The sequence below is a fragment of the Myripristis murdjan genome, chromosome 15, assembly GCF_902150065.1.
Source record: "Myripristis murdjan chromosome 15, fMyrMur1.1, whole genome shotgun sequence".
Lineage (NCBI taxonomy): Eukaryota > Metazoa > Chordata > Actinopteri > Holocentriformes > Holocentridae > Myripristis > Myripristis murdjan.
In genome coordinates this window covers 10,030,271-10,174,449 of record NC_043994.1, presented here as the reverse complement: position 1 = coordinate 10,174,449, position 144,179 = coordinate 10,030,271, and the positions used below count along the sequence as shown (strand labels likewise).

The following is a 144,179-nucleotide window of genomic DNA, read 5'->3' as shown; positions in this document are numbered from 1 at the left end:
GGTTCCCGTGGGGTCTTAAAAAGTCTTAAAAGCATTGAATTTACAAATTTGGAAATAATACCTTAAAAAGACTTGAAGAAGTCTTGAATTTTTATATCTAGGTCTTAAAATTTGTTCTGTATGTAACTTCTCCGTATCGCATTTCTCGCCAAATGTTTCATTTGTCAACCACGATTATTTTGATAAAATAACGTAAACGAAGAGCGGCGGAACCAATAATTTCGTACGCAATACAGCCCCGGGAAAATGTTACGAATATGTCACTGAAGACCTCGCGCTACAGCAGACACAAGACTACGAACGACAAGACAAGTAGTTGGTTTTTTTAACGTTAGATAGTTAATTCACGCTTGGTAAATGGGGAAATGTAAATTCCATGAAGCGTGGATGAATAAAATTTCTTTCCGTCATTGGTTAAAACCTGTGGTAGATAATGGTTTTGAAACCTACTGCACCTTGTGCAAACAGAGGATTCAGCGTGGAACAATGGGGGTGAAGGCATTGGACTTGCATGCCAAATCGGCCAGGCACATTAAATACACCAGAGGAAAGGAACAAACTCCTTCAATCACCGCCAGGTTCCCACCAGCTAACGTTCGCCAGCTAGCTGCTAATGCGCCTGAAGTCGCAGCTAACGCTAGCCAGCTAGCTGCTACTGCTCCTTCAGCCCCTCCTGCTACGACCGCAGCTGACGTTAGAGTCGATCTACGCGCGTCTTTCGGGTCCACGCCAATGCTGAAAGCAGAGGTGTTGTGGACTCTTCACACCATCGCCAAACACCAGTCCTACAATGGAAACAAGGGTATTTCACATTTTTTTTTTGTTGAATAAATGATCGCTCGAAATTCAAGGAGTTAATTTTTCTTTGCTGGTAGGGCTGTGAAATAGGCCGAGAAATAGGGATTAATTTTTGATATAAATGGTCTTAAAAAGGTCTTAAAAAGACTTGAATTTAACTTGAAGAAACCTGTAGGAATCCTGGGAAAGGAATTATCTGCACACTGTTTGTCCATATTTGTCAAATCAGACACACTTGACATGGTGTTAAAGGTGGCCTCTGGAGAAACAGGAGAGACCTTTTGAATTTCCTGTGTTTGCTGTTTTACAGAAATGCTGGCAGAGATTGAAAAAAGACTCTTTGTTGGAGGTTCAGATAAGAAAGGTAAGAATCCTGCTTATTGTCTCAACAGTTTGGACTCTAACTACTTTAGGTGTGTAGTGAAATTCCTGTAGTGGTTGGAGTGAGACTATTCATAGTGTAATAATTTGCCCATACCTAAATTTACATAATATTGTGTGTACGATATTCAAATTAATAATCTCTTCTTAATTTAGCATCTGATTGACCGAAAAAACACAAATAATTTTATACAACTGTAAATATATTCAAGTAGTTTAGTTGCTGAGTTATTTTGTTTTGGGTAGGAGTGCAGGGGAAGTCATGGCAGCTAGTCTGGCACAAGGAGGACCTTGCCCTAACTTCGTGCGCGAGTGGTGTTTCAGATATCTCTGCCCTGGTGACTCTGACAGCATACAAGTGTCTACCAGTGATGTCACAGATTTTCACAGCTTATTGAGAGGGTAAATACAATAGCTTGCACAATTACTTTGGTTTGTTGCTTGCAGAGAACCAGGATACAATGCAACTTAGTTTCACTTGACACCTGTTCTGTTTTCAGGTAATGAGCGCTGATAATGATAACATCAGTGACCTGGTTGACGATATAGTTACCTGCGGGTACACCAGAACAGTGTCTGTAGAGAAAAGAGCGAGCATTATAAGGTATTTTGACATTTTTGGTTTCTAGGAGCAGGTAAACACCCCTCTGACTCTCAGGAAGTTGTTGGATGTGCCTGAAAGACAAATTTGAGAGAGCAGTGTGTGTGTGTGTGTGTGTGTGTGTGTGTGTGTGTGTGTGTGTGTGTGTGTGTGTTAACTGTGCATGTTTTCATTCAGAAGGCCAAGGGCAGCCTCTCCAAAACAGCGGCCAGCAATCATACTGGTCAAGCCTGCGCCAGTCAGGGAGGACATGCCGTCTGATGGAACAAAGACCCAGGTACCATGATTTTCTCTGGTCACTGCATCGTCCCTCAGAGAGTTAGGCCTTCATGAGAGCAGATCACAGAGTACTACATGTGCACTTATGTGGGAAGAAGTAATGAATCCACTGAGACAGATGATCTAAAAAAAAAGACGGGATTAAGTGATGGCTAACATGAGAAGATCATCTCCACCGTGTGTGTTCTTGTGATCAAGGACTGCAGCCCTCAGAAGACTGAGGAGGCCCTCACGGAAACTGAGGTCACTGATGCCAAAACTGAGGACCAAACTGACATCACACTGGAGGTCCTCAGAGAAACTGAAGTGACTATTTCTGTAACATCACCACACAACACCACAGAGGTAGGCAGCTTGGCCCCTTCAGAGAGCATGTCAAAAACACTGAGCTAGGGGCTCAGTGTTTTTTGCTGTTCCTGTTGGGCACCTTGCATGGTAGCCATGAATGCCATCAGTGTGTGAATGTAAGGCAAACATTGTAAAGCACTTTGAGTGGCCCCTAAACTAGAAAAGTGCTATAGAAATGCAGTCCATTTATCAGCTGATCAAAGGATTTTTTTGATCATGAGTCCCGTGCTGTGAGAATAACTAAGGATTTATGTTAAACAAGCAATCTTTGTCTGCACAGAATGTAAGTGATATCCTGTACAACGGTGTGTGTTTTTGCCTCTTGGGACACTTTCATAGAAAAGCAATGGAGAGGTGAGAGCTGGGTATGTGCAGTGTTCAGTACCACACCTAGGGGGAGCTCTTTCAGGGGGAAGTGACCAGTGTGTTGAATGTCTTCAGCTAAAATCACAATAATAGAGCAAAAGGTTTGGCAGCCCTAAGTCTCATTAATCCACTGGATGGATGAACAGACAGATGAAAGCAAGGGTGCTCACCATTCCAAATAAAAGATTTTGTTATCAGATCAAACTGTTTTGGAGGCCTATTTCCAATGAAAGTGATAACTTAACAGGTAAGTAGAAAACACTTGATAGATAAGGTCCCTTTCTGGATCTTCATCGACAGCCACTCCTAACATGCCTTTGAGTAAAGCACTAAATTCCCCGCTACAGTGCATTCCAGCAATTCAAGTCAGTGGTGGTTCTGGGAAAATACCAGTCCAACCTCACACCCTGCCTTGTCTGTACATGTGAAGAAAACAGCTTATCCTGTTGGTATGTTGTTATTTCCCATGGGAAAAATGTGATATGAACTGACACAAAGCACAAAAGAAAAGCAGAATAGTGGAAGTAGGAGAAACCAAACTGAAAGCGCCGCCAGCCACAACATCAAAAAAGCAGCATTTTAGAAGCCATGTTGTAATTTGTGTAGTAGGCCACATGGTGACACTAATGCTTCATGTTTTCTTCTCACCCCAATATTGCAAGTGCTTGCACATATCAGTGTAGAAAACTACAGCTTTGGAAAACTCTATAACGCTGGCCATCATTGCGAGCAATATGAATTTCATTATAGTAAGTTTTGCACAAGAAGTTGTGGGAATTGTCCTGAGGATGTATATAATACAGCAGCATAAGTCAGGAAATGTTCTTTGTTTCGAGTCGTGTACAGATGTATTACACATTACAAATCTGTGTGGCTTCCATTCACTGGAATAAGATATTTCATTGAATGTCCATGTGGCTGTCATGATATTTAATAACACTGGATCAGCTTACTGTATCACTGAGGCTGCTGCATATCACAGTTTCACAACAGTGCATCAATCACACTGAACAGTTTGTAACCAGAATTAAAACATTTTCTGTTGTGACATATTTTTACTGTGGCATTATATATTAGTCTTAGTTTAAAAAAAAAAAAAAAATTACAAGCTAATGTAATGCATGGGGACCTTAGGTATAGGGCCTGATGGACACACTTGAATAAGTCCTGCAGGTCTGGCAACAGTCCTGCTGCTTGCCGATTGAGGTCAACAAAAGTCATAGATTATTTAAAGGTGAATGCCACCTGTTTTAAACTATGAAAAGCTTAGCAGAAGCAGCTGGGCGATGTAGGGAGCAGGGCAGCTACCCGACAACCAGACAGCCCACCTATTGACATGTGTCCACCCTGCTGAAGTGTCCTTGAGTACAACGCTGGCTCCCTTCCAGCTCCTGGCCCCAACCTCTGACCTCCCTGTCAAAGGAGGGTAAGAGAAAGGGTAATTTCACTGCAGGGATCAATAAAATATCTCATTATTATCATCTTCTATAACCATGAACCTGGTTTCACCTGTTATAGCCATGAACCAGTCGTAGCAATATAAATATCACATCAGAATGGCCAAGCTGATATCATTTATTTCTTCCAGCCACCATGAATCACCTCCAGTCCTCCTTATCTCTTACCCTGGAGAGAGCATTGACCATCTATCTTCTCCTTAAGCTGCTCACCTGGACAGGCTGTCAGTCACACAGAGAGAAATGGAGAGGGAGAAAAGAGAGAAAGCAGTTGATGGAGGCGAGCAAATACCTCCGAATGCTCTCTCCATGCTTTGTTGAGGCGCTTCAACAAAGCAGTGATACAGATCGGCCTTTAATTACCAGCTTCTCCAACAATAACAGCAGAGGAAACTTTTGATGAGATGATTCAGACAGAGACATTAAGGGATTCTGTTCTCTATTGTCCCTGGCCGTGTTGTTATTTTATTTTTTTTCCCCCTCCTTCCAATGGAAATAATCACGGCAGCTAATCTTGTTCTGTTAGGCAAATGCAAAATGACAGTGACTCATCGGAAAACAATAAAGCGCATTTTGTATGCAAATAAATGCAGCTAAAGCAAATAAGCAGATCCACAAGGGCCATTTTCATTAGGTTTCATCTCTATTTAGAAAAATAGCCAAAAAAAGAGAGAACATTTGTTGCTTTAATGTGTGTACGTCCTAAAAATTAAGTCAGTAAATGTCAAAATGCCTCAGGGGCAACAACAAATTAAACAAACACAAGGGAATACAAACAGTGTTTTAAAAACACTAACAAGGGCAGACAATTTAATTTCTACTTTCCAGGGACAATGAAATACAAGAACACTATTAGATTTTTGGAAAATCTCCTCTCCGCTTGACCTGAGCTGACAGGGGTCAACGGAAGAGATTGTTTTGTGGTCGCAGGGAGAAGAAAATAAAAATAGAGCCGGGAAACTGTGGGAGCAGGTCTGTGGCGGACTGTCAGACTCACTAATTGGTTTTGCTGCCTGAGGCGAGGTGATGGGCGAGCTGAGACAGCAAAGGACCAGACAGCTGGAACCGCGGCCGGGGCCGAGGGTGATTGACAGGCAACAGGTAAGAGATGGTACTCAAAGTAGAAGAGTGCAACAGGGGAAATGGACGGGGGCTGGGAGAGAGGTTTGCACCTAGGGTTGGAGACACGGGACAACACGAGGTATGGGCCGGCTGCATATTAACGGTGCACTGAGGGGGAATGCTGCCCATTTTAAGAATTCACACAATGTTATTTCAATTCAGCTGATGTGTGCGAACTTGCAACACTCTCTCCTAATGCTAGAAATCAGAGACAGGACCCTTGAAGTTGTGATGTCACTGGAATGCAAAATCATGGGCGGTCAGTGACTTTCTGGTGCCCTAAGTGGTGTTGATATGCAAAATGAAGATTTAATTTATTTATTTTCTTGTTTGTGTGTTTATTTTGCACAGGTGAAAAAAAAAAACAGGTCAAAAAAGTAAAAGTAACTGTGCAGGGAGAAGCAGAAAACCAATGGACTTATTTTATGCCCCTGCCTAAAGTTAAAATAAATACTTCTAATCAGAAAATCACATTAGATTGGGAATAGATATAAATAATAGTTTAAGTAGAAAACAACAACTACCATGCTCAAGAATTTAAACCCCACTTTGATTCAAGAACTTGTCCAGCTTCAAGAAGGATCAGGGTGACTTGATAACTTCTTACATGGCTTTGTTGAACCCTCAACTCTGATTGGCCGGTGAATGCATTCTGAGGTCTGTTTTTTAAAAAAAGACCTGTGTTTCACATCTCATCATATGTTGTTGATTTGTAATCAAATCAGTGAGCGACACCTTGTGTATAAAAGGTGTTAATGCTTCATTACTGCACACAAAGACTCTCTGAACCAAGGTCAGGTTCATGGATTTTAATTCACTCAGAGGGAATGAAACCTTTTTTTGAATTGGATCAGTTACAGCCTCCTGGTGGAGCTCATTTTGCTTCAACGACCAGATCGCTGTACACAGATAATCACAGCCTCATCATAATGAAAGGTTCTAACACATTTATGGATATAATGGGCAATAAAATGTGGTTATGTGAATAATATGTTGTTTTTTTATATAATGTACTGCAACAGGAGATGGCAGATTCATGTTTAAGGACAGAGTGAAAGACAGAGAGGTATGTCAGGCTACAGACTGGACACTGCTGTGGATCAAAGAGGGAAATCACAAGGAGAGGGAAACAGAACGAGAGTGACAGACACAAAGAGAGGGAAGTGCGCGCACACACACACACACACACACACACACAGTGAGGGAGAAGTGAACAATAGGGTTTGCAGCCCATCCTCAGCTGTGAAACAAAAGGCAGATAAATTGGAGAGAATCACGAGGCTGAATCATCACTGGGGAATCGCTCTGTGGTGCAACAGCAACAGAGAGGGAGAGAGACAGAGAGAGAGAGGGAGAGAGCAAAAGAGGAAGACAGACAGTGACACAGCAAGAGAGATCAGAGTCGTCTCGGGAGACAAAGGGAAGAGAGAATAAACAAACTTTTCTTCTTTCACCTTCACTATCTGTCTCTGTCCTTCTCATCACGGCTCCCTTTCTTCTCTTGCGATCACGAAACACAGTGCCACACGCTGCCTCCAAAGCTGCCACATATTTATTCAGCTCTTTTACAACTTTTCAAGCCCGGTTTTCATTAGGAACCGTCTGATACAGGAATACCTTGGGTTGGAATGCAAAACAGCTGAATAAATATATAAGGGGATTGGACGCCGTGTGCGGTGTTCCCTGTGTTCGTGATTCTTCAGGAGCTGCTTTGCTCCGACAACAGCTAATCATTTCTCTCTCTCTCTCTCTCTCTCTCTCTCTCTCTCTCTCTCTCTCTCTCTCTCTCTCTCTCTCTCTCTCGGTGTGTGAGTATGTGTGTCCTCTCTTGTTCACACTTCTCGTCTCAACTGGGATAGTTGCCTTGAGGCTACAGCACTGAAACAGCACCAGTTTGAATCCCAGATGAGATCAGACCCTCCATCAATGTCCACTGGGCTTCGAGCAAGGCACATAACTCCCAGTTCCTCTGGTGGAGGGAAGTGCCTGCAAGTGAAGCAGGGTGTTGCAGAAAAATAGTGAGCTTTTCCCTGGGTAGAGAGAGATTGCAATGAAGTGGTAATCCTGCTGGAATTTTGTTTCGTAATCTGGTCTCATTGCTGTGTTTTTTTCTGCACAGCACCTCCCAGAGATCACTTTTTCCCTTGTAACCACGCAGTTCTTCTTCTGTTTTTTTTTTTTTTTTTTTTTTTCTAAAACGAACCACTGATGCTGCTGAAATCACCCACCAGAGGATTCATACCGCAATACCACTAAGGTCATAATTTTTTTCGACAGAAGACCATCATAAAGTTATTGTTGCATGCTTTACAAAAGAAGTCATTTAATTGATGGTAAATAATCATTAATCTTTCACAGTTATTTTATTTGGCCATAAGCTTCCTCTAAGAGAAATAGTTAATTGTATTCATTTGTAAAGCTGTTTCAATACCAATGTCAGTAGTGAAAAAATTACAGTAAAAAAATTCTCAGTGCCACCATGCTAATGGAACCACCTCTGTTGATGGTCCAGGTGAACCAAGAAGATACTGAAATGTGACATAAAATACCGCAGACTGATTGGTCAGACAGAAATTGAACAGTGAAGAACCACCGCTCACTGCTTACAACCAGGAAATACACAAAGTGAGACTCACGAAAATTGTGTCATAGTTGATAACATGTCCAATCTTTCTGTTACACTAATATTGTTCATGTGAAGCAGTCATTTCAAGATGATGTTGTTGATTTAAAAACAAACAAACAAAAAAAAAAACGCGACAGACCAGGCTTCGCCGTGAGGAGATACAAACAAAACTTGGAACAAACAGGTAGGGAAATGTCACAGCTTATCAATGGCCTTGACAACAGTTAATTATTCAGAAATATTTGACTTCAAGATGCTTAATTGGCAAATCAAAATTAAATTACTTACTTTGTCTTCTCTCCTTGTCTTCCTCTTATATCAATAAATTTAGGTTGCTGAAGATATGGAGTGATCAAGTTGCTGTAAAGAGAGAATGTTGTCTTTGTGCAAATAAAAGCGTGATCTTTATGTGTTTATTTATGGATACTGACTCCTGTCCCATCATGGCTTTGCTTCACTCTGATCATACACTGACACACACCTTTGTGTGTGTGTGTGTGTGTGTGTGTGTGTGTGTGTGTGTGTGTGTGTGTGTGATAAATTTGTTTGAGTGTGTGCACATCACTGTGTTCGATGCACACAGACATAACCCTGGCTATAACAGCTGCAGGCTGCTGTTTGCTGCAAAGACCATAAACGGCTCCGTTCGCCGCCTCCATAGTGGCTTATAAATGAGAGGAAACAATCTTCCACAGAGCCTCCAAACACTAAATATTACTCCCAAGTAATCAGCCATTCAGTTACTAATATCCCCGCGAGAGCAACATCTCTCAAATGATTAATGAGATGCTGCTGTTTTAACTTGGGGATGTTTTACACCCAGAGGAGGAGACGGGAAAATATAACCAGACGAAGAGGAAGAGAGAGAGAATGTGATCGATTTATCCCCAGCAATTAGACTGATTCATTCAACGATGCAGCCTCTTACACTTGTGGAAGTTTTGCTCCCTTATATTAGGTTTTCCTCACATCGGAAGAAAGAAAGAAAGAAAGAAGAAGAATACAACCACTATAAACAAGTATATAATTTGTAAGCTGCGACTAGATTTACTAACAAGACCCCAAATGACAGAAGTAAGAATTATAAAAACAGCTCTATTTTTTTTTTTTTTCACAGAACAATATTTTTGCACCATCCTGACTGATTATTTTCTTTCACCTACTTGAAGGTTATTTGGAAACCCACCCGCAAACCCTCTTTCCCTCAAGAGACAATAAAGATTTAGTCAGAATTGAGGACAGACGCTACAAAACGCTCCAAAGATAAGAGGCACTCTGAGATGGGAAAAGCAAAACCCTGCAGAGAGAGAGAGAGAGAGACACAATGTTGAGGGCAGAGACAACAGATAAATGGAGCAACATAAGGGATGACAAGGAGCCTGGACAACAGACTGAGAGGAGGAGGAGGAGGAAGAGGAGGAGGAGGAGGAGAAGGAACGCTGCTGTGCTATCTGAGCCTGAGTGACACAACCGGCATTTCTTCTTCTTTTTCTTCTTCTTCTTCTTCTTCTTCTTCTTCTCATATCGGCAGCATGCTGTCATCATGTAGGAATGACTATATGAACAAAAATGCATATATTTTCACATATGTTTTGACACGGAGAAATTCGTCAAGATTGTTTAAAACCAGAGAAGATGTACTTGATTTCTTTCTAAAACATGGGAAGACGCATGAGCCAAAATTAGAAAGAAATTAGAAAGAAAATGTTACAAGAAAATTACCAGAAATGACAAAAACATAATAATAATGATGACTTTGATGATGATGATGATGATGATGATAATGATAATGGTGATAATAATAACTAATCATCATAAAAAACTAAAACATAAAAATTACAAATACAAAGAACTATTGAAAAATAGCCAAAAAATACCAGATAATTCATAAAACAGTGCCAGAAAATTAGGAACATCACATTTTTGAATTAAGCTCCTCCCCTCAAGTGAAGCAACTGATCACCTGTTGGTTTACGCTTTTGAAATATGCGTGTCTGCATACAGCCCCGAGCCATCATCCGGTTTCAAAGGGAAATGCATGAAATGAAGGGAGCAGGAGGCTCTGAAAAGTTGTTTCATTGGGACTTTAAGGGCGCGCACAAGTCAGCCGCCTCACTTTCTTCCCACTGTTGAGCCTTATTGCTCTTGAAACTGACGCTGGCTCAGTCGAGCTGTCGAGGGTGCAAAAATGACAGCAGTCGTCTCATGATGTAAGATTTACTTCATTGTCACAGCGAGGCTGACAAATTCTGATTTTAGCGTTCAGATAGTGCATTTGGGATGCGCCTGCTTAAAAGGTCATCACACGTGTTAAGACGCCTCCATCCTGTTAACTGCACTTCATCCTCTGTTGCCACACTCAGTCTGCAGCTGATCCATTACAGGTAATTAACACAGGGACCAGAGTAATCAGCCAAGCAATACATCTCTGGGGGGGGGTTCAACTTTGATGCCACACACACGCACACACGCACACACACACACGCGCGCACACACACACAAAGATGTAATACACATACAAACTGATAAAAAGATGACATCAGATAACATTACATGAGATGAGATATCCTTTAGTGATCCTCAGGGAGACTCAGTTGTCATATCACAGTAAACACACACACACACACACAGTCACACACACCGCTCCAGTTCACACCAGTATACAACCAGAGAAAAATCACCCATAACAAACAGCAGCTGTTGAAAACTAGGAGCTTGTACACAGCCTGTGTGTTTCGTGTGTGTGCATGTGTGCATATGCCCGTGAAAGAGACAGCCTGTGTGAGTGTGTGCGTCCATCTGTGTGTGTGTGTGTGTGTGTGTGTGTACGTGTGCATGCGCTGACATGAGCTTGCGTTTCCGTCTGGGATTCATAATGTGTTTCATCCCTGTTCTCTCCAAAGGAAGTGAGCCGTGTGAAGAGGATAAGAGATGTGAGGAAGCGCTGAAACACGCTGCGAAGCCTTTGAGACAGTCGTGACTGATGGGCCCAGCTGAGCCGACACTCAAACACTTCCTCTCTTTTGACTATCAGCCTCAGCAGCTGAATCTATTGATCAAATCGATGAATCAGCTGTGAGAGTCAGATCTAAGGCGTACAGGCTGTACACCATTTCTAATAGCCTCTGGAGAATCCTTCGGCATTTATCTTGCTGTGAAACTCCACTCCCCCCTCTGTTAAAACAACTAATTGGCTTTAGCTGGTGCTTTTGTAGAAATGATCAAACATGTCAGCCATGAGCATCAGCCATATTTCTCCAGGGCTGATGAAACTCCTGTCCAATATCCAAAGTAAACCGTCATTGACTCAGGAAAATAACTACCAGTTACGACGCTCATATCTGCTTTAATTTGTTCCTAATTGCAACGGTCTGTATAGACCTGCTCGAAAATACTGAATTTATTAGATTCATGTTATTCTGCTTGGATTCATTTGCAGTCAGAGCAGTAAAACGATGCAATCTCTCTGTTTCTGCAGCTGGCGCAGACATGCTTGGGAAAGTGGAAAGTGCTGATTTGATTCCCCCTATAATTATGAATGCGGGTTTTCATATTTGAGAAGCAGCAGCAGTTGATTGTTATCCAGGATGTGCCGCAAAGCAAAAATGTGGCTACAGCCCGTATTTGTAAAACACAACCTGTATCCATGGGTATTTGACTTTTAAAAATCAAAGTAGTTGACATTTGGGTGCTTAATTCCAAAGTTCTCCATTCAGCAATTATCATTAGGACGATTATTTCTTCCCAGATCATTCGTGAAATGCTCAAGCGGTTTCTGATGTGTGTCGGACAGATTATAAAAAAAAAAAAAAAAAAAAAAAATTAGGACATTAGCAGTCATTGTGTGCTCTGATTGGGAACATTTCATTTAAATTCAGGGCTGGCGGAGATGGAGTGTGATGCAGACAGAGGAGAGGAGCAAAGATGGGGTCGCGTGGCCGGCGAGGTTGACAAATCAAAAGTCTGCTCATGATCACTACTGTTTACACGGAGTCAATGGATTGAAGATTACCCATGAGCCTCTGGGACCAGGCCGTGGCAGTGTCTGTGGCCGTGGATTTGACAAAGTAGGAAGCTCTCAGCTGGCGGCCCGCTGGGAGCAGGCAGCTGCGACAGACTGAATTCGGAGTGGGAAACAAAGACCCAAACACGCTTTAAACTTTAAACACCGGTGACTAAATGGCTGCTTGTGTATTGTATGTATCATATAACACCGCTGCAGGGTGAGAATATACATAGATTCATAAGCTGAGGATGCAGCACCTCACAATCTTTTGCAATCAATCCATATGCTGCTTGTGTGTTAAAATAATGAGAAAAGAAGACATTAAATAGAAATAGTCCAAAGCCACATGGAGGTTTAGTGGCATGTCAGCTGTCAGCCTGTAAAGGTTCTTGAGCTCAATATAAGCCTATATTCTGACACCTGGCTTCATCAGGAGCTCCGCTTTACAGCACAGAAATTCTGTTTTTTGCCTCCCTAATCATGTGTATTATGTTCACAAAATGACTCTCAAAAACACTGTTCAACCTACAAGTTACAAACATGAGGATCACATAAGGAAGTGATGATCATAAATATATATGCATTTTTTACACTCACTGCTGAATTTCAAAAAACATAACTGTCTGAAGGAGAAATTGGAGCTGATGAATGTAAATAAAGTGAATTGGATCCACTACATCATTCAAAAACACCAATATTTTGAAAATGCAGCAGGCAGCATAAAAATTAAGTATTACCACCGCTTTCTTATGTGATCCTCTTTTTTAAAAAAAATGTATGACTATACTTTTACATCAACAAACACACACCCAGTAGACATGAAGCACTCAGTAATATGATAACAGAAAAAATAAGAGAGAGTGGGAGAACACCACTTCTGCCAGGAGATTCACGGGTGAAAAAACAAAAAACAAAAAACAAAAAAAACAGAGAAAAAACAAAAAAGTCAGTTGGCATGCAGAATGGGGCAGAGTTTGCACAGAATAAAGATACAACATAGCAGCCAAGCTCATGAGCTAATGTGGCTAATGTGTTACCACACTTCCATGTTGATCAGTGAAGCGATATCAGTGCGTGTTTTCCTACTTTCTACTTGCTATTCACTCTTATACAGTATGAAAAACAACTTCAGTAGAGCTGGATTATCCATCATGGTAAACATGAAACCTCCATTTACTTTTGTCAGAGTTTCTCTGTTTTATGTTTAAAATAACACGCATGAGTTACATTTCACTCTGCTCTCTGTCAGTCACCTGATACTCATAGAAGGAACAGGAAATAATCCCTCCTACTGTTACACTCTCAACTGTCACTTCTTTTTTATTTTGTTAGCTGAGACAATCACAGCAAAACAGTTAAATGTTAAAATTCTAATTATATACATCATGAATTGAAATATGGTATGGATAACACAGGTGGTCTCCTTTAAAGCTATAAGTGAGGCTGTTGGGAAATCAGTATCGTGAAGGTGTAATTTCCAAGTAAATGAGGACTAGCCCCAGCCTAAACGGTTGATTAGATCAGGGAAAAAACAGAAACTCAAAGATTACCTTGGAAACGCAGAGCTTTCCAACCGAGGCTGACTGTGAGGTAAACTGCCTTATGAGGATGACAGTCGACCCCGAATCAAATCTACACAGCAAAGGCAAAAGGCAAAATATCTGCCCAGAGTGTGAAACTGAGAAAAATGTCTTTAGACCCTGAAGTCACATTTTATCTTAGATTTCTCCTTAAGAAGCTTCACGCAGGAAAAAAAAAAATCCCATATTGCACGAGAATATAACATATATATTCTGCATCTATTCAATATTTCATTAAAGCTACATCACACTGATACTGAGTGAAATATACAAACCTAAGATGCCGTTGTTTTATGGCTGCATCTAAATGTTTTGTGTATCATTTTATACACGATTCCCTGTAATTCATCAGGACATGTTTGGAGACTTTGGAAACCTTGGGAATTTAAAATAAAGTTCTGCGGGTTTGAACAAAGCTCAGCCATGCAGCGACGACAAACCCACTCATGGGAGCGGCGTAGTTTCAGAGGTTAAAGTTGTTGTTTTTTTTTTTTTTTTCTTTCCAGCCCAATGACTTGTCAGACCATCCCTGAAAATGTGGACAGTTGCTGACTTAGTAAGACATCATTGTTTTCCCTTTCATCCTCCTCTGACCAAACACACTCCTTAACAAAAAATGGGCAAAAACTCATTTCAAACCAAAATTGAAGGTTCAGCTTTTTTCCTTTGACAAGAAATGAAATGACTTTTTACCGTCATGAAAAGAGTCTGTGCCTGCGATGGGGTAATATTAAACAACCAAATTATGCTCAGATGAATTTATTCATGTCTCACCATGACTGCAGGTGCCATCTTTCAGCCAAGCATGAATTTATTCTCCTCTAATTAGGTTGTTGTTAGGTTTCGAGCATTAAATACGTGGCACTATTCATGTGGATATAGATATTTGTTTGGTGTGAAATGCGTTACTGCTGGAGATAAATATGAAGAATGTGTGTCCAGCTCTGTGCCATCTGCTCTGGTTCATGTGGAAAACAAGAGGCAGTGATGGACCAAAGTATGAGTAATCAAACTCTAACCAGCATGTGCATCCATGCACGGGTACACAATATGTGTTTGTCTTTGCCGCTGAGCATAATATATTTTTTTTCCAGAAAAGCCAATAATTTTTTTTCCGCTCTTGAAGGAGAAAAGGAGGAGCTCAACTCAGTGTGGTGGGATCATGTTTGCAGAGTTTGACTTTCCCGCATCGCATCCCTGATCCTAGTTTTAAGACATACCTTTATGGCAGTCGAAACCTGCTTTTCTGGAAACCCACCAGCCTTGTGCCTCTGATCTGCAGCACTTTTATGTTCATATCAAGCTGTCTTTATGTTAGCGGAAGCCCTGAGGAGTTGTGAGCGGTGCCTGGCTAAAACCCTGGAGATTGGAGTCAAAAATAACAAAACCAAACTGCGGCATGGCAGTGAAATTGTATGGGATGGTGGATGTTGAAATTCACTTCGTTGTGTTCATGCATCCAGTTGAACCGTGAATGAACAGAAAAAAAAAAAAAAATCCCCCCAGCAAAAACAAATTGTTGTTTTCTTCTCAAGGTGCATCCAAAGGGATTTCCCATGCCTTTCAGATGGAACAAGGCTGAATGGCGGGTTGTTTACTGTGAGTGAAGCAAAGGACAAATGAGAATCAAACTGGATCAAACAGATAAGATGAGGCTGAAAGATGGGAGGGCAGCATAAACTACAATCCCCATGGAGGCAGTGCATTCACTTTCCAAAACAAAGTGGATAGACTGGCATGAGACGTGAAGGAAACGGATTTACCCGTCTTATATACACTGAACTTCTCTTCAATAGCAGAAAAGAGTCAAGCCCTTACATTATTAAGTTCACGCAACAGCTTACATTTTGATTCCTGGAAAATGTATCAACCCAGACTGAGGATATTTAAACCACTGTTGTGTAAAACTTGGCCATTTTAAAGGGACAGTTCATCCATAAAATAAAAAAGAAATATATTTTCACACTTAAGCATCCAGATATCTTCGGCGTGATTTGGTGAGGTTTCCACTTTGTTCCTGTTCAGTTTTGTAGAGAACTTGAAGAACACAAGCTGTTATTGTTATGGTGAACTATAGCAACTAAACTGAGGAAATTTATATATATACAGTACAGGCCAATAGTTTGGACACACCTTCTCATTCAATGCGTTTTCTTTATTTTCATGACTATTTACATTGTAGATTCTACCTGAAGGCATCAAAACTATGAATGAACACATGTGGAGTTATGTACTTAACAAAAAAAAGGTGAAATAACTGAAAACATGTTTTATATTCTAGTTTCTTCAAAATAGCCACCCTTTGCTCTGATTACTGCTTTGCACACTCTTGGCATTCTCTCCATGAGCTTCAAGAGGTAGTCACCTGAAATGGTTTTCCAACAGTCTTGAAGGAGTTCCCAGAGGTGTTTAGCACTTGTTGGCCTCTTTGCCTTCACTCTGCGGTCCAGCTCACGCCAAACCATCTGGATTGGGTTCAGGTCCAGTGACTGTGGAGGCCAGGTCATCTGCTGCAGCACTCCATCACTCTCCTTCTTGGTCAAATAGCCCTTACACAGCCTGGAGGTGTGTTTGGGCTGATTGTCCTGTTGAAAAATAAATGATCGTCCAACTAAACGCAAACCGGATGGGATGGCATGTCATGTCGCTGCAGGATGCTGTGGTAGCCATGCTGGTTCAGTGTGCCTTCAATTTTGAATAAATCCCCAACAGTGTCACCAGCAAAACACCCCCACACCATCACACCTCCTCCTTCATGATTCACAGTGGGAACCAGGCATGTGGAATCCATCTGTTCACCTTTTCTGCGTCTCACAAAGACACGGCGGTTGGAACCAAAGATCTCAAATTTGGACTCATCAGACCAAAGCACAGATTTCCACTGGTCTAATGTCCATTCCTTGTGTTTCTTGGCCCAAACAAATCTTCTGCTTGTTGCCTCTCCTTAGCAGTGGTTTCCTAGCAGCTATTTGACCATGAAGGCCTGATTGGCGCAGTCTCCTCTTAACAGTTGTTCTAGAGATGGGTCTGCTGCTAGAACTCTGTGTGGCATTTATCTGGTCTCTGATCTGAGCTGCTGTTAACTTGCGATTTCTGAGGCTGGTGACTCGGATGAACTTGTCCTCAGAAGCAGAGGTGACTCTTGATCTTCCTTTCCTGGGTCGGTCCTCATGTGTGCCAGTTTCGTTGTAGCGCTTGATGGTTTTTGCGACTCCACTTGGGGACACATTTAAAGTTTTTGCAATTTTCCGGACTGACTGACCTTTATTTCTTAAAGTAATGGTGGCCACTCGTTTTTCTTGAGTTAGCTGATTGGTTCTTGCCATAATATGAATTTTAACAGTTGTCCAACAGGGCTGTCGGCTGTGTAGTAACCTGACTTCTGCACAACACAACTGATGGTCCCAACCCCATTGATAAAGCAAGAAATTCCACCAATTAACCCACTCACAACCAATTAACTCACAGGCACACCTGTGAAGTGAAAACCATTTCAGGTGACTACCTCTTGAAGCTCATCGAGAGAATGCCAAGAGTGTGCAAAGCAGTAATCAGAGCAAAGGGTGGCTATTTTATAGAAACTAGAATATAAAACATGTTTTCAGTTATTTCACCTTTTTCTGTTAAGTACATAACTCCACATGTGTTCATTCATAGTTTTGATGCCTTCAGTGAGAATCTACAATGTAAATAGTCATGAAAATAAAGAAAACGCATTGAATGAGAAGGTGTGTCCAAACTTTTGGCCTGTACTGTATATATATATATATATATATACACACACACACACACACACACACACACACACACACACACACATATATATATACATATATAAGCATGTGTTTTTTTTTTCCCGCTTGCCTGGAGTGCTATCAACCCATCTCTCCATCCAGATAGTTTCTGTGTGATTTGGTGAGGTTTCCAATCTGCTGGTCTTTTCTCCTGCCTCCTTGTTTCCACATTTTGTTGGAAAATGTTTCCTGCAGAAAAAATACCAGCAAACTGTATCTGTCCGCCTCCTAGGAGAACAAATTTGGGGTGGATAGACACCATTTGCTGGTGTCCTTTGTCAGGAAATAGCTCCCAACAAAGGTCTCTGCCCCTGAGTGTTGTGGATAATGGCAGACATTTGTGTCATTGTTTGTAAGTTTTTGACAATTGGAGTTCCACAAATGAATACCCATCCAGCCCTGAGGATCACAGCAGGCTGGAAACTTTGCCAAATCACAGTCTATCAAGATGGATATATACAGATAGATAGGTGTATTTTGATGTATTTTAGACGTATTTTGGATGAAATGTTCTGCTAAAATTATACCTTGCACATTTTAGGCATTTAGGTGACAGAGTGATTTATGAGTGCAACAGTAGAACAAGTTTAAATTTCTAGATCACTAAGCTTACAAGCAGTCACTTCAAGGGTCAGAGCCAAAACACCCTGACAATGCCTTTAACAAAATGTTCCTCTCACTTTAGAATGGCTGTATGACAGAAAAAGTGTGAGGGAGAGAAATAAGAGCTCAGCATAGGTAGAGAGGATATTTTTCCTGAAAGACAACAATCTATTAGAGAAAGTAGTGGAGGGAGATAAGAGGGGGGAATGTGACTCGGAGAGGGAGGAAGTCACGAAGTATTCCATTTAACAGCGAGGAAGCAGCTGCTTCCACCGAGTGAGACACTCCATTTATCCTGCTGCAGGACAACGAGGGTCCACATCACAGCATCACACTCAGGAAAACTCCGGGGCCGTTTCTTTTTCTCCAGCCACTCCGAGGTGTCAATAAACTCAGGGAAAGGGTCCTTTTGTTGACTTGCTGAAATCTGTCACTGTCTCGTGGAGTTCAAGGCTCTTGAAAACAGTCATCCATCACCGGCTTGGCTCTCTGGACACTTGGCTCTGACCTTGAGCCATAAACAGCATTACTGATGTATTACAGCAACAGAGACTGAATAATTACACAAAGGAGGAGAGGACCTTTAGCACATGGCCTGACTGGCTTACCGATAGCTATAAATATGGATAGAGAGCTGTGATTTGACTGCAAAACTGATTATAAGTGGAGTCAGAAGCAGCGGGTGTCTTCAACACATGATTGTCATGCTGGAGTGCCCATTTATGTGGTGCACTATACATAAGTATGGCTATAAATGTGATATCTGAAACACAGATGGTTTTCTCTTATTGAAATATAAATAGTACTCTGAGGGTGACAGTGATCCATCTGGTTTAGCATTATGTAGAACACGTATAGCTGTTTTAGATGTGATTATTGTCATTACAAGTTAAAGGGGAGGCCCAAAAGCACCTAAATGCAGAAAATGCCAGGTTAGGACACAAAAAGTTAGATTTTTTATTCAGTTTTTCAAAACCCAACATGGAAAAACAAGAACATTATGCAAGCCAATTTTTTTCAGACTATCTTTTCATTTTGAGCTACAAAATGGCTTTTACATAAGAGTGGCAGTAGTAATATATAGGCACCTCTGTGTGTGCACGTGAAAATTCACGCACCCGAGAAATTTAACTTGTGGGTTTCTGAAAAAGATATTGTCGATGTGCGATAAAAGGTGCGTGCTGTTTGTCTATGCGTTCACTTTTAAATCGAGGCATATCCGTTGTGGTACAATGGAGAGGAATGGCTTTTATGTTACGTTGCCAAGCAATGCTTCAATGAAGATATATCCAAATAATAACATGTGGAACTACAGGACAAAATTAGCGAAGCCGATCGTTCTGAACGAGCCATACGAGGTTGGGGTTATCGAGTTACAATATGCTAGGATATGGGCCAGTTTTCCCACAGGTGACAGGTGACAGTCTGTGAAAATAAAACGCAGCAGAAACGTATTTTAAGACTATCCGTAGGGATTTATGACTCTATACCTCGAATAATAAAAGAATTAAACTCAAAATGCATCCTTAACCAGGCCACATCCCGCATAAGTATACAGTATAACAATATTACAAATCTTGTTTATGTTTTGGGGGCAGAAGGAACTGCTTTAACTTTTAAAGGGAAATTAGCACAAATACTGGGTTTCAAACCGGGGGAGCCGTTGGAGATACCGCTAGCCCCTAGTTATAAGAAACAATATGCTGCGCCTTACCCTGCAGACATCCACGGTGGGAGCTATAATATATTTGTGTATAGAGACATTGTGGATTATCAGCTAGTGGGTGACAGTTTTGTGTCTCTCCACCGCTGTGTAAATGTGTCGGATGATGTCTGTCGTTTGCCTGACTTATGACAAGCTACACTACACATTGCTCTGTAAATCAGTTATTGACGATATTTAAAGAGATCTCATTGAAAAACGATCAAAGCCAGTATATACCTTTTTCATACGGGAAAGTAATTGTCAAACTACATTTTAGACCTGTGAAGCAGTACTTCTATAAACAAATTAAAAATGTGGTGCAGCCCGTACACTCTCGATGACGGCAGATATGTGTCATACTATATGAATCAGGCGGGTGGGGATTTGCCCATGTTTATTAGTGCAAGTACACAATACGGACACGGGTTAGGGGGAGTATTTCGCAATCTCTTCAGAATGGATGTACCATTGCTGAAAAGAGGATTCAGTTTGGCTAAGCCACACTTAAGAACAGCTGCCACAAACATCGTGGGGGACGTGGTATTCAACACAGCTAGAAACACCGTGTCAAAAAAGCAGCAGAGAGGCGGCCTGATGGTATACACCCAAAGACCGGCGGTAAGACCCCGGTCCAGATGGGGGCATGGTCAACTTGAGTAAAAAAAACGTACTTTAAGGAAGACCCAAATGCAAGTCAGGCGCCAAAAGTGGCAAGATTTTGTCAAAAGACATATTTTAGGAAAAAAAAAAAAAAAAAATAACCATGGCACAACATTCATAATCAGTCAGAAAAATGTGTTAAGACTGAACTGGATTTGCTTTCCGTTCCCCTCACCCATACCTCCATTGAAAAATCTACATTTGACGAAATCCTGCCAGTTTCAGCACTAACAGACATGGGTCCTCTGGAGTTTTACATATCAGCTAGAGGGGACGATTACTTTGATCTGAATCACACCTATCTGTATCAATGTGTGAGAATTACAGATGAGGACGGCACAAAACTGGCAAATGATGCCGACGTGGGTTTTATAAAGTATCCAGGATGCACGCCTTTCTCACAGGTGGATATAATGTTGGGGGGGAGGCTTAAATAACACAATCCTCCAACACATATTGAGGAATGATTGAATGTTTAATTAACTATGGAAAAGTCACGCTGGATACACAGTTCAGCACGGGTCTGTTTTTTATGGACACCACTAATCATATGGACGCTGCATCAATAGATGGAGACAACCGGGGCCCGGCGGTCAGCAGTGGTGTATCCAGGACGTTTTTACTGGGGTGGCCATGCCAGAAAAACCTTCATGAATGGCACGTGATTAAAATGTGTAAATATCACATTGCTAATCTTCAGTATCTACAAATATCTATATTAACTGAATTCTAAAACTCATGTTAGCATTTACTGAACACTTTAAATTCAATACCAGACTGTTTTTTTAAAATATGTATTTTATAAAAATGTTCAAAAGTAGCATGCAAACTAGTAATATTACTACATAAAACAGCACAACCATCCAGGTACCAGTGTTTTCTATTCCTGTTCCATTTCAACCTGCTGTCTCTGGTACGTCTGGCTTTTTTGACATAATATACATTTTTAAATCAGTAATTGTTTAAGAAAAGCTACACAAAGTTGCCCATTTTTAAGAGCCATTCTTACTGTAGAAAATTAAAGTCCTAAACAAAATAAATCTGACAACAACATTAGGAAAACTGTAATAATTTCAAATGGTACAAGTCAAGAGTAATGATTCATTTGACTCTTTATTTACATAAATGAAAATGTAAATGAGATACCATTATTTGTTTAAAGTACAGTGTTGCTCATTTATTCAACTTAATTTAAACAAGAGGCTATCATCTACAATATCACCTGTATTGTTACAGGTGATACCCGATTGAGGTGCCATCTTATGGTCAAATGAAAACATGTGACTCCAATTTAAAAAAAAAAAAAAAAAAAAAAAAAAATCCAGTTCCAGTATAATTTGAACCAAATCGTCTTAAAGTTAAATAATAACAGATAAAATGAGCTTGTCAAGTCACCCTATATAATGCAAAGAAATGTATAATTGTTATTATTATAAGTGTTTCAACTGTTTGTTACCTGATGAAGTCATAACCTAAAAGTTTTTAATTAAGTAGCTTGCTATTTAAATTAAGTTGTTGATTTGCGAAGCAAGTCTGTATGCTGTTCTCTTCATTCAAACAAATTGAGGGATGGAGGTTATTTTTCATTTCATAAATAAAATTATGAGATAAAATGAGATGAGATAGGCTTTATTGTCCCCACAGGGAAATCTGTCTTGGGCATACAGTGCATATGGCTGCATTTGCAAACAACATGTCTGTCACGGGAGTGGAGGAAGGAGGACCCAAAAGCAGGAGCAGGCAGGAAAAATGCTCAGTGGCAAACAAAATATTTAATAAACTTACAGGTGATGCAGGGAACACAAGAAACTCAGGCAGGAAGCAGAATGAAGCACAGCACAAAACAGCACAGAACAGAACAATGAACTGACAAGGAACAGAACTCAAGACAGGACTTAAATACATAAGAACTAATGATCAAACAAGACACACCTGGGGAAGGGGCTGGAGCACAAGACAGGAGAACACAGAGGATAGTCTGAGGTTAAACACTGGGAGGGATCAGAACAATCAGGGATAATTGACAGACACAGGACAGGTGTGGCACTGGGAGGGGCAAACAAGACACAGCTGAAATCAATGACTAAAGAGACAGAGCTGGGCAAAGGAGGCAACACCAAAACACAGGAAAACAGAAAAACAAGTGTCCAACCAAAGTACCAAAACACAGAAAACACCAAACCATGACAATGTCATAAAGTGCAAACTGCATGAAAACTGTAAAACAATTGTAACAGAAACAAACACAAAAAAATAAAACAAACAAACAAAAAACAAAACAAAAACAAAGAAACAAAAAACCCTGCAAATTAGTTTTTACTCTGAGGTTATCTTTGAAAGAGTATAAAGTATTTTCTTTCAAGTAATGTTCTGTAAACTTTAAACTCTCCATACAATCATATTATACAACTGAATTTTAGCTCTTTTCACACAACCCAAAGTTCTCATATTACAAAAAAATATGCGCATATAACAGTGTGCGCAATAAAACAATGTTCTGTAAACGTTAGTACACCTTTGCTTTAGTTTTGCACTTCACAGTTGGATTCTCCATTTTAAGTTTAAGTTTAAGACCCATAATGAACTAAAAGTCAAATTTAAATCAGATTGACTCTCCTGTTTTGGTGATGGCTTGCAAAAACATGGATAAACTTGTCCATGTCAAGTGACTTAGCTCTTCTAGCCTCAATGCTGAGGACACCAATGTTGCTGAGTCTGTTGTCTGTCATAGTTGTGCGTAAATGGGCTTCTATTAGATTGAGAGCTGAGAAGCTGCGCTCACATGCTGCACTGCTCACTGGCAGGGCTAGGGCTATCTTACACAGTCGAAAAAGCTCATGGAAAACATCCTTCTGTGGCTCAAGGAATACGGCAAGTTCAACAACACTAGACAATTTTTGCATTCCACTTTGTTGTTTTCTTTGCAAAAGCCTCCTCGCTTGGTGGAGTTCATGACTGAGATCTTCAGAATCACTTTCATAGATTTCTCCAAAGCGCATGACTGCCTCCTCTTGAAGGAAACTTGTGTTTTTTGGGTTCAGGGCATGTATTCCTCTCATTAGGTCACAGTTATCTTTGGAGAAACGCCTGTCTAACTCTCCAAGTGTGGTGTCCACAATGGGGTAGAATATTGTCTTCCTGAAGTTCTCCTTATCACCATCAGTACATTTGCGCTGACCTATTGTGGATGTTATTACAGACCCGCCAAGTCTGGCACTGATTTTTTGAGACCTCTTCTTCTTTGCATTTTCAATAGCTACACTACAATTTGTGGCAGTGTCTGTAATATCTTTCCACAGATTATCAAAGAATGATTCACTTCTGTAGTCCTGAAATGAGTCTTTAAGCGCATTCACTAAATCCACTGCCATAGATAAGTCAACTGAAGGAGACTGGAGGGTGTCGGACAGCGGCTTTGCATCACCAAGGAGCCTTCGAAAAGTTGCTAGAAGACTAACAAAGCTTAGGTCTATCTGAGAAAGCAGCCCTCGAGCATCTACAGATCTTTCTCCGCCATTTTCTGCACCAATGTCATGCAGAACATGAAGTACAGCCGGTAATCTATCCATTAGATTCCTGCAGGCAAAGTACCCACATGCCCATCTTGTATCACTGAGCTTCTGCAACTCCCTCGGCTGGCCTCCATACATTTCTTTTTGCATATCCAGCCACTTCTGGTGAACACAGGGCCCAGACATGTACACGTAAAGCCTCTGTAGTAAAGAAAAAAAACAATCGGCTTCTGGGACTGCCTTCACAGAATCAACAAGTACCAAATTGAGGCAGTGTGCACTACAATGTACATAAAATGCATGTTTTGCATCAGTCTTTATTCTGGCTGCCACATCTGAGTGTTTCCCACTCATTACGGACGTTCCATCATAACCTTGTCCAACAAGATTGGACCTGTAGTCAAGTCCATATCTTTCCAAACAGTGCACTATTTTGTCCTTAAGTCCCTCTGCATCCAACCTCGTTGCTTGCTGAAAGTCAAGACAACTTTCATGCACTGCTCCGTTGTAGTAGTAGCGAAGGACCAATGAGAGCTGTTCCTTCTTTTCCAGGTCTTTTGTCTCGTCTGCAATTACTGTGAAAACTTCACTTTGCCTCACTTCCTTGATTATGTCTTCACGGACCATATTTGCCAAGCATTCCAAGATTTTATTCTGTATATCTGTCTCACGATGACCTCTTTGGGCAATATTTTGTGTTGCACTTAAAAGAAGTACTTCAGCCACCGTTTTAATATAGTCTTGGTTCTCTTGTATTTTTTTCTTGTATGCCTCATTGATTGTATCATGTATGGAGGACTGTGTGTGTACTGCCTTGTTGTGTTCACCCCAGGCAAACATAGCGTTTACATGACCATCTGACTTATTGTGTGCTTTGAACCCAGCATCTTTGAACATTGCCTCTTCCCAGTGACAGAAACCAGGCTGAGATGTGAACAAAGAAGCTGGGGTATTTGGCAGAGAGAAATGTCTGCATGCATAACAGTAGGCAGAGTCTTGGCTTTGCGAATATTCAAGCCATGAATACAGTTCATACCAGTCACTCTGGAAGCACCTCTTTCTGTCGCCTTGCAGTGTTCGAGGATACACTTTCAGATGAGGCTGTGTTGGACCTTCTGCTCTGGACTGTGAAATATCTGCAAATAATGGTCAAAAACAATCCAATGTGGCTAACTATTGAAATGTATCAGTGCACTTTTGCATCATTTTATGAAGCATGTTACATGAGTGAGAATGTAACATTTAAATTTGATTCAAAAGGATAAGTTACAAAGTTAAGTTGCTGTTGCTTGTTCCATCATATTTACACAGAAAGCGCTCATATTGTCGTGTGGACTGAAAGATAAAATAGCACTACATACCATGAGGTCCAGGTGGGGTGGCAAGCTCTTCAACAGCCTGAGGAGCCTCTTCATCACTGGGGTCAATGTCACCTCTTGACATGTCATCAAAGTCACCCTCTTCACCTAAAGTAAGAAATATAATAACAATGACTTTCACAGTTCTCTTGTGGACACACTGATGTTGCATATTTTCCTTTATCTTTATATGTTTTACATTGACATCAAAAGAATAGATTTTGCATGCTGTGGGGGTGCGATTAGCAAAGGAAAAGCTGGACACCCCCCCCCCTTTTTTTTTTTCTTTTTTTTCTTTTTTTTTTTTTTTAAATTGAATCAAATAAAAGCACAAACAAATTTCAGGAGACTGTACATGGAAGAACTGGAAGTGACAGAACTTGGCATACCATTGTCAGGTGAGGCTGGTGGCGCTGCAGACACTCCTGGATCACACTCATCTCCCACGACTTTTTCTTGCAGGTGTGGCTGTTCAGCTGAAGTTGAAGCTGCAGTGTCTGAATGCACAGATTTGAGAAGGTTGGAAGCTTTACTCTAGATTTTATACTCTCTCACATATGTGCACGCACATGCGCGCACACACACACACACACATAGGCCTACACTTATATACTGTATAACATGTATAGGCTATGTATTATTAACATTTTAAAATATATTTTTTTAACTAATATTAGTTTGCAGCAATATTTAATCAGATGAGAAGAAGCTCTGGATATTTCTGCTTCTTTTCATAGCTAATTTCTTATCCCTGGGGAAATGCAATTTAATCCATTCATTCATTCATTTATTCATTAACAATTATGCAGTGCAATGCAATGTAAAACAGGAGCACTGTTAAATTGGATACCAATCAGGGCGTGAAGTAGGTGTCTGTCTGGAAACCCTAACATAACTGATTGAGCTCTATATGAGTTGAAAAACAAAACTTTTTTTTTTTTTTTTTACAAAGTTTAACGTTAGAGGGGTTTATTTTGCACATGTTCTGATAATTTCATTCAATTACGATGTTTATTATGCAATTAAAATATGTTAACTGTGTTTAACCCTAGTAAAGCCTTAAGGGTCAAAACGACCCGAGCGTCCGCGAGTCTTTTTTTCCGAGGTGCTGCCAGTGTGCCTGGGGTGTCCGGGGGCATGGGGGAGCGCTGGAGGCCGCAACCGCTGCCGCGGAGCCGAGGGCGAGGCATGGGCGCGCAGCAGGACCCCGGAAAAAAGACTAGCGGACGCTCGGGCCGTTTTGACCCATTAAGAGGTTTGAAGGTTTCAGCGATCTGACAAATAAAACAACATATAAATACCTACTTTAGGTTAACGTTACTTCACAGCACCGACAACTACCCCATCCATCGGCACCTCCACCAAAAGGATCAAAGGATCACTGGAGCTATCATTGATTGACAGATGTATTTTTGTTTCCTGCGTTGATGGACTTCATCAACTGTGCTTGCCCTGTCGTTTACACACACACACACACACACACACACACACACACACACACACACACACACACACACACACACACTAAGGTTAAACAGTTCTCGCTGTAAGTCACCTTGATGCAGATGATGATCGGTCACCAACGATGCGTTAGGCTCTCTCGGAGGCACAGTCGGTATACCCTCCTCTTTCTCAGGCGCTGCGGTCTGCAATCCCACAAGCTGGGGTCGCACGGCCTTCCCCGTTTCCCTGCGGGGCGCCTCAACCGCATGGGCTATCTGATCCCGGTCTCCCACAAATACACCGGGACAGTCCGGCTGGCGGTCTGCTGCCAGCGACTCCTTATTCACAGACCTGATGCATGAAATAAGAAAAAAACAAAAACAAAAACAAAAATACTAAAAAACACTACTTAAAAACATAAAAAACGCCAGTAAATACAGACAGACCATGCCGGCTCAGTACAAACCCTGTAATGCCTTTAGCAAGTTCAGCCTCCTCCAGCTTTTTTTGCTTGGCAGCCTGACGCTCGGCCCTAATCACTTTTAGAGAAAGTGACCTCCGACGCTTGGCCTGCTGCGGACCTATTAGATACAGACACACACAGTGTAGTCCTAATGTTAAAATAGAGGTATTAAGTATTAAGAAAAAATGTATAGTATTAAACCAAGAAAATTAAATATATATAAATTAAATATATAGCCTATTTCACCTACACATATAGGCTATATATAAGAACTAGCCTATTAAATACTAACCTTGAGTACCGGCGGGAGGAACGTTTTCAACATTGTCCAGGCTTTTAATAAGTCCGTTGAAACCTAATAAATAACATGGAATAACATGGAAATATCATTTTTACTACAATTTCAAACTGCATATTAGAAAAAAAGTATGGGAGATAAACCAGGTAGTAGGTTACTCACCGTATTGAAAAGACATTGGGACGATCTTCAAAATAAGCCGTCAAGCGATAAGGGAAGAAAGACGCGTTAAAATACGTAGCGCTCAAGCACAACGCAAAACCACTGCAGAGTGGAAATCGTATAAACCTCGTCTTTACCTAGATAAACGCGCACACAGGGGTGGGGTGGGGGGGGGGGGGGGGGGGGGGGGGGGGGGGGGGGGGGTCATCCTGTCACAGATGGGCATCGCCGGGGTGGAGAGCGACTCCCATGACATCCAGAGCAAATCGATTTTTTTCTCCCTAGGGACAGAGAGACCCAAGCCCCCTCTTATTCCCCCCTCCGAAACTGTATCCTACTTTGGAAAATTATAATGTTTTTTCTGACCATAACCCACTTGTGTTTTTGACCCAGATGCAGAACAGCAACCAGCGTCTGATGCGCTGGTCCCTATTGGTGCAGGATTTTAACATTGAAATCCGGTATAAGAAGAGTTCAGACAATATTATGGCTGATGCTCTGTCTCGCTCCTAATTAGTTAAAAAAAAAAAAAAAAAAAAAAAAAAAAAATCAAACATGTTCTTTAGGGGGAAAATGTTTGATTTTTTCTTTGGGTGGGGAGGTGTTATGACTGGGAGTCATTTATTTGTTGTGTTTACATTTTTTTGTGTGCTGACAGCTCTTTCTCTCCTCTCCCTCTCTGCATCAGCAATCAGCTGTCTGTGTGAATGAGCTGCAGGTGTGTGTACCTCTCCCAGCTGACCAGGTGACCGAGCTGCTGCCTGCTGATTGGCTGATTATCCACTTCAAATACTCCCAACTGACAGCAGTCGGCTAGTGAGAGTGTGATTTTGTGATCTGGTGCTAGATAGACCTCTGTGTGTAGAATAGTGAGTGTGATTTTGTGATCTGGTGCTAGATAGACCTTTGTGTGTAGAATAGTGAGTGTGATTTTGTGATCTGTTGCTAGATAGACCTCTGTGTGTAGAATAGTACTAACTGTTTTGCCTTTAGCATTGTGTGTTTTGCTGTGACTTTGTCACAGACATTTGTAAATATTGTAAATACTTGTAAAAGCAGTAGCAGACCCTAGTAGGAGGGAGAAACCATTTTTGTTATAATTCTTTTCTCCCGTTTTACTTGTATTAGGAGTTAGGTAAGTTTCATTGTCTTTTGTTTATATTGTTTTCTTACAGGTAAGACAGGGAGTTTTGGTTAGTGATTTTGTTTATTATTTTGGCTGTGCTCCCCTCTGAAGCAATAAACTGCTACTTTGCCTTCGAATTTGTGTATGTTGGCTGTTGTACTTGGGAGTGGGAAGAGTGGGGGCAAATCTTCGTGTGTGACCCTGGTGCCCCTAGGCCAGGGTCATAACATAATACTACTAATTATAATGATGATAACAACAACAACAACAACAGTAATAAATTATTGTTAATGCTATTATTATAGACATATCTTATAAGATACTATATTCACCAGCATTCATATACTATAATCAGTGACTTTCACAAAAATTTAAACAATAAGACTGTAATTGTCTTTTTTTTTCCTTGGGTGGTTGAAATTGTCAAGTTCTTCCACATTACAAAGTCAATACTCAAAACCAGTACTATCTTGTAGAAAATAGCACCATTACAATATAGTCAAGTGACTTATAGAGTAAAGAGTGTAGAGCAAGAAAATAACAAGTAACAGTTTATTTTAAGTGTCTACATATTAGAAACATGTTGAAAAAATGATGAAGTAAATGAATATGTACAGTATTTCCATCCAAAATAATGCAAATATTTCCTCTATGGCATCATAAATTGCCTTCTGCGTCACTATTAAAAAAAAAAAAAAAAAAAATCAACATTACCAACTAGTTGGCTTAAATAGCCGTTCTCTATCATGTACTAGATCTAGTCTCTCCAGTCAGAGAACCCGAGGCCTGTACCATTAAGCTGGATTTCGGTAACTTCAGGCTTAACCCTGGGTTTTCTGTACCGTAAAGGTGGTTTACTTTTTATCGGCGTATGTTGCCATGGTAACATATGCTGAACACCTAACCTGCTCTGGAGGCATTTTAATTGTTTGTTTTTCTCTCACATTTTTTCAAGTTTAAAGAGAAGAAGGAATTCTTCTTCTCTTTTTTTGGGCTACTCATGACTACTGTCCAACCAAAAATTGATCCAGTAGACTGATGTAATGATTTTTAAAAATAGTTAATTCAGAGGGTTAAATAAAAGCCTGATTAAATACACACCAGCCTCTGGGCTCCTTTAGGTTTCTATTAGTTAGCTCATATTTAGTCTGGGTGTCTGCCCTGAAAAGTCCCCATGAGAGTTGGTGCCAAATGTTTTACAGTCTTTAAGTGACAGTGAAATAATATTTTAACCAGCAGAATAAACACGAGGCGTCAGATGCTTTATAAAATTAAATATCTAAACCAGTTGAATCAAAGTGGCGATTCTGATGAAACTCAAACTGAGGGCAGAGGTCCAGCGAGGGTCGTTAGAGAGGGCCAGTTCCTCTGCAGGAGTGTGTGGCTGAGTGGGAGACACAGGGACGGTTTTTGCTATGGGCAATGTGGGCAACCGCCCAGGGCGCAATGTACTTGGGGGCGCACAAGCGCCGTCCAAAAAAAAAAAAAAAAAAAAAAAAAAAAAAAAGTGCGTCCGCAAAAAAAAAAAAAAAAAAAATCGTTTCTAGACTAATATCGCTCATTTCCATGTCAAGTTGGTGCAGTGGACGCTAAGGCGCCCCTACTATCACGTCAACTTGCTGCTGAGAGTCATGTATACAGGTCGTGTGTGTCAGAAGAAAAGGCAAGGGGGAGGGGGGCGCGGGGGATCAACTTGCGACTGCAGAGGCTGTGTGCAGGTTGTGAGTCTCAGGAAAAGCAAAGGGGAGGGGGGCGGGGGATAGACTAACCTCTGATATGAAAGATCCCAGGCCAAACAACACAAACTGCTGCTTCCAAATAAATTGTATTTCATTCATAAAATTAATATAGACCCCTTATAGCTACATGTAATTTATTGGGTTATGTGAAAATGCCAAACAACAACAACAACAACAAAAAGTCAATGGAGTATCATGGACAAAAGGCCAAAAAAAACATCAGGTGCCCAGTTCAGAAAGAGAAGGAGAGAAGAAGAGGAGAAATGTTCAAAAGATAAAGGTATGCAAGTCTCTATGCGTGACGTTAATTGTGCATGTAATGAAACAGTAGCCTATACCCTATTTATTAGCCTCTTGCTAATATGTTGCCACTTAGCCACAGAAGTTTTTTTTTTTTGGGGGGTTTTTAGTTTTGCTGAACTAGCAACTATTAGAATTTTAGGCATCGTGTCATGGAATTAATTTCACCCATAGGCTAGTTTGTGTTAGCAACACAACAAGTGCAAGTTCACATTGGCCTGTTAGTCTGTGGATTTGGTAAACAATACGTCCTGACTGTGGAATTTTAAATTTTTTTTTGCTATACGTGGGTCTATGGTAACCTAAATAACTTCCTATACACTGACATGACATTTTGTAAGCTATATGTGATATAGCTTTATGAGTAATTTCTAGTGTGTTATTCTTAGTTAATAGGATGTTAACAAATGATAGGCCTGATGTGGTGGGGGTGGGGGACGGTTCGCCCAGGGCGCAAAACTAGCCAGGACCGCCTCTGGGGAGACACATTAATTTACTGAACACACAACTGTTACTGTAGTCAGATCTACTCGTGCCGTCATGGTGGGGAAATCAGATTATAATCTCACTAATTTACGCATTGACACAGTCGGCGATTTTTTGCCACCATTCCTTGCGGCTGTTGGCAGCTGCAGCTGTGTTGCTTTTTGCCTGGATGATGGATTTATATTCCTCGTTATTTCAGATTACTGTCTGCTCCTCGGATGTGAAGTATGCGGCTCAGGTAGATTTTTCCTTGTCTGTAATTGGCCGTATGCAGCAAACACCGCTCTTTCTATGTGAGCGCGCACAGATCTAGATTGGAAAAGCCTGGGTTGAATTAGCGAGTTTATAGCCGGCTTTATGGTACCGAAAATCCGGAGTGTGGATGTCTGGTTAAGTGAAGCCAGATAACTAAGAGAAACCTCGGCTATGTTAATCCAGCTTTAAGGTACAGGCCTCCAGGTTCCATATGTAACCACCCGTTTCATCCCTCTGAGCTGTGTTTCCTTGTCACAGCCGGCGGCACGTGACTGAAACAAAGTATCATGTTTCTGTGAAAGTGCGGGTGTCACAACATCCGCATCCCCCGCGGCTGCGACGCCCATGCTTGACACCACAGACTATGGGGGGCGAGTGTGCGAATTATCCCACGGTGTGCGGGGGAGCCGGCGGGGGTGTGTGTGTGTGTGGGGGGGGTGTTTGAACCATATGCACACCTTAACAATAGTGCAGCCCTGTGCCTGAATTATTACCTTTTATTAACGCTGTATAACTGCTGGTCGTTGCATTAATATCCTACAACAGAACAGACACAGGATTATTATAAAGAGAAAATTCGTCCCGATGGATCAGGTTAATTTCATTTGAACAGCAGATTTCCTGAGCATTTATATGGGCTGTGCAAACTTCAATCCACATCATAAAAATGAATCCACGGACCACCAAAGTAACGTTTGACTGTTTAATTAAATCAACTTAAAATTACTCTGGCACGGTTGGAGGGGGTGTGCTCCAGTACGGTACGGGCGCTCATGCACGCGCACATGCACGGCCACGCACGCAGCGCGCGAACGTGGATACGACGTAAATCATGCCGTCCTCCTGCTTACGCAAAATTGTTTAATGCGCGCAGCGCGATTAACTGCGAATCGCGGCATTGCACAATCAATAATCAACTGATAATAATAATAATCAGCCAGATCCGGCAGACCTGACCGGGTGGCCACGCACTCCGTGCGGTGCTGGCCGGCACGGAGCAGGCACCGCTCCCCCAAAATTTCACAATGTTTCCAGCCAGGGGAGCTCATGTCTCTACTAGGGGAGCTGAGCTCCCCTTACCTCTCCCTTATTTCGCATCCTGGAGAGACCCACACCTAACCCCGGTCAGATGCCTTTATTGACTGGGTCAGTAGGCCTAAATATCAGCGACCTTGTTAATATCATCACAATGTAAAATAGACGAGTCCCACACTTAACCCTGGGGTTAAGGAGGGAGTTAGGTGTGGGGCTCGGGTGGGGTACGCACATTTACGTGTACGCGTAAATGTGCCAATATATTTCTACTAGTGGCGCTTAAATTATTTTGTCAGATTTCTTTTTTCTGAGGCAAAACAGAACATCTCAAAAAACATTGGAAGTGCTTTTAAATTCTTAAATAGCTTGATGCGTGGCTGTCCAACTCATAATGTCACCACAAATCCACACAATTTGGATGCAAATGTAGCTACGATGCACTTTGGTTGAATAAATGTAAAGCAGTATGGACAGGAGGCAAATAAGTAGGCTAATGCAGAGCAGATCTAAAAGCATACAGCCACAGGAAACACAGACAGTCAAAGAGGCGAGCTATTTTAAAATCATTTATGTCTGGTGTTATAACCGTGAGGAAGGCTTTGCTGAGACATGTTGGCTTGATTAACAAATGACTTGGTCTTTTTTATCCTGGTGTGGCTGGACTCTTTATTCTCACTTGAGTAATACAAAGTTGTGAGCTCCCTACCAATACTTAAAACCAGAAAGTAAACGTTTTTTTTTTGTTTGTTTGTTTTTTTCCCCACAAACAAGCATCTGTTTTGAAGTCAGTTTGCTACTTAGACAGCATTTGTGCTGTCTGTTACTCAAAACATACTTGGCTCTGCTCCAGATGTATTAACTGCTCGGACTAGAGGATTTTTTTTTTTTGTGGGCAAACAGCCAATTAGAATAGCTGTAGTGGTGGTGGATTTTGCATCCACTTTTCAACCTCAACATTCCCAAAGAAGGCACTTGAAAATAACCAGCACGTCTGGCTCTGTGAGACTACGTAGAAGGAGATGAATACTGACCTTTGATAACCAGCAGTTTCTCATGCTGGGCAATCTTAGCATAACAAAATGAGCAGAGGTCAAACCATATTCTGGAGTGATGCTCATATTCAGCTATTTCTTTATATATTCATAAAGGGCATGAACACCAGAGAAGATAAAGTATGAAAAGGATCACATACGAGTCCACTATACTTAGCTACATTAAAATCAAATTGGTTTTGACCACTTCTGATGAAAAAACAACAATAAACAAGCTATTTGTGTTTGTTTGTGAGATGGTTACCTGGGATTTGGGTGAGACTGAACGAACCAAATAAGCGTATTCATAGTCTTTCATGTCTTGTGTTTTGGATGTGAAATTTTTGGTGACAATCCAGAATGAGTTTGAAGGCATACTAACATGTATCTGCTGGTTTTGGATTCAAAACCCTGACACTGGTGCACCAGATCGCACAGGGAGCTGCACCCCCATCCTGCTAGTCCCTGGTCCAGCCATCCACCTCACTCTGCCCGTCCTGTGGAAATCTCTTCTGGAGACTACGTAGAAGGAGATGAAGGAGATGAAGGAGATGTGTCCCCTGTCAATCATGGCCTCTCTCTCATATTTTCCTCCACTGCAGTTAAAAAAAAAAAAAAAATACCCCACTATCCTCCACTATGGACATTGTTATAGCTTGGTTAGAGAGCTACAAATTCAAACTTATCTAACTGTTTCTACTCATTGTAAGTTCATTATCGTGAAACCATCAGCTAAATGTGCTCAGTGAATCTTCTGGCATGTTGCGTGCGGTCACAGCTCTGCAAACTGAACACTAACTTTATGTATTGTGCACTGATAAGTGTGATTTCAGCCACATTTCCAGCTGCTCTGAATCTGCCTGGTGGGGAAATTAAACTGCGGTTATCAAACCCACTTGGGCTGGGCCGCCACAGCTGTGCTGCTGCTAGCTGTCTGTAGAAACCAATGTAGAAAACTCATCTGAGTTTAAATAGATCCATTTGTAAATGCATTATTCATGTCCCCCCAGTAACCACAAACACACACATATATATATATTTTTTTTACCTAGCTGCATCTTTAATTCATTACTTGGAAATATTTCTCTAGCCTTCCTGCTGGGTGAATACATTGTCCTTTGGCAGAGTGTTAGGTTGCCCTGCGGGGCAGAGTTAGCACTAATGAACCCTCCTTTATGACCTGTATCTTTAAATATTTTTTCAGGGTTTTTGCATCTTTAAATATTTTTTTTTTTCAGAGTTTGCAAATGTTGGAAGAGATATGGCTGCCTCAGATGACAGCTTTTTCCTGTAAATTTGACCCAACATAGAAAAACAGGCACATTATGCAAGAAAACTTTGATCAGATTATCTTTGCCCTGCATAACAGTGGTTAATTGTTAATTGCTTTACCAAAAAGGCATTTTTATAAAGATGTTTTTTTTGTTTATATTTTTTTTATTTATTTCATTTTCTATTTTTTGTCCTGAGGTGAAACAGAGCTTTGTAAGTTGAAGTGCATTGGAAGTGTTTTTAAATTCTTAAATAAAATAATGAAGGTTAGAGTATGGAGTGGAGGTAAGCTTTGAAAGCCAGTAATCTCCTGGCACCTGGCACAATAATCACTGCACCATTGCTGCTCAACAACCCCATCCTCTACCAGCAGATACTATATATTAGGTTGTTTTTGTGCTATGGGGCAGAAAATCTTACATATCAACCCTTTAAATGGGACTGCTTTTACGGCACTTGGTCCCAAATTCATTTTTCTCAGCCTTACCTCTGATGTCACGGCCTGATCAGCAGGACAAAACACTTCAGTCCTGCCACTGGAGACTTCATAGCAGAGACACAGGACAGGCGGATGTATCCTCCAGTTCCAACAGAGGACCGTACAGTATCTATTACAGGACTCTGTCTGTGAACATTTCTTCTGAACAGCTCCCCTCTGGGGTAACCTTAATGAAAATGTGTTGTGAACCTGTTAGCCAGCGCCGAAATGCACAAGACAGATGGCCCATAATTGCAGTCCGTTCACGCGCAGCATATTTTTATCACCTGCTAGAACAGCAATCCAAGTCACTCTGTCCATCATCTGGCAAAAATAGAGCCAGAAAATTGAGCTCTATTACAGCCTAATGAAATCATCACTTTTGGGGGGCAAAGAAAATAAAAGAGAATGGGTGTGAATGAGAGCGGGGAAGGGCTATGAAGGAAGGGGGGTGGGAGGTGAGGAGAAGGAATGAGACTAAGCCGAGCACAATGTGGCTTATTGTCACAATGCACAAGGTAACAACAAAAAAGCAGGCCAGTGTAAATGTTGGGATGCAAGTGTACATCACAGAGTTGTGTTACAATGTAAATGAAAGATTCTAGCAGAAAAGGCAACTGCGAAAAAGTCTTGCTCCAAGAAAGTAGGGCTTCAGGATCCTAAAGAGGAGCCAATATTTAGCCGATATTTATTCCAAGAAATCAGGTCAAGTAGAGCAAGGGGACAAAATGAATATGTAAATAAATAATTAGATTACCATAATGAGAAAAGAAACCAATTGTGCCTTGTTGCTTGATGTAAAAAAAATGCTCTTGCGATCCTGATCATGTATGATGGAGAAGTGCTTGATTAGAGAATAAGAAATGATAATGAGAACTTTTATCCTTCATCCTGATCAATTACTACCAATATCTCACCAAATACTCTCCAGTCTAATCCTGTATGGCCAATGGATGCTCCAAAAATCAATCTCAAATGGACCCAAAACATCTTTTTCAGTGTACTGATTGCTCGCTGTGTAATGACACGTAAGTAAAAAGGCATGACTGAAAACAATATGGCTTCATTCTGTTTTGGTGCAACAGTCATTGTTTCGGCACTTCCTCGATTTCCTTTCACCTTCCATATGTGGCTGTATGAAACGGTGCGAAATAAATCATGTGAGGTGCAAGGTCATGGTAATTAAATATGTTGTACAGTGCAGTGTGAAATCAATATGTTGAAAAATACATATATTCGGTCCTTTTGGAGTATTAGGAGTGAATTTTAGAGCTGCCCATGGAGGCAATTAAAATATTGCTCTGCAGTGAAGCAGTTGGTCAGATTTTAGTCAGAATTAATCAGAATGATGGGAAAAATAATAATTGGTTGAAAAGTGTGTGCTGAAAAATGGCTGGAGTCATTCAGGCTTTCTTGTGTGCGGAGCCGTGGCCGTGAGTCAATGGTGTGAGCTGATTGCAGGATTTCCTAACACATGAAATAAACCGAGAGTGATGAGAGGGAAGAGGAGTGAAACTGGGCTGTGTTCTCCTCTCCAACATATTGTAGGCGAGCTGGATAACCACCAGAGTGGCTCTTTCTTCCTTCAAACGCTCCATCAAAAACAAAGTGTCAGCGGCTGGCAGCTCTAACAGTGAATAGGAGCAACCGTTCCTCTGATTTCAGGGTGATGTGGCGAGTCTCCTTCCCCGCCCTCGCCGCTGATCTCTCTCTCCTTCGACAGCTGCAGCCAAACAAGAAAGCTGTCACGAGCTGAATTTGACTCTCGCACGAGCAGCCCAACCTCTGGCCCGCGTGGCGTTGACCCTCAGCGTCCGCAGTGCGCTCTGTCAGAACGGAAACAGAGCCGGTCTCCCCTCTGTCAACATGGTTTCCAGTAGCGCTGGCTGGCTGACACGTGGGAGGGCACGATGTTGACTCGGACACAGCCGGCAGCAGGCACACAGCTGAGAAGTCTTTTAACATCAATAAATGTCACATTGATATTCTGGAAGCATTCCTCCAGCGCGATTATGACAGGTACAGACCGGCTGCAGAGGTCTGTGCTGTCGTTCATAATTAGGCGGTCTTTGGAGCCCGTTCTCTTTGTGCTGCTGCAGTCCCATGAGGTCTCTCAGGTATCAGGCGGCTGGTTATTATTCCACATACTGTATGCAGGAGACCGTGGCATGGCAAAATCAGCCTGCTCTCCTCCTCTGACCTCCTCTCATCTACTTTTCTGCCCTCTCCTCTTTTTTTTGTAATTCATTTTCATCGATTCACTTCATTATTGCGTGCGTTTCGTTTATTCATGAAGCTTGACACTGCCTCGACCAGGCGGCATAGAAAATTCAATTATTGTTCTGTGCACCACACATCCCACATGTGTGGTGCATGACCATATCATACTGTTTGTGTTTTATGATTTATCATGTAAAGTAAACAATTAGGGGTGAGCTGCAGCTTGAGAAGAGTCGTTTACTTCAACCACACCAGTTTTTCAGTTTTGTTGAATTACTGCTGTAGCTGGTGAGCTGGCTGCATCCTCTGTCTGTGGTAACACTGTTAGCCATTACCAAAGACCATTTTTGATGTTCTGATGTTTCCCATTGTAAAACTGACACAGTGTAGTGTCTGCCTTTGTAATCACAGAGTCCGCTAATACTAGAACAATGTTTGCTGCTTCAAAGCAAAGACAGTGCAAACAGCTAATTATCTGACATTATCTGAACACAACACAAAATGCCATATGATGAAGTTATTACATATCGTAAGACGTTGCTGAACTGAAACTGAAAAACTATTTTGCTTGCATCTCATTGCGATCCTCGCCTCGCAAAGATACACATACTGGAATGCTAAGTATGAGTTACGATTTTTTTTTTTTTTACACATTTGCTTTCATTTTTACATTAGGTGAGATCCAAAATCTGTAGTTTTGGGGTATAAAGCGATGTCACATTTAAAGACTTCAACAGACAAACTCATCAGCCACAGTAAAAGTTTGATTGACACGTGGTAATATTAAAATAAAATTCCCCAAATCAGTTCCAGTGCTAGTTATGGATGTGAACATACTAAAATTAAAGTGATTATGACGTCTTTCCCATCCTGATGACTTCTTATGTGTCAGTACGGAGGAGTCCTGTTGTTCCCCGCTCCAATGATGTGATGATCACAGATGCATCCTACTTGGTAAACAGCGGGCTGACAACCACAGTTATTGTCATCCAGACCATGTAGGTCCAGTGTATGTGTGTGTGTGTGTGTGTGTGTGTTTTGGGGGAGGACGACACAGATCGCATATCAGTGCTCAGTGTCCAATGCTCTGTGTTATATTGCTTAAGCTTGGCGAGAGGCTAGGTGGGACTTTGAAGAGAATTAGCTTGACATCTGCAGCTCCTGCATGCTTCACAAAGCTTTTGACGTTGAAGTTATCTCTCCTCTGCAGACAGACGCATATTAATACCCATCACAAATGTCACACGGTGAAGAGAAAGACTCATCTACCAAAAAGTTTTGGAGGGCTAACACTGAGAAAAGGACATTTATGGTAATTAAATTAGCTGTTGGCAGGAAAATCCTTGCTGTTTTTCAGCTTCATTTAACAAAGGAGCTCAGATTTTGCCATTACCGGAAAGATAATTTAATTAGAGAACTGTTTCAAAAGCTCAAATTTAGTCACTTTAAAAAAAGTGCAAAGAATGATCTGGTCATCAATAGAGCACAAAACCCCACATTAGTAGTCTATTATAAAATGTATATTATAATATACCTATTCACAGGAATACGCAGGTGGGACAAATGAATGGATGGGTGCAAAATACCTACTGTGTAGCATCTGACAAAGACTTTTTACAATGGATACTGTACTTGGACTCCATCATTTTAAAAAAATCAAGCAAAATTTAATAGAGAAAGAGCAAATTTCTTACTTAACAGTGCAAGTACAGAGTAAAAATGCTATTCAGCAGTTTTGGATGACAAGAAAAGAAAAGAAAGATCAACCTTGACCCAGAAAAAGTATAGATTTTTAATTTTTTTTTTTTTTTTTTTTTTCACCGACGGGAACTTTTCTGGCTACCAAAATATCCACATAGATTCAAATCTAGATTGACTTTATGGCAGGTCACTGAAACTCACTGGTATATTAATTATTCACCAAAACAGTAAATACTGTGATGTCATCATAGTTCAGCACAATTCAAATGAAAACTGACACACTGCAGGAGAAGAAACCAGTCAGTCCAAACCAGAGATTTATTCATTAGAACAATTTAATGTGACATCCAGAAAACTGTTCATACTGTATAAAGCTGTTCTTATGTCTTGTCCTGTGTGCTGATATTAGATGCCAGGGTTTCACATGTCCAGTGGTTTTTCATAACACTGTCCACATATTGTGCAGGTCCCACTGCATGCATCAAAGCATCACTGACGTGGCAGAGTGGCCCGATGTCCTGAAGACTGAACCATACAGAATAACTGCAGTCATGGTGAATGTTGCACCCAGCTTCCAGTGTGGCTTTACAAAAAAACTTATTTTTCTAATTTACATGCTTTTATGAGAGAAGCAGTTATCATGATGTGCCTTATCTCTGCACTTCTAGAGGCCATTCACTTTCACTTTTTTTTTTAATAAATAGATGGTAAACTAGCTAATGGATACTAGGCCTTGCCCAAAAACACTGAAAAGAATAAAACTTTGCTTTTTGTAGAAGTCCTTATCTAGTTCCATTTGAAGGTTCTTTAATTAATGCATGTATCCGAGCAGTGTGGTATTTTTCAACCCAGACCATATTAAACTGTTGATGTCCATGATTATAGCACAAATTAACCGCTGGCTTCAGTGACAAGAAACTTCCCGCTCTGCTGCAACTTCTTGCCAGCCTTCAACACAGTCCAACAGGACACTTTCCTTAAACCTAAAAAAACATTCTAAAAAAAAACAAAACAAAAAAAACACCATTATAAATGCCTTTTTTGAAATTAGGAAACTCACAGTAAATAAAATACATTTTACAATCCAAAAAAATGTTGTGAAAGACTGCATATCAACTTTATCTATCAACATGACTCAACTGCTAACTCGGCATTCACGATGTCATTTCAGGCTAAATGAATGCTCACAATAACAAGAGACTCTGAATGCATGTATGCATTTTCCTGGGTTTACACCTGCAGCAGAATGGTGAGTTTCTCATCACTACAGCCAGCAGGAAGGTTATGTTAAGTGTTAAGTAATAAAGTTTTATTCTTCAACATGTAGATGCAAATCACTTGGACCTATTGATAATAAAAATTGTGACTTCACAGAATTTGAATAGAGTATAATGCTCACTGAACTGTTTGCAATGATCATTTGGCTGGTACAGGATGAAATGGTGGTTGTGGTTAGTTGCTGTGGCTACTGTTATGGGTTGTATAATACAGTAGTTATTGGATGTTCAGTGGTGGAACACCCTCCAATAAAGCATTATATCCTCCCAGCATGCATGCAGGATGTTCTGTCTCATTTTTTTAACATCATCAACGCAAACAGTGACAACGCAAGTCGGCGTGTCACCCTAGCCTGAGAGCTGAGAAGGTGTGCTGTGCTGTGGCTGCTTGCTAAAAGCAGTGATCAGCGTTAATAGTTACCACCAGGAGGTCTAGCTCCAGCAGCACGAGGAGCCTCTCCATGCTCCACACTCCACTGCTCATTTGATCACTGCTGCGAAACCTCACCTCAGTGAGTCAGCCACTTGCTGCAAGTTGGATTATACAGAAGTTATCCTGGTACAATGGCCACAGTTCTTTGCAGTGGCAATGATGCATACAAAAATAGCTGCCGCTCCGACCATCCTGCTATACTGCTGTGAACGTGAATTGGAGTCCTTTCTACTCCAATTCACGTTCGGTGCATGATTCTAATCTGTTCTGAGACCTGTTTCAAAATTTAGATGTACTACACTGTGGGGGAGGATATCTGAAATACCTCTAGTAACAGGTTTCAATGAAAATAAAAAACAAATGAAAAAGACAAAAATGCAGGGATCTCACAGGTGAGAGAGAGAGCACGCTGAAAAATGGGCTTAACATTCACCATAGCTGGAATTATGCTTTCACCACCGAGGGTAAGAACAAAACTTGGCAACCTTTTTTACATAAGCAGGGGTTTAGTGTTCCTCTCCATGAAAATTTTAAGATTCAGGCTCCTTATTTCCTGCACTGTTATGCATAAATAACAGTGAAAATATGGTACAAAACTGCATATGCATCTTTTCAGTTCATAGTATTCATTTCATGTCATTTCACTGTTTAACATGTCACTTTACGCATGTTTGGCTCCAACATAACCATATGGACAGCCTTTTTGGTGCAGTGTACGTTGTTTGCCTAATGCAGGGGAACTGCATTGCTCAGGATGCACAATATGAATCGACTATGTGCAGACAATGTTTTTCATAAATTATCAAGGTATTTTTAAGAATTTCCTCCCTGAAAAATAGAATAAAATCTGGCCACAGGAAAACCAACAAACAAGTGGAAAAATGTACTTTTGAGTTTGTTTGTTTTTTTTTTTAAACAAGCTCCTATTAAAATTCAAGTCCCCACTTTAAATCTGTGCTCCAGGAAACTAGCAAGGAGACAGCGAGGTGTGTTTGATAAACAGGTAAACCTTATTCTCTGCCTATTTACACTGCCGGCTGTGGCTGAACAGAATTTTATACATGAATACAAACAGTTAAATGTACAACACTCATGTCAGAATGGCCAGTTTTCATGTTATCCACATCTCCTTGTCCGGTGCTCCAATATGATCTTAATTTCTGATTATCGCTCTGCCCATCAGAAAAACTCAGATTAGCATCTCAAAGATATTTTAAAGATCTTGGTGTGGAATGAGGGGGGGGGGAAGACAGCCAGCCAGAGTATTTTGTAGTCCGCGGTGCTGGTGTCTGTCTCAAAAGCTTTGCCGCTCAGAGCCGTTTTGAGAGCTGGCAGGAGGTAAGCCACAGGGAAAAGAGAAATAGGCTAAGCTTTGCTTCAAGTTGTAACATAAAGAAAAAAAAAAACAGTGTCTTAAAATTAGAATAAAATGTAAAGAACTTCAGTAGGAGCTTTATAAAACTAGAAATGACATATTCTGCTGTCATATAAAGGGGCAAAGAGACTTAAACAAAGAAAGAAATACCTGTGTTAATCCATCTGTGGCCTCCAAATGGTTTATGACAAGAACAAGCCTGGCTCAGACACTCTAATAGCCAAAACAGCAAACTGTCATCATACTAATAGGAAAATGCATATAAATCAACCCAAGACGCCACAAAGTTGTCTTCTCTTCACTCACTGCTAATCGAATCATCTGCAACATTTCAATACGACGGAGAAAGATAGAGATTGTTATAAAGTCATCGTCTTAACATTTACATGATCAAATATTTACAACTGTTCAGCTGACAGTATCAACACCTTTTAAATTCAACACGTTGCATCTGTGCTGCTATATAGACTCTTTACAAAAATACAACCACCGAAAATAAAAGAAGAAAAAAAAAACACAAGTGAATTGTTCATTTTTTCATTTTCCAGTCAGGTTGAACCACTACTGCAGTGGGTGGAGTTTTTTTTTCTTTTTTTTTTTCTCGTTTGTTTGTGTGTAAAGCATTGAGGCTCGGCAAGGCATCTCTGTCTGTTTGCTCAGCTCCAACACTGCCAGGTCATCGGTGGGTCAGCACTCCACCCTAAATGAAATATTCCTTTTGGCTCTCGCTTGGACCGTTCTGGGAGTTGGCCTGGCTGTTGAACGGCAACTCTGGGCTGTCTTCGCGTTTTACTCCTTTTACCTCCTGGCTCTGAAATGTCCCTTTCCTTCGGTAGAGGAATCTGGCCATGATTGCCAGCGCAGACACAGTCACAAAGATCACCACCGCGATCACACCTGCAAACAGGATAAATGGGAAGATTTAAGGCCATAGTTCACTTCCAAAAGTGAATGGTTGGTCTTTATCTACTCACCCTGATGTGGTTGGTGAAGTTTATATGCCAGTATAACACACAGCAAGCTAGCTTCACTTCAACTGGAGTGAATGGAGACTTTTTCTGAGTTCCAAAATGATTTAAAAAAAAAAAAAGGACCACAAAATATATTTTACCACTTCATTGCACTGTTGCACTAGGAAAAACTGATGGTTGATTGAAGTGAGGAGCATTTGGACTGACAAAAAAATGGTAAAATAATCAGTGAATCAAACTGACGGTTTTATGCATTTTTTCATTCTGACTGAAATCATTCTGATTGAAGATTTGGGGTCAACTGTGTACATGTGACGTGATCTAATACGACGTGTTCAATCAAAACAGCTGTGTGACATATGCAGAGTGATTACTAGGTCATGGACATAACTACCGCTGTCAAAGTTAACTTGTTAGCACATACGGGGCCTGACAACATTATTAAAAATTTTATGCAAATTAATGCAATGTTGAACTTTGACCCACTTTTGACCTTTAACCCCATGTGATGTCACATATGACACAAGTGCATGCTGCAGTGCTTCAGTCAGTGTTGCTGGAAGACCCAATTTAGGGACGGGTGGTACTCTCTTTTTTTCCCCAGTTTTTCCTCTTGCTGTGATTTGTCTTACTCTGTGAATAAACAGGAGTTTGCTGAGCAGCCCAGGTGAGCACACACCTGTCCTGCATGTTTTGTCCTCATAACAGAGAAAAGTTTATTCAGATAGAGCGACAATCATACGCTTGGACGCAACATTAGAACCAAGCTGGTGAATACCACAATAGGCTAAATTAGAAAAAGACAACCTGTTGGATGAAAGCTCTTTATTATGATGCCTGCTCCTGAGACCAGACATCAGTGGATGAACTGAAAGAGCGCAGCCAGAAAGTAATCAGTTGAAATTATTTACACGGTACTAATTCTCCTGATCGGTTTATGAAAAGGTTTAAACTACCCCTCTGCAACTGATTGCAATTTCAGTCATTTTCGGTCTGTTTATTCTCACTGAGATGTTTATATGGAGCATTTTTATTCCGTTTGGGTGTTTCAAATGACTTTAATCAAAATATTAGGCTCCATGTAATCATAGCTAATGAGAACCTTGCAGACTCAACCATCACATTTTGTGGTTATTCCATGTTTTTCGTTGAGTTGAGTCTAAGGTCGCTTTCCCACCTAATAGTCAGTTTCCATGGTCCAGAGTAACAGGTTGTGTGCTACATTGTTATTTCTTTCTCTTGGTTGGGTTGGCTTTGACAGTGCCTAAAGAAAAGTGGCTCACAGCATGTGAACCAAAGTGATGTGGTTTACATGCTGTGACTGTTACTGGTCAGAGAAGAAAGTGTGTAAAGAGAAAAGGTTCCGTTTATAAAACAAGAATATCCTGAACCATGGACCTTATCGTTTATGATCCTCCTTTTGTCTGTGTATCAAAGGAAGATTAAGGAAACAGAACGTGAGAGACTGATAAGAGTCTGATCAGAGACGATGCTGTTCTGTCACGCTGTCATCAGATCCTGGTACCGACTGCCGAGGCTGGAGATACTTCTCTCACTTCAAATGAAGCTCTCCAGAGTTTGCTTGGAATTGATCCAAGACCGCCTTTTTCAAATGGTGCACACCAGGGTTCAGTTAGAGTGTTTTCAACTACACAAACAGACCACATCAAGGGGGGAAAAGGACCAGGGTTGGACTCAACCAAACTAAACACAGCAGGTGTGAAAGTGACCTACAGGGTCCTCATTGTTGGTCTAATGATGAAATCCTTTTAGTCTCAACAAAAAAAATGCTGTGCCTATTCCATTTTTTTTAGGACAGTTGAGTGTGAGCAGTCCTAAATTTAATTCTGCATAATGCACCATGATCATATTCTCGCTATTGTTATAACAGCTAGCTTGGTGTGGAAAATGTAATGAGGTAAATGAGTAATGAGGTAAATCCTGATTTTTTGACCCACGATGCAAATGTGTGCCTTCACATTTGCATGATGCTGTTTGGGGAGCTGTGGGGATTATTAGGGACAACGCCCGCAGGCTGCTGCCACAAACTTGCAAGCTCCACGGACATTTTCATCAAATAATGCTCCCACAGCTCAGTGCCCTGTGTGTCATTTCATACTGCAGAAGGAGAAGGTCTGAATCACCAGCACCTCTTCCTGGTTCAGGATGAAAAAAAAATCTGATAAGCTTAAGATGAGCACAAAGTTTATGACTGCTCCTGAAACCTGAGCATCATTTTTCCTGTAAGCCTGTAAGACAGTCCAGCTAATTTCATTTCAAGTTGCAGAACAAAATAAGTGTTTCATTTTAACAAAATGCAAATGGTCAGACATGTCTACCTAAGTTTTGCTCTCTTAGATATGAATCACTGTCTGCTTTAGTCTGTGAGACAATCTATTGGGAATTTTTCCAGCACAACTTTAGCACTTATATCCCACCTCCCATACTACGGTGTCTTCATTTCCCCTGAGGCAAAAGCAGAGGAAATGGAGTGACTCTTTATAGGACAAATTAAAATGGGAAAACACAATGGGGGACCAAACAATCACTTCTACTACTGCCTTTAATTTAACTACTATAGCTTACAAAATGAACCTGGTAAGTATAAGCAACTGGCCAGTGGCCCAACAGGCCGTTGGACTGCAGACACACCACCGCTAATGGTGCAGCCTGCTCATTTTCCCCAAGCCCCCAAGCCAATTCTGACCATTAAAAGGTCTCTGCACTGATGCCAGCAATAAAAAAAAATCTGTTCATTCATTGTACTTGGAGATAAAAGTGATTTGGAATCTAATTAGTGGTGGTGTACTCTTTTGTGCACTCAGACAAAAGAGTCAGGCTGTTTCAGGGACAATTGACTGGTTTTAAATTGCTATACAGTATATGCATTTTGGGGAAAAAAAAAACAAAAAAACAAAAAAACAAAGTAAATCAAAACAAACAAACACACACAAACAAAAAGATCATTCATCATTTCCATAAAAGTATTATACTATTTTCAAAAGCATGTTTTATAATTTTATTTTATTTTATTTTTTATGATTATTGCTTTTTTTGTCTTGAGGTGACTCAAAACCTCAACTGCAATTTTTGTAAGTGTGTTTTAACTGTCTCATGACTGGGGGCTATGTGTAATCTCTTATATTTTAATACATATTGTGTATTTGCATTATAACATCATGGAGTCTAATATCAATGGTGTATTGCAGTATGACAGTGAAACATGCTCCCTTTACAGTACCTCCAATTAGAGCTGAGTCACTCCTGATGGCATTGACTAAAGGTTGCCCTGTACCCACTGAACCAGACTGGTCTGCAGCACAGAGAGAGAGAGAGAGAAGAAGAAGAAGAGGGAAAAAAATGAAAAAGAAGGAGAGGAAAGCAGAAGCGAAGGAGAAGAGCAAAAGGGAGAGATGAGAACATACGCAGAGTACAGCCATACAACAGGGAAAACAAGACAAGCATCACAGGAGAGTAGGAAGAGCAACACAGATGAGGTAAAGGGAAAAGGGGAAAAGAAGTAGAGCAGAACAGAGCAAGGAAACTAAGAAAGTTGAGGGGAAGTGCAGAAATTACAGGAGAAGTGATGAGAATAGAGGAAGAGGAAGACAAACATTGCAGAGTGGACAGAGAGCGATGTAGAGGGGAACAGGATAATATGGGGAGATATGGCATCATTAGTCAGAGCAGATAAGGCCCACTGGATAGCAGTGTACATCTCTATAGGACTCTACACCAGCAATAAGCTGCATGAAAATGAACACGGGGAAAAGAAATGCCAACAGAGACTCCCCTCCCTGTTCGAGAAATAAATGACAAATAATTTCCGGTGCACCAGAAGATTTGCACCCGATGTCATTTGTGTGAAATTGCTGTGCATTATTATTAACATTCAATTTGGATAGCCTCTAACTTCGTTTACACCTGGTTTGTGGCGTGGTGTATAAAACTCTCATCTGTACGTCGCTTTGGATAAAAGCGTCTGCCAAATGTGAATAGTAATTGTAACCGTACCCACTCTAAGAATTTGTGCCTATTTTAGACTATATTTTCAAGCTCTTTGGAGAAAAAAAAATCTACCAACAGCTCATCAAAAAAGAACCTGTACTTGGATATGGCTTTCTGTGTAGGTTGTTAGCTGGTTTCAGAGCAGACAGGTCAAGAGTGCAAATTCTTCGCAGCTGGTACATCTCTAGGAGCTCGTAAAACATCTACACTTATGTCCACGAACATACAGTATGATATCACCTAAAATGCTTATTATTCTGACTCTTGCTCTCTGAGAGAATCAATAAGTTTTCAACAAGTCCTCCATGTGACCAAATAGGTCAGTGAAAGACTTGTTGACTGACCCATCTCTCACCCCACCAGCCTCCTTACAAAGACTATGTTGCTCTCTTCATACTACACCAGACGGGACCACTACTGTAACTACAGGTTGTAATAAGCTGCTGTACAAACACCATATGTTGTTTTTTGCACTCCACCCAGCACCATATTTTGACCCCCAGGTAAACTTTCTCAGAGACTAAGAAACCTCAGCTGTCAATAAACCCAACATACAAAAACAGCCTTTCCCCTCTTACCTGATAGGTGGTGTGTGGTTTCTGCTGCGTAGGGATTGGCTGAAGTGGAGGATCCACAGCTGGACTGAGCCAGTGGGCCCGTGATGATGACAGGGCTGCTGTCTGGATGGAGCAGAGCAGCTTTCAGAGGGCTGACGGAGTTGAAGTGGACTGATGACAGACAGCCTGTGAAACCTAGTGAAGCAGGCCTGGCCAGCTCTGGATCCAAATCACCCGAGTCTAGACAGAGAGAGCATGAGAGAAGAGGCAGGGAAAAATCACTAACCATCGTTTCAATCCCATAACCAAAAGGTGCTGTTTGTAAACTGCCTGATACTGCTGATATCTTTGGCTGTCATGTTTGATTTTTCTGACAATTACATCAGTAAAGCATCTGCGATTAGAGATTTACAAATGAAAACCAACTAAACTATGCATCTACAGCAAATTGAGTCTGTTAGCTCAGTGAATAGCATACAATAATAATTGATAACTTACAACAACATTTGAAGAAACACTTCTCATAGTGGTTTTGCGCGTCATTAAAAAATTGTCTTTACCTAAAAATGTCACCCATTCAGTTTAATCAATTGATGGCAAATGAACTGGGCATTACTTTCTACAGTGGCTTTGCAGTGGCAGAGCTACACCGGGGTCAGAGAGGTGCCTTAGCCTCTCATCTTGTTAACAGGCTCTGATGGCACTTGTTCAAAGAGAACATAAGTAGGTCATAGCAAAGTTAATTACACTGTGGACATGACATGTCCTATCTGTTTAGCAGGTGCCCAAGGCATTCAGACCTGTCCCGCAGAAGCAGAGGACACAAAGTGGAGGCAGAATAGTCTCCCATGCAGGGAAGGTTAAACTGTGCAGGCAGACATCCTGGTCTAGCATGACTCAGCCCACACTGGTGATACCATGAAATAATGGCAGTACAATAATGACGACAGCACTTTGCATGACTATGACTACATCAAAAGAGAGGGCAGTTTTTCATTGAAAGGAAAACGTTTTTCAGCCAAGTGTTCCTGCGTTAATGTCCCTTTCTCTTCTCCACACAATATTTTGGACACTTTATCAGAGCTGTGTATTTTTCCCGCTGAGGTGGAAAGAATCAGGAGCAAAAACTGTGCTGTTCACCTCTGCCATAAAACATACATGATTGCACCAAAACCCTCTGCTACACGGCTGCAGCTTCCGAGAACAAATAATGCAGTAATATAGCAGTCGTGCCCAGGAGGTACCAGATTATGGGTCTAAAGGTGATGCAATAAGTATGAGGTGCAGACGAGCATTGTTGGCATCTCTGAAGTATCTGTAATTGCCGGAAAGACCACCCTTAAGGGCGTTATGGGCTTTATACGATGTCTACTCGGGTGTATGTACTGTCTAAAAAACCTTCTTCCAAGGTTTGTACATATAAAAGAGTAAATACAGGGGAAAACAAGAAAGATGGAGCACCGGCCGTCTTGCTGAGTCGGCAGAGTAACCAATAAGGCAATTAGGAGCCTATTTGGAATGCATCTTTGACCAATTAGACTGCCTGGCAGAGACTACTGGCTCTATAATGAGCATTGGCCTTGACATTTCATCTCTCTGCATGTCTTTAAAAACTGTCCAGTATTGTAAGTGGGTACTGGGAAGTTCTGTACTTGGCAATAAAGAACTTGTTTATACCTCAAAAAGCACTTTTATTACTTATTAAAATCTTTATTAGGTGCTTGGTATGAGGGTGTGTGTGTGTTTATTGTGTCTCTTTGTGTGCAATGCTTTTAGCTTTTAGCCCTAAAAGCCCTGCATAAAGGAAGTACAGTGTGTGCTTGTTCACCAGGCAGTCCGTTAGAAATCACCAGCTCTGACACAAGCGCTTCCTGGCATGTGGACGCCCGAACTGCAGGGTCCAGGCATCCACATGCCAGGAAGGAGCGCAGTGACTTTCTAAGGTTGTTTTCAGACCTAATTCACTTGAGTTATGGTACAAATCAACCCTCAAGTTTAACACCAATCTGTGTGGTATGGATTGGTTTCACACACCCAAATGGAAAACGAACAAGGGGGTAAAAATATGATTACGACATTTGAATCACCAGCTACATCTTTTAATGTTGACATTTACAATAGTCCTTTGCAGTTTCCATCAAAGGTCAGTGAAAGAGGGTTTTCATTACAAAAGTTGTGTTTGACATTGGTGGTCAGTCATTTTATGATAAGTAGAGGACATGGTGCCGAGGGTAGTTTAAAGGTTTTAATTTAGTGTGATTTTGTTTCAAATTTTAGACTGTAATAGATTGTAAGTGGTTGCTGAACTTCCTTGTTATGGTTTAGTGAAGACTCATCTTGCATTAAAAGACAAAAACTAATGCATTATTCTCTTGAATTTAACTTTGTTTTAGTTTGTTTTGTAATACACATTGTAGTTTTATTGTAGTTTTTGCACAAATATATGTGGGGGTGGGGGCCTGAAGCCTATCCCAGCGCTCACTGGGCGGAAGGCAGGGGGACACCTTGGACAGGTCGCCGGTCCATCACAGGGCAGACAGACAGACAGACAAACACATTCAGGCACACATTCACACCTAGGGAGAATTCAGTATCTCAAGTTCACCTGCCTTGCATGTCTTTGGACCCACACAGACACAAGAAAAACATGCAAACTCCACACAGAAAGGACTGTGTCTGCACCAACCAGATCTCGCAAATGATGCACCAGAAAAAGCAACTGTGCACCTGAATCGGACCAAAGCAAGGGAAGCGTAGGTGTGACAGCCCTCTAAGTGTAGAGTGTAAGTCAATGCATGAATTAAATGGATCAGTCAAGAGGGAACCACATTTTAATTTCACTATACAACTTGTTGTATAATGACAAACGTCCTTGTATCCTTGTAAATATTTTCCTAGTTACAATAAGTCAGTGTTATTTCACTCACTCCAATAATCAAGCACACCATATTATTGTGGAGGGTTGCCAGGGCAATTCTCATTCACTTTCCCTGCACTGATATTAACATTCATGGAGGGGATTCAAACCAGCAACCCTCCAGTCCTAAACACACTTTGTCCAGGCCACCAGTAGGCGTGAATAATGTTACATCTCAGCAGTAGGACCTCCAGGTACATTTATTCCGATGTCTGTTCGTTAGCTGCTGTTCCAGGGATTCACCCGGCATGATGAAAGCTCCAGAATATGTTATTGTCACATAAGGCAAACATCTCAATGCTGTTAGGGAAATGAGTCTGTCTGAGTGCTCTGAAACTAGAAAGGCCTTGTCTGGGCTTTTACAGCCACCGCACTTACCATGCACTCTGCCCAAAACCAGCGACTTGACGGCATTGAATTCCACATCAAAGGTCAGGTTGAAGTGCTCTCTGGCATTCTGGTCAATCTGGAAGAAAATTAAGTCTTTCACTCGAAGCTCGAGAGAAAATAAATAAATAAATGAATATATTTCAGCAGATAATAATTTATAATAGTTTGCAAGTAAACGTCTCCCGCGTTTCATGAGTTTTACTTTGATGCCAGCAACTATTTTGTCAGGGTAGATGCTGCATTTTTTAGTTGGTGTTTTTCTCATTTTGGAAGCAACTCCAGTGCTCTGGGAAGTAATTCACTACTTGCAGCTCATACTGGAATAATCCTGGTAACTGTGAATCAATATCTTACAGTAGAAACTCTCTGACTATCTTTGCTTTACCACTCAGTGTTTCTCACTAAAATATAACAGACCAAGTCTTGAAGTGTTATCATTTTGTTGCATCTAGTACCCACTAAAACTATCATAACTGGTGTAGTAATTTGTTATAAAATGTTATCTGTGAGTAGGTATCGCTGTTTTCAAACAGTGTATATCTCATATTGGAAACACCACCCGTCATACTCTGACTGCAAAGATTTTATGACTTGGTTTACATTTCAGTGGATGCTGTTAGCAATTTAGTGAGTCAGTAGGCTGGATCCAGGCAGCATTTAAGTAAAAATCCCCCTTGGAGGATCTTCTGCTCTGTTATAAATATCAACAGTCTGTAGTTTACAGTGCATTCCAGAAATTATTTTGTGATGACACCCTGTAGTTCAATTTTCAGGTGTACTCAATGTGTTCAGCTTGTGCTTTGTGTACTTCTACTTCAGCTTGTGACTTTGTGTAATTCCCAGAATGCCTTTCAACAACCCCGAGATTGGCATGTTACATTCAGCTGTATGTTCTGTATGTAGGTGAAGAGAGTGATATTGTTATCTTAGGATGAGAAAGAGAGGTGAGATTCTTTTCCCATTGAGAATAACTGAGATTTGCACCTGTTACTTAAAACATATTGTATATCCTCTGGCCACGCTCTGGTCTGTTCAGGCTTGTCAGTGGAGAAATTGGTCTCTTTGCGTCTTCTGTGATAGAAGACACCCCCTTGATTACAGAGTATCAGTGCAAAATGATGAGTCTGGAAAAAAGCTGCAGCAAAACCTGATGTTTACTGCTGATAGCTCAAACATTGCTGGTATCAAAAGCCACTGCAGCTGCTCTGGAAATATCCGGCATCATATGCATGTTGTCTGTGTTTTGCCATGTACCCACAGGAACCATAAAAATTCAGCACCAGGCAACAAAATAGGCCCAGAAGTGCAATGTACATAACCAAAAAAAAAAAAAATTGTTAACAGTGTTAACTTGTCGTAGAGAGATTTTTTAAATGGGTACAGCTCAGGCTTTAACAGAGTGTTTCCTGCGGTTTGTTCCTGCTGTCTTAATGCAGCTGTACCCACTGGCAGCGGAAATCAGGTGTGACAGAGACTGACTGCTGAGAGGACCAGGCTGACTCCGGCCCTAGTCTTGGCTGAGGTGAACAACATGGTGTTTTTACATACTACACTGTGTATGTGTGTGTGTGAGCGTGTTTGTGTGTTACCTGGACAGAGACAGTGTCTGCCAGCCTGCTGATGGTGACGGTGTGTAGCTGTCCGTTGGCCAGGCTCCTCACTCTGCTCCTCAGCACCTCAGCCTCCCTGCTGCTATCCAGCTTGTACCTCACCTCCAGCTTGTCTTCACTCACACAAACCAGAAAACAGCACATTATTGTTGCTTTTTCAAGATTTTTTTTTTTTTTTTTTTTTTTGGCATTTCTGCTTTATTCAGGAGAAACACAAAAGACAGGGGAGAGAGCTTGGCCCAGAACTGAGGCTTTGTCTTTGTCACAGCCTCGAAACGTGGCACGGGCTCTACCAGGTGAGCCACAAGTCCATCCCAAAAAACTGCACACTGCACTGACGACACACAGAAAAACACAGAACCACTTTACAACATAGAAATTAAACCTCTGTAATACCACATTTCCCCACAGAGATAGTTCAAGTATTGTCTTCTGCCTACAAACAGAGTATTATAATCGTCTTGGAAATTATTAGGATATACAAAGCTTTTGTCATGGCATATAGCATTAATATTAACCCAGCATGAACAGAAGTGCATTACAATTCTTTATCATCTAAAAACATGCAGTAAGTTACTTAAAACATCACAAATTCAACATGCAGCACTATTTCAACTTCTAAAATTGGCATTTCATTACTGATAATTGCTAAGAATAACTCCTCTTTAAGTATTTATAGTATAAAGAGAATTGTTGAAATCTTTTTTCAAGTATTTTCTTTAGTGAAGCTGTCCTTGTCCCTATCGTCTGCTTTGATCATATTGTATCTTTGAAAATATTCACTGAAAAGAGATCTGGATGTTCCAGGGCATGCAGCAGCTGAATTAATAAACTGAAAACAATTCAGTATTAAGAGGATTAGAGCTAAGTCCCATCAATAATGCCACACTGAATCTGCTTAATTTTTATAATTTCCATGGCATTTAAGATGGATAATTTCATGGTATTAAGATGAATGCCCTGTGATGTCTACAGGCTTTGCGGATGAACAGAAGAGATAGGAAATGAGGCTTTCTTCAAAAGCACATTTGCCATTTTACGGCGCACAGAAATTGTCACTTTGTGCAGAAGCATAGTCATTGGCGTGTATCAGAATTATGACTCACTACATTCCCATATTTCCTGCGGAGGGGAGAAAACTTCTCATCATGTGAGCACATCCTGCATAATGATGGTAAAAGCATGTAATGTTGGCGAGGGCACAGACTGTTCTAGGTACTCAGTGACTGACTGGGATAGTAGAGGTTTGTGTATGGTGAGGCTGAGGGGGCGAGAGAGAGAGAGAGAGAGAGAGAGAGAGAGAGAGAGAGAGAGAGAGATATTTTTACTTATCTGTATCTATACATAATTTTAACAGCATTCCCACTGTTAAATGCACACTTTTTGTTGTTTTTATTTCACTCTTGCTGTGGCAATGTAAAAGTCTGTTTCCAATGCCGAGAAAGCCTCTCTGAATTGAAACTGAATTGATTTGAGAATATAAGTAAATACATTTTTATTCATGCTTTTACTAATTAGTAATCACAATTATAATCACTTGACTGTTTTTTGTAGCAAGCTGCAGCAAATAGAGATTCCTATAGTGCAATAGTTCAGTGTGGCTGACAACAGCTTCAGTACAGTAATTCCAGTCTTCCCAGTGCTCTGTAGTTTTTATTTGACAGACTAGAGGAGTAAATCAGAGGCGGCTCCACGTGTTTTTGGGGACAAAGGTAAGCCCCTCAATTTGTGCTTTGTGCTAGCAGGCTAGGTTAACTCATCAAAGCGCTGATATTGTAAAAGGCAGTATCAGAGAAGTGAAAAATACATGATATATATGTTCAAAACTTTGTAGCTGCAGAGCGCTATAATTATCATATATATAATTATATATCTAATTGGTGCCTGTCACTCCTCCCACAATCAGTCAGCACAGGGCGACACATCAACCACGTCTCTCCAGCGTGAGGACACGGTTAGAGCAGCCGAGAGAAACCTCTGCCAGCGATTTAATTAGGTGCTTCAATTTAAGAGCAGTTACCTGACGACTACTTGATTGCCATGGCAACACTAATGACCCGCTGTCCGTCAGCTTCCTCTAGTCTGAGTTATTAAGACATTCACAGTCTATTTACAGCGAATCTAGTTGGAGTGCTGTGTATAATAGGTTCATCTGCCTTCTTTGTCCTTTCGAATTCAAATTACCTGGCTCAACACCCGGCTGGCGGAACTCACAACAAGTTGATTAGATACAGAGTGTGTGTAGGTGTGTGTGTGTGTATGTGTGTGTGTGTAAAGAGAGAGTAGACGTTTAACAGGGAGAGACGGACTTTTCACACAGCCACAAAGTCTGCCTATTGTGTTCACTCGTTATGTGCTGTTGATCACCAGAGGGCAAGTGTACAGCAAGTGATAATATTCCAAAAAAAAAAAAGGAAAAATGTAATAACATGTAATATGGCTTACTGATGTAACAGGTGGCTGTATAATATAATAACCTTAGTGCATTTAAGATTTAACATATTTAAACTGATGATGGAGTACTTATACTGGTTAATTATAGCTGTTCAAGAAAAAAAAAAAAAAAAAAAAAAGAGAATACAGCTGAGTATCACAAAATACAGGGTGTCCATAAAGTCTCTTTACGATTTAACAAATTTATTACAAAAGCAAATGAATAGACAAATCTGTGGTAATTATTATAAAATAAGGAGTAGATATTGAATTTTTTTTTTTTTTTTTTGCCTCATTTAATACACCTCTATATAGGCACCATTAGTTGCACGAAGCACATCAAGACGGTACTCGGTACTTCTTCAGCACCCTGCCAGTCGATCAACAGAAAATTAATTGATTATAATTTTGATAGTCGATTATCAAGATTCAGTTATCAAGTAAAAACACCAAACATGTTAAGAATTACTATTACTTGCTTTTCTCAGTTTCATAGTACTGCAAAATGCAAAAGGACAGTTTCTGCATACCTGAGTCTTTATGCACATGTATGGGAACAAAAATAGTGCAAAAAACATAACAAAACAAAACAAAAAAAGCTGAATTAATGTAGAAAGGATGTAGTCTTGCCATTTTGGAATGGATATTTTGAATTAAATTATTCAGAGTCAGTTTGTCAGAGAACAAAAGAAACACCTGTACATGTTACTCCAAGCCACAAATATTTTATTGAAGATATTTTGCTTTGACTTAGATGTTGGTCAGGTCAAAATGTTTTGACCTGAACATTTTGACCAAGTGAAGATCCAAGTTGGATTGAAACACTGACGTCAGTAAAATATTTGTGGTGTTTGAGTAAAGTGTGCAGGAGTTACCTCTCTTTGCTGAAACAGTATTCTGATAGCTTTTCACCTCCTTATCATATAAGCTGTATGCAGTGGGTTGCATTTTAATATCTATTTACATATTTACAGGAGTTTTGCGATGTTTTGAGATAAATTATTCTGTCATGACACACATATTGTGAAATGTTTTGCATAATGAGGTCCTTGCCAGTGCCCAATGCTACAATTAATGTGATAACTCAAGTTATTACAGTCCCTTCCAAGTGATCACATAATTAGTGGGCATGTTACATGTCTATTTCACATAGCCTAGCCCATGTGACAAGTATTACTGAAAGATAATTCACTTAACAAGAGCAAGAATACCATAGAGGAGCATGACAGCTGGTTAGAACCAGCTTATAAAGTGACATGAAGACAGAGACAATGATCTCACATCTTCAGAGAAGATGGCTTGATGAACACACGCATTATATGTATTGGTAAAAGCCTCAGCAAGTTTGTTAAAATAATACACCAACAAAAAAGTACGGTGAAATCCAAGCCATTCACTCTCACCATGCCTGTTGACCAGCACGGCCAGGTATTCTCTGTAGTAGGAGCTGATGTAGAGGAGCAGAGCCGGACTCTGACTGGTCCTGAAGCTCAGGGAAATGTTTTCAGCTCTCAGCGTCATGTCCGAGTAGATGGAGGAGGGCAGGGTGCTGCTGTTCCTGTTCAGCTCGTAGGGCTCTTTGAAGGTGTAGCTGACCGACGTGCCTGACTTGAAGCTGCCTGAAACCTCTGGAAGTAAGAAAACCAGCAGTTTCATTACAAACTGGAGGATCACTCGCTCTGTCATTTGGGATGGCATGTTAACAACCTGTGCATTTTTTTTTTTTTTTTTTTTACTATTTTTAAATGGCTGACATCTCTGGGGGGAGAAGCTTTGTCATTACAGCTATTATTAATTACTCATATGAAAGCGTTTACAGTACAATTTTGCCAGTAATTTTCTTGATGAAAAAGACCCATTTACGTTTTGTATGTGTGCAAACACTCTTCATTTCACTTTGTAATATCTATAATGTTTCTCAGGGACAGCTTGATTTGCATTTGTATGAGTTTACATTGTCTTTGTGCTCCCACGATGTTGTAATTAATCTCCCGCAGAGACTGTAGCAGTAATTCGTATATTTACAGTATCTCTGCAACACTGACATGCAACATTCCTAATTAGTGAACTGGAGGAAGAAAAAAGGCAGCCACAGAATACCACCTGACAGGTGTAAAGAACAGTATGAAATCTGTCTGCTAATTATAAAGCAGACTATTAGCGAGGTAACGCAGCAGCAGTTGTACCTGTCGTGCTCCGGCAACAAACCGAGGAAGTCTTGTTAATTATTGAACACATATGGCTTTATGTTTCAGCGCTGACTGTGCTGATGTGATGACTCAGCATTCATCTGATGACATAAATAATACAAAGTCTACACGGGTAGAATCAATAAATGATAATCCAGCACCGTAATGCAAACATGTCAGGCCTCCAGCAGCTATCCTGAGAGAGCCCCTTTTCAGCAGCACAGAGCACAGGAGTTTGAACAGCTTTCATAGTGAGGACACTTATTGTTATTATTAAACACACAGCAACTTTTCACAGCACAATTTAGAGCACTGGACACAGATTTAATGGTATTGGGTAGTCTAAATCTTAAGCTGTTGGAGCTTTTTTTTTTTTATCATTACAAACTATAACGTGTTCAAACTGCTGTGACGGTGCTGATGCTGAGACGGCCATGAATGTGGGAGCTGTCCAAGGTGCTGAAGGTAATGATCAACTGGGTGGAAATACACGGGCATAAATTTTTACGCCCCACATCCAGTTACTTTCTGCATGCAGCGTCAGCCTATCAGGGGCAGCCAGGAGAGTCAAGGCTGAGAAAAGTACGCCCTTTGGCACACAGACACAGCCCTTTTTCATTAGTCATCGCATGTGTCTGGAGTAATTTATGATTTATGTGAGAGTAACAACTGAAAGAATATGGTTTTTCATTCAAATATGTATTTTACAACTGGAAGTGCTGGAGGTGCAGTGCCCTAGTGCCCTTAACTGACTACAAGATTTTTTAATTTTTGTTTTGTTTTCATGCCAGTCTTGGTGCTGAAAATACAGACAATATCACAAAGTGCACCTTATGTAATTGCATTCTTTTTAAATAATAAAAACTTTAAAATTATTATTCCTATCATAATAGTTGTTGAGAGGTGGGGGCGTTGCGGGGGTATACTTTATGGCCCAATATAAATCATAACTTTAATTCAATGCATTATTAAAAGCAACCAAATTAATGTAATAATCCTTTATCCGTGGTATGTCAACCTGACTTTTTACTCACAGTATGGAAAACTATTGTAAGTACACATTTATACTGTATTTACAGGGGTTTGGACATAATGCAAGTACGAAGGGTATAAATTAATATTTGTACTTCAATGTGTTAACACACCCTTGTATGTACCTTATGTATTAGGATGATTTGAAAGCAGTCAAACATGTTTCAAATGAATGATACAGACTATGGATCATAATCTCTGTAAATGGCTTCAGATTTTAATGCACGTGTTGAGTTTATCTACAGGATTAAGACAATTAGTTATTTCATTAAAGGCTGTGGTATGTGTGTGCGTGCAAGTGTATGTATGTGTGTGTGTGTGTGTGTGTGTGTGTGTGTGTGTGTGTGCGCGCATGTCTGTATGGTAGAAAACCCAGTGCGTTTGCGTTTGTATTCCTGAATCTCAGAGACAGAAGACTCCAGTGTGGTTTTACATGACTGCATCTCTGCAAGGCTTTTGTGAGTGAATGAATGAGCGTGTGTGTGTGTGCCCTCTTTAGATGTCTCTAGTGTGTGTGTTTATTTATAGAGGGCTTTCAGGTGATGTAACACATCCTCTGGCGGCCAGATTGCAGGTCAACAGCTCCTGGGCGAGAGTTAGCTGAGACTGTGTAATAGGGATGTATCCGAATCCGAACATATTATTCAGGAAACCATGAATAATGCTACTTTGTACCTGAAGTTGCTTGTTATTATCAAGATTCGTGGAAAAAAGTCAGCTCCATGTTGAGTTCTCATAGCCTCCATCGAGCACACAGTTCACAGTTTTGCACGGAGGCTAGCTGTATCTGCACTCATAGAGCAGATAGCAGCTGCAGGAGGCTACACTGTATGCCTGATTTAAAATGACTTATGGAAATCACCCCAACTTCCAGTTTTCAATCCAAATACAGATACAGAGACAGATAATCTTGTTGGGTGAACAGATACAGATACAGATACAGGCAATGACATCTCGGCATACCCATAGTTCCTCACATACGCATACACATGCTTTACTAAAATAGCTTATGTACTTGCTAGCTAACTAACAATGGAAATAATCAACTTTTAAAAAAGTTAAAGAACTTCTTAATCAAATTCCTAATTAACTTCTGTAGCTTTATCATAGACAACACCATCCATCCCCTCCATAAAACACTGGACAGTCTCAAGAGCCACAGATACAGACTCCCCCGTTGTTCAAGAGAGAGATACAGGAAATCATTTATACCCACCGCAATACAGATGTACAACTCCTCCTTCTGACTCAATTCACCTTAAGCACCTTGGACCCAGCACCTTGTAACTTTTTAACTTTTTTTTTCTTTTTTTTCCACTTTTAACCTTTTAACACGCACCTTTTATCAACATATTTATTATCTATTATCACTGTGTGTTTTTATGCACTTTACTTCTGTGTCCCATGATTTGTGTTGTTTTTCTCTCCATTGTCATGTATTTCTTCCCTTTGCTGCTGCTTGTGACATTTTAAATTTCCCCCTTGGGGATTAATAAAGTAATCTATCTATCTATTTGTTCATTTCTTTTAAGATTTCAATGTTTAAGTTCACTGAGCTGACTTTTCTCAAAATACAACTCCTCCTTCTTTAGAGTTGAAACTAGGAGCAGAGAATCAAGGGTTAAAGTGCCATACTACTTAAATATGGCAACAAATGCACTTCAGACTGTTAAAGGTGCAGTATGCAAAACTGTCGAGGGTCAATGAAGTGAGGATCCTTAAGACTCAACTGACAAAAACTCTAAAATAAGCCTGAACTTCTATTTCCAACATCCACACCATATTTTAAGATATGCATTGTTTTCTAGCCTGGTTACAAACGTCGCCGTGATGGCACCAGATGTGGCTGCGGGGAGGTTTGTGACTCAGCTGCAAAGCCTCTCTACCTCTGTTGCAGAAGGCTCCGGTGTAGGCTGACAGGCTGCAGTCGCAGGAGAAGCCCTTGGGTCTCTCCACACAGCGGCCATGGTTCTGGCAGAGCGAGCCGTAGCTGCTGCAGTGACCCGGACATCCAGGTCGAACCCCAGGGGTGATCTTCGCCCTCTCCTCCAAGTCGAGGGTGAGGCCATTCAGCTGGAGAGAGCGAATGCAGCCCCGGAAGCCCTTCTGCCTGGACGCCGTGCCTCCTGACGATACAACACACAGGCAACACTTCAGCAAAAGAGCAGTTTCTCTGTGCTCCATCTGTTTCTCTGTGAATACCAATCTCTGTCTGTCTGTCTCTTTTTTAAGACAGGTTTCTATATGAGGCTTTCCTCTACACGCTGCCTGACAGCTAAGGTTTGATAGGGTTCTGGAGTGAAGCTGATAGCCAATAATTTGTGCCAATATTATGCATCCTTACTTTTTTATGCCCCTAAAAAATGACAAGGGTTTAGTGTTTTCTCCCAGAATGTTATTATTAGGAGGGTGGAAAAGGCTCTGAAAATGCATTTCAACCTTGAGGCACAACAACTATGAGAGCCGGTCCCATATAAATGGCATTCTTATTTAAGGCAGAGTGAGGCAGCTTTCATTGCAGGTTTTACGGACTGCCTCCCCCGAAGCTGCTGAGAAAAATCATATCCTCACCTCAGTCATATTGGCGGGGCACAACACTGACTGATATCCGATTTTTATTGAATGGCTGAAACCACCTTGCCCCCCAAGAAAAAACTACTTTGTCACCACTCTCATACTGATTTTTAAAAACTACAAGGCGATGAAACACCAGTAAAACACGAACTGGCAGGTAAAACATTCGAGGAGCTGACTTCTGTGGCTGTCTGTCTGTCGGCCTTGCACCGCGCTGACTGTTGTTAGCTGGAAGGTTGGCTAGCTGTCAGTCTCTCTGACAGTCTGCTTGTCCTGCCTGGCTGGCTGACTGTGACAGGAAAACAGATAGCCCCCTTCTTTTTTCCTGGCAGAATTTAAACTTGGAAAGTCATTGTTTTCTGAGTTCTCACATGACAACCTCCAACTGTCCTCAGCGTTCAGACTCTGCAACATTATATAATCGTCTCAGAGTACGAAACTGGCAACCTCAAGACTGTTGCAGATGAGATAAACAGCTTCCCAGGACGGTAGAGTTGATGAGGTTTATATCAGGGTACAGAGTTTCATCAAGAGCTGTCAGGAAAGGACTATCTTAACTAATGGACTGGGTTCAAAGACTGTTCCAAGGGTACTGCAAGGAAACTGGCACATACAAAAGTACTTATTACTTCATGATCCTGAGTACAGTGTTTTCTGTTTGTGGGGATTTTCTAGATCAGGGTTACAGAGGTTATACAGAGGTATTACCGCTATAAATTAGGCCTGCATAGCTGACTGGGAATGACACCAACATTGCGAGGGTTTGAGGATTGATTTCCACTGTAGCTATCCACGATAATAATACACCAAAAGCTTTGAGTAATGGGAAATAGCACTAAAATTGGCACCACAGTCTACTGAAAGGTTTAGTTTCTGTGATTAACTGCTTATGTTAAGAGCAGCTGGTGGAGAAAGAGGTAGGCTCTCATGGTTCCCTGGAATCAAAGAAAATATACCGTAGCAGCTATAGAGTGTGCTTCTGTCTGAGTGCAAGTGTGAGAGAGAAAGACGGTGAGTAAAGGAGATGAAGAAAGAGAAAGAAAGGCACAGAAAGAGAATATTGTCCCATTTCCAAAGCTTCTGAGGAATAATAAGAAAAAAGGCCTGACAGTAACTATCACCAGCACTCTGCTACTAATGAGAGAAATCATGTTCACAGGAACACACACACACACCACACATGCACACACACACACACACATCCCACCTATGAATAATTGGCTGTTCAGCTGCAGATGGATGTGTCCATCAGCAGGAGCCTCCTGCGTGGCAGCAGGGAGATCATCAAGGCGAAGCGACGCCTCCTTGACGTTGCGCTCTGCATGAACTCGGTGCCACCTGTTGTCGTTCAGTGGGATGCTGGCCTCCACGCGGACCTCCAGCGGCCCATTGCCCACATCAAAGGAGAAGAGGACCTCGGTGGAGGCTGGCAGCAGGGAGGGGAGGGGGATTAAAACTCTGTTATTCGACAATCTGCCTCAGTTCCCACCTCAGGCATCTAGCACCTGTCCCATTTTGTGAAGTCTGATATGAACTTGTGTTTGTCATGTTATCTCTTATCATCCCTTGAATTTATTAGCTTATCATCTATATTTGTGTCCTTTGATTTTTTATGGCAAAGTACTTTCTGACAAACTGTTTGACCAAAGTACTGTAAATTGTTTTGGAATAGAAAGATAAAAAACAGGGTTTGCATGCCTTCTTGGCCATTAAGTCCGCACAGAGACTGATTAAAGATTAGTCTAGCTTTCATGTACTGCTAACCCTGTGAAACTCAAGGTAAATTCCTTTATTTCTTTCAAATGTGATTCAAAATCGCTACTTCGGCCTATGATGATTTTTTTTTCTACATTTCAAAATGTATATATTATTATGTATATAATGTAGATGTTTTCTTGTTTCTTTTTTGACAAGTTGGACTCACTAACTGCCTACTAAACTGTGAACTGAACACGTTTGGACCATGACCCACTAGTGGTGAACCAGCTGAGATATGAATTGTCATAGCAACAGTGTTACAAATAACCTTTGTCATAACATCCAGCTACAACAACACTGTCTTAATGTCCAGTTACAATAATACAGAGCGACCTGAAGAGCAGTTTCCATAGCAACTTGCTACAATGATACAGCACTGGTAGTTGTCATAATGAGTTACAATGATACAAGACGAGATCTTAATAGTGGTTGTCGCTGTAACCAGCTAAAATGATACAGGGCTATTTAACTCCAGTGGTTATAAAAGAAATGTACTGCAGCACCACTGTGATTTCCCTGAGGAAGAGAAAGAGATGGTGGGGTGTGTTGTTGCAATAGTCTATGCTTTTCAGGCTGAGAAGGATTGGGGCGGGGTGCCAGGCAGGCTCACCACTTCCTGCTGAGTTCAATCCAGATGAAATTTTTACTTCAGGGATAATCCTTCTTACTCTGGTTTTACTTACAACCGAACAATCTGGATTAAACTTCTAACCTGCAGGTTTTACTCACAGCTGAGTTCGATCCGGATGAAATCTTTGATGCCCAAGTTTTCTAGGAAGACGCCAGAGGACGATGTGGTTTTGAACAGGAAGGAGATATCAGCACTCAGCTCTCCGTGGAACGTGGGGAAGTGGAGGTACGAGGTCTCCTTGTCAAAAAAAGCTGCATTCCAGAAGTTCTCTGTAAAATGAATGAAAACTCAGAGACTGTGGTCTTCTAATGACTGTAGATTTGTTTTAAATATGGCTGATCAAAAGCTGAATAAAGAAAAAAGTAATAATATTGTAATAACACCTCTGCTGAGGTTTCAAGATGACACCATTAACACCTTTATCACAATGTAAGTAACAGCATTACAGTCCACCATCATCCAAAAACAAATATGATGTATCAACCAGGGCTCTAATCTGGACATACTGTCTCCATAGCAACGGAGTGGTCCCACCCTGTAGGCCCCCTCTGACCCTGGCCTCTGGACATCACCCAGCACCACAGACCTGACAGGGAGGGTCTCCTTATGGGTCAGCAGGCCTGAGTCATTTGCCCTGTGGGATGGGAACAATGGGGAGGAAGAAGAAGAAGAAGAAGAAGAAGAAGAAGAGCCAAAAGAAGAAGAAGAAGAAGAAGAAGAAGAAGAAGAAGAAGAAGAAGAAGAAGAAGAAGAAGAAGAAGAGAGCAGAACAGACAACAGAAAGAGAAAAAGAAGAAACAGGAATAAGAGAGAAATTATCATCAGAAGTAAAAGAACAGAAGCATTACAGGGAATAAAGAAGAAAATTAATTTGGAGGAGAAGGGGAAAATCAGAGGAAGAGAGAGAAGAAAAAGAAGATAAGGATGAGAAGGAGAAGACGCAGAAAAATAGAAGAAAATTAATCCTCCTCACTGGAAGTAACCATAAAGGAGGGAGGAAAGGAAGAAGAGGCACAATAGATGAAAGAAAAAAAAAATCAGTCATCGCCCTCATCATTATAATTAGCAGCAACAGAGGGAGAAACAGAAGAGGATCAATCATAAAGAGCAAGCACATAACTTGAGCCATAATCAAAGCCACTCTTTGGCTGCAAAACCATCATCACAATTATAAATTGCATGATTCTACCAGTACCTTTCCAGCCTGTGTTCATTTATAACTACAGTAAAATAGTCTCACATGGGAAAAAATTTTTTTTTTTTTTTAGAGTAATGTGTGACTGGTACCATTCGGTGTGGTCGGCGTCACAGTTGCAGTAGTGCTTTGGGTCGATGCAGTTCTCCTGCAGGCCGCAGGCACACTGCTGGCTGCCCGGTGGAGCCCCGCCCCAGTAAGTTTGGACTCGCCCCGCACCTGGACCTCCCACCCACCAGCTGAGTGGTGAGCCCTCTGAAACACACACACACACACACACACACACACACACACACACACACACACACACATACACCACACCACATTCAGCTCATTGCAGATTCTTTGCATTGTTTCCCCTCCAACATCCTCTCTCAACTGAAAATAACATCAAACTACAGGAGCAAGATGCCACCGAACTGTCAACAGTCATCACCTGGTGTGTTGAGGAGGCGGGACCTCCTGCAGTGGTAAACCAGCTCCTGTTCACAGTGTTCTGATTGGCTGATGATGCCCACTAACTGCTCCTCTTCAGATGTGTATTCAAAGTGGACCGAGTGCTGGTTCTTTCCCTGGGACGATCGAACTCTGGTCAGCTCAGTGTTGTTGTGCTGGATCACCATCCACGTCTTTGCCTCTGGTGGACAGACGCAGAGAAAGAAAGTCACTATTTTCACTAAGCAAGTCACTATTACCATCGAAGTGGAAACGGGACAACAGAAGGCAAGCTGTGTTCACTGTGGACCAAAGGAGAGGTGGAGTCAGAGCTGCACCTCCTCTTAGACTGCACAAAATATCAAGACTTCCCAAAATTTACATCACGGCTTAAAACTTCCTCCTCAAGTGAAAAAATCCAGTTTATTTTTGGAGTGAGAAGAGAATGCCAGGTTAGCTGCTTTCCCTGTCATCATTTATGAACAGAGACAATGAAAACCTGAAAAAATATTAGATAAATTGGTGGACTGATTAATTTGTAACGGGATCAGTTAATTGCTTTGCACTTTTTTTTTTTTTTGCTTTGTTTGTGGAGTCATCTTTTTAATTTCTATTTGTACTGTGTATCTGCTTTGGCAAGAGGTATGTTTTTATTTAATGTATTTAGAATTGAATTGGGTTGATATGAACTGAAATGAAGTGAAAGACAGAGAAAGAGAAAGAGACAGTGTGTATCTTTATATTTTCGTTATGCTTTGTGTGTATGTGAAATTCACCTTGACAAAATACCTTACTCAGCAGAGACAGGCCAACACAGAGCGAGGGAGAAACACTGAGACACAAGGGTGTGTGTGTGTGTGTATGTGTGTGTGTGTGTGTGTGTGTGTGTGTGTGTGTGTGTGTGTGTGTGTGTGTGTGGGTGTGTTTGTGCATGTATACGAGTGTGCTACCTGTCATGTTGCAGTAGATCATCTGGGGTCTGATGGGTCCGCTGCCATCCACATCAATGTAATAATATCCTGATGTGTTCCCTTTGTGTCTGTACGCCTCACAGGACTGCTCGTATATCGCTGAGGAGAGAAAGCCACAGCAACATCATCATCATCGTCATCATCATCATCAACACAATCAACAAAATCAATAATCTTATCCATTTCACCTGCGCTTCTGTTGGTCATCTTGGTTCATCTTCCAGTGAGATGTTCTCATAAGCTCCTTGGAGTCCATTTGTCTCACCATTATCGCTCTTCTCTCAGTTCTTAATAAATGAAAACTACACTCGAATCCACTTACAGAGAGTGATTCCAGCCGCACAATCTGATCGGTTAAAGATGCGTTCAGCAATGCAGATAATTCCCAGAAAGCACTGCTTCCTTTGCCAACTCTTGGCAACCAGGGAGCTAATTAGCTGTCTTCCTCGTTCTCTCTTGGTTTTTTTATATTTATCTGCATTTATTGCATGGAGGAAAACATAAACAAACACAAAAACTTCAGCTATGACACTCCTGAGGCCATTCTTTACTGTCACTGCTGGTCCGTCAGTGGTGCCAGCAGCACTTTGCCGGTCTTTGTACCTTGCATCAACATCGAAATGCTGTCTGATTCAAAATGTGTATAAATATACACAGTAATAAAACAAAAGCACTCATGTTGTGCTGATGGATTTGACAACAAGCACTGGACAGTGAGGCAGCAAAGATGTGACAGTGCTGTGTCTTTCTGTAAACAGCCAGCTCCTCAGTTGAAGTCTAAGCAGATGGAGGCACTGCCTCACTCATCTCTCTTTTCTCATCTCTCCCCCATTCGTTTCATCTTTAGCTCTCTCTCTTTCCCTTCCTTGCGCCTTGCACTTTCCTCTAGACTGAAGCTGCTCCGTGTTCAGGCAATGACATTTGCCTGACGTGTGTTTGATTTCAGCCTGACCCTGAGCCACACTATACTTTGACAGGGGCCTGGAGTGAAGCACAGCATCTGTCATCAATAAAGGAAAGGCCGCGCGCACACACACACACACACACACACACTCATACAAACACAGACTCCATACTGTATGTACAGTGTCTTGAGCAACAACAAGCAAAGCATCAGGTCCTTACAGCTGTGACAGGTGGCTCCACTGTAGCCGCTGCTGGAACAGTTACAGTGGAAGGTGCTCCATGACTGACTGCAGCTGCTGCCATGCTCACAGCGACTGGGAGAACATCTGAGAGAGAGAGAGAGAGAGAGGACATATTTGGTATTATTCATGAAGCACACCTGAACTGAGCGAGAACTCTGAAATTACTCTTGCTGCATTCATGCCACATACGTGAGATCGTAATTCCAACTTGACAAGTCATCATCACGACTTGAGAGTTCACCCCCTCGTTAAACCGTTGCAGAGCTGTCTCTGCAGCTGCCCCAAGAAGGATTGCAATTTATCTTGATATTAAACATAGTAATGGCTACAGTTTTCAGTCTGAATACCTAATGTCTCCTTCTTGCAGATATATGAAAAATTATTTATTTATGAATGAATGAAATCTGTCATTGACTTCATTTTAGGGTTTCAACTTTTACTGGTGATTTATTTATTTATTTATTTATTTTGGTCAAAGAGGGAAAATCTACAGCACCTTGACACTCTAGTCTTCACTTTGTGAGTTACCGTGATGGATTAAATATAAATATAGTACACTAAAAACAGCACCCAATGTGTTTCAGCTCTATGGTGTTCACCAAGGTGTAAGAGGCCTCTTAGCGTTCTTATTACGACTAAGTAAAGAGAATAAAGGCTCTCTAATGGATTTTACCAGAGGAACCTTTTTACCCATAGAGTACCCAAGCTCGCAATCTTCACATCAGGAGCTAAGAAGCATTTCTCTCCCCATCTCCCTTCTACATTCATTACTCTTAGAGTGGGAGAGCCTGATGGTCAGAGAAGCCAGCTTGTGACTGCACAGTGACTGGATTGACTGGGGAAATCTGGATTGGCTGAGTGAATGAGACACACTCTTTCCTCCTGTCAGGGTGCCTTAGAGCAAAGCGCCCAATCCCATGGACAAAATGTGTGTAGCAGGGTGCTGCTGTAAAAAGAGGATATGTGCTCAGGATGCCCTCCTTGGTTCAGTAAAAAAACTCCTGTCATCTTTTTTCCATCACAATGAGCACACATTGTACATAAACAGCAGCAGTGACTTGCTTGGCAGTACCGTTGAATGGAAACGCAGACTGGAAACAATGCTTTCATACACAGATGGATTTTTTTTCTCTTTTTTTCTGAGATTAGACTTGACTAAAGAGTGCTATGGCGGTGCCATTTCTCTGTCAATCAGCAGTGCATTTGGATACAATTTTATACAAGCTTCATGACTCTGGCAATGCTAGGCCAGCCCTGTGTCAGCACTAAGCAACAGGATGATAGAAAAGAGGTAGAGGAGAGGAGGAGGTAAACATGGAGAGAGGGAGAGAAAAAGGTTGGGACATGGGGAATAGTTAGAGAGAAGCAACTGAAGTGAAGGGGAGGGATGGAGAGAAAGAGAGGAGGGGTGGAGGGGAAATAGGACTGGGAGAAGGGTAGAGGGAAAGGAAGGAGGGAGGGAGCAACAAAGGAGACGAAGGCAGGGATGGATGGAGCTTTGTGGTGACTGTGTAAACATATTTGGAGGGGAAAAATGAGGTCAACGAATTGTGACTGCACAGAGACAAAGAGAGAGAGGGAAGGCATGTATTTTTAATCTTTAAGTCTGCGGGAGTAGGTGAAATTCACTGTTATTTTTTAAAGCCTTACTCAGCAGGCTTGTCGGATGGTAAAGTTTAGTTTTTAGTATGATTTCCCCTGCTTTCCTTTCATTTAAGGGTAAGATGGGACTGAGGCAGAAGCAGCACTTTGCATTTACCATGCATTTATGTCATACTTTGCCATTCCCTTTACTCTTTCCTTAAGAAAAAATGAATAATGCATTGTGAATCCTGACAGTTTATTATCACCTTGCTTATCTGCAAACATACATACCTCGCATAACGTAACTTAAGGTTTTTCTGAGCATGGATGAACTCAGCACACATATAATCAGCCAAGAAGCACAGAGAATCAATTTAAAACTTGACATTTTATTGGAATAAAAGCTGCTTGGTGGATAATATGTATGCCATTTACCAGTGGGCCCTAATGATTTGGAAAAGGTCTGAAGTCGTGTTCTGAGAGCGATGTGTGATTGCTCATAAGCAAGGAAACATTAAACTGGCACATTTTGCAACGGAGTTTGACCTGACATTTTCTACCATACAAAAAGAGAAAGAGAAACATATCAGGGCCACATTTTCTCTGTATTTGATGGTGCAGGAAGGTCCAGCATATTGATGATGCTTTACTGTAGAACATCTGGATGGATTTACATGAGTTTTAGTCCCTAGTACAGCTCTTACAGCATTTCCTTGCTGTTCTTTGTTAAGAAAGGGAAAGGTAATTTTTGGGAAACATTTTAAATAATTCACGCTTCCAAATTGCATTAAAGCAGAGTCACCAGTGACTTTGTTTTTTAGGTGTTTTTAATTCACTCACATTAGGTTAGTTTTTGAAGTTCATGCATAAAGTTCAGGAGAGACTTTCATATTCAAATAATCGGCTTTCGTCACAGTGGTGGAAACTTTTACACTCCAAAATGGGTTTTCCTCAGCAGGATGTCTCTATCTCTCTGCAAAAGATTATGGCAGTCCAGATGATAATAACCATCATCACAGAAAAGATGATAATGGTGATGCAAATGACAGTTCATTTACTGACAGCAACAATCTCAGCAGCCAAGCCAAAGCTGGTCCCGGGAAACTGATAAACTGGGAAAAGCAGAAATCTTTTCCAAACGACAAACAACACTACCTTGAACAAAATATCGCAGAATTTTTCTAAACTAAATCACAGAGTGGGCCACTGAACCACAGAGCACAGGCCAAACGGACAGAACTGCCAAGAGTGAAATGGTGACTTGGCGGCAATCGACAGAAAAGGAAAAAATAGGAATGTCACCACAGTTATTTCACAACTCTGATCTCTGCTGAACAATAGCTCTAAATTTCATATGGCAAAAACTGTGTGTGTGTGTGTGTGTGTGTGTGTGTGTGTGTGTGTCTTCTGGATTGAGCATTCACTCTACAACAGTCCACGCAGCTCGACTGCTCCTCACAAATAAATTACATTTCCAAGAAACGGGGAAAACAAAATCACATTTTACCCCAGAGAAAAAGTTGCACTTCACATGAAGCTGGATGACAAAACAATAATAGGACAATTTTGGTCCCAGCAAGGAAACATTTTACCAAAAACACACTATTGATTGACAAGAACACTGTGCTGCCGTAGTGCTCTACTTATCCAGCACACATCTGTCTGATAATCCCTGTGTTACCAGTCACTGTTTTAGTGGTTATCACTGGTGACATATCACTGCAGAAGAATGACATCAAGATCAAACGCTGTCAAGATGTCTAAACGGTTACAGACACCTGGGCTGAAATGAAGCTACATTGTGTTTTAAAGAGAAAGTAGCAGAAGTCTGCATCTACACCACAGTTTCTGCAGAATATGACAAAAATAAATCCGTACAGACTTCCATATGAACTTTTCTAGTGCTTATTTTTGATATTCTTTCTTGTTTATGCATTGTTTAAATACGTGAAAATGTATTTACTGCTTGGTCTTAAACTGGACCAAAGCAAAAAAAAAAAAAAAAAAAAAAAGACTCTAGACTCCCGTGCTCAGCAGGCATACTTGATTTACTGTAAGAGCCCAGTTGCCAGGAAAAAAAAAAATATTGGCATTTTAAGTTTCTGCAAACCAAAGATATATTGGAATGCCATATTTTCAAGTTTCATGTTATAGTATAAAGTGAGTGGAAAATGCTGTGTTTGGAGGAAAGGCACAGTCAACAGATCTTTGCCTCTGCAGACTGGGTTCATGTCCAAAGTTAAGTGAGAGTTGTGTTCATTTTTAGCCAGCTACATAACATTAGGTAGCTAAAATTAGAGAACATTAGATTTTTCTAACCTTAACTGTGGCGACAAACATTTTCCTAACCCTAACCAAGTAGTTTTGGTGGCTAACGAGGGGAAACAAAAGCATTAGTTAATGTTACCTAGGCGGTCATATGAAGTTGATGCAGGCTCCACCACATTGGCTGTGAGTGTAAATGTTGATATGCAACATAATTTTGGTTCAGATTCTTAGACATTTCAACATAATTGTTGGTTTGTGGAAACATACATTGGCAACATATTATTCTAAAGACTGAGTTGCCTATAAAAAAAAGTCTCATCCCCTGTACAGTGAAACTGAAATATCCTCGTACTGAGGAGAAATTTGGCAGCTTGTTTTCAAAAGGTCTGGCAGCAGCTACAAAAACATCAAACTCTGTATACGTCAAACTCTCTCCATTTGTATGTGATTGGCTCTTAAAAGTTCTGCTCTCCCTAGCCTGCAAAGCCTCAGTGCCTCAGGAAGATCCAGCAAAGTTACAATTCATAGCATCTGCAGCTCAGACAAATAAGGCCAACGAGGCATTTTGACGTTTATATGTTCATCAGCTGAATAACTGTATTGTTTTACAGCCATAAATGAATTATAAAAATGTCTCTATTTGGGCTATTTCAACAAATGTGCAACGTCTTAATGGCTGAGGCACAGATGTGTGGCTTGTTTCCTCTTTCCTGTAGAAGGTGTTTGAGCTGGGCAGACTTTGAGATGGGAGGTGTTTGAAGAGAACAAACTACACCTTTAAATCTGAACATGAGTGACAGCTGTTGTAGAATTCAGTTTATTTGAATAGCCCTTAATCACAATCTGAAGAGGATTCAGTCTTCAAGGTTCAGTTTAGCCTTCTGCCAAAAAGGAGGCCACATCTCTGCATACGTGGGGTCTTGTGTTTTGTCTGACACCTCATGTGTCAGCCCTGTCTTGTGCAAATGTCATCGAATATTCAGCTCCAATTTGAGTCACACTTGTGCATTCAATATACCTGCTGAATAAAAACACACTGTTTGGATTCTGCTCTGTCATGCTCACCGTTTTTCTTAAAATGAATAGTTGCTGATATGTTTCAGGGAGAAACTGCAATGTGCTTTATCACAGTGCTTTATCTTCACAGGGCTGTGCATGCAGGATGACCGCTCGGTCAGACAGAATGAGCATGTCCTTGTGGGTTCAAGTCCCACCATTTGTATAAAGGACCTCTTCCAATGTGCCATATAAAATGAAGAAATCATTCGCCCGCACATGATAATGAAATGCTTCATAATGGCCGCAGTCATTCTGTCTGCGATTAAAACCAGGAAAATTGCTTCTAATTAGGCTGTATATCATCAAAACAAAAAAAGATATAACAAAACATGTTAACACAAGCTGTACCAAGATAGACAAATAATTAGGCCAATTTGAGACTTATTGGTCAACTGCACTGGTATACTCAAAATGTGGTTGGGAGCATCTACTAAATGCATGTGACCTTCACCCTGCTCTGTTGGTGTACCTAAGACAGTCTCTGAGCAAAATGTTTAACTGATGCATTGATACAGCCACTACAGTTAGAAAGCGAGGACGTAAAAGCATGAACAAAACGCTTCAAACCCCCACTGCTGGTGCAGCAAGGACGGGTCCACCTGTAGCCAAGTGATTAAATTGTTCCGCTCAAGATACAATAGGTGCATGTCCTCCAGTTTGAGTGCGACTCATTTACTTGGAGAAAATGAGGAAGAAAGCTTTGAAAGTGTAATTGGCTATTCCTGAAAGGTATGCATTAAGAAATGTTTAATGACCTGTTTCTAAGAGATATGCCCTATATATTGCTAAGTGGGCTGTATCACACCCTCTACTATTAACAACTGTTGAAAATTTCTTTCAGTAATTCAAGCGTGTGCATGTGTGTGTGGTTGTGTGCGGATGTGTTGTTAGTTGGAGATCGAAGCATTTCATGGTTCCCCCATCCTTTCTACACAAGGTATTTTTCATAAAAATATTACACAAATTCTCTGAACTCCAATTAGGGTGGTGATGCATCTTTAACTCAGTACAATATGTCCAGCTGGGAAAATCTGTGTTGGTGACGTGCATGCAAAGATTTCCTGTCCCTGAACAAACCTCAGAGACCGGCAGTAGAAGACCGTGGTTGAATTGGGCAGCTACCAGGTGTAAATTAGTGAATGTGATCCATAGTGATGCTGACAAAGAGTGTGTGTGTACAAAACAAGTTGTCCCTGGCAAAGTAAAGGTAAAATCATTATCTGATTAAGGAGTGCAGGATGCTACTCTTTTGTTTCCCTTGAATAAAGGTTTTAAAATAATCACCAATTAGCTGGTGTTTTGGGTCTAACCTGTCAATGATGCCGCACATGTCGATCTGCAAGTCACTGTAGTTTCCAAGCAGCCTCTGCTGCACCATGATCAAGTCCACCGGCTGGTTGTCCAGAGTCAGGAGACGCATGCAGCCCTGGAAAACGTTAAAGGGGTTGCTGCACTCCTGACCGCTGTCTTCTGCAAGGCAACCTGGACAGGACAAGACATGACAGCAGTCACATAATGAAAGCACACACAGGAGGACACTTGAGAGCTCATATTGTTGTCAGATCTTCCAAACCAGATGGTGGAAGTGGTCAGGCTGACATTATGATCAGGGCTGCACACAGCATGGATGCAATCCACTCGCTATGGACATACAGCATGAGCAAAGCAAAGAAACAGAAAGCTGGAAAAAAAATACAGGATGCTGTAATGCACCCCCTAATTACAACTTAGTAACAAATTCTTCTGTTTTGTTGTCCTGTTATTGTAAATAACATGTTAACAGGGCTTGTGGCTACTGAATTCTACTAGTAGACTATTAGCAGAGATACTGTTATGAATCTGCACATTCTAATTTGTTCTTGTCTTACCACCGAAGAAGAGGTGACTTCCCATGGGAACAGGAAATGAGGGGCTGGCATGAGCGGTGGCTCCTTCATCTCCATCCACAGAGATGGTCAGACGTCCCCGTCTGGAGTACAGCTCCACAGAATGCCACTGACCATCATTCAGAGCTGAGCCTGGACACACACACACACACACACACAGATGTTGGACAATCATCACTTTAATATTTGCACGCTTATTTACAGCAGCCATTCTGAAATGAATTGTACATTACATTAACGAAGGTTCTCTTTCATTCAGGTCTGACAGAGCCAGGGTCCTGCTGCTGTTCATGCTGGCTCACTGGTAAATAAATTGGAATGTTAATTAAAGTCATTAATAATACATTTACCCTGCTATCTCATATCAACATGGCTGCTGTGAAAGGGGTTTATTTAACTCGACTTCCCCTGGAGGATCAATAAAATATTTCTGATTCTAATTCATCTTTTAATTCCAATCAATCAGTTGGAACAGAAACTAGACTCAGTACTTCCTGGTTTTAGGGTAGGGTGGGGATGGAGGTAATGGTTAGGGGCTAAGGTAACTTTAGTTTCAGTGTAACAGTGATATGATAAGTTATTGATTCCTGTAGAATAATTTTTTGGGGGGTGCTCTTACTGTTTGCCCACTTTGCCATAGGGTTTGTGCCTAAGATTGGAGTTGGGGGGTCGGGGGTCAAACTGACCTGTGGTAAGCTCCAGCAGAGCCCTGCCGGCCCTGTGGATGTGCAGATGGAGCCTGCTCTTACTCAGGTACAGCCAGACCACACCTCCCTGCTTTGGGAGCTCAAAGGTCAATAGCAGCCCCGCCTTGTTCCACGTCCGAAACTGGAGCCCCACCGACACGCCCGCTGATGATGGTTCTGTTGCCCCTGGCAACCAGAGGAAACTCTTGGGGCTGGTGAACGTCATGGCAATGGAAACTGGCTCAGCACATGAAAAGGTCACACTGCCCTGAGAGAGAGAGAGAAAAGGAGGAGGAGGAATATGGAGAGAGAGAGAGAGAGAGAGAGAGAGAGAGAGAGAGAGAGAGAGAGAGAGAGAGAGACATTATTATGGGGTAAAAAGGGAAAACACAATAAAACATGAATATTAATTAATTTCAGAGGGTGTGTTGCTGTGACCTGAGGCATAGAGATCTCATCAGCAAGTCTCCTTAAAGAGGACAATAATATTACCATAATGATAATAGGTTGAAAATAAGCACTAGCAAAGTGAGCTGAAAGCACCAATGTCACCCAACAGCTTTCTGAGGTCATAGCCTGGAGGTGTGTGTGTGTGTGTGTGTGTGTGTGTGTGTGTGTGTGTGTGTGTGTGTGTGTGTGTGTGTGCATGCGTGCGTGCGTGCGTGCGTGCGTGCGTGCGTGTGTGTGTGGTATGGTCCAAAACAGAGAGTAGAGTCAGAAAGAGAGACAGAGTATGAGAGTGTTGCAGGGACTGTAGACAGAAACAAGACGGAGATGAAAGGACGGGGTTGCTGCTGGTGTTCAGTGTCAGCAGGACGTCTCTATTTGCAGGTCCACTGTTTTGAGCAATAGTAATTAGAGTACAGTAAGTCTAATGCTGAGGCAGCAGTACTGATATATTGTAGCTCAGGTTCTCTATAGGGAATACCAGGTTGCTATTTTCAGTGGGCCGTGGAACACACAGACACTTGATCAAATCTAAAAGCTCTTTGTAGAGCAGTTAAAGTGATATACAGTAATGTAGGGTGAAGTGGATAGCGCCTTAGAGATGCTGTGTGCTATTGTGCATTAGCTTCAAACAATCCAAAAGACACACACCCACGCACATGGTGAGGTTTTACAGGAGAAAGGGCATAAGTGAAGAGTTTTTTCCACCTCATTTTATGGCAGAGAAAAAACAACACTTTAATCTAGAAGAGTGCACTCAGTAGAGTGCAGATCTCCGCCAGCCATGTTGTCTTACCTTGGCATCCAAATTTAGTCAGGAAAAATTCCAAAAACCCAGTCCCTAAACTCCTATTGCCTTTTTTTCAACTACCGGGTGAAGGGAAAATATGGAAGCACTGCCAGCGTGTCTCTCTTTCTCCAGTGCTGAAAAACCAGCTGAGGAGTTACCACTCAGCTGTGGTATAAAGCTGATTTTTCAAAGGTTTTGACTCACCAGAACAATGAGTGGGCCTTGATCATACAGTCATAACTGTGCACAAAAAATACTGATACACCTGGTCATATGTGAGATTAGCTGCGGACAGACACACATACGGACAGATGCACACGATCAAACACACCATCTCCTAAAGGCTGCTGCTTGGCGGTGATAATGACTCAATCTGTTTTATTCAAAACCTAACACAGGAACCATTCCTATTTTTACATGCAGTGAGAAAAAAAAACATATTTTGTGAAGAAAACTATGAAATATAGTTCAATTCAACTTTTATTTATACGTGGAGACACATTGAGAGGTAGCTGTCTTTTACACGAGAGATCAGGGATTAAATTAAAAGTAACAGTAAGTAGAAAGTAAAATAAACAAACAAAACAAAACAAAACAAAACAAAACAAAAAACAGCATTAACACACAAAATAAAACGAAATAAAATAAAATGAGCCCCACTGACTCACCTGCTGTGCCAGTCAGGACAAATGGAAGACAAATGGAGCTATGACGATATCCTCTACAAAATGCTGCATGTAATATCTGCTCTGTTCTGTATGGCCCAGCAGGTAGAGCTCATGCATACACTCCTGCACACTTTGCACAGCAGAAAACTGTTGGCCCCCTTACCGCCACAGTAACCCGCTGGTCTTTCTGTTTAGCCAGGTCGATCAGAGTGAGGCCGTTGTAAAGCAGGTTTTCCAGGCAGCCGTGGAAATTCCTGTTTGAGACGACTGGTCTCTGAGAGCTGTGGCCCCGGCCCGCTCCCACACTCAGCTGTACATGCACGCACACACACAGACACACACACACATACACACATGAAAATAAAACACAAGTAACACGATACATTGCCACGATATTGAGACTGTGATATGAAACTACACATTGTCTGGGACTATGGATATCATAATACTGTGATATTGCATAAGTGCATTACAGTAAAGAGCTGACATTTTCAAAACTTATTATTCTGGCTATTCTATTATTTGCTTCTACCTGCGTATTCATCATATCCACATAACTACACATAACTGATTGTTTATTAAAAATCTCTTGTGTGTAAATATCTTTATAAGTCCTCCTTATAATATAGGCACATTTTTGATATTGAGGTATTCATTCAAAGATACTGTAGCATTTGTTTTTGTCCATATCACCCATTCTCAACGCACAGACGCGCACACACACACACACACACACACACACACACACACACTCACACACACACACCTGCTGAAGGTCCCAGTGGGTGAGCTTTGCTGGGAGCTGAACCCACTGTGTGCTTCTGTCCACGGTGAGGTTGAGGTGAGAGCTGTGACGCTCCACCGCTACATGGTGCCAGTGTTGGTCGTCCAGCAGACTGCCCAGGGAAACGAGACGTTGGCTTTCAGGCGAGGTGGTCCTACCTGGGACAGAGGAGTTGGAAGAGGTGTGTGTAGGGGGGGTGGAATGGGGGAATGAGGAAGAGGGAGAAGAGAGTGAAAGTGTTTTACTGAACTTATACTGCTGCTTCTTGTCTGAACTGGTTAGACTAACTGGTTTCTTCTAGCTCAGGGGTTTTCGAACTTATTCATGTTCTACAAGCTGAAGCTGTAATAAGCCCTGGACCCCCCCCCCCCCTTTAAGTGATTTTGCACCCATGACTCAAGTATGAAAAGGTATTTTGGTTGGTGTTAATTATGGATCTGTTTAGATGTCTCATTTGATACTCATCAAATAAGTTCAAAGTGGTGACATTAAAACATAATGTTAAAATGATAACTTGTGTATATTTTTGTGCTGTAGTGATATCTAGTGACTTAACCCTTTGAAACCTGGGCAAATTCATTTGATTTTTCTCAAAAACTTGAGAAAAAAAGGCAATTAGCAAAAAATTATCGAAGAAGTAGTAAAAAAAAGGTGATGGCCAGTGATGCTGCATCGATGTAAGCTTTCCTGTGTTTAAATGCTTGTGAAAGGCATTTAAATTAAAGTGAAATTAAACTATTCCTCATTTTAATGAGGACCCGCTGGAAGACCCTTGAGGACCCCTGGGGATCCTGGCACCCCAGTTTGAAAACCACTGTCCTACTTCATGTCTTTCTGCTGTCAGAACTGATAGTTTCACAGTGTGTTTTCTTTTTTCAGGTGATTTGAACTTGTGCCAAGAACAGCTGCAGAGCTACATCCTCAACATCGGTGAAGAAGCAAGCATGTAAGTGATAATGCATAATTAAAAATAAAGGAAGTGAAAAAAGGTAGACAGGCGCAATAAATGACAGATGAAATGTTGCACATTCAGATTAATGGATCCATCTCTGCATTCCCCAAAGTGTTGAGAGACAGCAGAGTTTCTGCTGAGAGAAGGAGGTGTAGACAGAGCTAAATGCACTCAGTCGTTAAATATGAATTAGATATTGTTTGAAGGGAGACAACTTTGCTCAGAGAGAGAGAGGGAAAGAGAGAGAAAAAAGAGAGAGAGACGGAGTTGAATGTGTTCAATCATTATTGATGTATCAGACAGATACTTGGCATGGGAGAGAGCGAGATTAGAGTGTGAGAGACAGACAGAGAAAGAGAGACAGGCTAGAGTCAAGTGCAGTTAATCATCACTGATCAGCAGAGTGATACTTTGCATGAGAGAGAGAGAGAGCGAGAGAGAGAGGGAGACAAATAGAGAGTCAAAGACAAAGTCAAGTGTATTTAATCATCATGGATATAATACACTAATACTTGGCACAGAGTTAGAGAAGACAGAGACTACTTTATGTCAAATTTCAGCTCAATTCAATAAGGATGTGGATTTTATCGGTGGCATCTCATTCATTCATGGTCTCAACCTGCTTAATCCTTTTCAGAGTCACAGGAGCTGGAGTCTGTCCCAGCATACACTGGACAGGGGCCAGGGAAACACCCTGGACAGCAGCTTTACCGCCACAGACGCTCACATTCATCCTTATGGGCCATTTAGAGACTCCGACTCCACATGGAAAAGACCAGGCAAAAGAGAAATCAAACTGTGCAAGAAAGAAATTCAAATCAGCTGCTGCGCAAGAAGGAGATTGAATGCAGGGTGGTTCCAAATTAAGGCTGTAGAGGAATGAGACGCTCTTAACCCATTTTCGATAAAATACATCCTGCTGTTGCACACTGCAGTATCCCATTTGATACATTTGAATGGCCAGGATTTTCGAATCCTGTTTTTTGGGGTGCATTTGTGCCATTTTCCTCTTAATGGCCCAGTCTGCACTTCTGTCACTTAAAACCAGCTAATGATCTATTTGATGCCAACATTTCCTCTCTGAATATGGGCATTTGTGATTCCCAAATTGTTGGAAAATTGTTGATGCCACAGGAACCTGCTCGTAGATTAAAACTTAAGTATGTAATACTGCAAAGCTGCCTGTCCTGACATGCTCTTATCAAGCCAAGAAAGACATTTTGCCCTTTGACTCAATTCCAAGAAAATGAGTATGGGTGCAGACGCTCAAAATGGCCCTTGCTCCTCAGAATATACAGCAAACCACAAGATGTTGTTATTGCAATTCCTCGCTCAGCCACAAGAGACCTGAGGGGTATTCCAGGAAGGTGGCTTTGATAAATCCTAAAGTAAACCTGAATGAAGTGAGCTTGACGCAGCATTTCCAGAATTATCCGCTCCAGACCAGCTTAGCACAGTTTCAGAGATCAGGACTGATCTACTCTGGATCAACTGAGACTAAATTCTGCACGTTCATGGTGAAATTATCAAGTCCTCCTCAATCTAGCACTAAGAGATTGCTCATGGACTCAGGACTAAAATCAGCGTGAAGCATCATATTTCACTGCTCTTAAACAGGAGATACTGGTCTGTATTAAAAACTGATATGTTAAAATAGAGAAACTTGCCACAAAAACTAAAAAGTGAGAATTGCCTTAGTAATGTACCCTGGAGTTAATATGTGAGTTTTACAATTACCAGTTTGCAGGCTACAATAGCCTTTGATTTAGCAACTGCTTGTTGACCAGAAATGTCTGATAGGTCAGATGAACAAGCTTGTGTGTTTGCAGACTTTCCCCTTGGGGTAACTGGGGTAATTGAAGTGACACTGACCACGCATGGCAGCAAATAAACATTAAATACAAGAAGATAATCCAGAGTACTAAGATTTTATTTGCTCATTCCTTAATTAAAAGAATGCATCTTCTCTGTTTTTTCTAACTCTGACTTCCCAGTGTTTTCTGATCCTCCAATGTTGTGTGGAATGCTCCACCCCCCAAAAACGGAGGGCAATACATTAAATCTGTTTTGAAGAGAGGGCCAGTCCATGATGAGCTATGTTTGAAATGTGAGGCTGAAAATTTTTTTTAAGATAAATGATTGACAGCACTGACACACGGCAACATTCTCGAAGATAGTCTTCTGGGTAACTGAGAATGTCTAATCACCCTCTTGCAACAGAAAACCCTGCAGATTATTTGTGCTTTGATGTTCACAGGATCTACAAGAAACTGTTGTGCCATTTTTGACACCGGCTGAATGCTGGTTTAAACCGTCTGCTTCCTATATGCTGCGGGCTGGGCTGGGTTTAACTCAAACTGATTTAGACGTACTTTGATCTTGCCTACTGGGCCAGTAAATCCCAAGTTTCTGTACATTGCTAATGAACAAATCTGGATTTCTTGCCAATCCTGCTTTCAGGAATACCCCTCTGCTCTCAACACTGATAGTGGACCGGGGCTTTAGCATTTACCAGATCTCCTCGTTGGTTTTGGCCATGCTTTGAACAGGCTCCTCACAATGAACTCTGGGCCTGTGCAACTAAACAGATTAATTTTATTGATACATGCTGTTGACGATCATGCACACAACTGAAGCTCCAATCCAAAGAAAGTCGGGTTCTGGTGAATGTTTTATGTCTAGTTTAGTTCACACTCCTTAAACTCTGGGATCAAGTAAAGGTTTGCTTAGGTCAATGAAACCTTTTTTAATTTTCAGAGTGTACCACACCCTCGGGATTAATACACACCTTTTGAAGGGATTTTTCAAGGAACTCTCTGAGGTTCACTCACGATTGCGATCTGAGGAGCTGCAGAAAGTTCCTCAAAGCCCTTTTACTTTTACAGTGTGGGTTCCTCTTACATCAAGCCAGACAGCTCCCAAGGCAATATCACCTAATCATCTGCTGTCTGCAACTGCATTATGGCTTTTCGCTGTGACTCTAAATCTAATTTTGCGAGAAGACAATGACAGGTCTTATCAGAAGACAGACTGGTGTAATTGTTTCAGCATTTTCATTTTGTCCCATTCAGCTTGATGATTATAACTGTCAACACAATCAGACACACAATCGGGCAACAAAAGCATGTGCAATGAGCAATTTCTAAACCTGCTCGCAGCAAGCACACCGGGAAAAAAGTTCTGAAATCTCAAGTTCCTTGAAGTTTTATGAAGAAGCCTGGCCTTAAAATACCTTGAAAAAAAAAAAAAAGTAAAGATTTCCATAGTTATATTCTAGCAAGAAAAGCACTGCTGTTTCAGGTCTTTCTTTGTTTGCTTGAGATACAGAACAAATTAAAGCAAGTGAACTTTTACCTTCCTTGTCTTGTATGTGGGCTGTCAAATTACCATTTCAAGTCAAAACATTGCCGGTGTTTTGTTCGAATAAGAAAGACTGTTGTAATTATTAAAGCATTTTATTCTCAGACGGCACAAAGGAAATGTTTCAACATACTAGTATTTTTATAAATGCAGCTGCTGTTTCAGGTGTTTCTTTTTTTCCAGGCTTGTTTGAGATGCAAAACAAATGAACTTTTACCTCTCAGGTCCTGCAGGCTTCATAGCTAATCAACTCGTCATTCCGAGTCCAGCATTGGCTCTGTGTTACTAGAATGAGTCAGCAGTGGGCTATAAAAGTAAGAATAGCGGGCTATCTGTGACATGAATGAGCTGCTTCTCAGTTGAAGGCAAAGCTGTTTATTTACACCCTTATGAGACTGCACACAACTGAAAGACCCTCCTATTATTCACTATGGATCGAGTGGAATAACAGGGTAAGGCACAACTACCGCAATGACCACAACTCAAAGCCCGCCATGCACTCTGCCAGCTAACAGACTTTATCCAGAATGACGCATCCCTTGTGTCTACTAGGCATCTCTCTTTTTTTTTTTTTTTTTTTTTTTTTTTTTTTTAAGCGCTAAATAGGAACTTGTGGCAAGTGATGACTGTGGCCTCTGCTGTTGCTACACGAATACCTGCAACCCATTTGAAGCTTTGCACCACTAGAAATATTTTTCTCCTGAAGTGCCTGACGCTCTGAGCTCTTGAAAAAAAAAAACAACTCTCAATGGAGCTGGGAGTGTGCAAAAGTGTGATCTTTCCATTGAAAATCGCAAAAAAAAAAACAAAAAAAAAAACAAGGCCAGTGCTCATGAGACATCCCTGGTGGGCGTGCTGCCTCTCAGTACCATCAATCCATTCGAACATGAAGGGCTCCAACAGGAATTGAACCCCCAGCCCAAGCCAGTTTAATGCAACCACAAATCAATCCTTGCCTTCTTCTACAGCTCCCACGTAAAGCTTAAAGCATCATAACGCAGCTCCTGTCAACTCTTGCGGGGAAAATTTGAGCCTCTCCCTTCAGGCCATAAGTTCAGGAAACCGCAGGCTAAACTGAAGAGATTCATGCTTCATGTATATCCCTTGTGTTGCACACTTGCTAACCTGTATCCAGTGAACTCTCCACCTCATCCTCCCACCTCCCTGATCTATCCTCATTTCTTGGTCTTATTTTAGTGTGTCTTGTACAATATGTTTTTCTATATGTTTTGCTCATTGCCTTCTGTCCATTTCTAAAGAGAGATTACCGATTCAAGACAATAAATTCTTCAACTTTAACTGATTTCAGCACAAACTAGCATTTGCTTGCAAATCAGCAAGGACACTGACAAATAAGTTGCGGCACAAGATCTTGGTTCTTCTTTCACATAATTTCCATCTAGTATCAACCCTCGTCCCCTAGAGTAAACACGTGATATCTGCTTGTCCGATACCGTCTTAATTCTACACCATTAGCCAGAAGGCGCTGGATCAGGGAACAGTGATCCCTAGTATATTTACTTAGACAAACTATTCCGTTGGCTGGAAACAACAGAGCTTAATTATGAGCCAGTGAGCTACAGAACCATAACCCGACATTTTGATGAATGTAAAGCGAAGAGCAAATGGGATGGTTTTGGAAAGTGCACATACATTTTAATAAGCTAGTGCATTCATTCCAACTGTTTGGATGGATCTGGGCAAACAGAGTGGAGCAAACTGTCTTCTGCTAAGTGCTGCGGCAGGCTGCTCACGGTGCACAGGGGAACAAAAAATCTGATAGTATCATTGCAGGATGTTGCAGCAGGGACCAGACTCTACACACTAAACAATGCAAATCTCATGCAGGTAAAAGCACAAACTGGTTAATCACCACTAAGAAAAAAGCCCTACTGTAACTCCAACGCTGGCGGTTTTCGTGTTTTCACTTCGACTGAGGGATTACATGGTCCGCTTGAGGAAACTCTTGTGGGTTTTATCAAACCCTTTCAAAACCAACTGTATAAACATCAAGCTAAAGATAAGGCTGTTCTTATTTCCTAATAAGATGAGATTTGGGGTTTTATTCAGCAGCAAACCTGTTTCAGTTAGGGTTCATTTGAGGTAACAAACTAAGGTACGTTTCGTTATTCTAAGTAATTAATCTAATGTTCCAAAATGGGCATTAAAACATAATTCACCAGTTTTCACCCTCGCTTTGCTGTCTTGGAACAAGTCCAATAACCTGAGACTGACTCCTGTTAATTCATACACATCCATTCTGATTGATGGAACTGACTACAGGCACTTGGCACTTGCATACCTAAAAAGCCAGGAACAAGCTACAGCTGAATGGCTGTGAGAAAACAGAATTAGCTACAAAAAGTGGCTTCGGGCCACATTTTAGAAATAAATGACAGAAGGCACCTCGCACAAAAAATGGCAGACTGCACTACTATCAACTCTTTTCCTCTGACAAAACCGTGAGAAGGCTAAGGGCAAAGATGTTTTACTCTGGAAAATGAGGGATAAGATCAAGGAATAAAAATGATAATGTCACAATATTTCTTTGTGTTATCATTCCCCCAAAATGTTAACACATGCCTTGTATACACTGGTAATGAATGAAGTTCAAGTTCAAAATGGAGTTCAAATTGCAATTTATCACACTTGGCAGATGGTAGTTTGTTTTACAAAAAATGAGCAAAACATCAGTTTGCAAATTGGCAAATCTCTTGCACACACACACACACACACACACACACACACACGAGTGAGGCTTGGGCCTCATATTTGTCTGAAGCCGACCTATACTTGACCTGAGTCAGAGCTTGTTTTACCCTGTTGTTACCATGGTTACAGCTTGTCTATGTACCCTGATTACAGGTGTGGACACGTTGTGACCATCAAAAGGCATTGTTTTTATAGGCAACACACACACGCACACACACGCACACGCGCACACACACACACGCACACGCACACGCACACACACACACATTACACAGTGTGACCGACGTGACCGAACGTGAACATCATCTCAATTTTTTTTTTTGTCTGAACCCGACGTGACCTATCAGGTCCCAATGGGTTCTGTCCATCCTCTAATGCGCGCACACACACACACACACACAAACACACACACACACACACACACACACGCACACGCACACACGAACACACACTTTCATGCACACACCCATGTACTTTCTGACAAACATTTTTTCTCAAAGCACTTAATTCAGTTTGTTTTGACATGAGATGCCATCATAAAACATCAAATGTATTTTGTGTATATTTTTAATGCTGCTGCTTCAGTCCATTTTTGCTGTCACGTGAAAACCCCACATAACTCCAATGTTGGTGATTTTCATGTTTTAACCAAAATGATTACAGCACATGGTGTTCTGTGGGTTGAGAAACTTCTACAAAAGCAAATAGCTAAATGGAAAAGTGCACAGTCATCAAGAAAAAAAAAGGCTGCTTTTCTTAGTTCCTGAGAAGTCGACAGTTTCAAGATGTGAGGTTTTCATCCAACAGTAGTGATTAGCTGTTGCAGAAAGCTGCCTCAAACAGAAGATTCAATCTACTGAGTGTCAGTCCAGAGCACAATGTGGTTTGTTCTAGCTCAGATCTCTTTTATTGCCATCCAGCCAGGCAGGGGAATTGGAGTCAGTATGGACGAAAAACACCCGATATTTATGACCAAAAATAGCTCTGTGCTGAATTAAACATAAGCACATAGATAACACAAACATACCATATACACTGTACAGTCATATCCGCAGAATCACATGCAGTACTTTGTGGGCTATACATTCAAGTCACAGGAAATGAACCGTAACCATGAGAGCTGCACAGCTGTCACAGCTCAAGGTGGATGCACTGCACACTGCAAAGGGAAGGATGAGGGAAAAGACAGCAAAAAGTAGCAGAAAAGTAGATAAAGAAACACTAAGAGCACCAAACAGAGAGGGAGAGAGAGAGAGAGAGAGAGAGAGAGAGAGAGAGAGAGAGAGAGAGAGAGAGAGAGAGCAGAGGGCAGAGAGAGGCGGGAAAATCTGCAGATAGAGAGATATATAGAAAGATGAGGAGCGTGAAGCAGCTGAAAAAGACAAGTGGCCACCTCTGATATGGAAAAACTGAAGGAGGGAGAGAATTGTTGTGGCAAGCCATGACAAATAGCAGTGGAAAAGGAGGAGAATAGAGATACAGCAAAGCCAAGGCAGAGAGGAGATGCCAAATAAAGAGAGAGGTGGATGAGGGAGAGAGACAGAGTGCTGGAAACAGAGATATTACTGAAACAGATGATCAGACCAAGTCTTTTTGCGGGAGCATAGCAGAAAAGCACTGCTTTAATTGATTGCTTTAATTTCCTCTCTAAGAGCCACAGTCCGTCTTTGAGATGACAGTCTTTCCTCATGGTGCTGTGGTCCTGTGGTGTGCGGCCACGCAGTCGGCTGTGGGCTTTGCACATGAACACAGACTCCTAAAATGATGAGCCACCATGTGTTAGAGGTGTGTGAAAGGTTGACCAAGGTTCATGAACCCATTAAAATGGCCCAGCAAGCTATAGATGGCTGCAGGGAGTTGCCAAGTTCAGTGTCAAGCCAAAAGAACACTGTGTTTTCCCAGTATAACAATATGCCACAATAAAAGATCATATTAGATTATCAGTGATACTGTATCACAAGCATACAGTAAGGTACTGACTAACTAACAACAATACATTTCTCTCTGTTAAGTCTCATTCAGCCTCACACACACACACACACACACACACACACACACACTTCATGCATCTTAGCAAGCTACAATACATACTGAGCATTACTTGCTGCAACTTTCTCTTGTTTTTTCTCCCCCTCCTCTTTTTTCCTCTTTAAATTTAATGTGAAAAATAAAGGAGCCTGGAAACCCTAAGTTGAAAAAATGTGTCTCTCAAAAGGCATTATAGATGCTGAGAAATAAAAATCCATACTTGGAGCATAAGAATAAAAATTCAGAGGACTGAGTCCCATTACTGCATAAGTTAGGCTAAATAGGCCTGAAAAGCAGCCCGAAATCTGTGGTTACAAATCAAGACTCAAAAGCACCCTGCTATATCTGAGATATATTTATCCTCCAATCTGCTGTAATCCTTTCACTCTCTTCTGTAACTGTGAGAAGCTGATATGAAAACACTAGTGCACGCCTCACAGACCATCTTATAACAGTGACAACTGTAGCCTACATATAAAAAAAACCCAAACCCTACAACCTAAATTCAATTTAGTTCTGCTACTTAGTAAGATACAGAGGGAGCTACAGAAAAAAGTCTAAATTGTGCTATGTTATGAATTCTATTCCCTACTTTTTCATGCCTTCTAACAGCACCAACACTAAACAGTTTCTCAAAATTAGGAAAACACACAAACCAAGCTCCCATTAATCATGCTCTCTCACTAAAAATGATGCATAGCACATGGTGCACTCATAAAATACTACAATGCTATTAACCAGAGCTGAATCACAAAGCCAGCATGTCAGCTTTATCAGTCTAATTGGACAGAGAATGTTGGCTAACATTATCTGACATGTAACTGCTGTAAACAGTTTGCAGGGGGACAAGTGGCATAATGCCTAGAAGCATGGGGGCTCATTTTGGCCTAGTTCTACTTCCTGTTTCACACGACAAGGTTGATGTGCTTCCTGCTCTCTGGTTAGGCCTGAGTCTCTATTGCTCTACAGCTGCATCTGTAGGCTTAGAGCTGAATGTTGCTGTGGTCAGCTTGGACATGTGTGCATTAGAGCAGAGAGGCAAGGAGGAGTTGACAAGCAAGATCTGCATTTGTTTAGATTATGCTGAGATGTGAAAATCAGTGCTGAGAAGCGATTTTACCAGTGGAAGCAGAGGTATCCAATAAATGATGGAGCATGCATCAGGGTTGCTGGGTTGCATGTATTCACATTGTCTACAAGTCACGCACATAGATATTTCTTCTGCCTGTTTTCAGTGGATCCATTCCCTTGAAATGGAATCTGTGTCAAGAGCCAAGCTGACCTCATATTTCTGAAGCATGTCGAGTTCTGTTGCTAAAAGTGTGGAGGTATTGATTTTCTAGTGGCGATGTTGAAGAATCAAAAATCTAAAACAGACCAAACAAATTGCGGGAATGAAAACTCTCAGTACTGAAACTTTGCCAGCATCACTGTTTGAAACTTTCTCTTTATCGTTGAGCAAAATTGAGATCCTCACGCTAAGCAGCGATCTGCTTTACATGTTGTGACCTAAGTGAGGTGAGATGTAAATTTCTTCTGATCTTGAGCATGATGGCTGGAAAACACTGGCAACACTGTGTAAGTGTCCGCTAGAGCTCTTATTCATTTTGTAAGCATTCGTTGAGGAGGAGGAGGAGGAGGAGGTATTTTTCAGGTGAGCCCCGGATCCTGCGTGGCATTACTGCAGGCTTCAAACTCATAGTATCACCAATCAGGCACATCATTCATTTCACCAGTGTCAGCTCATGGAGCAGCACGGCATTTTGTAAGTGCTGATCTTTTCTGCACCCGTTCGAGACTCTCTGCCCCGTTTTTTGTGAGGCCAAGGTCCGCTACAAACTGTGTAGCTGAACTGTAAATCACTGTCATGAATTTTGGAGTTGAGGCTGAATGGCAGAAAAAAAGCAGGCCTCAAAAATACGGTGCCTTTAATTTTTCCTGTCATTCTGAACTGATTGCCTGCAGTACTAAACATTATTCACGCGCCACCTTCATGCTTGAAAACAACTCCAAGTCTTTTCCAAAGTTTAATATCCTCTGTGTGATAACACATTGGACTTACATATTTTCCTTTGTGAGACGCCAGTAGGAATAAATTACAAAGCGCCTGACATTGCTGATGACCGCTGCTACAGTGACAACGCAAGTTGGTAGGACCATAAAGTATGTCACACTAGACTAGAACTAGAGCTGAGAGGATGTGTTGTGCTGTGGCTGCTTGCTAAAAGCAGTAATCAGCATTAATAGTTACCACCAGGTGGTCCAGCTATCCTCAGCTCCCCTCCAGCAGCTCCACACTCCATACTACTTGCTTGATCGTTACTGAAAAACCTCTCCGCTCAATGAGTCAGCCACTTGCTGCAAATCGGTTTATATAGAAGTTAGCCTGTACAATGGACATAGTTCATTGCAAGGGCAACAATACACTTAAAAATGTGTGCTGCTCCAGCCATCCTGCTATGTGGATTTGAATAAGTCTGTTCAGGGATAATGTTAAGTTATCATAATAGAAAGGTAAGTCTTTGTTTGATCAAAAAAGTGACATTTTATAAATCCTAGACAATGACTTAGCTTCAAGCAAACACACTGTGGTTGTGTTTTTTCATCCTAATAATGTTCATCCAGTGGTAGGACACACATTTAAATCCACAGGGGGCATGTTGCATGGTCCTGTTTTGGTTTTAGAGAGGGAATATAAAATACAGCTCTGTTTAGTGTCCAGGGAGACATTGCTGCTGCATGTACCCAAGACACAGCATTTCACCATTTTTTAAAAAACAAACAAACAAGGAAACAGTATAAACCACTGAAAACACCTTAAAATCTGGAGAAACTCCCTCAATTCTATGGAGAAAGATGTGTTGTTTGTCTAAGGGCAACAGTTCCTAAGCTATGAGTGGCAAGTTTTTGTTTGGCATAAAGGACCGAGAGTCTGAGGGTCACACAAAGTATCAATAACTCAGGGGGTCCAGTCGCAAACAGTCAGCTGAGATGGATTGTACAGATGTGAGTAAGGTCCAATGTGTCCTGGACCCTGTGCACACCTGTACAGGGTCCAATGTGTTTAGGAGACACATTTGAGACACAAAATCAGAAATCAGAAAACCTATATTGTCCATTGCAAAGCCGTGGAAACTCGTCTTTGACGTGACTCTCATGACAAAGACAAATTTTAAAGACAGATGTTAAAACCGAGTATGAATGGCATCATTGTAATCTGGTCACTCAAACTGCAGCTGGAGGCTCAGAGACACATCGGGCCACATAGCAATTGTAGTGCAAATGCTAATGTGGCCCAGTGGGTCCAAGGCGACAATGAAGGACTACCTAGTTGTTTTGTGGAAGGAGGGAGTGTTTGATAGTGAGGACTGCTGGCATAAAATTAAAATTTGACTGAAGTTTGTTTTGCGGTGAGATTGGGTTATTTTGACTGAGTAATTAAAAAAAAAAAAAAAATAGAGTGGTTGGCCACAACTGCTTTATTAATGTGCCAAAGTTAAAGAATAGGATGTAAGGGGAATACTGAGGCGATGGTGACAGCATGGAAATTAAGTGTGAGGAGGAAGAAAGGACGGGAGGGAGTTGGAGTGAGGCACAGATGGGTCAAAGCGAGAAAAGAAAGGAAAGAGATAATTCTGACAGATCTGAGGTCGATCGTAAATCTGATCACAAGTCACTGGGCACACCTCTGAGACACATGATAACGCCGAGAGTGAACAGTGATCTGTCTCAGCTGTCCATTTGTAATCAAATTCGGCTGAGAAGGATGTTAATACCAAGTGTGAACAAGGCCCGGGTGACTGCACACATTTGTTCCCCCTGTCTGGTTGAAGTTGTGCTAATCAGTGCATTCAGCTGCTGTAATATTTGGTTGACAAAAAAAAAAAAAAAAAACCTGCGGGCTCTCCGTGGAACATGGTTTTATTTCAGTCCTAGAGGTTTCACAAGACGCTATTACATTTTTAGTGTGGTGGGAGCCAACGGAAAGGATATGGAGGGCAAAGGGAGGAGCAGAGATGAGGCAGATGGAGAGCAAGGAGTGGGGGAGGTATGCTTTGAGGAATGTAAAATGCCATGAGAGAGAGAGGGAGGGATGAATAGATGAAGACAGGTAGAGAGCGAGAGAAGAAGGGACGAATGTCTAATGTAGACAGAGATAAGGAGAGAGAAACGGAGGATGATGGAAAGATTTACACAGATTTAGAGGAGGAGGCATAAACAGAGGAAGGGATACAGGCAGAGAGACAACGAGCAATACAAGAGCAGAGGGATGAAACCGAAAAAAAAAAAAAGAGATAAACCCCCTTGTTTATTTTCCTTGTGCTTGTCTCTTAAATGATCACTCAAGGGTCACTGACATATTATCAGGGCATTATCGCTCCTACTCTTGCACTCCTTGTTATTGGTTGCCTCTATGGGGTTTATGAAGGTTTTGCCAAATTAAATTTATGAAATAAAGAACGTGGATCCTGACTGCACATGCTGCCCCAGGAAATACAATGCCAGTTTCCATCATTAATTAAAAAAAAGTAATTATTTATGTTAGAAGCGAACACTAATTAAGACATTTTAATTTAAATTTAAGAATCTAAATTTATGACTTTTTTGTGGTTTGATTGCGCTGGCTGATGAGCGCTGTGCCATATGGTGAAGATGCAGCCTGGCAGCCTGTTACGTTGCCAGCGATAGCTCCTCAAGCTTAACACCGTTTACAACCACACACACGTGCACCCCCGGCCACAAACTTCATTGTGCTCTGCCCTGTGCGGGACATTCATCATGTTTAAGTGTGCCAGTCCGCAGACCGGCCCTGACACATGTTCCACCGAGCGACTGCTATTCATCTCAGGTAAACAGACACCAGCGGCACATCGAGCCTCAAGTTCAGCTGTTAACTCACTGAAACTAGTGACAGGGCGGAGAGAGAGACGCACAGGACTGATGTTTTCTACTCAATGTCAACTAAAACTGGACAGTTTTATATCCATATCGGCTTTCAAGGACTCTCTTATGGACATTCTCACTGATACATGCAGACGTTTCCTGAAGCACTAATATTCCCTTTGCCTGTCTGCTGCTTAATGTTTGTCCGATGCATATTCTCGCTCTCTTGCTGCTGCTGTTTTGCTTTGCCTGTTTTTTTTGTTTCTTATTGCTTGTGCTTCTCTTGTTGTATTGCCTGAAGCTGCTGTCTGATTGCTACCTACCCAGTGCTTGTGTGCTACACTGCATGTCTTTTATGTGACGCTCGTTGTCAAAGGTATGTTTGTTGTGATTATATGTAAGTGATGGGTGTGTTGGAAAAGTTTAAATGTGTACTGCAGTACACAGTTCTTATCTTTTAATTTTTCTTTTTAGCCCCTACCCCCTCCCCTTAAGAAAAAAATGCCTTTTGCCAGGCTGATACTCTAAATAAGAATTTATTCTTAATGACTTGCCTGGTTAAATAAAGGCTAAAATAAAATGTGAAAAGCAAAAAGTACAGTCACTTTTTCCATTAAATCTAGATGGATATATGGTACAAAGTCACATCCTCGAGGCATTCAACCTACATGTGACTCCACTTGGATTTTTTCAGCTATGCCATGACAAGCAAAACTTACGTCCGTCATCCGACACAAGTATCAAAAGTTTGGCACCATGGCGGCTCGGCCCAGCTGGGCTTGGTGTTGGCATGGACAACGACGAGACACAACAATGGGAAGAAAGCCAAACAGCTGACTTGATTGGTATTTGAGGAAGCGCCTCAGTTCAGTGAAGACAAAACAGACAAGACCATGGTCAAAACAAGTGAGGGAAGTGTAAGAAACCAATACATCTTCTGCTATTGTTACCCTGCACACGGGTGTTTTTTTTTTTTTGACACTGCTGTCAGTTCATATTGCTATCAGATATGGGTTACATCCTAGAATAGATATGAACAGTCACCCAACAAACTCAGATATTCAGAATTCAGCGTGAATCGCTGTGGTGTGAACAGAGCCCTAGACGTCAACTTGTGTTGCTGGCATCCACCCAGTCAGAACTGAACATTTATCTTCTGCTGTGTGTCGCTTTCCAAGAAACCCGTACAAATCCAACAGAAACTTTCAAGGCTCTTGGACAGGAAGATTTCAACAGCATGTTTTGAGTGGGAGCTGGCAACATCTTGTGTTGGAAAACAACTACAAAAGTCACCAGTCATATTGCTCACTGCCATATCTTCCTCCTGTACTTGTCTTGAAGAAAAAAAAAACAAAAACGTCTTTCTCCTCTTTGCTCTTATTCACTACCCCGTGTTTCCCTGTCATACAGGATGATTTTAGTGTCATAGGAAATTGCTTTAACACATTACCTGGAAACTGAGGCTTTGACCTTTGCAACCACTGATTGCTAATAATGCTATTAATCTTGCAAATTAAGCACATTCTACTGTTCCACTCAAGAGCAACTTATAATGAGTTAAATAATCAGCTAAATGAAGTATAATGTAGATTCAAAAGTCATGCTTGTCAGAGATGGATTCACTTTTGTAGCGCTGTACAATGCATAACAATTGCATAAAGCTTTTTCCAACGAAATGTCAGTGATTCACATTCCCTGCTTGAAAAACCATTAAGACCTACTTTCTGTTTTGCTTTCCCTTGTTTTCTAAGTGGAGGATAGCACCAGCACGTATTTGGAAATGGCAAAAGTATGAATTTTGAAAGGTTATAAATATTCATGGGGGAGATAAAATGACAAAATAGAGCAGTGTATTACAGCAATAATAACAGGCTCTTTATTGTGATCATACAAATGATACGAGGCCGATGTGGCTAATAATACCAACATGCCCCTGATCACAGTTTAAAACACATGTATTATGGCTTTTATGCAACACATATGCACTATGTGAAGTCTTCTTCAAAACAGAGTACATGCACAACATGGCAATTAAAAACAGGACAATGCTAGATGGAACAGAAAAAATCCCTGGTTGAAAGAGGAGTTGGTGCTGCAATCAGTAAAGCTCAGCGAGGCTTGTTTTATGCAAATTATTAGCACTGCTGGAGTGCATCTCACCAGTCTGAAACCAAATGGCTGAAACTGTTGGATAATGGGACATTTGGGAAGTTAGACCATGCAGAATCTGTGTGGAGCTTTCAGAGTTGTACCTTGTTGGAGGAGCAGGAGCAGCTTTCCTTTCACTAACTCCAGGGTGAGGCTGTGTTCGCTCTGTCCCTCTGCGTGCAGCAGTATCCCAGAGTTCCTTAGGGTTTTAAATTTCAGAGAGATGGTTTCTCTGGCCATCTGCCTCGGCCTGGGACTCAACCTGTACACAAGGCTGCTGTCGCCATCGAAGCTCATCACGTCAGAGACTGGAAAATCAGCACAGGGACACCACGCTCTGTTAGCAACACAGATTTATGCTCAGTTAAACAACAGATACATATACATTCAAAATGTTATTTAAAGCCACTGTGTGTATCATTTTAACATCTCATACATCTACTCTTAATTACGACATCAATTTTGAGACATCAGACAATAAAAATTTAGACCATTTCTAAGAGGAGTGTCAGCCTGCACTGTACAGAGTGTCCATAAAGTCTCTTTACAATTTAACAAGCAAATGAATTGACAAATCTGTGATAATTATTACAAAATGAGGAGTAGATACTGAAGTTTTTTTTTGCCTCATTTAATACACCTCTATATGGGTACCATTTGTTGCACGAAGCACATCAAGACGGTACTCAATTTCTTGCCATGTTCGCTGTAGCAGAGCCTCATCAATGGTGGCAATGGCATCAGTGATCTTTTGCTTCAGGTCGCTGATGTCCAGTGTGATTAAAAACTTTGATAACCACTGAGTACACAGAACAAATCTCATTAGCATATCTCATCAATTGCTTTTTTAATAGATTTTTTAAATTGTAAAGAGACTTTGTGTATATTACACCATGTGATGCTGCTTAGTCGTCTGGTGGGAAATCTGCAGGATTGCTTTACAGCACAAAACAGGGTGAGGGAGATGTATGTATAGGAATGCATGTATAGGAATAATCAGGTGGGCAAGTATTGTTGAAAATGACATTCAGTGTGACTGTTTGTTTTGGATATCCTGCTGTGTCTAGTCACAACCACTAATACTGCGAATGTGTACAATTTTGGCCATATCCAAAACATATGGCCTTGAGTAGCAGCGGCCTGATGGCACCTGAATGAGGATATATCCGGGTCTCTAGTTTCGGCTCTCCAGAAGTGCAGGCGGTTAAGTACCTAAAACTGTAACAATCTGTGTCTAACACAAATTGAGGCCGTATGTGCTCTTTTGATAGCTCTCTTACAGAGTTTCTCTTACCAGAACACTTGAGGCTTGTAGTCATACCGGGTGCCGGCAAGGTATTACACAAAAGTTTCAATTTGGTTGTGTCCTTGAACAACTGCAGAGCTATTTCTCTCACAATTGAAGCTATTTATCAAAACACATCTATTTAAATCTCTCTCCTAATCCATCTCCCACCAGGGGGGTTGGCAGCACACTGTTCATCGAGGACTGGGATCCAGCAAACAGATTTCATCATAAATCATCTGTCTGCACCTTGAACTGATGATAAACAAACAAACAAAAAGTCTGAAAATGTGTTGGACACTCCTCAAACCGGGGGGAGATAAATACTGGCAACAGCACAGAATGGACACGGGTTGGAGAGTCGGAGGCCCCGGTGGTGTAACGGATACGGAGGGTTCAAGTCCCATCGTGGGGGAGAGGCAGACACGCGACTCAGCAGAAACGTGCCTGACTCAAGGCTAACTGCGAGTCATTTCCCAAAGTTTCATCTGTTGTAAGTTGTTGTGACAAGCAGCAATAAAAACAAGAGGAAATTATTCTGAAAACACAATATGCTCTGTAACTACAATCATAAGACTTTGACAAGTGTTTATTCTTTGCACTTTGATGTCAGCAGTGATAAAACGGCTGTTTGCAGTACAAAAACACAGAAAAAAAGTTGCACAAAGATAATACATCAGTAAGCTTCGAGGCCAAAATGCTCTTTCAAATGTGCCAGTTGTTCTCAGTGGACACATTCACACTAGTGGCATCAAGTGATGAGTCGAAGCACACTGGAGAATCGGCTGCCACAGAAATTAGAAGTAAAAGTCCTTTCAGAGGTGGTTCCAGTTTTGCATACATTTCCACATGTTAATTACCTTGATGTCCACATCACTGTTTATGTTTTTATTTGGAGCATCCATTGGCCTGCCTGCTTGTCATAAAACCAAGCATGAAAATATCTGTGATGCATGCAGCCTAGCCTTTGATTTTGACTTCCACCTAACTTCTGCTGAGAGCCATGGACCAAATGTAGGGTTTTCTAAAGGCAAATACATTAAGTGGGAACCTAAGCATGCAACATGCTAAGAAAGATTCAGTATACACTGACAAAATGCACAGGCTAAAATCTATCAATCTGCCCAGATGAAAATTAGGCTTATGGCAAAATCTGGCACATTTAAAGTAATGTTTATTAATGTGTCCTGTCAGCGTTAAAATAAGCCAAATCAATAATGAATGTATAAGTAGATAAGAAGCTGATTAAAGAGCGGGCCACAGCACATCTTTCATGTCAGCCTAAGGGAAAATATGATGTTGTAATGCTGCCCGTCATGGCCGTGATAAGGAAGTGCCAGTACTGCTGACACGACAAATCTCCTGCATGCAGCGTCGCCATCGAAGCGTCAAATTAGAAACGTCAAATCAGATGCATCAATTGTTGCTTCCAGTGCGTTTGGGGCCTTGTCTCCTGACAATGATGCCGGGAAACAGCCCCAACCTCAAACTCAAATCATCCAAAACGAGGAAGAAGGTTTTTTTTTTCTTCTTTATCTTTCAGATGAAACACGGAAATGTTGCCCGAGTCTATTTAAAGGCCATTTCCTCAGGCAGACAGGACCCCTTAAGGGTATGGCAAGACAAATTACATAGAGCAGACTGGACACACACACACACACACACACACACACACACACACTTACTCCCACGCTTATGTTCCCTGAAAGTCCTTTACAGAGTTTACTTGTTATTTATGTACTCATATCTCTTTGCACTGTGCTCCTACATGCTGAGTTTTGATATCACAGTGTGACATTATTTCTACAGAGCGCTCGAGCAATGATGTGTTTTTTTTAGGCCAACCCCAAAGTCACTTTGACCGTGGGTTCCCTGGGCTGATTTCCAAACTCCAATGGATGTTTTGTTTTGGGTTTTTTTTCCACAGGGCTTTGAAAATTTAAGAAAATAAGCTCTGTCACAAACAAAGACTTATGACATATGTTTTGTTTAACAGGATAATCTCGATAGACTTTTCAAACAGCAGCTGGTTTGACATGAAAAATCAGGGTAAACCCAGGTGTAACTGAGGACATTCATTGAGGTGAAATTATACATTAGTCTATCTTGTCCTGAAGGTGTGTGTGTGCTGCCTTTTTACCTTTGGGCATTCAGCGCTGGAACTTATGATTTTGGTTTAGCACCACAAACAAATACCGGGAAGGCACATCCTCCCAACATCTGACAGTAATTGAGGTTCTGTTCCATTTAAGTGTAGCAGAGCCGGAGACTAGCGGCAATGCTGCTGACATCGCTTTCCAGCTGGATAAACAGCAATTTAAAAGGGACTTCCACGTGAAACAATGAATTAATGGCGAAAAACAAAATAGGTGTTTCTTTGCGTGATATCATTTTCATGTACTTGTACTGGTTTAATATCACATATGAAACTATCAGATGAAAACAAGAGGCAAAATATGGTGCAAACATTAAATTGGTGCTGTATCTAGTGTTGTTCTCATTTTGACATCTGACAACACTTCCAAATGAGGTGGGAGAGACAGCAGCGCCCACTTAGGAGACCAGAAGCACAACTAAGTCAAAAAAGCCTACTGTATGGACATCCATAGGTCTCCAGCCTGAGTCCGATCCGCCCGTTGGGGTTCCAGTCCAGAGGGATGAGGCGGAGGTAGCGGGCGACCACCGGCTGCTGCAGTGTGTGCTGGACCACGCTGTCCGCGTTGCTGTTACCTGGAAAAGCCTGGAAAAAAACACACAAACAGAAGTGAGGGAGCTCATCCATCCATTTGTCCGTCTCACTGAACTGTACGATGTTACCATGTTAATTAGGTTCACGTTTGTACAGCGCCACAGAAAGAAGCACGAAGCCTCTCTTTGGATCTTGATGAGTATAAACAAACTGACTTCTGACTGAGTAAACATTTCTCTTTTATCTTCTCATTGAAGTTGAACTGCATTCCCGGAGGCCCCCGCGAAAGCTGATATGTTTGATTTTTCTCTTAATGAAGAGAATATTGTTTGGATAGAGCCACGTTTCTGGTGAATGGTTCCTCAATCAGGTAGAAAATTAGATTTTTGTAGCAGCAGGTGTAGTTTTATATATAGCTGACACTTTGGTAAACACTCGGTCCATGGAGAATAACGTTTATTAACCTCCTCAATCCTATCTCAGTCTTTCTAGATTTTTTCCCCCTCTTTTCAGCACAAAGACAGACTTCATCTTAACATTCATTAACCTCCTGCACTCACTCTTAAGCGCTTGTTTCAACTTTCTGTGCAAAATCAAATGCGGTCCTTCTCCCTCTTCGTTTCTCCTAGCTAGCTCTATTTCTTTTGAAGAGGAAATGGAGGTTAATTGGCGTTGCACAAGCAAACAACATATTTTTGTTTGTGCAGCAGTCTGAATGCTGGTGTCTTTGTAATTTGGTTTCTATGGCCATATCACTTCTGTCTCTGATTTGTTGTCTTGTTTTTCTTCTCTTTCGTGGCCTTTTGCCTCCATTTCAGTGTTTCTCACAAAACACTGAGTTACAAAAAAAAAAAAACCTCTGTATACTGAAGTTCTTCTCTGCTCCTTCAGCTGGTTTATTGTTTTTGTGCAAACAACCTAAACGTATATTCGCATTTACACAGATTGTCTACACATGTAAGTTTTATTTAACCTGGCAGCAAGTTAGGAAGAAGGGTGGCTTGGTGAAGTGCCTTAGTCTACAAGAGCAACACAGTCTCACATTAAAATTCTTCTATTATTGTCTTCAATAAGGCTGAAGCACCTGGTTAACTTATTAATGCTTTCATACATATGTAGGACCGGATTGCCTTTGAAGTAGGAAGGAGACGCACTGCTGGTCAGAGAGATGAGATTGTGTTTCAACATACATTTATAAGTGTGTATATGTGCGTGTGTGCATGTGCTTCACTTGCCACTGTCAGAGTGTGGCTGCACATGCGCTCTGTCTGTGTGTGTGTGTGTGCGTGTGTGTGTTTAACCGTGCTAATGTGCCTCTGTGCCACAGCGAGGCTTCCTCTAAAACCTCCGCTCATCTATCCAACACGCGGAGGAAAATTGTCTTCATTAGCATCGCATAATTCTGCGCCACACTCCGTTCCTGCCGCTTTGAACGGCTGAGCCGCTCGGGCAGCCGAGCGTTAAGCTCTACAAACGACTCTGTTTCCTGCTGAGGGGGCACAGGAGAGCAGCATCTCATTTACTTGGGGTATCGGCTTTTGAAACATGACCCGAGCCGAATCCTCTGACAGCGATCTCTAACTGAACAGATAGACGGAGACGAAGGAAGTGAGAGAAAGAGGGCAGGGCAGAAGGAGGATATGAGAGGAAGGCAAAGAGGGAGTTTCCCACAGGAAACATTGGCCTGTAACAGTGTTCAAATCCCAACAGCTGATCTCAACACAGAGAGGGGACAACAGCTATGAGTGACAATGTGGTGAACAGTAAAACAAACAAGGTAGGTAAGACTCTCCAGCCCATTCTCATTTGCAGGCTGCTAACACCACAGCTTTGTCAATCCCTTCTGCGTCTGATACCGACGCCAAAGGCACCCATTAGAAGCCAAGGCACCCTCTGGCGTCAGTATGAGATGCAGGGGGATGGTGACATCGTGAACCACAGGACCTTCACGCATGAGACCCCAGTTTGATTCTTGTTTCCAGCTAGACCTTTTGTGTGTGACCGACGCCGTGACCAGTTTCCATTTTGTTGCTTAAACCTAGTCTTTCCTTTCCTTAACCATAACCAAGTGTTTTTTATGTCTAAACCTAACCTTTTCCCAACCTTAGCCAAGTGAATTCTAACCATGTGACACAGACATGTGATAAACGTGACAAAGCCTGGTGCGTCTCATCCTGATGCAGAAGAGTGCCTTTGGCAACGGTATCAGACACAACTCTGACAACGCTGCGGTATTTGACAACATGGGAATGAGAACATGTTGGACTCTAAATTAACACAGCACCAAAAACCTGAGACACACAAATTCTCACTAAAGTAAGTGCACCCCCTCTGCTATTTGCATTAACTAAATCTAACTGAGTGACTAATCCTGTGTAGGAGTGGTTCTTCGTCCGTCCTGTCCATAATGAAATCTATGGTACGGTTCCAGTCCCATCTCATTATACTGCAGTCATCTTTGTTATGCTCTGCCAAAATGCTCTCGTCAGACAAATATACACTTTACAAAACCTAAAAACGCTGGGCTCATCAACACCACCTGCTCCTGTGCTTCCTCAGTGGTGGATGTGAGGTGAGGACAGGGAGAAAGGGAGAGGAAAAAGGGAGAGACAAAGCAATGTTGCCCCACACCCTCTGCCCTCTAAGCTTAGAGGAGAAGAAAACTCCTCAAGGAGCTGTGGCTGATGAAGGAGCTCAGCAGTCGGCTCTGTTCTCAGAAAGACACAATAAACTAGGCTGACTAATATGCGGGGCTTTAGAGGGACTTTGAGGCATGATGCGGATTTTGCGATTTATTCTGAGTGTGAAATCAACAAGCTTTTAAACCTTTTTCCGTTCTCCCTCAAAAAGTCTTAGTCTGACATTAGCTGCACCCTTGCTGCGGAAATGTTTTCTCTCATCAGGTTTAATTTGCAGGTGTTTGTTCCCCGCCACACCACAGTTGCAATCCTGAGAGAAGGCTGAGGTGACGCCTGATTGCTTTTACTGTCCATATGGTTAGTGCGACGTGGTTAATACTGAGTGATATCACCCCTGAGTTCAAAAATAAATTGTTAGGAAAAAAAAACTGTCAGACAGTGAAAATTAAATTAAAGGTTTTCCTTGATGTGTAACTTGATATGTCGGCCAGAGATTTTGCGCAGCAACAAAATACCTTGTTTGTGAAGCTGTGTGAAAGCCGATTTAAACAGTTTTTCAATTACTCATGTCGCCTTAGACAGCAGTGCTCTGGCCATGATCCTTTCTAACCCTCCCAGAAAATACCCTTTATTCATCATTAATAAAGAGGTAGAGGCTTCTGATGGTTACTGCTGATAGACATCAGACTGTTGTGTCCGAAGGTGGTTCAGCTTTCATGCTGTCTTTTAGCTTCAAGCAGTTTTGTTCTCTACAAGAGACCCTGTGTTCTCTGTGTGATGCTACTTAAGGCCGATTTACCGAAACTGTTTTCAAAACTCCCCCTACACTGCTAGAACCATTTCTACAAGTACTGTTTTTAGTCCTTTTTATTAAAGTGTAAATCTCTGCACTCCCTTGCAGCTGATGCTTTTTGCCAGCAGCACTGCTTTTTATCACTGTTTATCTACCTACTGTCTCATACTGGTTATTATAGGATGTTGACCAGTGCTGGGGTGATACTTGGATTATTTTTGTGTGGCAGTCTGCACCATTGCACTTTCGATTTTCTGTTTATATAATCATTTGTTACTTTTTAAACCTGGAACAATGTTTCTCCTTTCATCTTGTTGCCATGTTTCATTCAGCTGATGCAAAAAGTGGCAGAAAAAAGTAAAATCCTGTTGTAACACCTGCAGACAACATGGTGCAAACAGAAAAATACAGAATGTTTGACATAAATGAGATTGGCACGCTTTTTAGAAAGCAGAGTGCTAGTCTGGCACAGTTTTTTAAAACAGTGATCAACAACACATTTGGCAGGGAAAGCTGTCAAGTCAAGTCTTTTTGTATTTTCTCAGGTAAATAATGAAGTTGTGCGCAAAATTTTAATTTTAAAAATAAATTGCCCCAACACACTCTACAATATTTCTGGTGTGTTCTTAGGCTATGAGAGGCAAACATGGACATCAGGATAATTATGATGTTGATTTGGCTGCTTCTTTCTTTTCTTTTTTTTTAAAAAAAAAAAAAAAAAAAAAAAAAGTTACAATATTATGGCTACCATTTAGGATTTTTTTTCCCCCAACCAGTCCCAGATATCAGACCTTCCCTCCAGCACCTGACCACACCAGCAGACTTTTTAACTCAGTGCAGATGATGATACACTAACTCTGACAACAATGAATCAGGGCGGGATGCTCACTATCTATCTCAAGTTTCAATTCTCTGTGAGCTGATTTTTGTACTGAACTAAAGTGAATGGAAACGGATGGCTGCCTAGGAGGTAGGAAAAACGTATTCAAACGTGGATATGAGTGGTGTGCTTTGGAAAATGGTTGCTAGTAATATCAAGTATGTATGCAGTGTAGCACATGGGAAAAGAATTTCATTACTGTGGTTTTCAATAGAAATGTTACTTTCTAATCGTCTATATGCTTTTCCACCCTGATGAAAATAAACTTCGGGAAAAATGGAATGTTTGTTTGTTTTTGGCATTGAAATGAATATCAGCACCAAACACTAGCTATCGCTGACGTCATTCTAAAAATATCATATCAGCCCCTAAAAGAGTTCATACTGGTCAATCCCAAGCTCTTTTTCACAGACTCTGCTGCATTCATGCTGCTTAATGGCACTGCTTATCACAGCAGACTCTCCTCTCCATTGTCTTCCTATTTGTTGCTCACTATGCATTGATCCTGCTCTGCTGCTGTTTGTTAGAATAGCAGTACAAGTTGTGTTAATCATAGCAGACTCACCCCTATACTGTCTTCCTGCCGGTACTGTTTCCAGTTGTGTCCCGTGTCGCTGAACATCAGCAGGTAGGCCGTCAGCCAATCAGAGCTGCCGTAGCGGCCTTGTGTGGCCACAGCAGTAATTTTGGTCCGCCCACCCAGGTCAACTTCCAGCCACTGAAAGCTGTCTGAGCTCAGAGGAGACCAGCCTCCAGCTCCTGCATGAGGAAGAGAGAAGAACAATTACTTAGTTCCGGTTTGCCACTTTTCATTTTTCAAAGCAGCACTAGAAAAGAAAAGGAGCAAAACAAAATATTGCTCATCTATATGGAGAAGATCTGTACCGCCGACGCTTTTAACACCTGTATTCCATTAACACTGACAACTTAACAAAATCACTGCATTAATGACGGCAAAGATAAGTTCTCACTTATGAATGCAAATTCATGAAAATGAGTTTTCAGTTTTGTGAAGATGGGTCTGAAATTATGCAGTGATGTTTTGGGGCCTGAAGCGGAGAAGCCCCATCAACTTTTGTCTTTGATCTAGCATTTGGAACAGTCAACTCAGTTTAATCTGTAGCTCTAGGACTAGGTTTCTCCACCACACTGTGTTTCCTCTACACCTTATGCTAAGTATGAGGGGCACTCGAGGCTTTACACAGAGTTAAAAGTCAGCAGCGGCCAGCAGTCCTTCATACAATCAGCAGGAGAGAGCAGGGGCAGAAACATGGGAGGTGATGGAGCGAGCTACTACAAGATCAGGACATAATAATGAAAATGCCTGTGTGTGTGTGTGTGTGTGTGTGTGTGTGTGTGTGTGTGTGTGTGTGTGTGTGTGTGTGTATGTGTATGCATGCATGTATGCACGCACGCGGATGTGTATGCAAGTGAAAGTGCTGAGTCAGACTAAAATGACATTTTGGAGCCCAAACACCAGATGGACAGATTGTAAAGGAGGTGGCTACTGCCTACTTCCCTATAGAGCACGTGTGCCTGCATGTGCATGTACACACACACACACACACGCAAAGGGGAGAAAATAAACCACCTCAGTCAAATATTAAGCCAGTAAAGACACGTAATGTCAAACACACAACTGCAGTGTGTATTGCTATCACTCTGTTTACACCTAATGTGAATTAACAGTGTTTGGCAGCAAGAGACCCCTTTAAACTTTTTTTTATTGAGAGTGTAAAGGACAATTCCACGCTAAAACACTTCAGCGTTGTTGAAAGTAATAGCTTTTAGGGATGCATGCCATGATTCTGGGCCATTTAGTTGTTGCACGTGTTTTAACTTAAGCCCTCTGGTAACTGCCCAAACGCAAACAAAATGACATCATGCTGAGATCTCCTCTCCACCGCAGCGGAACAACATAACAGTGGAGTACAAATATCTGAATATCTTTCAGCTATCTTACATATCAGTGGTGAACATCAAGTTAGGTGTCACTATCTCACAATCAAAGAGCCTTTTTCTGCACTCGCCATTTTGTACTGACATTCAACAATGATAAAGGGAGAAATCCATTTGTAGACGAAACAGAGAAGCCAATTTCTCCTGTTAAAGTGGCCTCAATATATCAAAATGCAGTGCAGCTACAAGGCATGTTGTGTGCAGCGTTCATTGCGGGAAACATAAGAAATCAGTGAAGCTAAAGTAGACAAGAAAGGTTAAGCGACATGAGCACACCAAAAAAAGTAAACTAAAAGACAAAAAACAGTGTAGGAATATCTTAAGGTGGATTTTTTCCTTGAAGAAGGACGCAGTGGGACAGAGAATGGCAAATAAGTGTGGAAAAAATAATTATAAAGCAGTTTCTGTCCACAGTTCTGATTTGGTTGAATCACACTGCCTTTATTTACGTAACACTTAATTCAAATATTATCTTGGTGACAGAAAATTACCCTTCCTATGTGTGTTCTGTTATAATACAGTGTGTATTTCTTGTTATGTTGTGTTGCTGCACTTTCATAAAAGCAATAAGAACTGAGAGGTCATTGTTTACAGCAGGGGTGTCAAACTCGTGCCATGGAGGGCCAAGAGGCTGCAGGTTTTCATTCCAACCAACAACTCCACCAGGTGATTTCACTGATCACCCTACCTCGAAACAGAGAGGCGGGACTAATCAGTGAAATCACCTGGTGGAGTTGCTGGTTGGAATGAAAACCTGCAGCCTCTTGGCCCTCCATGGCACCAGTTTGACACCCCTGGTTTACAGAGATCTCAGGCCCAGCTAAAAGGTGTTGAGGAGGCTTATTGCTTAACTACCCGCTGCAATTTGGGAAAAGTTTACTGGTGACTTTTGGGTTGGGGTGCACCCAATCATGTAATACTTTTAATTTTTAAATTCCCAGAGTGGCTGGCAGCAGAGTGGCCCACTGAAAGCATCTCAGGTCTTATAAACCTGAGGTCAACATTTCGAAACTGTCCTCTGCTTGCAGCAAGGTTTGACCCAAATGTCTGTCTTCCCAGGTGCAAAGAGGTAAGATGCTCCATCTCTGCAAATTTGGGATGAAGGGAAGCTGACAGTTGCATCATGAAATGTCTTAGTGGATATTAAGCATTAGTGTTGAAAGAGAATGAGAACTGAAGCCTAACTCGAGGCTGGTCAGGCTGACGGCTTCACCATAAGAAACAGATAGAGATCTAACGCGCAGTCCCTTCGGTCATCAATAATGCACTGTTATTCTGCCTGCCAGCCACTGATAGACACATCGGCAGACAAAGAGAGAGACAGCAACGCTCAGAAGAAAGGGGGAAAGACAGACAAAGAAAGAAATAGACAGCTGAAGAGAGAAGGTGGCAGCCAGACAGACAGACAGAGCCTGTCAGGAGTAAAGTGAATCAGCACAAAGCCAAAGCATAAAGGATACAAATGTAACCGTTACACCCTTGTAAATACATTAGACAGTGTGTTCGGGAGATTTTCATGAAGTAATATTGTCTGTGTTTACAATGCTTTTTTTTTCGCACTGTAATGCCCAGGTTAATGCCGGAACAAGACTGCAGACTTGATATAGTATGGTGTTTCTCTTTAAACAGAACTGCGGCTTGTATTCCCTGACAGTCTCTGTTCATTTTGCTGCTAAATTAACTCAGAACAAGGCTGCTCCACTGAGAACGCCTGGAAGATGAGGAGTGTTAGCAACAGCCGTTCATTTATTCCCTGATTTATACAGAAAACAGTAGCAGTTTTGCGGGCTATCCCCTATTAATAAACCTGGGGAAGGCAAAATAACAAAATAATTGATTATACAGGGAGAAAATATCTATCTATCCATTGATCGATCTATCTCAGACAAGAAAAGACTTTCAAACAAAGAATCAAACTTTTTTTTCTTTTGATGCTTCCTTTAACAACCTCAGTTTTTAGTTACAATTATAACACATAAATAGCAACCTAAAGTTTTCGCAGTAGTAAACCAGTAGTAGTAGTGTCAGCTGTGCATCTTCTGCAGGGGCGTTGCTGGGATCTGAGGACATCAGGGGCTTTTCCTCGTGAATCACTTGGTGTTGCCAACAACCTTGCCCTGCACTCAAAGTAAAATGTAAAATGTGCTTAAGGATCATAAGCAAGATTACATATGATTCTTTCAGTTTTAAATTATTGATGCATTAACCTGCAACATGTAGTGTTGCAGGTTAGTGTTGTTGGTCTTGTTACTCCAAATACTGTTGCTTAAACTGTGTTTTGTAGGCACAACCTCATTCTTCAAGATAACTACTCTGAAGCTGTCAGATACATGTAGTATAGTGGAGCTATTTATTGAAGTAACTCATAATGAGCAACGTTACCAGTCAGTCTTAGTATCTATCTATCTTGTTACATATAGCAGCAAGTAAAAAAAATACCTGTTAGAAGTAAGACAAGAGGGAAGAAAACAGATAAAACACTTGGTAAAACAGTGCAAAGTCTTGCAAAATGATATGCGGCATAAAAATAACACACTTTATGTACACTGCTGGAGCAGTGAGTCATCCTAAGGGCTTACATGTTTTTTTCCTGGATAAAAATTGTTTTGTTTTTGTACAAGTGACAGAAGCAACTTCAGGTAGCGACTGTTTGCCAAAATAGATTCAAAGCAAGTTGGAGTCAAACTCTTCAACTGTATTCCAGTAACAGAGTAGTACAGAGAAATTACTTTGCCTTATAGTTGTATAAGGCATTGTCCTTAGGATAATTAGTTGTTACGTTGTCTGCTCCTTGAAGTATCCACAGTAGAGCTTTTCCACAGCAGCCATTTTGACATGAATAGCAGGTAAACACTGGTGTTACTGATGACATTAATTAAGGCTCTGTTCTATATAAGTGCAGCAGAGTCTTTTCAGTGAGTCTGCATGAACAAAACCAGCACCCTGGCTCTGTTAGACCTGAATGGAACAGAACCTTGGAAAAAAAACCCAAAGCATTCATGTCCGCTTGGGAGAGGGTGTGAATGTTTTTTTTTCCAAGCTTGTATTTACACGTATAATGCAGACAGATATTTATTAGTCACCACTGCTATCTGTTTTAGGGTCTCGGACTTACAGCTCATGGGTCAGGGCCATTCGCATGTTCAGTAGAGTCCATGTCACTGCTTTTGGTTGTTGTTCAGTGTAGCAGTGTGGACAAGACACTTCTCTAAAATGGCACACTGAGGATAGAAAGCAAACTACACAAACCTTCTGTTTGTAACTGAACCCATATTGGTGGCATGGCCTGCATGTTGGTAAAGAGCCAGGTGTGGCCCATCAGAGCAACGAGGCAGTGACACACACCTGCGCCCAATCACCCCTGCAGGACAAACAACCTGGATTTCTACTGCATGACATTCAATTTGAAAATTTGAGGAGACTTTTTTTTTTTTGAAAATGTGATTTTAATTGTCAGAGTTTTGTTTGATTGTTTGTCTTGGTCCGTCCATGCAGTGGCATTTGTGAAAACATCTCTGTCTATAGAATGTAAAAAGTCACATTAGGCTTTCATGATATGAGCATGCACAAAAGAAGCTGAGGAGTGACTAGAGCGGTTTGTTGACATCCCAGGGAACTACAAATGCAAATGCAAAAACAGTAAAAAATGTCTTAAACTGTCATGAGGAGAAACGAGAAAAATAATTTGAGTTGTGTATATGGAGGGGAGGTTGAGCTCCTGAAAGTTGCAAATGAAAATAAGTTGGTGAAAATAACTGCATGATAATGGATCATGATCAAGTTTTATTTTCGCATGGCCACACGACAAAAGGAAAACTGTTTCCTCAAAATTCCACTCTGGACCGTGGAAAGCGTTTTTTAAAAGTTGAGTTTTTGATGACCAGATATGTATTTTTTGTGTGAATAGAAAGTCAAAACAGAAAATGTTGTACAGACACATTTCTCCAGCCAGATTGTTTCAGAGATTCTTTAATAAAGGAGAGAACAGTCAAAGCTGTCTTTCTCTAGGCTTTAATAATATTTCAATATGGAAAAAGCAGAACACCAACAATGTCAAAGTGTAGGCAGATTCAAAGCACCTGGGGAAAGTCCCCTTCTTTATGCCATCTGAGTATATAAAATTTTGGTTTTGTACCATTCTGAATGGTTAAAGCTATTGCTGGACAGACAAAACTGAAACCCCATGCCCAAAATCTCTCACATGCAAGTTTACCACACACAGACAGTCTCTGAGTCATGTTTCAGAAGCATGACTCAGTGGTTTCAGCTAGTTAAACACTTGCACAAATCCTCATATTAGTATGTAGGATGCATGAATATGGAATAAAAATGGTTACACAATTTCTTTTACATTTGCCGGTCTCTCTGCTAGTGTGTTTGTTTTGGGTTCATGTGAGAAAAGCTCACACAAGGCTTTTTCATTACTTTCCCATTCCAAGCATACCAACATGTACTGAGTTCAATGAGTAAGAAAAACACTTAGCACATAATGAATTTCAATGATTAATATTAGATGTGTTAGTGACTTAAGCATAAAACACACTTTAATAATAAAATTCCTTCACACCTCCCCCTTTTTTAGCCCTAAAATCACAGTTTAAGTGTTACATTTCTTGCACTGCGCTTGTTGGGTAACCTTCAAATTCATACTCATTTTAAAAACTATGTACAACTACATGTTACATATAAGCAGGCAGGTAGACCCAAATGTAGGAGAACAGAAACAAGCAGGACTGATGATAACTATGTTTAATAAAGGTCCCAAGGAGATAACAAAACTCTACAACCTAAGGAGCATAGGCCGGTGAAATATAACAATAAACCAACAAAGAACTGAACTCCAGGCAAGAATTAAAGACAGTTTAGAAAACACAGCTAATAAAACTCCATCTTTATCACACTTTGTGACTTACAGGAGCTCTCTAGTCTTGGTGGATGATGAGGATAGAACTAAAGAATGAGCCTAAATAAGAAAATACACATTTTAACAGGGTTGGCCATTGTTTTAGGTAAAATTGTATTGCATAATGCATTTTTTTCCTGACACACTGGTTATGTTCATGGCTTGTTCAGTTGACACTAGTGAGCAAGGATTGGTAGATAATGATGATGCGTGTTTGTCGTCAGCACCTCATAGTCAACATTTCCTTGGCGTTTGCCTTTAATGTGTTGTTGTCACCTGTCAAGCTTTAGCACAATGAACTTCAAATAGGTGAGATTTCACTTTATTTGATCTGATTTTTTTTTGGTTTACTGTCTTTGCATTGCGTCATTTCATGAGCCACAATGCTCTTGCTCAGGAGTGATACTGCCCTGCTGTTGCGTTGTTGCTGTTTGTGGCTGAAGTGCTCTTATATGCAGTTGAAATGAGAAAAATCATTGCTATTGTGTGTGTGTGTGTGCTGAATGGTTTGATAGCAAGCAAGCGCTCCTGATATGGTATTCATGATGCTGCGTCCCATCGCTGTTCACTGTGTGGTTGTTGTAGCCTGGTGAGTGTCTCTGAACTGCAGAGCGATAGGCTAACTGATTCAGCTGGCACATGATGATTGTTCAACACTTGGTTTATAAAGGAGTTTTGTCACATAATATAGCGCAAAAACTCTCTAGTGCCGTAAAGCATCACCCAACACACTCTCAGTCTCTGTCTTCCTCTCACTCCCTTAGTCACTGTGTGTGTGTGTGTGTGTGTGTGTGTGCGCGTGTGTGCAGTTTGACAAGTGGTTGTTTGCACGGTTGTAATAGAATGTAATAACAAATGTGACACCATGTAGTGATTGTAATTGCATGTGTTCATCAAAATTTTGATTAGACATGCATGCATTCTTCAAAACATGTTTGATGTCTTATTCAGTGACATTCAAGCCTAGAATAGTCATATTTAGTTTGCTTTCAGTTTAAGTGGCCTGTTTTTTGTTGAACAGGCTACGGATTAATGAATTAAATCAGGCTTTTGAAAAGGTACAATAAATGGAGATTAAGTAATCAAGATTTACTTTATATTAAAAAAAAACATCAGAGTTGATTACAAGGGCATGCATAAAAACATTTAAGCAGCACAAGGTGTTATGCAAGAAACCATCGACAAAGACAATAAAAGCTGACAGGCTGTTCCATTTTACAACAATTGAAACACTTTGCATGCAGCGTGAGTGCACAGTTTATAGATGTGGTGCAAGCATGGCATGTTGTGCATACATTAATTTGTACTGTGTTACCAGGAAACACATTTGTTTCCCTGCAGGGTCGCCCCTTCCAGGATGAGTATAATTTTCCTCTTTAAAACTGTGTGTTTTTCAGAAGATGCGGTTTCAGAGGCGCCTCTCTGGACTGAAGAACAGACTCAAAGGCTCATACAAATGTCATCCTGTCTGAAACAGCACTAAAGACTCATTACACTCAGCCCCAGACAGGCTAACAAATGAGTTGTCATACCACCGCAAGTGGAGCAGTTACCTTTAATTTCTTTGTTGGGGTGCCAAATAAAAAAATACAATATCCAGAAGCACATTGCCAACAACCTTCCCTTGAGTCTGGACATTTTTTTTTTATCATCATTTTTTAATCACTGCTTTTGTGTTTTATCACTGTGTAAATAAACTAGCTGACCTGCTGACACCAACTAGTCCTCCTTCACGCAGATCAAGCTCAGAGCAGCAGAGAGGGCAGGTTAACTGTAGTGTAGGAACACCACAGCTGTGTTTGCTCACAGCCGCTACCATCAAACACTCCAAGGAAACAGCAACCTGCAGGCTGAGCTTCCTGTAGTCTCTCAGGTGGTGGAAATCAGTCAGATCCTCTCATGTGTCAAAGACAAAGACATCACAGCGCTTCCATTGGACGCTCATCTCTGGTACTATCTGTAAACCAGCCAACCTTTCCTGCCAGAACTATCTGAGAGAAAGCCTTGATTTCTCAAAGCCACGCATCATCACAGGGCTGCCTCTTGAAATTTTGCAGTTTTATCCTGCTGGTGACAAGAGGTGACCTTTTGGGAAGTCTGTGATGTACTACTGCAATATATGTATGTATACACAGAGCAGATGGGGGGCAGTAACCTTACCTATCTATCTATCTATCTATCTATCTATCTATCTATCTATCTATCTATCTATCTATCTATCTATCAATCTATCTATCTATCTATCTAAAGCCCTATTCACCCTGTGAAGTATCTGTCAGTCTGTGTGAATCCAGCTGAGGCTCATCTTTGATGTTGTGTGCTCTGTATCCTTTGGGGGAGCCAATCCTCCCTCCTGCAATGAGGGGAGCAGCACTCCACCGCTGCAGCCCACAGACCAGAGCAGCTCCCCGCAGCACAGGGGAAGATTTCTATTTCACATCATATTATCTGCCCGAGTCATAAAAACATTGGTGGCCATGCGAGAATGAGGGTGCACCAATTTGACCGCTGTAACAAGTTACAAACGCTAACAATTTAAAAATCAATAGGTAATTTGCATGTTGATTAAATAGTTTTCCCTGTTGAAAAACTCACCGATGCTGATTGGCCAGCATAAAACTATATCTAAACCATGAACCAAAATTGAAAGTCCGAGTTTTTTTTTTTTTTTTTTTCTTTCCAGCAGGGTGACTGGTAGCCTAAAGCATTTGCATTGTTATTGCAATGTTTCTTAAAATTAACGCCAAATTTCCCATAAATCCTGTTGCCTCTTGTCACAAAGAAGATGGAAGAGGAGGAAGAGGATAAATGCAGCATTTAGAGTTTCTTCCCACAAGAAATTCTGACAGGTTAGCTCAAGTTGTCCTAGAAAAGGAGCATCTTCTTCATCTGCTTTGTGCCATAAAGCATAAAAGAAGTTTTGTGCAGTAAAGCAATACAGCATTTTTTTTTTTTTTTTTTTTTTTTGTAATATCTGACTCTGGCATGCAATGAAAAATGTCATGCAGAGGCCATTAGAGGCTGCCGGTCGTCTTAGTAATGGTCTCATTTGTTTACACCATGCCAATGCTAATGGCTCATTATTAATGTAGCAATACTTTATTGATGTTGAAATGCTAGATGCTAGATGACAAAAATAGTTGAGGGATGACACTGTCTCGGCTGACATCTCACTGTCCTGAGGGAGGAGAGGCCTGTTATTTATGGACAGTAACATGAGGGGCGTGCAATGATACCACAGTCCCCTGGTGGTCATTCAAAAATAATAATAGCAGGCGCATTCTTCATATAGCTTAATCTGGGGGAGCATATACCTATTCTACAGTATATTCTCCTCAAACACAGCATGGGACATCAGCAGCCTGGTGTTCAGAAAAGCCGGCTTGTCTTTTTGAATCCCAGATCAGCTTGGAAAATCGAGTTAGGGAACAGCTACCCCTGAAGTGTGCTTGAACGGTGCATGCAACTCCCAGCTGCCCCAGTGGAATCTGCCCAGGGGAGGGCCATGGCTGTGCTTGGCAGCTCCCAGGTGTGAATGTGTGCATCTGTGCATTGGAGAAGGTAATGCTGAAAAAGAGCATATGTGCTCAGTCAACCTTCCCTGCCTTAAGAAAATCAATGCTGCAATCTATTGACAGTCCACACACACTCCCCGCCATATACTGTTACCAGGCCGTAGATGCAGCGGTATTGTAACTCACCTTCTCTCCTGTTGAGCTTTGCGAAGCCTGGCCCGTGACTGTTGGACAACTGGGAGGAGCTTCTGAAGGACGACGGCAGGAGATTGGACACCAGCGGACTGTCGCACACCTCTGTAAATCACAGAGCACAAGGAACAGAGCAATTAAAACCACATCATCCTCAAACTACTGGATTGTAATTTGGCTTTATTACATTTTGAACACTCTCATTGGACAGTGAACATATTCTTTAAAGTGACACACTGCTGTTTCACCTTGTTCTGTTTCATCTCTGATCAAATTTACCACTCCTTGGTTACTGAAGACAGTCCCTGAACTTGTCTTTTAAGTTCAGCATGTAATTATACCACTTCTAATCAATAATTTATGTATAATTTGCATATTTGGTAAGTAATTGTTCAGTGTTCAGTAACCAGTGTTCCTTGTTTTCTCCTGTTTTGTATGTGTTTTTATTCATGCTTCAGTTTGGTGCTTTCAGTGGCACCTGCACTATTGTGTAACTATTTATAATCACAGTGATGAATGCTTTTGCTATTAATGCTGAAAGTTTATATACCAGAAAATGCACCTCGTAGAGCGCAGACCTCTACAGATTCAGTATTTGCCTTCACCCATCAGTGTGGTACATCTTTATTCGGTCAGACGGTCAGATCTGAAGTGCACACATTCAAAATCAGCCGAACCAACTGCAGTGTTTGCATTACGTTTGCAGCAACTAGATGGATCTGAGATGGATGGTGCACTCAGCAGAGCAGCCATTCATTCTATTTTGTAACATGAAAAGCGTGATGATTAAATGCATTTGGAGTCTTTTAATAAGGGCTTTCAAATTCCGAAAGTGTGACTTGAATGTCATTTCATTCCAGTTTTACAGCAGAGATTTAACATTGGCACTTCTGTGTCTAACCTCCTGCATGACGGCGGTTAACCATACGTGGCACCGAGGTGAATGAAGAGAGCTGCAACATGGTCAACATTGTGTTTCTGCTTGTCCTTGGTATAGCTTTCGGCCAGCTGGTGTGAAAATTTCATCAACTCTTCCTACGCTCAGCACCAACCTTTCTCAAAGTTTCATGTAAATCTGTTTAAAACTTAGAGATATTTCACTCACTGACAGACACACACACACACACACACACACACAGACACACACACACACACACACACACGCACACACACAGAAATTACATAACCCCTACCCCCTCCTTGGCAGAGGTAATGAAAAAAAGAGTGTGGTCCTCCAGCAGCCTACTGTCCCCCTTGTGTGAAAAGGCCTTTTGGCTGTATGAAAACATATTGGATTCATGGACAGCATCTCGGCTGGCAGACACAGTGGATTCATTAATTGGATAAGTTGGCCACTCGTGAAAATGAATCATCTTCATCCACTCTGATGGTTATGGCCATTATAACATACTGGTGCTGGCTGGCATTACAAACACAATGCTCGCCCACTTTATATTTGACCTCCCCTTCATATACACCATGCAGACACCAGTGTGAGCATACACATCTACAGGCACATGTGCACACACACGCCTGCACACATACACACAGGGCTCTGACATGCATGAACACACACAAACAGATATATTGTTTTTATTTTATTGTTTCAGTTGCATTCCACACAAGTAAATCTTAAATATCTTTTGATGGAATTGTATGGGAAATTTGTGATGCTAAACAACAAATTAGGATACTTAAAAAGGAGACTGTTTTTTTTTTTTTTTTTTTTGGTCTGCTCAGTGTAACTGCAGACCACACAGAAATAATTTTAAGCAATTTATGAGCATTAATATTTGATTAATGCAATTTACTCAATTATTAAACATTTTGCTGTAGTTCTCCATACTGCAGGCCTAAGTCGACCAGTGCTGAAAGCTTTCTCTTATAGACATTATCTAGCTCTACTATGTTCAAATCAATAGTTCTACAAATGATAATAAAAACAATACTAATAATATTCACAATATTAATAATAATAACCAATTTGTTCATTTAACATTTAACATAAAAATGCAGTCTGAGTGTGCTCCTTGATTATTTGTGCACATAAATCTTTAACAAAAATTGTCAAAAATGACTATTTATGGCCACAGGGTTTGTAGAATTTGTTTTTGTTATCTTTCCCTAAGGTCAGGACTGAATTAAGCAACATTGCCTCTGTGCTCTCTGCTCCCTCTGCATGCAGCTCACTGCAAACCGATTTATATATAAAAAAAAAAAATAAATAAATAAATAAAAGGAAAAAAAAGCGGATCTCTGAGGGTCTTTCATTAACACTGTTAATGAAGGAGCTTGTGCAAGACTCAATAAGGAGCTGACTTTATTTTGTTTAGTCAAAATTTAATTAGACTTGGTCCTGCTGCTCTGGTGTTGGATTTCTGCCTATTGTAGGGCTTGGGAGGAAAATTTGACTTTGCTCTCACTTTTAAGGCAGTTTAATTTTATCAAGCTTTTGCCGCATCATGCTTTACCTTGGACATACATCCCTTCCACCTCTGTAATGTCACAACTTGCCACAAGTGAAGACAACATTCACCAAATCTTCCAAACATTCGCATAGTCACCACTTGTAAAAAATGATTATTGATGAAAATTTTCACTTTTCAAATACAGCAGAATCGTATTCATTTTACGTCCAAACTTTATTTTCACCAGGGAATATTTACAGGGGACTATGACGTGTCCAGGGTGTCTCCTGACACCTGTCCAGTAATGGGAGAGGCTCCAGAACCCCGCTAACCAGATTAGGAAAAAAATGTTTAAAGGAAACTTTAAACAGAACAGAAACAGAACATGGGAAGAAAAAAAAAAACTTCATGACTTGTTTTAATAATGTACAAGGCTTTGAAAATGTGTGAACTATGCAATGTGTGAATTATGCAAAAAAGAAAAAAAAATGTAATAATAAGTGTAGAATGTTATAGGGTTGCGAATATAACTAAAATTGGCTTGGTGACATGAACAAATGTATGTTTTTATAATTGTACTGTTTGTTATTGAAAAAATAATTCAAAAATAGCTCAGCTTGGTCATATGATATCATGTTTGAGCATATCTGAATCTGAAATGCAGTGGTAAAAACAAACTTAAATGCACAGCATGCAGTCCATTCTCATTGAGTCTGTATTGCTGCGTTCAGCATGCTAACATCCCATCCTGAATATGCTCCAATTAAATAGTGGTGCACTTTATCTATATGATAATCTATATGATTTTCAAATCCAAGAACACCACGTCAATACCTGTGACCTCGTCAGGGACGTTCTTCTTAAGCTGCTTCTCTAGAAAGTTAGCAGCATCTTTTCACTGAGAGGGGCTGTGTGCTTGACTTGAGTGATCAATTAGGACACACAGATGCTCATTTTCCCATCTGTTTCAACCCGATACAGATTATAGAGCTGTTTTAATGTGATGCTCTGGCCTTGCAATGGATCCTAGGGCTTTGGACAGCTGCCAGTTATCCTTTTCGTGATGGAGAAGTTGCAGGTTCTTCTTATACATCATCCCCGAGCTGTGTTTTTTAGTTTAAACAAAAATGTATCCATATGTGAAACAGCTTGCACAGATGGAAAAATCCACAAGGTGTTTTAACATCACATCTTAACTGGGTTTCTCATACTTGATGTAGCCTACACGCTTCCTCCAGGTGTTTTACTTACATTTTTCAACCAAAAATCAGCTTTGGCAAGAACAAAATTCTTGGTGCTTGTAAACCTAGCCAAAGATCGAACAGTTAACTGTTTCAGTGACTTTGACAGGTTGGAGAGATTAAACCTCCGGCCTCTGTGCTGCGGGACTGTTCCTCTGACCACCAGGCCACCTAAGACTATAGGTTAGATGCAGGTTACATGCAGGAAAACCTTGATGGATTTAAACGTGGATGACACAGAGCAGACTGTGGGAGACCACTCAGTGTGAAAAGCACTTGAATTATTGCAGTTCAGCCAGGTGAAATGAGTGTGACATCTCTGTGGGAAAGAGCACTGTAAAACCTGAGGAGATAATACAAGGTGAGCGGACAGCCTTACCGAGGGACATTTGATAGAAAGAGCAGAGGAGTTTGAAAACACAAAGCTAATTTTCCTCACCGGAGTTTTGTCCCTGACTCTGGCCAGTGGAGCACAAATAGAGACCGATCAGAGGGAACTGGAGGTAAATGTTGAATACCTGCCGGACTCCCAACCACTGAACCTGAACACTGACCCTTAGAGTGACTTCTGTGGAATATGAAGGTAATGGACCTTTCTTCATGCCTGAATGGAGACATTTAAGTCTTTCTCTGGGAGGCCAAAGAAAGAACCCCGAAAGAAAAGAAAAAATGTTTGAGATTAGCTCTGGATGTTTTTTCATTGGGATGTACAGTACAAGTCAAGTTTTATATTGTTTAAATTTTGCTTGGCCTCTTACTATCCACGTTTCATTATGAGCACTGTCTTAAGAGACATGCACTGCACAAAACTGAGTTGGACTGAGTCAGGCTAAGCCCATAATTTCACTGTACAATATTTGGCTTTGTATGCATCCATGTATATGCCAACACACAAATCCAGCTTAGCCCTACATGTTTGATCTGTCTGTGTTTTGGTAAGAAATGCTGCCAGTCACTAGAAGGAATATGTTCTGCAGGATCATAATCAGTGTTTGGCCTGCAGTTGGTTAGATAAAACGTCATCTCAAATCATGTGACTCTTCTCTGCCTTTTTAAAAGAAGCAGAAAGCTACTCCAGGTTTGGTTAAAGATGCACTAAAATGAGGACTGTTTAGATTCAATGACAGAAACCTTATAATAAGAAAAAAAATGGCTGGTTGAGTCTACGTGATGCTCATTGTCTGCCTGACTTACTGATAATTAACATACATACTTCACATTCTTTTGTCAGTTGAGTTGAGTTTTGTCATGAAACTAGAAATTCACTAGTCAATACCAATACCAGTGAATTTCCACGATTCTCGATACCCATTTCAATACCACAGTAAAAAAAAAGAAAAGAAAAGAAAAGAAAAGAAAAAATCCCATTTACTTCAGCGTACACTCCTTTATGAAAATCTGTTGAACATTAAAGTATTTAACTCTTCAAGTATTTAAAACAAACAACAAGTCAACTGTGCTTAAAATAACAGTAAATAACAGCAGTATCCAGCAGAAACATGAGAAAAGTATGAAAATATGTAGGTTTATACATGATAAGAAAAAGAAACAACTATTTAACAGGAATCGTTAATGGCAGTGTTTGCATATTTTGATTTGCGAATTTATTATTTTCCCCTTGAGCATCCACCTCGAAAGCAAAATATTTCCACACAGAACTCTTGCAGTGTTTCTTTTGGACAAGCCGAGGCGGAGTGGCCGCTTCATCTTTAATATGTGTTTATCTTTCTGCCAGCGCACTTGAAAAAGCGTAAATCATATGTACACTGCCCCCATCAATTCAGGAAGAATATGTTAAGGCTCGCTGAAGGCTGTGGACTTGATTTGTTGTATGTATGTATGTATGACATGATCTGGCAACAGTGAGCATGATAATCACACCAACACCTGATTGTGCTCTGATACACAAACAGCCTTTCAACCTTTTTTCCTTAAATATAAGTGAATCTTATATTAAGCAGAACTTTTTAGAAGAAAAAGAGTTGATATGTTGTTTGGCTGGAAGTGGTGACAAGTTGTTTGTTTGGGTATACTTACGAAGCTGATGTAAATGACTTCAGGCTGGACTGAGGGGGTACAGCAGGCCTACCTACATCATATTCAGTGGATGCCAGAGTGAAAACAATATGCCAGTAAAGAAAAAAAATATGCACACCAAAAATAGCTCTTATTCGAAATTAAGCCTATACATGAACATTCCCTACTTGGGTGGGTTATAAGGCATTTTGCATTTCTTCTCGGGTGCCATGATAGCACAAGATATAGTGGATATAGTGGAGATTTTCACAATGATCCCTATTTACAGGAAGGTGGCACATGAGGGGGCAGTGGACTTTTGCCTCTTGTCTGTGTTGGTTCATTTGAGAATGAAAAAGTATACAGGATGCTTTTTGTTTCTGATTTGGAATGGCAGTGAGAAAGGTCTACTTGAATTTCACAAGTATTTGCACAACATATTCTCTACTGCATATGATAAAAACAGCACCAGCTTCCTCTATATTGTGATAACATATGATGCCAAGGCAGATTTGTATAGAAAAACAGCTGACTGAAATTCATTTTTAGCCAGGGTGTGTTTTCATCTAATTACTTAAAAGGGATGATAAACTGAAATATGTAATTTCTTGTTAAAATGATTTTCATTGTCATCCCTGGGTGACAAGCCTGCAGTTATTATTCCTCCAACGCAGTAAAACTGAGTGTTAGTTTGTTTGCATGGCATGCCGATTCTGTGCTGTTCCTCGATATAAATCCACAATTTTGAGGTGAGGTCTAGCAAAATGCTTCAGTCTGAGATGGTTAGTGGTGGACTTTCTCTCATTGACTCTACTACTGCAGGACAAATTTTTAACAATTGAACTCTATAGCAGTGTTTGCTATGATTATATTTGGTAACATATTGTTGTAGCACTGGTAATGACACCAGGCACGGATGCAGTGTGTGTGCTGCAGCAAAGTGGGTCCATTATAATCAACTGGAGCTGCAAAACTGACTGCAGGCTTCACCCTACGCATTTCTATGCTTGCGCTGGTCTATTTCTTTTTCATGCAGCCATGCAGCTAGCTCCTCTGTGGTCTCCAAAGGAGAAAAACACGGTTGACATGAAGATTCAGTTTGAGTGGCAGGTAAAAAGACCTGCTCCGCCCTGCCTAAGTGAAGCATCGCATCCATGCCCGGTGTATTTTAGGCATAAGGGTCATAGTTATTTCATTTTCAACATGTGGGATATTTTCACTTTGCTGGACAGTTGTTGGTCTTACCAGGGCGCAGAGCTGTTACTCTACAACGGGAACTAAAACCCAACCAGCCCTGCTCAGGTGTATTACTGAAGAAAATGCAGCCCCTTAAACTCCATTTTATTACAGTTAGATACTTTAAGAAATGCTCAAATATTGGTGGATCATGAAAATTAGAGAATAATACTGAACAATTTTTTCCTGGGTTTACAATTCCTTTCTCCTGGAGGAGTCATTTTAGTAAGATTCATCTTATCTTGAACAAGAATACAGATTTTGTGAAACAATCAGAGATCTTTATGCCGAGATTTACAGAACGGATCTATCCTGTAGAATGGATACAGGAGGTTTAAAAACCAAAGGTCAGGCGCACTGTTTGACTAAAAAGAAAGTTAAAGATGATACCCAGAATGTGACATGCTTTTTGCAGCACTCACCACTGGGAAATGATTTTGAGAAAACTGTAAAAAGGCATTGCATGGCGTGGTTGTAGGTTCTGACCCAAACTTACCCCGAGGGTTACAGAGGCTCCCAACAAATGTGTAAAGATGCCCACCAAACATCATGTAGTGCACATTACATGTAACATATGGTGGTTAAATCTGGTTGAAAAAAACACAATCCCTTTAAAGACAGCATACAGAACCAGAAGGCAAGTGCAGGTGTGGTGCTTGTGCTCATGTACAACCACTGTACCTTTAGACATTGCACTATTGGTCAATTGTTTTAAAGTCACATATGATGGGAAAAGTGTAATTTATCTGTGCTAGTAACATATAATATCAATAATATAAACTAGATACCTTGTAGATACTGACAGAAAACAGGACTGAGCAAAAGACATTTATCTCTTCCTATATGAGCACTGCTTTCTTTACTAGTGTGCGTATACTTTTATGGCTTTTAAATAATTCCCTTGATCCACTGAGCCTAGCCTATATTTTACTATTGAGTATATACTTCAAAGTTGTGTAATGCTGGTTAAAATGATATTTTCAATCGTGTACTGACTGGATTGTTGTGGCACTGTATATATAGGCCTTTTTATCATTTATGTATTGTAGTACTTTTGACTTGGCAATTGATCCCTATCCTTTTCATGTTTTTTTTTTTTTTGGTATTTTTCTATTTATGTCTTCGTACAGTATGCAGAGTCTGTTTGCGATCCACCCCCACAGCATACATACATAGACGATCTACCTATGACAAGTACTGTTTGTATGAATTTGTTGTAACAAAGATCCTGTTGAAAACATGTCATCTTTAAATAAGTCACAAATAAGAAAAAAAAAAAAAAAAAAAAAAACGTAGATGGAGCTATTTTTGATATGCAGATTTTTCTTCTCTTTGAGATTTACATGTTGACCCGCTCCAAGACCTGTCAACTCACTCATTTAAATAACTGCATGTTTTTTTATAACCCCATATGCTATATTCTATATATTATGATTTTTTTTTTTTTTTTTTTTTACAGTTTCTTTTACTTTACTCTATATTTTTTTTACTATTTGCTGCTGCAAAGACCCAATTTCTAAATTCCCACCTAAGCTTTATCTACTCTTATCCTATCTGTCCTGTTGTCTGTTGTGAAGGCTATATACTCATTTATGCTTCTCTATATTATACCACAGTTTGTCCCACTGGGTCGCTGGAAAGCTTCCTCCATAGCTCAGGGACAGATACTACAGGATTTTCAGATATTGCAAGCAGTTACCTCTTATTGCAATAACAATCATAATAATAGGAGCCAGGATCTAAGGATCTTTAATTAAGATCACGAAAGCTGTCTAAGCACTGCCATGGGTGAGAAAACAATAACTGAGATAATTAAGCAGCCAAAGTTCCCTCCCACTTGTCAAGACCTGTGTACTCTGAGAGGAATGAGGAAAAAAAAGCAACACATCTTAAGTTTTATTATCTTATGTCATCTTTCCTCGCCATATGTTAATTCAGTTTCTTCACGTTCTTTGAAAATGGAAGTGGATGCAGACCGAGGTTTAGCTGGGAGGCATCAGTCAGCTGTCTGTACTGTATATCTGTGTGGGTCTCAGTGGGCGCAGGAGATGAGTCACTGTTGGGACGCTGTGTGCCAGAGATGCCACACAACTGGCCATAACTGGTGCTGGCCTGAAAATGCTATTTATTCATTTACAGACCGGTGGACAGTTTCCTGAGAGGGGAGTGTTAATCCTCTGCTTCCATTTACACCTCATTTTGCTGAATTGATGCAGCTTGAAACACACAAAACCAAAAACAGATCACTGGTGCCCTTCCTACCATGTAGAGACTGGTTAGGTACCACAGTACTGTAAATTCATGTTCATATTAATTATGGTTTTACAGCTATACAACACATTTCCAGTGTTAATAAGTTTGGTGTGGACTTGCATAAACACTGGCAGCATTCTTTTTAACACTTTCTGAGCCAAAGGTGTACTATTTAAAACTTTTTAGGGTCAACAGAGGTGAGGCCTGTTTAGACTCAACGTACAAAAACCATCCAACAAGCAAGAAATTTGATGGTTGAGACTACATGGCTCTCATTGTGAGCATGTTTTTTTTTTTTTTTTTTCTTATTTCTTGTCAGTTGAGTAAAAGGTCCACCTTTAAAATTTGCAGTGATGTTTTTGCTGTGATATAGTGTAGCTGTGTGAGTGGACAAAGTTGTACTGGCATACTAGTCTGATTGAGAATTTATGTTGGGCTAAGAATCTTTAGGCAAGTAGTTAGACTATTTTTGGAAATCAGTTTGGCTGATGATGATAATTTGAATAAAAAAGTCGGGAGGAATGCATTTGGCCGGCAGTATCTCACAACAGCAGCCTTTGCTCCCTCCTCTCTGCTCTGTGTTAGGTGCCGCCTCCTCCTGTCCCTGTCTGTGTGTGTTTTTTCCTCTGTTTTCCCCTCCCTTTTGTGTTGTCCTTTTGCTTTGTAGGCTGGGCGTGGCAGGCTCACCTCCCTCACCTGTTCCACTCACGCAGTGCCGGCTTTACCTGTGTTGGCGCTCTAGACAAAATTACTCCCTTGCGCCCTTCCATGCCTAGCGTTTGCTATTGCATCTCCTGCGTATTTTGTGATAGTTGGATTTCCCTGTTTTCCTCAGACCCTGCCTCTCCGTGCCCTGCCTGCCTCTCCGTGCCCTGCCTGCTCCTCCTTGCCCTGCCTGCCTCGTCCAGCCTCGCTGGTGGATCCCTCGTGTCCTTTTGTTCTTGTTTTTGTCCCACAAGTCCCTTATTAAACTGTGTTCCTTTTTACCGCATTCCGCCTTGTGGGTCCAGTTTTTCCTGTGCTTCAAGCCTAACACTCTGGACGTCCTGCCCGTCTTTCAGCAGGCATCTCCGGCTGTACAGCCACTGAACTGTGAGGATCAGCAGCTCCCTGATTTACCTGCTAGCAATGAGAGAAATTCTTGCTGCTTATTTTCCAAGCCACCCAACTGCCAGTCATATGGTGGCATTTCCTTTGATGCCAGCTTTCTGAAGCTTCTCCCATCCGAAAATGCCACACAAAAGCTCATTATACATCTAAACAGGACACATTTGCATAAACCACAATTGGACACACGTTAAGCTTGGTGTCTTTGAAATGATATAACACAATCAATGATCTCATCTGATTGGTTTTGTTTTGTTTTTTCACTAAATGTCTATAGGCAGGAATGGACACAATAACCCAGTCACACAATAACATTTAGACTTACAGGCAATACTTTAGCCACCAAAACCATGTGGTTAAGGTTATGAAAATGTTCATCATCATGGTTAAGGTTAGGAAAAGGTCATGGTTAACACTATGAAACATTAGTTAACATTTGATAATGTTAGCTAGTTAGCAACAATGAACACGGCTCTTGCTTGAGGCGAGACTTGCACCCCAGTCCACAGAAGCAAAGTCCTATTTTCGCTCGCTTTCAACGTATCCTTGGTTTGCATAAATGTTAAATGCCAATGACTTTCCTGGTGACTGAGCTACATATGATCAACAAATAAACAGTGCACAATCACCAAATAGAGAAAATATTCAAAGGGGTATTTAAACACCTTTTACTCCAAATCTGCCTTGTTAAAATTCATCACATCGACAAAGACAGAGAGCTGAAACAAGCATGGTGGCAGAGCTATATAGCAGTTCCCTCCTTCAACAGCTGCTGTTGCTATTCCTTTGAGCAAGGCACTGCTTCAGTGGAGTGGCCGACAGGCAAAGATCATAGTTGTGCTGGGCTGCTTCCATGTGTTCATATGTATCTGTGACTGTAAAGCAGAATCTTGCTGAAAAATACAAGCATACAAGCACAGCAAACCTTCCCTAAATAAATAACGGTTTTAAAAGGCAGCCAAGGACCAAATGGCTCCCTTGGTTTGAGTTCAACCACTGCTGTAATGAGAGCACAATCGAGAGAACATTCACTGTGAATTATAATGTTATCCTTAACTCAGACTGAGAGGGGATACTGCTGGCTAGACTACCACTAACGGTCCTGAGGGAAACCTATATAATAAAGCATCAGCAAATTCCACCAGCTAACCTAATGATTGACAATATGAACCAATAAATGAAGTGTTTCAAGACACATGCGAGTGCATCTCCTGACATGCTACTGTGTTTGCAGTGGGTTCAAGATTGCTTGTATCTAATAGATAATGATGTTCAAGGGAGCAGTTTATTTTCATGACCACATTCAATTTGTAAGAGCAGCTCTCTCATTTGCCAAGTGGTAGATATCTCATTTTGAAACCAAACTCTCCAAATTTATCTTAGAAAGAACAATACCAAGCACACAGGTCCAATTAAAATAATGGCCACATAAAAGGGCACTATAGGATGTAGTAGTTAAATCCAATCACATGGCAAAACTAATACTTTTCAGAGGTAAGACACTGAAATGAACATGACACAGAGGGGTAAAATGTTGAAAACACTGCATTGCACCAATATAAGTAACTATAGAATATTGCACATGAAAAAAAACAAGGGCAGTGGAGTATACTGCACCTCCTTACTTATTCTGTTGCAAAACCACAGGAGAGCAACATGTTTCCTCCATCCTGAGGCCAGCTGGTCTCTGTAACAGCCAGGCTACAGAGACCACGCCGCCTTTTTACACACTCACTGTACGAGCCAGGCTGTGGACAACACACAGCTACTTACACTGCACTTTGCCACCACCAGCACTGCAGTAACTTAAATTTTGCATAAACTTCAGAGAGATTCAGTGTGTGTGTGTGTATGTGTGTGTGTGTGTGTGGGTGGGTGGGGGCAGTCATGCCTGACCACTGCTTTTTGCCGCCAACATCGGAGCTCTACTCATACTTCATTATGGGTTTGCTTTACAGCCATTGCCCTGAGGAGGTGTTAAAATATAAGCACCTGTTCAGAAGTTCTCCACAGGTAATCAACTTCTGCATCTTCCAGGGTTACTCTATTATGTCCTGTTGGGGAAATTCAGCTTTATACCTGCCTGCTCCTGCTGCTCTGTCAGAGCGCAGCCTAAGCTACAGAACGGCGCCCCTGGAACTGGCAGGGTTTCAGGTTCATGCTCCAACACTTTGCAGAGGGGCGGATGCCTGCTGACACAGGGGACTGAACCCACGTTCTCGGTTTGAAGGACAGTCTCCTTAGTCCTTAAATTTATGCAACACTGCTGCCTCTTTTTCACACCCAGATTTGGCTTTCTATCACCCCAAAGTCCACTACGCTGGACATCAGCCACTGAGAGATCCTTTAAATGCAATGAAAGCTGCTTCACACATTGCATTTGCATCGCATCCAAGAGAAACTTCCAATCTGAAAAATCTCTCATGTACAATTCTTGATGGCTAATATGCATGTTCATCTTAGTGCGCCGAAATAAAATTGATATTTGCCATTTTCTGGTGTATCCACTTGTGTAAAAGAAATACATTTTCATGAATATATAACGCTATACTCTATTTATGCATATTGATGACTATAGTTTCCCACCGCTCCTCTTTCAAAACAACTCTCTGGAGCAAACAAGTCACACTGAGGCAATGCTGATGGCAACACAATGCAACACATGTACTAGAATTTGAAGGAATGGGTGTAGAAAAGACAACTCTATTTCATTAAGTTGTCTCGTCTTGTGCAACAAGGTTCTGTCTTTGCTGAAGCAATGTCTCTGAGAAATCCTCAGGTGCAGGACTTCTATTATTTTGTGGATTTATGTAATTGGAGTTGAAGTGAATTAGGTTACACCACTCAAATCTCAGTGCAGTAGGAAGAGGCTGAGTAACCCATCACTGTTTGCATGTTTTTTTTTTTTTTTTTCATATTCTTGGTGAGAAGAAATTGAATTACGATAGCATTGATGTTTAATTACCTCAGTGTTTTTCCACCTATGGCTGTGCTCAGACGGATTTCACGTTCTTAATTAAAGATCCTCAGATCTTAGGTCGTAGTTGTGAGAGCATGTAATTGTGTGCAATATTTGAAAATCCTCTTGTATCTGGCTCTGAGCGACTGAAGAGGCCTTTCAGCTGTTCAGAGGGAGAGATGTGAAGTCTTCACACCAAACAACAGACAAGGGAAGATAAAATAAGATTTAATATGGCAAGATAAGATAAAATAAAAAAAAAGATCTCTATTGGGAAATTGGATCATGGCAGCAGTGATGAAAAGCTACTGATTTTGGACATGGGAATACAACAAATAAGGCATGCTGAAGATGAAGATACAGTGTCTTCATTATGCAAATACAGAGCTCCCACTTGTTTTCACTATTTTGACTCTTGACAGATTTACAGTTTAAAACTGCACTAAGCAAGATTTTTTACATAATCCACCCATCGTTTTGCTGTAAATTTCAAAGTGGGACTCCAACAGAGTAAAGTGTCCCATCCCCACTAATTAACTAATTAATGAGTAGATCTGGCCTGTTTGCACAAATTAATTTTGGTTATTAATTCCAATAGTGTTCTTGATGTATGGAGGGTGATAAATCGCTAAATCATACAATGTTCAAGCAGATGAGTTCTCAGTTTACAGACTCACAATACATGATTTCTGGGTGATGACGTCCTTCAAACTTGAAAAAAACAAAAAACAAAAACAAAAAAACAGTTGTGTCTTGCTGCTTCATGGGGCTGCCAACCTAAACGATCAAGTTCATTCTAAAACAGTCTGGACCATGTGCATTTGTTTACAAGCTGGAGGAATGGGAACCGACGAAGACAACGCCAGAAGCCATGAATTTTACATGAATACGATAATGCATATTTTTTATTTATTGTTATGCTGGAGATGAACACAAATATAACAAAATGAATAACAAAAAAGAATGAAAGAAAATCTTGATGCAAATACATGCTCGTGTTTTAAGCCCATATTGTTTAAGTCTCTGGATGTGGAGTAATGTTGTGATTTAAGATGATGTTTTCATTTTGTGTGATTTGTTGTTTGACACTCAACAGCTACCACCTCGCTGCCTTTGAGCAAGAATCGTATGGAGATGGAGCTCTGGTGAAACTCTGCCTTTTACGCGTCGCTACCTAGGAGGGGTCTAGCAAGAGTTTAGGCAAGCCTGATGGTGAATCCACTGGCAGCATCGGTCACACCCTCCTATTTGTTTGTATGAGGACAGACTTTTGAAATTTGCATGAAGTTGACTTGAATGTGACATCTCCTTCCCACCCTTGCAAATTTCCTGAGAGCCTTTACAAATAGAATGTCAGTGGTGTGTTTGATTAACATCTGCTCATGAAACATCCCAGACCAACTTCCACCTGTTTCACTACAGACAAAATAAAATCATAATGGTGGAGAAACTGATCCAGTTTTCCCATCATTTATGGTGCATCTCTTTCTGAGCACAGAGACAACACAAATCAAGCAGCAGTGAACAAAGTCTGCTGCTTGAATAAAGTCTCCAGAGTTGGAAGAGTAACATTTTAACAATTCATTTTCAGAAACTCAATAAATAAACACATCTTTTATGGTAGTAGAGGCTAGATAGAGTTCAGTGGAAATGTTTTGTATAAGCATCTATCACTGAATTTCTTGACACCCATTCCATACCCATAAAGTGTCCAACATTTTTGGGGCTTGTATGATTGGGAGTGTTATCAGTGGACATTTACAGTGGGGTGTGTGTCCTGACCCGCTCAGTTTTGTGGATAAATGCACAGGTTGGGGTTCAGCACCTTGCTGTTGATGAACACAGCGCCTGTTTCACTGATAAAACCTCTGGCCTATCAGCCACGGGACAGTCTCTCAAATCTGTCCAGACCAGCCTGCTGCGTATTACCACAACTGAAGACAGGCAGACTAGTTTATAGACTAGTTTATATGTGTGTATGTGTGTGTGTGTGTGTAGATAGATAGATAGATAGATAGATAGATGGATAGATAGACCAGTTGATAGTAAAGCACTGATGCTAATATAGGGCTGGCACAGGAGAGGGGGAGGATTGAAGCACTGGGTTAGGGAATTACAGTCTGTGTCTGTGTTTAACCAACCAGTCTGATGTTAATGACCAGTGGGAACAAGGATTTGAAAGAAAATGGCCTCTCAAAGTGACACTTGCATTACTTTTGGGCACACATTAATATTTAAACTAATGCAGAATCCTCTGCACACAAACTGAAGGCATTCAGACAGAGTAAAGCACAGTTTGGCATTACAGTAACTACAGAGGACAGCGAATAAAAGCTAAACAACACCCAGCAGACCTGTAGCTGCTATAGTAGCATATGTAGCCAGAAGGGGAGCAGGGTGGTACTGTGTGTAATGAGGCGTTCCTTCAAGTGGAAGACCTGGGTTCAAGCCCCATGACCTCAAACCTCTACCCTGCTGAAATGTCCTTGAGCAGAAACAGAGCAGAATACAAAAGAGGTCAGCAATGATGATGTAGACCCCCAGTCACCCTGGGGGTTTGTGTGTGTGTGTGTGTGTGTGTGTGTGTGTGTGTGTGTGAGATGTGTTTGAAGCTTAGAGACTGTGGTAGATGAATCAGTTTTATTTTGCGGATACTTGATATCAAAAAATGAATCATTCTCCAAAGGTTCATCAAACGTGGCCAAGCAGTGTCTGAAATATTGAGTTTGAAGTTTAGGGCTCTATTAGCCTCGCGATGGCGCTGCTGTGGCCCAGTCAGCTTTATATTCAAAGAACTGGGCCAACAAAGGCTGAGAAATTGCCTGTTGCAGATGGATGGATGGACAGATGGACGGACGGATGAACAAATGGATGGATGTAGCCCAACCCATAGTCCCATCCCCAGGCTTCAATCATTAGGGGACAATAAGTGGAAGCAGGAGAAAATTTCAGAAATGTACTGGCATCAGTGAATTTCATTCTCTGCTACCTCTCCCATCCCACTGACATATTCATTAAACTGCTCATCAGGCGCCTATCTCTGTTTCATCTTAAACTTTTGGCTTTGACTCAGCTTTGTCTTGCGGTGCTCAATGTCAGGTACAGTCTGTACAACCTATGCCGTTACCTCTTTGTGCATATTTACTGAGAGGCAGGATTTGATCTAATTATCTCTTGTGGCAGCAACAAGGCCTGGGTGTAAGAGGGAACAGATGGCCATTTACAGTCAAAAGGAATATTCAGACAGCTCCGGTATGGGGATCTTTTGTTAAATTAGGCCCAGAAGCTCTCAAAAAACTCACATTCGATTCTGGAATAATGCAGAATCTCAGATTTAGAGGTTTTCTGTAGAATTTTCAATGCACCATGTATGGGATAATGTATAGTCAGCCAATCATTAGTGCAAAATAAACCCTGACAGGGTGACAAGGTCTTGTATTGCCCTGAAGGGGTTTATTTTGTGACAATGACCAGCAGGCTGTACATTATCCTGCTTATTACCTCTGGCAAGGAGGTGGTGGAGGTTATGTAATGGCTGTGCCTGTCTGTCTGTTAGTGAGCAGGATATCTCAAAAAGTTCTCAACAGATTTCCATGAAACTTTAAAAAATGGTTGTTCTACAAAGTTTAATGGATCCATTGGTCCTGATTCAAGGAGGAGTTGATAAAATTCTCACACCAGTCGACCAAAAGATACAACAAGGACAAACAGAAGTGTGACAATGACCGTGTTGCAATTTGCCTTGTTCATCTCGGTGCCATGTTCGGTTAACTGGCGTCATGCAGGGAATTTGGACATGCGAGTGCCGTAGACTCCGGTGTTAAAACTCAATAGAAATACCATTTCTAATAATACTGGATGGATGACATACAAGTTACACTTTCAAGAGCCTTATTAAAAGAATTGGAATGATTTTTTGCTGTGGTCATCATGTGAAAAATTTAAATTAATGGAGGTTAAGGGTTAGGGTTAGGGTAACATTTCAGCAAAAGCTAGCCTACTACACCTTATAGTCACAGTCTGCCTTCCTTCTTGCTGTCCTTGTTGTTATCTTACGCTTTTCTTTTCCTCCACATACGAATCAAAGATATATTTTCTCCCATGAATTAAAAGTGATATCCATGTTGCAAACACTTTTCAGCTCCAGTGTATGTTAGCTAGCTTCATTAACAGTAGTAAATGGACTGGACTTTCTCTGCAGAATGTGGAAAATATACCAAATACACCATGGCTGAATATAAATTATATAAAGAATACAACATGCCTGCTTAAGGCAATGTACACTTATTCTAAATGTTGATGGTTATTCAGAAATATCAGACGGTAGAACACTGATTTAACCAATCAGAACTAAGTATTCCACAGATTAGTGTAATAACTTGGATAGATATTTCTGTTACCTGCATCCATTTGCTGCATAAAGTAAATGGATTATACCAGGACAGGCAATGCCTGTTAAGTCCCATATACACATTACTGGAGAAAATTACTGATGTAATAAGTTTATATTGCAAACCAGTAGCTATGTGCACTAACAACTGCCTGGTCTTATTTAATGTTTTAATGTCTATACTGGAGGCTATCTCGTCAATTTATTCATATTTAACTTAAGTCGTGAGCTACATAACAGCAGCCCTGGAGTTGGTAGGTATCCAGCCTCTTGCTTAAGGACACTTGTAGCTTGAGGAGGCTTGCCACCATGAGGGTGTGGACCCTGGTCCTCTAGATGAAGGGCAGCCTCTCTGCTCACTCCACCACCCTGCAGCTCTGGCAGGCATGAGTGTTTTCATTAAATACTAACCAGCGCCCACTGCCTCTCTGTCACTGGAGAGTGACAGAGTACCATGACCTTAGCAAAGTGGGACAGGTTTTTGGACCTACAGCAAGTCATCTAAGGTGATGACAGGGCCATTTGATGAATGAGTATGTGTTTAGGGAGCCTGAGCTCCAGTGGGACTGGCCTTGAGCGAATATCAATGCGTCACAAACTCAGATGGATGGACTGCAGCCCTCTGTCAGTTTTATCACTTAACTACTTGTCCCTGGGTTAATAAATCCAGATTCATGACTGACGGTGCCAAGTTCACAGCAGCCGGCCCTGCTACCATTATGTAACCTTGACTTCATCACATCTCATTCATGGCTCGCCTTCTCCAATACGCATTTTCATAAATGTCACCAAAGAAGAATTATGAGGGGATTTCTCCTTTGCTTCCTCTCCCTTTCCTCATCTTGGTTCTTGCAAACTCCGCCCTCTCATGAATCATAAAGGACAGTGGGTTTTGCAGGGAACTGCGGCACATATTCACACCAATTGAATTATATTCAGAGGTTTATGTTCCTCTCAATACAGACAACCAGCTCATTGAAAAGTAGTAAATTCTGATGAGACGGGCTGCGCTCCTGATAAAATGGGCAGCGGGGTGCAATTTAACATCAACTCAATTCCCAGCAGATTATTTATTCAAATAAATCTCCATCTGAGTCTGGAGTAGAGGAAAAGGACACACTTCCTGACTGAAGACATCACCAAGCTGTCAGCACCTCCTGAATAATGAACCAAACATTAGCTTGCAGTCTTCATAGCTTGAATGATCAAAGTATGATCAAGTAAATCAAACACACTCAATAATATCAAGCAGATAGCAACTTAAAGGAGAATACCAGTGTCATTTTGAGTTATGGCACATTTCTACTCGACTGTTTGGGCTAGTTTACTTTTTACCAGTCCTTTTGTAAAGCATGCTATATGCAGTTTATGCAGTGTCTAACCTAGGTTGATAGTAACTTACCAAACTTGATAGTTCTCGTCCATAAAGACATCCCACAGTGGGCATGGATGTGACAATAATGTGTGTAAGGTGAGATGTTTTTGAGGGAGTGTTTCCTTCTGTTTCTTTCTGAGCCTGTCAGGTGACTGACAGCAAGTAGTACCATATGCAAACACTCAACAATGCAATACTGATATAACAGAAGCGTCTGACAAAGGCAAACAGAGGCTCCACATTTACTGCGATGATTATCTATAGCTTGATTGTTTTTCACACTGTACAAAATTGAATGACAGCAAACAGCATCTTCTGAAGGGAGGGAAACAAGCCCTGATGTCTCTGCGCAGACTAGGCAAGGCAAGTTTATGTGTATAGCTCATTTCATACACAAGAGCAATGCAAGGTGCTTTACATGAGGCATAAAAGGACAATTAAAAGCATGGAGGCAAAACTGCAACAAATACAATAATTAAAATAAGTAAAATGTGAAGTAAAATAAAATGTGCATAGGAATGATAAAGTCAAAGTGCAAGTAAAAGCTCTGTCTAGTTAAAAGCATACCACAGTTCACAGCATAACTTTCAGCTTTTGCCATATTGCATCAGCATAAGAGAAGGCACTAGAAGACGTTAACTTTTTAAACTGGGGTTTAAAAGTATTTAGATTTGGTGCGTTTTTCCAAGTTGCAGAAAGTTTGTTTCAACGGTGAGCAGCATAACAGCTAAATGCGGTTTTGTTTTGACTTTGCAAACAGTTAGTAGACCACTCCTGCAGAGACCTGAGACTTCATGAGGGTTCGTAGTGTGAAAGCAAGTCAGATATGTATTTGGGCCCTAAAACTATTCAGTGGTTTAAATAGTAGCAGCAACATTTTAAAATCAATTCTTTGGCTCACTGGAAACCAGTGTAGGAATCTGAGAATGGGTATCATCTGTTTGCACACACATGCACACACATACACACACACACACACACACACACAAAGGGAGGTCAGCGCACAGTACAGCGCCTCTGGTGCTGACAGAGAAGAAGACACTTCAGAAGCTTGTCAGTATGAGACACTGTTTCTGTGGTCACCTCGGCAGGGCTGGTGTGGTGAGCAGAGAAACAGCAGAGTGTGAGTGGGTTAAAATGAAAGAGGTCTGTCCTCCCTCAGTGGTCGCTCTCAAGGTACTCCTCAAGGTGCTCTTGACCAAGCCATTTACCCACAGCTGCCTCAGTCAGCCCAGTCTCATGAAATTTCATGAAATGAACATGATGTCTTAAAATGCAAGTATCGTTCTCCATGCATGAAAAGTGAAAGTGAAATATGTTTCCCTGCCACCAAAGGATTACACAGAGGAGACGGGCAGTAGTTTGACATTGAAGTAGCACCAGCAGACAAGCATATAGATTTGCCTTCAACTTCCAGGTTCAATTCCCAGCTCATACAAAGACATTTTACAACATAGGGGGAAATTTCCATTCTGAGCCGAGGTTTTCTTATTTAACTGGCCACAATTTTAACCTAAAATGAACCTAAATCTATTTTGGTGCCTAAACCTCACCTTTAGAGGCAGTGGAGTTGTTTTGCTTAACTAAACTTAGGCATTTTTACACAGTTGTGACATTGTGACATAATCCTTTGGAGGAATGAAATCTTCACATTAGTCATGTCAGCACTTAATCTGTGTTTAAGAGCCTGGCCTCGTTTCACAAACTTTTTTGAGACTGTGTGGTCTTGTTGGAGCTGCTCAGTGGGCAGCTTCACTGAATGAAAGAGACAGAGTCTGTGGCTGAAACATAGCATACATGCTCAGCATTTCTTCTCTGTGTAAACTAATATTTAAAAAGCTGCCTTTAGCTACCATTTAGCTTCTTGCTGAGTAATCAAACACGCCCAAATTTACTCCTCAGCATCCATCATCAGCCAACATCTTCGACTCCTAAACAGCTCTGGGACAAAACCAGCTGACTCTCTCTCCCTCTGTTTCATGCTACTTCTAACCTTCTTGCTCTCTCTCTCCCTCTTTCTCTCTCTCTCTTTCTCTCTCTCACCTATTGACACATTAGCTTTAACTTGAGAACTTCTCTCCTTGGCGACTGAGTGGTGAGTCATTCCTTATCTGAACATGCGCACACACACACACACACACACACACACACACACACACACACACACACACACAGAGAGAGAGCTTTGGGCGCTATGTATCAACATACACACATACACAACCAGGGTGCTGTTTAACATTCCCTTACCCTCCTCACATCATGCCCACATGTGGCTATTTGCTCCTTATCTGAGTGCGCACACGTTCACACATGCACAGACACACACACACACACATACACACACACACATACACAGGGTAGGAGTGCACCGGTATTATCTGCCATTAGGCTATGATTAGAACACACACTCCACTGCCTCTAAATCAGCTGAGAAAAGAGATAACAGTTCCATAGAGAACTGGTGAAACCACACCGAGAGAGAGAGAGAGAGAGAGAGAGAGAGAGAGAGAGAGATGCTCCGATTGATGTATCTAATTTGTAACTGGATAAACTGTTGAGTTTAGAAGTTTCGACATCATTAGAGTCTCCTGTTTCATTTGTTTTGTCACTATCTTTTAACATGAATTTATGTTGTATACTGTATGTGCTTTTGAAATAAGTACATGTGTATTTCATGCCAATAAAGCCCAGTTGAACTGAACTGAAATTGCAAATTGAGAGGGAGAGAGATAGAGAGAGAAACATGATGATGATGATGATGGTGATGGTGATTGTGAGTAATATAGCGTTACTAAGTAATTGTACAGTTACAAGTGAGAATCAGTCATTAGTAATAAATGCTTGAATCTATTATTGATTATAGGTAGTAATGGCTGCTGAAATCCATTGTACAAGTGGATTTTGTTAAGTGGCCTGTAAAATGAAGAGATACACAAACACATGCACACATGTATATAATGGATAAACAGCGTTTCTATAAATGGGGGGCAGTGAGGGTCAAACCTGTGGCCATCTTATTGCAGGACGGTCTCTCCAAGCACGAGGCCACCTAAATCTCCTATTCTGTAATTACAATGGTGTGATTCATTGTAGAAACACAAATATCTGCCCTCTCAGGATGGTTTTACCTGCTTTATTCACCCTGACAAAGAGCTTTAGCTGGACCTTGCCCGTGGCTCTGGGGGCATGGGAGATTATTTAGTGGATGATGTACTGTAAGCATGCTCTCTACGGGAAAAAAAGCTTTGAAGATAAATTTATTGATTTGAGAGGGAGTTGCATTTTCTTTCTCTTTGGCTTATGCTGTCTGACAGGCACTCGTCTGAGCCCAACTTGTTTCCTTCTGGGCAATAAAATCTCTTTATCTTGTTTGTTTCATTTGAATCTCTCACAGCATGCAACATCAAGGCATCTCTTTTCAACATCTGCTGGCTGTCAAGGGGAATATAAACAGGATGAATGCAAGCCTGATGTGGTAATATCTATCTATTTATCTGTCCATCCTTGCCCTACCTGCCCTGAATCTCTCTGTGGCATTTTACCTTCTCAAATGATTTAATACATCTTTATATTGTTTTTTATGTTTGCTTATTTAAGAAGGAACAATGCATATTAATCAAGATGAGCACTTGAGTCCATCATGGAAATATGCCAGATTTAGCCATACAGGCTCATTTTCACCTGCAGCCCCTGGCAGGTTGATGGCTTATAAAAACAGTAAAATAAAACACACAAAAGCACAATATGACAGAAAAAAAAATAGAAAAACTATACAAGAATTAGCAGGCAACACGAAGCCATTAGCACATTAAGAGGCCATTAAAGCAGAAATAAAGACCCTGGCACCCAGCAATCCAACATTCACAGAATAGGGGAAACCATGTAGCATAGCAACACTCAAAGCCAGTGGAGCCAAACACCTCAATATCAGGTTACTTTATAGCCGCACATAAAGTGACAGACAGAGTATGAAGACAGAAGTTAAATCAAATCCTCAGTATAGTCACAAGTAACACACTGCACTGAACACTTGAGAGACAGACAGACAGATAGATAGATAGATAGATAGATAGATAGATAGATAGATAGATAGATAGATAGATAGATGAGCAGGATTTTGAGAGTGATTGCATAATCCCTCTGTTGGCATTTCCTTAACACAATGAATGATCAGGATTTCCAGTGGACCATGAACAATATATGGGCTGACACATACATTCGGCTCCATTGGAGAGATGGTTATGGGCTGTTTCTTCACGGTCTTATTATGGGAAGCAGACCATTCACCAATAAATCAGTTTTCACACATATGGAGCTGCTATTCCAAGCTGTAGTATACCACAAGCAGTGCTAGGTTTAGTATATGTGGACAGGTAATGCTAAAAAATGGCCCAAAATTAACATGAATATATGTGGAAACGCAGAAAATGATGAAAGAAAAAACTTCTTAAAATATAATGAAAGGAAAAATCAAGATGACAGGGAAGAAATTAAGTTGACAAAACAAATCAAGATTTGCTTCCTCCACACCTAGTGAAGCAGAGGCTGCTGGATACTGTGGATTCAATGTCTGGTCATTTGTTTTTTGTATGTGTGACACTGAATGCATTTCTGCCGGAAGCAGCAGTAGCGCTGGCCAATATAAATATATTGACACTGTGGTATGAAATTACATATTGTCATATGACATAAATCTTTTCCTGGTTTTAAAGGCTACACTACAGTAAAGGGAGGGAATTTTCTGAACTTGTGAGACTGTTGTAGAGAGTGACTGTCTATTATTTGTCTTTACCTGCTTGGTCATCATATTCACATTCCTAAAGATTGTTTAGCCAAAAACTTTTTTTGTGTAAATATTTTATGAAAGCACCAATACTCATCCTTACAGTACCATCACAATATCAATATCAAGTTATGATCAAATTAAAAACTCTGTATAATACAAATGAGCCTCCTGCTTCACATTCACGCTGTTCCACACATTCAAATCTGTAAGCTTCCTGATGCATGTACAGACTTTTACTGTAGGTTTCTGAGCAGTTAGGGGTTCAGTGCCTTACTCAAAGGTCATTCACTTTCCCCACCCTCAATTTGAGCCAGTAACCTCTACTTCCATTGCCCTGTTGAAGATGAAAGATTTATGGATGCAGTGTAGTGTCCCCTAAAAATACCCAGAAAAAGGCAAGTTGTGCTTTTCAAAAAGACATAACAAGTTTTACTGGCAGCATAATGTGGAAACTATAAGTTAGGTCACACAAATCAGAGAAAATACTTTTCCTTAAATAAAATGATCACACCAGCAACTTTTCAAAATTGTCTTTGTGCGTGAAATTGGTATATAAAATGGACTTCACTTTTTTGTTCCATTTGAGATGAAAGTAGAATGAGGCACACTCAGCAGCAGGTCCACCACCCTGCACCAGTCCTGGACAGACTCCTATAATAAAAGAGCACAGTGCTTACCTTCTCCAGTTGACCCGTACGAGCTGAAAAGTAGCAGGGTGATCTGTGCAATAATTCCCCAGAATTGAAGTCTTTTACTCCAAATATCCATGGTGAAACGGAAAGGTGCTGCAGCCAAGCCCGCCTGGCATTGGAGGGAGACTGTCTGCCTCTCCTCTCCTCCTCTCCTCTCCACTCTGTGTCCCCTATGAATTTTGTGCGTCTCAGTTCAGCGTCCGCAGCGCTCACCACCATTCGCCTGCCCTTACTCCAACGACAGAAGCAGGAGGCTGCTCTCTGTTCGGCTGCACTCTGCAGAGTGAGAGGGATAAGAGAGAGAGAAGGAGAGGGAGAGAGAGAGTGTGTGTGTGTGAGAGAGAGTGAGAGAGAGAGAGAGAAGCTTTCACTACTGTCACCACACAGCAAAGGTTCTATGGTCATTAAAATGGTTTGAGGACCCATTGCTCTCCCCAGCATCCTTGAATAAAATCCCACTGCACGCTAATACAGTTCTGCTCCAAAGATGCTTTAGAAAGAGTTACATTAAGTCCCATTAGACTTCAGGCTGCTGGTCATAGCCTGTTTGTCACTGGCTAATTCAGTGGTCGAGGTCTGGTGGTCAGCGGGGAGGTCCCAAGAAAAATATAAAACAGACTATTGTCACTGTAATTCTGCATAAATTAACCAAATAAAAGACTCACTGTATCAAAATAAGTATTCTAATCATAGCATTAATTCCCACTGCTGTCACAGTTTCTCCCCTTTTACAGCCATACTCCCGCCCCTCCTCAGCCAGTCCTCCCACCCTAAACGGGAGGATGACCAGTGCCCAGAGCTGCAGTTGGAGTTGGCAAAATGCAGTGGTGGCCCTCCAGTGCCCTTCCGTCTGTGTCTTTAATCTCCTACTGCCTGCCCTCCCATCCCCAAGAGTCAGGATGACCGATGTCACACCTGAAAGACGCCGATGACAACAGCCTCTGTCTGTCTCTGTCTATCTGTCTCAGTCTATTCTTCACAAGAAAGAAGCAGAAATCAGCTGAATCCTCTTCCCAAGCCCCAGCCTTGCATCAGCAGCGTTCACACCGCACGCTCCCACCACCTCCCCGGTGACAGGGTGAAAAAAGAGACGATTTCCAGTGAATGTCTGAGGCAGAGGAATGTCTTGGCAGGCCCTTTTGATGCTGCCCCCCCACGCCCCCCCGACTGTCTGATATGTCCATTTGGGCAGACTGGCGGTGGAGAGGGCCATGTTCACATGCAAAGGCTTCCAACCTCGTCCTCACAGCTGGCTGCCCGGCTCCTGACAGAGCTAGCAGGAACACAGCGTTGGTCTGCCCACCCCCTGCTTTACCTAGTGTTATCTAATGGCTGACCTGTTGCATGATGATTCTCAATCAATCAGGCTGGTCATATGGCGTGTTGCTGACATGCCAGTGCCACAGTAGGGGTTGAAGTAATTTGGCTTTGTCCCCTAAGCCAACAGGGCCTCCTTAAAGGGCAAAGCCTGTGTAAAACAGAATTATAGTTATGCATAGGATGTCATGCCATGAAAATTATGTTTTGTTTTGTTCTTGTGTCTTGTCTCGTGACTTCCTGTTTTATTTTGAAACCCCACTTCCCTCTTGTGTCAGGTAACTTGTTCTTCCTATTGTGTTCCCCTGGTTGATTGTCTGCCACGCCCTGATTGTGTCCACCTGTTCCCCATTACCTTGTGTGTATATATAGTCCGTGTTTCCCTTTGTCCTGTGCGAGTTCGTCCTGCTTCGTCTTGTCTGGTCCTGCTTCGTCTTGTTTCGTCCTGCTTTGTCCTGCCACGTTCATGTTCCTTGTCACGTCACGTCACGTCACGTCAAGTCAGGTTTTGTATTTACTTTGCTACTTTGTTTTGTCATAGTTTTGTTCTCTTGTTTCTTTGACACTTTTTTCTTGCCTTTGTTTGTATTCCTCGTTCAGAGTGATTTTGGTTGCTACTTTGTATTGATATTTAAGTTGTTACTTTTCCTTATTAAAAGACTTAAGTTTAACCCTTGTTGGAGTCGTGCGTTTGGGTTCTATCCCTTGTAGTCTAAGTCTTGACAGAACGAACTCGCCAGCCAGAACCCAGCCGACTCAGAACAGCTGACAGAATGGACAAGCAGGAAATGACACCAGCTGAAGTCTTTATGTTTTGTCAGAGGCTGTGGACTGATATGTCCTCCCGACCTGCACCCCAGTCTCATGTGCCACAGCAGCTCCCTGTTGCCTGTCCTGCTGCTCCGTTCCAGAGCCCATTTCAGGGAACCCGACTGGCCTTTGGGGGCCCTCGTAGCCACCAGCTGGCCAGGCGCCGGCTTGTGGGTCTACAGCGTGCTAGTCGCAGCCCAGCCATCAGCCTCGGCACCCTGGCAAGCTTAGCCCGGAGCCCAAGCAGCCCAGTGTGTCAAGCCACGAGCCCCAGCAACCAAGTGAGTCAAGCCACGAGCCCCAGCAACCAAGTGAGTCAAGCCACGAGCCCCAGCAACCAAGTGAGTCAAGCCACGAGCCCCAGCAACCAAGTGAGTCAAGCCACGAGCCCCAGCAGCCAAGTGAGTCAAGCCACCAGCCATAGCAGCCTAGCTAGCCTAGCTACCAGTCCAAGCAGCCAAGCTACCAGCCATAGCAGCCTAGCTAGCCTAGCTACCAGCCCAAGCAGCCAAGCTAGCCTAGCTACCAGCCCAAGCAGCCAAGCTACCAGCCATAGCAGCCCTAGCAGCCTAACTATCCCAGCTAGCAGCCTAGCTTGCCCAGCTACCAGCCATAGCAGCCCTAGCAACCTAGCTAGCCCAGCTACTACTCATAGCAGTCCAAGCAGCCTAGCTAGCCCAGCTACCAGTCCCAGCAGCCTAGCTATTAGTCCAAGCAGCCAAGCTACCAGCCATAGCAGCCCTAGCGGCCTAGCAGGCCCAGCTACTAGCCTCTGTGGACTGGCAAGCCCAGCTACTAGCCTTAGCAGCCGAGCAGTACCTGTCCCTGTTCCCAGAACCAGACTGGCTGCCCCAGTCCCAGTTCCCAGGGTCAGACAGGTTGCTCCGGTTCATGTCACTGTCACAGTACCTCGAACCCAAGTGGCTGCCCCAGTCCCAGTTCCCAGGTCCAGACTGGCTGCCCCGGTCCCGGTCACAGTCCCCCGTGCTGGATCAGCTTCCCCGGCACCAGTCCCAGTTCCCCGAACCGGACCGGCTGTCCCAGTCCATGTCACAGTCACAGAACCTCAAGCCGCACCAGTCCCAGTTTCCCGAACTGGACCCATTGCCCCAGTCCATGTCACAGTTTGCCGAGCCCGACCGGCTGTACCGGACCCGGTCTTGGTTCCTCCCCCAGTGCCCCGAACCGGACTGGGTGTTCCAGCCACTGCCCTTGTCCCAGTTCCCCGTACCAGACTGGCTGCCCAGGTTCCTGTCACAGTTCCCCAAGCCGGACCCACTGCCCCAGTCCATGTCACAGTCACAGTACCTCGAGCCCGACTGGCTGTCCCGGCCCCAGTCCCTGTCCAAGTTCCTGGAGTGGACGTTGCCGCTGCCCGGCGGCCTGGAGTGGACGTTGCCGCTGCCCGGCGGCCTGGAGTGGACGTTGCCGCTGCCCGGCGGCCTGGAGTGGACGTTGCCGTCGCCGCTGCCCGGCGGCCCCGAGTCCACATTGCCGTCGCCGCTGCCCGGCGGTCCCGAGTCCACGTCGCCGCTGCCCGGCGGTCCCGAGTCCACGTCGCCGCTGCCCGGCGGTCCCGAGTCCACGTCGCCGCTGCCCGGCGGTCCCGAGTCCACGTTGCCGCTGTCCGGCGGTCCAGAGTTCACCCTGCTGCTTCCGCTGCCTGGCGGCCCCAAGTCTGCTCTGCAGGAAGTTATGGTCGCTCTGCAGTGTGGTCCCAACCACGCTGCAGCCATCCAGGGTGGGTCCGCCTTGACCGCCAGCACTCTGGCCGTCCGCCAGAGTGTCATCCCCTCCATGGTTCCCTGCGCCCTGGCCGTCCGCCAGAGCGCCGCCTCGTCCATGGTTCCCTGCGCCCTGGCCGTCCGCCAGAGCGCCGCCTCGTCCATGGTTCCCTGCGCCCTGGCCGTCCGCCAGAGCGCCGCCTCGTCCATGGTTCCCTGCGCCCTGGCCGTCCGCCAGAGCGCCGCCTCGTCCATGGTTCCCTGCGCCCTGGCCGTCCGCCAGAGCGCCGCCTCGTCCATGGTTCCTTGCGCCCTGGTTGCCCGCCAGAGCTCCGCCTCGTCCATAGACTTCTGCCCTGGAGATTTTTGTTTTGTTTTGTTTTGTGTTCCCCTGGTTGATTGTCTGCCACGCCCTGATTGTGTCCACCTGTTCCCCATTACCTTGTGTGTATATATAGTCCGTGTTTCCCTTTGTCCTGTGCGAGTTCGTCCTGCTTCGTCTTGTCTGGTCCTGCTTCGTCTTGTTTCGTCCTGCTTTGTCCTGCCACGTTCATGTTCCTTGTCACGTCACGTCACGTCACGTCAAGTCAGGTTTTGTATTTACTTTGCTACTTTGTTTTGTCATAGTTTTGTTCTCTTGTTTCTTTGACACTTTTTTCTTGCCTTTGTTTGTATTCCTCGTTCAGAGTGATTTTGGTTGCTACTTTGTATTGATATTTAAGTTGTTACTTTTCCTTATTAAAAGACTTAAGTTTAACCCTTGTTGGAGTCGTGCGTTTGGGTTCTATCCCTTGTAGTCTAAGTCTTGACATAGGAACCCTAGTTCTATGCTCGGTCTTCACCATGCTTCACCATATACTTAAGTCCAAGTCCTGAGGTCAGTTTATGCTTCTTTGTCAAAATGCAAGACTGTCCTTCACCCAAAAATGACCCCACAGGTCCTTTGTATGTTTTAAAGTTAAGCAACCTCTACTGGTCGTGTAAATAACAGTGTGGTGTGTCAGGAAGTGAGGTGACAAGTGACAAAACCCATGTTGAAGTTCAATTCCTACGTGAAGCAAGTCCATTGCTGATTTTCAGTTGTTTTGTTTCATTCGTTTCTGTGTGTTTATTATTGTCACCATGACGACAGGGATCCTCTAACTTTAATCTCAACCTTACCCTAACCTTGAGCAGGTATTTTTGGTGTCCAAATTTAAGCAAACTGCAGCTGTTTTGACACATGCGCAGCACAGCTTGTGGCAAATCTCCTGCCATCAGTAGGGGTGATAATTTAGGAAATGTTCCTGTGGGTCGTATTAGAGGGGACAAACAAATGACCTATGTGGTCGCAAGGGTTGGAGGGCTTGTTGCAAAATGCTGCAGTAGCTGCACCATTGGCATCTGCTTGCCCTTATGAAAATGTCATGTGTCAATGTGAAATAAGCCTTTTCACATGTGAAAATTTTAATTTCACATGTGAATTTACCATTTTCATATGTGACCTGCAGGATTCACATGTGAACTAACATTTTCACATGTGAAAAGAAAATAATGTCACATGTCAACTAGATATTTTCTTATGTGAATTGCTATTTTCACTTGTGAAATAATATCATTAGTATCAATATAATATCAATAATATCGATATCAAAGTCAATATAAAATAATATCATGTGGTTTCAAAAACAACTTGAAAATCACATGTGAATCATGAAATCACATGTGGTTGTAGAACACGTGTTCCAAAACCACATGTGGTTTATTTCACATGTGATTTCTGAGAGTAAAGGCAACATGCAGCAGGCTGAAGAGAGACTAGCAAATATGCTCATTTTTACAACACTTCATCTCCAAATTATAAAGACCACCAAATGTCACTTCATTCATGGTGAGAAACATGCCAAAGCATCTGTTTAGACACCACCAATGTGTCTTACAGAGAACTCCCTGTTACAGATAACATAACAATTATTATTTTTTTCTGTGCTTCATTAGCATGAAATTAATAAATTGAAACTGATGTCTAGAGTTTGAACAATCCTCAGTACACCCAGACTCTCCAAAGCAGAACTGTAAATACTGAGCTTTGGCTACATTTCAGCACATCAGTATAAACCAGCCTTTAGTGGCTCAGGAGTGGTGATGCTCCTGACATATATATGGTGGAGCCAAAGAAGGTTGAATAGGCTCACCCCGGCTGGTTGAGCATGTGCATGCAAATCTGCAGCGCACTGAGGCAACTAGATGAATGCCAACAGACCACTGTTAGTATTACTATGTGTAACTATATATATCTCTTGTTAGACAAATGTCTTTTAATGATAAAACCACCAAAAGACAGACAGACAAACAAGAGAGAGAGAGAGAGAGGGACAGTGAGTGGTGTGAAGAAGATAAAATGCTTCACAATGGTTGTGTAGGGAGAAAGCGTCTCAGTGTGTGCTGGCTGGGTGACTTGGACACTGAACTCAAAAATGTCCAGATCAAAAAACAGGGTGCAGGCTCTTGGACACAGTGAGAGAAGGAGACATATTTTCGCCACCTCCAGCCTCTGGAGCTGCAGAGAAAGATGCAGACAACTGGAGTGATGATATTTCTTCTTTCTAAAGGACAGATTATTTGTTGGTGCGCCTCGAGGGTCTGATACAATCACTTCACAGCCATGCGGCGTCGGGAAAGCACCATACAATGGCAAGGTGAGAGGAGTGACTTCTCTGAATGAGCTGCATTTTTTCACACTTTTATTAAATATTACTATGGAAATCGTGCATTTCTGTAAAATCACTGTATTATTATTCCTGGATGACATCAGTCCTTATTTAATCTGCCATGATGCCTTAAAATATGACAATACAGGGACTATAAAAGGCTTTTCAAAACCAAAGAGGCAAGTGTCTTGTTAATGAGCCAAGCTTGTGTGCACAAAGCACAAATGAAGGGTAATGCTGCCTGGTGCGCCACCTTCATATCATCTGAGGTTTTGTTTACCTACCAAACATTTTAAAAACCAAGAAATGCACTGTGCAAAAATGCAGGACACTGAGGGAAATACATGTTTTGTGTATTTTTGTGTTTAGACAGGGCTACTGCCAGCCTCTGATCAGAGATAAAATAGAAACCAAAAAGGGGTAGAATGATCTGTGAGACTGAGCTTTTGTCAGTGCATGTTTATTCATTCCACTTAACACCTTTTATCTGCAGTTTGTGCAGCTAGATTTGGCTGGATCGCCTCTACTTCACAAAGGTTTTGAAAGTAAACGTTTTCTAATTGCTAAGAACTCATGCCAAAGACGAGTGTGATTATTTGAGCTGGAGCATTTACTCAGGCTTCCTCGATAATTCTCTGTGTTGTTGACTGAATAATAAGCAAAGACTTTGTTTTGCACCGCGCCAACATCCTGCAAATCAGCTGGCTGATTAATGCCTATATAACAGCAAATGATAATAAGGTGCACAGAGATCTGGGTTCCAGTCTGCAGGTGATAAATAGAGGTCCATAATACAATATTGCAGGTGTTGCACAGGATGCAATGATGGTTAATGAAACAGGTCAGGTTTTTTTTTTTTTTTTTGGAAATGACATAACTATTTTTTCCCTGACTTTGTTTGTTGGTAAACAAAATGACTTGTTTTGCTTTGCAGCTGTTTCCGAGCCGCTCCAGA

General features: G+C 41.5%; 1 protein-coding gene and 1 long non-coding RNA gene across 2 annotated transcripts; one reads left to right on the top strand and one right to left on the bottom strand.

Annotated features, from left to right (window-relative positions):
• Positions 1 to 40,430: 40,430 nt before the first annotated feature.
• LOC115372809 (contactin-associated protein-like 4) lies at positions 40,431 to 136,786 on the bottom strand. The gene is made up of 24 exons (XM_030070948.1): positions 136,669 to 136,786; positions 112,215 to 112,325; positions 102,217 to 102,410; positions 97,243 to 97,390; positions 93,470 to 93,673; positions 77,264 to 77,439; positions 76,661 to 76,807; positions 74,593 to 74,860; positions 73,889 to 74,038; positions 73,331 to 73,502; positions 67,087 to 67,193; positions 65,941 to 66,060; positions 64,992 to 65,192; positions 64,648 to 64,810; positions 63,867 to 63,994; positions 63,459 to 63,629; positions 62,179 to 62,397; positions 60,284 to 60,523; positions 56,580 to 56,804; positions 52,723 to 52,856; positions 51,122 to 51,209; positions 47,848 to 48,066; positions 46,503 to 46,574; positions 40,431 to 43,187 (listed from the first exon to the last, which is right to left on the bottom strand). Exons 1-24 carry the CDS (start codon positions 136,757 to 136,759, stop codon positions 42,991 to 42,993), a joined length of 3,945 nt encoding a protein of 1,314 aa, XP_029926808.1. The 5' UTR covers positions 136,760 to 136,786; the 3' UTR covers positions 40,431 to 42,990.
• Positions 104,370 to 110,205, top strand: LOC115372810 (uncharacterized). The gene is made up of 3 exons (XR_003929476.1): positions 104,370 to 104,437; positions 104,552 to 104,679; positions 109,911 to 110,205. It is a non-coding gene; the product is annotated as an uncharacterized LOC115372810 (long non-coding RNA).
• Positions 136,787 to 144,179: the final 7,393 nt, after the last annotated feature.

Excerpts from the sequence above, each read along its gene's own strand:
- LOC115372809 (XM_030070948.1), bottom strand. The coding sequence starts at position 136,759 with ATGGATATTTGGAGTAAAAGACTTCAATTCTGGGGAATTATTGCACAG. Across the intron at positions 65,193-65,940 it reads GATCTACTGCAACATGACAG|AGGCAAAGACGTGGATGGTG; the intron begins GTAGCACACTCG and ends TCTGTCCACCAG. Across the intron at positions 56,805-60,283 it reads CGGAGCCTTCTGCAACAGAG|AGGTTTCAGGCAGCTTCAAG; the intron begins GTAGAGAGGCTT and ends TCTTACTTCCAG.